This window comes from Lytechinus variegatus, chromosome 6, assembly GCF_018143015.1.
Source record: "Lytechinus variegatus isolate NC3 chromosome 6, Lvar_3.0, whole genome shotgun sequence".
In the NCBI taxonomy this organism is placed as follows: Eukaryota; Metazoa; Echinodermata; class Echinoidea; order Temnopleuroida; family Toxopneustidae; genus Lytechinus; species Lytechinus variegatus.
The window spans coordinates 18572255-18705382 of record NC_054745.1 but is presented as its reverse complement, the minus strand read 5'-3'; the positions used below and the strand labels follow the sequence as shown (position 1 = coordinate 18705382).

Genomic DNA, 133128 nt, shown 5'->3' with positions numbered 1-133128 from the left:
ATTTGAAAAGTAACTACATTTTATTGTATTAAGTTGGGATGTTTCAAATGATTCAACGTCACTGGATATATGTTGTATTCTCATATTCTTCATTCAGTAGTGTTATTTCAGTTATTTATTATGGCATTTTTAAAGTGACATGTAATTTTGATTAGTTTGGCTGATGTTTGAATAGTGCAACACCACAATAATTATATGGTTTATAATTATTTTATATGTATATGTTTTTTTTTTATTTATAAGGTTATTTCAAATGTAGCTGCATTGAACTTGTCATTGTAAGTTGGGGTAATGTTTCAAATGGGTCAACTCCACACTGGGTATCTTATTTCAAGTTTATTTGATTAAAGTTACTCAATAGTAGCTACATTCTTTGCTGATAATATAAATTGGGCTGATATTTCAAATTATTCTGATTCTACTCACATTGGGTGATTTCAAGTCTGGTGTTGGCATTGGTGTTGGAATTTGGATTGCTCTCCCTGCTCCAAAACCTATTTTGAGTTTGTAAAACTGATTCAGATCACATTATTGACATCTCAACAACTAGTGAATGACTTTTCAGGACCATCTTCATTCTATGTTTGGTGTTCTCCTCATGTAAAGATTGACCTAACACCAAGTCACCAACACCGAAAGGTCCAACACTGAACTTGAGATAACCCAATTTATATTTGCTGTATTCAAATATTTAATATTCATTATTGTTATGTTACGTGTAGTTTATTTAGATTGGTATTTCAAAAGTAAATACTGGTCTATCTGATTAGCTGTACCAATGTTTCAAATGATTCAACTGAATATGTCGAGGAAAGATGCCTGCAAATAACAATTTCTATTTAGAAAAACATCAAGAAGACAATATAATGTTGATAACTTGATATAAAAAAAGTGATGATTCCTTGCCCATTTCAAGGTCTCTTTGCTTGCTAAATTCAGTCTTGCAGGCTGAGATGAAATTTCCAATGTAGTTTGTGGACAATGGATATATTGCTGTCAACCCTTCTTTATTTTCTTTGTAAGCATAGATATGAAATACATTTTCTTATTGACATACAGCTTAGGCTATTATTTTTTAAGTTAAGTGCCTAAATGCCTAGAAACTCTTGTATCAATGGCTATATAGATGATCCATTTTATTTTCATTACTCTCAATTATTTTTTCAACAGTATGGATGCTAAAGTATCATGCATTTTTATTTACTTTGGTCTGTTGAAAAAGTTCCTCAGAACTGGCAAATGTATGGCCTTTATATACACATTGAGCAAAAGAGACTGCCTGTTACGGTTAATGAAGAAATCACAGAAATTGGCCCACGATTTGAAGTGCTACTTGACAAAGATACAGTACATATGTATGTACATGTTGAATATTTCCTTGATTTCTGGAAATTTATCTGAATGTATTTTCATTTCATGCGTGTCAGTTGAATTCATACAGATATGTGTGCCAATGTAATGAATTTTGAACTTTATTGGTAAGGTTGGCATCCCAGATTTTTTTGTCAATTTGAAGTTTTTGTTGTTAATAGGTACTATGATGTTTAGAGCATTGTATAATTCAACTGGATTTCATTACTATTAATGTAATTCATTAATATGATTATTGTTATTGTTTTGATTTGATATATTTACAAAGAATTCTTGGAATGTAATATACTTTGACACAATAACAGATTTTTTAAGACTATCTGCCAAATTATGTCAGGATTCTTGAGGAAGATAGTACACGAATGTAAGAATCAAAATAAGAAAGACAGCTGATTTTGTTTTGTATGTACATTAAGACATTTTTTTCAATCATGTTTTGTTTATGCTAGAATAATTTTGTAAGCATTTACAAAATCATAGCTAATGTGTGCCTACCTTTATGCATTTATTTGTGTGTTGAGTATCTTATTTTCTTGCCACTTATGATTATAGTACATAGGCACAATGTAGTTATAGACATTGGCATGGGTCTTTTGAATTGAATATCTGTGTCTAGACACATTGCAACATTTTTTTTCAATAACATAAGATTCTAGTTCTTCAAACTTTGACTGTGTCCTGTGTGAAAATTAATTTGCAATTGAAAAATCCAACCATATTATTGAAGAAAAAATGTATTTAAACTTATGAAATATGTTCTTAATTCTTGTTTGAGCATGGTTTTGCAGAGCTGCCAAGTAGTACTGATTGTCAGTATTTAGTAATGAAAAGTGAGAAGAATACTGATAGTTCAATGTAAAATACTGATTTCCAAAGTTTCAGTTGTGTGTGTGGTCCTATGGTATTTTTTTGAAAATACTGATTTCCTCACCGAAATACTGATTTTCAGCTTCAAAAATACTGAAATGTTCCCTTTCAGGTTGGCAGCTCAGGTTTTGATATGACCACTCTTCATAATATGGTGTGACATGTGCCTCCTGTGGAATTGGAAGACTGACCCTTCAGTTTCATGAATAAGAGTATTAATGTTGGATAATAGACAATAGTCCTCATTATGACCCTCATGGTGATTGTAACGAATACAGACCCTCATCTCAATTTACAAGAAGAATTAGAGGCTCGCATATGACCTGATGGGTGTTTCATAAAGCTGTTTATAAGATACGAATGACTTTACGCACAACTGGTGATCCTTTCTTAAGCTATGTGATCACAGGCGGCGGAAGCGGGGGTGACTCGTCCCCCCTAAATTTTAGGAGGGGGGACATTCCCCCCCGTAAATTTTTGGGGATAACCTTTTTTTGTTTTGTTTTTTGGCAAAAATTGTTGGTTAGCAACTCCTAAAATTTAGGTTGATAACCTTTTTTGGGGGCACTTGTCAATTTTTACCTGTGTCCATCCCAAAATTTCAGATGGACACCCCCTTAATGTTTTGGCTTCCGCCGCAATGTATGTGATACCCTATGTAATTGAGTTATGACCTAAGAACATGTTCCAGGTGGGTGTTTCATAAAGCTGTTTGTAAGTTAAGGGCGACTTTAAGAACGACTGGTGATCCTTTCTCGTGGTAAATGGTATATTGGATTGGCCATGGTTTAGCGCGTAAGAAGGGTTCACCAGTAGTTCTTAAAGTCACTCTTAACTTACGAACAGCTTTATGAAACACCCAGCAGTCCTTGTGACTATTTCTCTCAACCCAAAGTTTAACACAATGTGGATCTTTTTTTTTAATTATTATTTAAATGCAATGTTGTTTGAAATTCAAGGCCATAATGTATATTCTGTCTGTTTAGTATCAAGACAGTCGTAATTTGGATGTCCTTTTTGAGGTTGGAATACAATTATGATTTTATGCTGCAATTGCATTTGATGATGATGTTTCAGTGCCTGTATATTAGTATTAATTTAGATTTCATTCAAGTATAATAGAGTTCAGTTATGTTAGTGTTGTAATATGTAGACAAGGGTAGGGTCCCCAAGGCCAAGAATAATGTATGTTTGTCTATGTAAACATCAAAATATTTTTAGTTAACCCGATCTGGAATATAAACTGAAGTATACATTCTAGAAAATATCTTAGTCATTTTAAGCACATTAAAATCAACAATGTTTTGAAACCGATGGCAGGCAAGGTGTTTTAAGATTAGGCTATGCAGAAAATAATTGTTATATAGACACACATATTCCTTGGCCTTGTGGACCCTTACCTTAGAGTCGCATCGGGAGATGTCCTAGATTTAATGGTCACATTATATTTGTCATTGTTTATTTCTTCACCTCTTTCTTTTTTGTAAAATTGTTTTGAATTTGATAAGTGTCTCGGTCATCTAGTTAGTATATTTTCTGACATGATGAAAGCAAAATTTTGATATTATTGTAAGCAAGAGCTATATGCTCATGAATGGTTGAGTAAAAATTTGCCCAATATTGGGGTAAATGCATTTTTGTTTGGGGTAATAATAGCTAGATTTTATTAAAGCACTTTTTGCCTGAGGATACAAAGCACTAATATTTGGCAGCCATGCCGCCTACAGGCGCCCTGGCATTCAATAAATTTCTTACTACCATGTACTCATTCACCTCACCTGGGTTGAGTGCAGCAAAATGTGGCCAAATGTATTGAAGGAAAATATTCCATGGCTGTCTTAACACTTGATTTGAGATTGATTAAAAAATTCTTGTTTAATGCGATTAAAACTTCTTGTTTTAATGTATGAATGAAAAGTGCTTTTATACAATTTTAGGTGTAGATGGGTCTGTTCAGGGCACATGATGAGTATCATAATTAGTACTGTATACATTTCAATACCAAAGAAAGTGTCTGATGTGTTTCAAAATGGCCAGGCCTCAAATAATCGAACAGTATACATTTTTTTTTTTTTGCAAATGAGGAGTTTGACCCTTTTTGTGGAATCAGCACTCATGAACTATGATATGTGTATTTTAAAAGAAATGACTATTTGTGTGTGGTCAACTGAGAAAAATGTAATGATGTTACTAGTATTCTGATGTTTGAAGTTTTATAGCATGGGCTTTATAACTCTCTCTCTCTCTCCCTCTCTATCTCGTTTCCTCTCGGTTTGTATCTGTTATTCTAAATGAAAGATATTTTCACTGTCTTTATCTTGAATCAAAGTGTGTTGCACTCTTCAATACCTTAGATAACAGTGAATTGTTCTGTTGACTTCAGAATAACGGAGCAGTCATTGTATGTTTTTGTTTTTTATGGCATGCGATTTAACTTTTTTGATGTGGAATATAAAGCAAATAATCACTCTTGCCAAACCATCACTTGATTGGAGATATAAATATATGATGTGCGCTATCTTCCCTCGGCTTCGTTTTTGGAAACAAAGCAACACATATACTGCCTCAGAGATGATAGTCCATCCCTTTACCTTCATCTGGGGCCTGTCTTACAAAGAGTTACAATTGATCCAATCAACGTATCTCTATGGAAATCCATCAGTATCATATTTTGTTCCACAGGAGATTTGCAAAATGTCCTTTGTAAACAAAGGAGAACGCATCAGATTGTCAGGAAATCAATACATTTATGAATATATCTCATATCTAGGAAAAAAATGAACAAAAATGCATTTTATATGTTGACTTTGATGGTTTCCATAGCTGTGATTGATTAAATCAATCGTAACTCTTTGTTAGACGGGCCCTAGGAGTGATGATCTTTGCTTGTTATTCAGACTCAGTCAACTTTCTTCTTTGAACTCTATTGAATTGAGAATATATATGTATATTAAGTATTACATATTTTAGTAGTTGATATGAAAGGGTTGCCTTAATGCTGAATGCTGCCTGATGCTAATATATGTATTTTCTTCTAGAAAAAAATATATTTCAGACCTACAGTATACTATCACTTTTTGTATGGTAGAAAGACGAATCTGTTATTTTTTGTGCACACGGTGTGCACAAATACTATTATTTTTCATTATACAAAGTGATTTATCAAAATGCACTTAAATTGAAGAAAAAATTATTTTTTTTATTTTGTTTTTCTTGTGTTATGACTGATAGGCGTATGATGTTTGAATGAATGCTGTAATGGAAATCTACACCTGTCCCATCTAAAAAGGAGTAATGATTGATCCAATCAATCATAACTCTATAGAAATTTGCAAAATGTCCTTTGTAAACAAAGAACACACCAAATTGTCAAGAAATCAATGAATTTATGGATATACATTCATATCTAGATTTTTTTTGAAGACTGAACATGTATTTTATATGTTGACTTTGCTGGCTTTCCATAATTACGATTCATCCGATCAACCTCAACTATGGAAAGCCAGCGATACCCACATCTCAAAATGCATGTTGTTCCATTTTTTTCTAAATAATTGTGATGTAGTCTGTATTCATAAATTCACCATTTCTTGACAATATGGTGTGTTTTGTTTACAAAGGATATTTAGCAAATTTCCTGTAGAAAATATTATAACACAGATGGATTTCTGTAGTTATGATTGATTGGATCAATCGTAGCTCTTTGAAAGACGGGACCCAGGTAACAAAGAAGCTGAGAGACTCTCGGAAGGACTGATTTGATGATTGATCTTACACAATTATCAGTGCAATAAATCGTAGAAAACTATCCCTACAATCAATTCTCAAGCTTTATATCTGGGACCATGAAGGACCTGGGTCCAGTTACATAAAGCCTATCGACTGATCATATGTGGAGCGTTGTGGCCCAGTGGATAAGTCTTCTGACTTTGAAACAGAGGGTCGTGGGTTCAAATCCCAGCCATGGCGTAATTTCCTTCAGCAAGAAATCTATCCACATTATGCTGCACTCAACCCAGGTGAGGTGAATGGGTACCCAGCAGGATTAATTCCTTGAATGCACGAGCGCTAAAAGGCAGCTCGAGCTAAAACCGGGGTAATAATAATAATAACAAAGCGATTCGGAATAGAATATTTCTAGATAGATGGCGCTATTATTATTATGATTATGACTGAGTTATACGATTGATTGCATTGATCACCAACAATTATGGTCCAAACCTAAGCTTTTAACTTAGCGGTTTTGTGAATTTCTGTTGAAGCAACAGTATCATGAATGGATGTGGTAGTTGGATTCTAATGCTTGTGGAGGTGTGGGTTTGAGTACGTGTGTGTGACGTCAGGGGCAGGTATCGTGGTTTGGTTCCATGACATTTCCTCGGGCGACAATTGCACCAATGGAAAATCTGCACAAATCTGCCTTTGGACAAAGATAGCTTATGTGAAAACAGAAAAAACCAAAGAAAAAGATCAACCTAAGTTTGAGAAAAATCAGACAAATAATGAGAAAGTTATAAAAATTTTAATATTGCGATCACTAATGCTATGGAGATTCTCCTGTTGGCAATGCGATAAAGATCTGTGATGTCACTTGTGAACAATACTCCCATAACTTTTGACTTCCTCTTTTATCACATCTATCAGTAGATCATGTGTTCTTTCTATAGGAGAGCATGTAATACAGATTTTTAAAGAATACATCACGGATGAAGTTTGTGTCACCATAAGAAAAAGCAAAAAAGAGGCATTAGGGGGGTATTTTATAGTCGAACAAAGGGAAAGTTGTTCACATGTGACACCACACATCCTTGTCGCATTGCCAATGAGAGGATCTCCATAGCATTAATGATTGCAATATTCAAATGCTCAAAATTTTCCCACTATTTGTCCGATTTTCCTCAAACTTTCTTTGTTCTTATTCTTTGACTTTTCTGTTTCGACACAAGCAAACTTGTTCCAAATGTTTTATTTCCCTTTAAATCAAACCCCAAAACTAAATAAACCCTAATCCTTATCATTCTGAACCAAAAACTCTGCAATCCAAATCCTAACCATATGATCTATAAGGTATTCAAATGTCGCAGGAGCAGATGTCGAGTCACCCGTGGATGGGTGAGTACAGGTTACAGAGTATTGAGAGTGTGTGCGTATTTTCCATGTGCGAGTGTGGGTTAGGGTTACACTTCGTAATTCCGAAGGTTCGTAATTCCGAAACACGTAAATTGCCTATACTTCGATGTTCGTTAACCCGAAAACGTAAAAGGGTTCGTTAATCCGAACATTTGTGGCGTTATTCCGAAGGTTCGATAATCCGATAACGAAATAAGGTTCGATGTTCCGAAGGTTCGTTAGTCCGAAAACGAAATAAGATCCGTTGTTCCGAAGGTTCGTTAATCCGAAAACGAAATAAGGTTCGTTGTTCCGAAGGTTCGTTAGTCCGAATACGAAATAAGGTTCATTAATCATTACGTTTTTGGACTAACGAACCTTCGGAATTATGAACCTCATTTCGTTTTTGGACTAACGAACCGTCGGAAATACGAACCGTCGACATAACGAACCTTCGGAATAACGAAGCTTTGGAATTATGTATGCGTGGGTTAGTGCGCTCGTGTGTGTTTTTTCTTACCTCTCTTTGTGTCCATATCCTTCTACGTCTCTCACACTGCCATCCAAAGAGTTAGACACCTCATAGACGGAGCTGGTGTGGAAAAAACTGTTTTCAAGAAGACTTAAAAGGAAGGCTCAGCCTCGCCGAACGGAATACTTTTGTCTATATTTTTTTAGATAGCAGAGCCGCTGGCGCCGATGTAAAAGAAAGCGCGCCACCATACACCAAGGTTGGTCTTATGTAACCCCGATAATAGTACAGTTTTTTGTGTGTGTTTGTAAAAGGGTGGTACGTGGTTGAGCGAGTATAGGGTGAGATGAGTGCGATGGGGAAGGGTGTCCGTATGTGTGAAAAACAATTTGCAATGACCTACTTCTGGGGACATACACTGTAACCCGGGGGGTCACTTACATTGACAAGTGGATACCATGCGCGACAAAAAAAACACGTAAAAAGGGTGTCCTTTTCACGATAGGGCACGTTACGTACGTAACGTGATAAGGGTGTCAAAAACAAAAATAAGAAAAAAGGGTATCTATTTCGCTAGGAAAATTACGTGTTTAGGGTCGAATTTGCGGGGATGATAAAACAAAATTAAAATGTTTTATAGAGGATGTCCTTTTTGTCCCAACACTTCGTGTTTAGAGTCCGATTTGCGCGAGGTGTAGAAGGTGGGTCGTACTTAACCAAATAAGGTAAAGCCGACGACCGAAGGACCCGTAACAATAAAACATTCCTGTACTTGTTTAGGGGTTCATTTCAGGGAATATTTGTCAAGAGTATCGTTTTGTTTCCAATACTTGTTAAGGGTAGGGTTTCACACGCCAATACTTGTTAAGGGGTGCATTTTCATAATATGAAAATTACGTGTTTAGGGTGCTTTTCGAGACCCCGTGGTCGCGCATGGTATCCACTCGTGAATGGAAGTGCCCCCCCCCCCCCGGGCACTGTAATCATCAACCAGGGACGTCCTACAACCGAGGACGTTTCATAATGTATAGTAAACGGATCATATATTTTTAAAGTTGCTATTCAAGTTGTGTGTGGGTATAAGAAGGGTTCTGGCTTTCGAACCATGTTCTAGTTATGTCAGAAAATGAGCCATGTTATAGCGGAACAATTGATTGATTAATCAATTATTTGTATCTGTACGAGGCCAGACATACATTGCCTACTTTGGCGATTAATGATAAGTGAGTCCTCGATTGTCAAATTGCCAGTTTTGAGCGCGCGGGTGTGTGTGTTTGTTGGGGTGTAACCTTTGGGTAAGCGAGTATATAAGATGATAATAACAATACTAATAGCGGTATATTTACCCAGGGTAGTCACTTCAGTACCGAAAACTGTTCTCCCAGCGGGCCCTGCTGCTGTCATTACCCGGCTAAGTTGATTACCGATTCAGGTGCACACAGCTTTTTGAGGAATTATTTCCTGCCGGTACCCATTTACCTCACCTTGATTGAGTGCAGCACGGTGTGGATAAATTTCTTGCTGAAAACACGCCACGGCCAGGATTCGAACCCACGACCCTCTGTTTGAAAGGCGAGCGTCAGAACCACTAGATCACACCAAGGCCAGGATTCGAACCCACGATCGACCCTCTGTCTGAATAGCAAGAGTCAGAAGCACTAGACCACGCCACGGCCAGGATTCGAACCCACGACCCTCTGTTTGAAAAGTGAGAAGTGAAAAAAGAGCATAAACAAAAACGAAAAAGAATGCCCAAATGTTGTTAATGTTTGCATATTTCTGAATTTCACCTCCTTAAAATCGGCGCAAAGAGTGTGTCTGTAGGAATTAAAAAAAAAATCTTCAAGTTTTTTTTTAACGCTCTTCAGTTCACACTTGACTCTTTTTTTTTGGGGGGGGGGGGGAGGTACTGCGTATATTATTCTCCATAGGCAGCGCCCCATTTATTCTGGAAGATGTTAAAAAAGGGAAAATGTAACGAGGATGACCTTCTTTTAGTGAAACCCTTATTTGTGTGCTTTTCAGATTTCTCGGGACCAATTTGCCCCTATTTTGTAGTGGAAAACCTCTTTTTTTTCCTTTTCAAATTCACATCAGCACCTCCAGGGGGAAAAGTTGTTCCCAGGGCACTAGTACTCATGAGATAATATTGATTAAAGTATTTGGCTAACCCTAAATTTTGATCTCATTTATAATTTAAAATCTGAAGGAGTTTTGACGACTTTGCACGGGAAAACCTTGTTTCCTGGGCATGAAAATTGTAAAACTAGATTAAAACAAATTTAAACTTCAAAATCAGCACTCGTAGTGCAGTCACTCTACAAGCACTGTAAGTGCTAAATTAGCACTTCATTATTTGCAGCATGGTACGCTAGACTATCATGTTTTTATTGTCATATGATCTTTATAATGAAATTAATTTAATGATGTCGAAAGACATTACTGAACGTAGTGGGTGCAAACACCTCATTTCAGTACTTCAATACAAATAACTAACGAAATGAGTTTCATTTCCAAATGATTGTTACTTGAGATTCCTTAGTCATGTAGCCAATGTATAAGATGATATTATTCGTGAGGGGAAACAATTATATCAGGAATCTATGTTGAAAATAAGCCGATATGAGGTAAAAGTAAAGGCTGTACAAACGAAAAAAATGAACTAATTGAAATAAGTGTATGATGTAATACTTGCATGACTATAATGAATATACAGTGTGCTGAATCACATCGAGATGAATCTCACCTCTTTTAAACATGACTAGAGAATATTAAATTGGCGAAAAAAAAATAATTATACGGAAAACATTATCACTTGCTCTTTATTTTCATCATATTTATTGTCATATGAATGCAGACTAAGCAAGAACCCTATTCGACACCACCATGTACGAGATTTTATCTTATTTTTCTCTAACATTCACGAAGGGGGGGGTTGTGTACAATTATACGAAACTTACATTTCATGCCATTTTCCCCTTCCCGAATTATTTTTTACAACAGAATAAAAAAAATCAACCAGGGTACCATTTCATTTCTTTTTTAATGATTTACAAAACATGACGAGAGTGTCCTGTTTTCAGGTTTGAAATCTCATTTTTCTGCTCGCGCTTCGCGCTTGCATCAATTGTTTGGTTATATACATATACTGTTCATGATTACAAAAAGTGCATAGAACGCTAATTTTTTTTAGGCCGGAACGTCAAAAAAAATTCAGCTCGCGCTTCGTGCTCGCATTAATTAATCATTCAATTATGTATCGTCTAATGGCTAACTGCAAATCGTCTTTAACAGGTCCCTTTTCAAAAAGGCCAAAACGCATTAAAAGAATTATTTACAGCATCATACGCTAGACTATCATATGTTTTTATTCGTCCTTAACAGGTCCCTTTTCGACAAGGCCAGAACGCATTATAAAAATTTCTGCTCACGCTTCGCGCTCCCAGTAATTATCTAGTTACATACGCATCTTCTTCAGGTTTACAAACATTGCCCAGAATGTTCAACTAAATTTTTAGGACGAAATACGTGAAATTTCAAAATTGTTTAGCTCGCACTTCGCGCACACACTATTTTAATAGGGCTTATGAAATTATTACGCATTTATGTTGTTATAAGAATAAAGCTAAGAAATTAATGTTATGACGTGGGCGTTTTGCCCCACCCCCCCCAAAAAAAAATACGATCACGAATGAAAAGGAGAAAAGGAAAGGCAAAAGGGTGAAATATAGTATTATTTTCCAAATATTATGTTAAAATCTATCACGAACTTGGATTTTTGTAATAAAAAATGTCATTATTTTTGCTCGCTCCCACTTCTTAATAATTGTACGCGATATGCCATTTTGACCAAAGGACGAAACAAAAATCAACATTGAGCTGCCGATCGGGGAAAATATGGGTGAAAAAATTTCGCCCCCCCCCCCCTTATTGGCGGAGGCTGGATCCGCCCCTGGTCTATATTTCTCTTATAAATCAGATATGATTCCTTTGATAGGCTAGATGATTTACAAGATGAATGTCTTCTTGTAGATAAGAAGTTTGTCTCCATCACATCCTACAAGGGTACCAAAAGGAGTAACGAGACAAGGGTTCATGAAGAGAGTGCGATCTGATTCCTCGTATTCCACGATCCTCCTTGCCTGGATGATACCATCATGTGACGCCTGATCAACTGCGATGGTATTACGTGCTCCATCATAGTACGCGATGTAGAGTGTGTCTGTCAGTTTGCCAACGCGACACTCATCACAGTGTATGACAGCCTTCTCTCCCCCTGATCGTGAGATGACAGTGTATCTATTGTTACCTGTATTCACAACGATATCACCTGATGACAAGGCTTGTATCTCACCCCTCACCTTCTTACCCTGCATCTTTATAGTGTTTACTATCTTACCATTAGCAGGATTGATGACATAGATATTACACTGATAGTACTCCGCAGCGAGGATCATCCAATCCCTGTCAACATCAACATACACACTATCGTACCCATTCCTTGGTATGCTGATGTCTCTAATCACCTTCCATTGTCTGTCATAGAGAGTGATGCATCCATCCAACCTGTCACCCATGCAATCATCGCTGTCCTTACCACATACTATTACGTTACTGTCTATGGGTGTACATGATGTCATCGACTCACCTCCATCAATGACTTTCTCTGTGTGTTGAGTGTTGATGTTTGTAACATACATGGCATTGTTATCTCCGTCTTGCACACATATCTCATCCTCACCGACCAAACCACGCACCCACGGCTTGTTAACAACCGATGGAATGTGGATTGACTTGACAAGTTCCCATTTACCGATATAACCATCAATTCTACCATAGTATTCCCCACCTACTGTCCCCTCTACAAACTCCAATCTCTCAACTTCACTCTGTATTCGGTCAAGACAATCGCTAACATCTTGATGAACATTTAAACTTAAATTTTCATCAATAGATGCCAGTACTTGAGGAGCTTCCTTCAACAATGTTTCGTCATGTTGGTTTATACGTGAGATGGTTGATTCAATGTTCATCAAAGTGTTAATTACATGCCGATTCTTATTAGTAATATCTTTGATCTTCATAAAAACGACTTCGCTGATTTTCTTTGCATCTAATAGAAGTTCCTTCTCCTTGTCTTTGATGATTTTTCGCTCCTTTTCCATCTCGAGAGTGCAATTATTGATCCTTTTTTCTCTGTTCTCATTTACTAGTCTTATTTCCTCATCTGCCTCCTCGTTGATTACCCTAATCATCCTGTTCTCCTTTTCTCCAACAGATTCGATCTTGTCGTGATATGATGCTTGAATGTTGTTGTCAATTGTCCGAAAATGAGTACTTCCAGACGCTGATAAAACCTTTATTTTCGTGTTGAGGGCTTCAATTTGTTTCTGAAGTTCCTGTATTTTTGGGAATTGTTCATTCAGTTGTCTCCTCCTTTCGAAGATGACATCCTCGATGTCGTCTAACGTACATGGTTTCTGACTGTGATCTTTGGTAGCGCATGGATGGCATATGGGAATTTTGTGTTTCTTACAGTAAAATTTGATTTGCTCACCATGCTTGTCACATGACCATATCCTGTTATGACCTTTTCTAAGTCGGAGCTGAACTTGGTTTCCTTCAGGAAATCTTGCCGCCATGTTGTAATGTCTGAAGATTGTTAATTTACTATGGTCAGTGGAAGCCTGTAAGAGATGTGAAATAAAGTTAGCTGGATTTGGGTAGAATACCTCATGCAGACTTCTGCAACACGTACAAGGACTTTCTAATGATAACATGCAAACGCCACTCTCAGCTGATAAAAACTCAACTTCAGTTTACGTTCCTTTGTTTTCAGCATATCAGAATTACTGACCTCATCCTTCACAATTAAAATGGCTACTTAATATGAATTATTTGAAGATTAAAAACTTAACATACCTTTTCACAATCCTTTGAAATCTGAATACATGTATATAAATAGCCCTAGATTCCTTAGGTTCAGATCACTGTAATTCGACGGACAGACTTTTGGTTGTAACTTAAAACAGCAATCACGTCTGTCGTCATTCATTCAGAGCAATATCAATATTTGATGTATTGCCAATGAGTAAATAGCATTCATATCATATCAGTAAACTTTGAATATGAGTAGTTATACTTTGGACCATGTTAGGCAATGGAAGGTGGGAGGGGATATTGGGCCTTGAAATACTCCTTGTAAATTTACACTCCAAAGACCCCGGTGTTGATTTAACACCAGACCGGAATCCATATATGTCCACACCAGAGAAGTGTTAAACAGCAACGGTTTTGGTATTAGTCCAACACCAGATAGGTGTTAATAAACACCAATTAGTTTTAAAACAGCATCGGTTTGATTCCAAACTGGTGTTGTTTTCATAGTTCTCTGGTGTGGACATATATATAGATTCGGGGCTGGTGCATGTTAAAGATTGGCTAACATTGATTTGACTTTTTTAAAAATCTTAGCTAGAATGTCACACTTGTCACCTGTGTGTGTGATATGTTACGAAAATGTAGCCCAGAAAAAATCGCGTCCAGAAATCATTATTTAGTGCTTCAAAAATTGAAATATAGAGTGACCGGAAACACCATCTTAATTTCATCCCATACACTTTTGTGTTCTATTTAAGCGTCTTTGAGACACCTAATTACAAAATTGGGTTTTGCCTTGTATATTTAGCTTTTAATTCTCAATAATGGTTGTTTTCAGGGTTTTTTTTTTTTATACACCTAATGCATGTACTTGTACCCATGTTTCATCTTAGTTTGAGATTTGTTTCAACCGGCTGCTCAAAAAGTTAAATAAAACCTTTAAATCAACACCGGAGTTTTTGATGTGTACTTACCACTTACTTCCTCCTGTGTAGTGCATGAGGTCGCAAGCTGTCTTCATCTGGATGAGTTCAACATCTTCACCCTCCTCTGTGTGGTATGTGAGGAAAGTCTTGAACCACGGTATGCTTGGGACCGCCTTTTTTCTCTCGTCCATTTTATTTGCCAGGACATTGCAGTTTAACGAGCATAATCATTCTTCACCATAATAAGAATTCCCTTTACATTGTTTGCGATAAATCCACTGTCTTGTCAATCTACTCCTCTCTGATATACCGTCACAAAAGGGGTTTTATCTGTCTGCTAAAATATTTCATGCAATGTTCATTGTTATAATCTTAAGAAGGCTAAAAAAGAAATGAGGAAAAGAGAGGGAATACAGAATTAAAAAATATATACATAAAAAGATGATCTTAGATTTTATACATTTATAAAACTTTTTTTATTAGAAAGGGATGTCAACATAATTGACTTTGCCCGCCGCCCTCCCATCAAAGTTTCCTTGCAGCGCCTCTGGGGAGTGTTTCATTAAGTTGTCAGGTCTGACAACTTTCCTTCATAATGATTGGATGAGAGGCAGTGTTACCATAGTAACTGTCGGATAAAACAGTACTTGTCAGATAAAACATCTGACAAGTTCTTTCATGAAACGCTCCCCAGATCTTGACTCAATTAATGAGAGCAATGAATCAACAAGAGAGCTATTAAATGTTTGAACAGAAGGACAAATCTTGGATTCCCCGATACTGTAAATATTTTACTCTTAATTTTAAGTTTTAAAAGGTTGTTGCTCCTTCTTGGTGAATCACAAATCAAGCATTTTATTTCTTGCATAAAGCATTTTTTTGGGGGGGTGGTGGGGTGGGGGTGCTAAGAAAAGTCAGGACATGGATGAATATGGCACTCTGTGATAATGGTGATGTAATCATTTATAATTTATCTTAACAAGGTAATGCATTAAGTGCGTCATAGAGAAAGAAAAAGGAAAAAAAATCACCAGAAACATACCGGAATATGAAATGGACATACAGACTTGAATACACCATCAAATTATTGTTCTCTTTTGCTATTTCCCTTTCATCTCTTTTAGGCAATTAGGCCAGCACTCAATGGCAGAGAGTAGGACTGAAGCCTCCTTTTGTTCATGTGGGAGGAAGGTGGTGTTAAATAAGAACAGGCTCCCAAGCCACGCGCATGACAAATGTAGGGGGGGGGGGGTAGCTGACAAATTCAAGAGCGCTGTCACCACGACCATTATGGTGGAATCATTTCTTTTTTAAAGATCAATTGACTCATTGCAATTTAAATAAAGGGAACTATGCTATTGTGTTCCATTATTACAACATTTATTGACGGTAATTTATATCCCTACTGGAAATACATGTGGAGTGGGGAGGGGTACTCTGTATATCGTAGACAGTGGGTTTGTGCCGCGGAGGGGACCCCCGTTTTTACACTAGATAAAGATATCTTTGTCCTGGAAGTAGGCCTATTTTGAAGCTTTTGATGTTTTTTTTGTGTGTTCAGTGCCGAAATACGAAACTCAACCCTCAAAACGATATTCACCTTTAGGCATGGTCACACCGCCCTAGCGTTGTTGGAGCGGTCGTGGAGAGGAGATTAAAAAAAATCATCACCGATCGCTACCGTTCACCATTTTCGATTTCGATTGTTTTTTTTTTTTCGATATGCTTTCGATTTTTTCCCCAATTTTGTCAGTGAAATTCCTTTCCCTACCGCTCCACGACCGCTCCAACAACGCTCGGGCGGTGTGACCATGCCTTTTTCTCTAACATTGCGAGGTGATTGTCAAAATTGCGATACAATAGACTTGATAATTCTGTGTTCTGTGGCGCCTGCAACGCGGCGCCGCGGAGCGAGTCGTTGCATACATGCGATGAATGGTGATAAACGCATCGACAGCTGCTGCATGCATGCGCTGAGAAGACTTGCACATTCGTTTGCGTGCGGACTCCACTGCACTACTAGCGGTACTCACAATCGACACAGAATAGACTCTGAATGGGTGGTTTTTAGCAACAGCGCTGAATGACTGATAGAATATATCTAAATTGTTTAATTTGGAAAGGATTTATTGCCTAAACCCCAACCGGATATCGTATTTGTTGCCACCTTTTATTGTGCAAAAAGGAGTTTAAGGATCATTTTAAAGCGGAACCATTCTATAAACGATGTCATCCACATTGGCGGCGGTGGAAGCAGTCCCCAGACGACCATCAGAACTCGGCAAGCTACCTCGCCAGAGCGTAGGGGATGGGGGCGATGAGCCGGCCAGCGTGGAATTCGTGAAGACCGGTGAGTGACGAATCGTGCCATTTAATTTGCATCAGATTGGATCTGCCTTGTGTCGAAGTAGGGTGATACATTCTCGAGTCGACATTAAATATTCAAAAATGTCAGCGCATTAGAGTGAACATGAGAATTTGGGAAGCTAGTCTCTATTGATTCCAAAGGCGCAGTCATGCGGTTGCCTGGTTACGAGTGAACATTAATTCCATCTCTGGTCAAAAAGGCTCCAATTTTCTTTTCAATTTACATTGTAGGCACAACGCTGCGCAGGCGAATTTCTGCAGAGGTGTAAAAGTCTACCAAATCCACCCCCTGGGAGAAAATTAGATACAAACTACGAATTAAGCCTACAATAATGTATTATATAGTTGTTTTTTCGTCAAATGACAATTCTGTGTAGCAAAATTTATTCTGTAAATCTAAAAAAAAGTCTAACAAATCAACACTGTTAACAACGAAGATGTATGTAAAGTATGATTTTTTAAATGTTACAAATATTTAAGGAGACCTGAATTGTACTTCCTTGTGAAGTGTGTGTTACGATGCTAGCATGTTGTTGTTGTTGATGTAGCATAAATTAAACCATGCGTTCTTGTGTAAAGTCATCGCCATCGGCACTCTCGCAATTACTTATTTTAGTCATGTAGGTCAATAACCAGTTATACATACATACATACATATATATATATTTACATATATACATAATATATATTTATATATATATACATATATTATATGTATAATATATTTGAAGGATCTTTTTGTAGCCTATATGCATATTCATTCTACCAAATTCAAAAGGTATAGAAAAAATCCAAACTCTTTAGAAAACGTGATATTGAATAACACAGAATATAAATCATGAAATGACAATTTGTGCATATATACAGTGCGTATAAAAAAAGGTTTACACTTTGAAAAAGGCCTTGGGACTTAAAAGATATAAAACATGTGGGTAATTTTTTTACATATAATCTTGGGTTTGGGTCTCATCTATCCAATGAAAGTAAAATTTTTGTCAGAATGTTACACTTGAGTGAGCACTGTCCATTTCTGTAAAGCTCGCAGAAATCTGTTTGCGCAGAAATGCTCGTTTTCCTGCTATGTCAAGGGGAAAGGGCGAAATCAAACTTACCCTATGAAAGATTTATCATACATTTCCCTTGCACTTTTAGTCACTTGAAATGAAATAGATGAATTCAAGCATTTTGTAACAATTTTGCCACCCAAATTGCAATGTCAATACTTAGTAACCACAACTTTTGCCCTATTTGTGCCAGCTGGATCTGTGGACATAACTGAATCTGAACAGAAGTTTATATTTATTTATTTATTTATACTAGAATATTTAAACAGAGTGGCCTGATCAGCATTAAAAGACATACAATGTACGAAAAAACATAGTAACAGGACATTATGAGATACAGAAAAAAAAGGAACAAATACAAGGTAAAAATATGAAAATGTGTTACGAGTTACAGATGGCAAGATACATGATATAAATATGCAAAATATTAACATTAAAAGCTGGTATACCTCAGGGCTCTTGTATCAGATATCTCCAGCATTTTTTCATTAATTCTTTATCATTAAAAGTGGGTTTACATTTCATTCTTCATTTAATACTTTCTCCACACTTTTCCCAAGCTTAGCAATGATTAACAAAATGAAAATCAAGCTTAAGCCATTTCATGTAAATCACAGCTCCGTGTAAAGCAAATATTCGCCACGATGGCCTCGGTGTGTGGGGGAGTGGGGTGGGGCCACTGCACTCTTCGAAGTGTTTTGGGCAAGGAAACAAGTCAAACAAGGTAGAAGGTATCTTCAAATAAATTTTCCTAGCTAAATTCCATGAGTTCTTCATGATTAAGGTCTACTTTTATTTGCATAACTATTTGAAAGTTTTCTAAAGTAAGTGGTGCTCACTCAAGCGGAAATATTTTTCGACAGTTATATCGTCATTTGCTTTAATGGATCTGTACCAATGTTAAAATGTGGAAAAATCTTCAGGATATTACAAATGTATAATTTTACAGGATTTTTTCAAAGTGTAAACTTTTTTTTTGAAACGCACTGTATATATATATGTTGTGGCTCAACATCATCATTTAACATTTATCATCATGAACATGGCGGCGCCAGTGCATTGTTCTTCGGGTGTTGTATGATTTCCTTAAGCTTAGTTTGATTAAAGCCTACATTTTAATGAAAATGTGTGCATAAATACACATATTCTTCAAAATGTAAACTATTGTATGGTTACGGGACAAATCCGTATGCTTTTCATACTTAGATGGTTTTAAGAAGCGTATTATTCCTATACATTATATTTTCAGCCATTTTTCTAAAGCTCTGCTTTCTTCTTGGTCACCAAATTGTAAAAATTATGAATCCTATATTATCGAGACTTTGAAAAAGATAAGTCTAAGACTTGTAACGTGATTTAAAATGTTCAAATACAGGTTGTACAGAAAAAAAGAAATGAATGAAAAGTCGTAGAGAGAAAAAAATTGATTTCCAAGAGTCTCTTCATAGCGTTACTGCATTCCTTTTAGAGCTATTTATAAAATCAGTTCCCATTGCCACATTTGTGAATGAGTTTATTATTCATAGTCATGTAAGTGGGCGTGGAATAGACACTTTGAATATCGATTTCCGTGCAATACTAGACTATGACAATCCCATTGGGAGACTATTTCCAGCAATCCAGCCAGGAAAGGTTTGATGTCGCCAATCCAAGCAATTCAATATCCACCGTTAAAAGAGATTCGTCTATGTATACCTTGTGTAGGGGGTGGCGGCTCAGTGGTAGGGCTAACAGCTCATGGACTTCAAATTATTGGATCGAATCCCTGTCGAGTCATGCAATGTACCGAACATATAAGACTGATTTAAGGTTGGGGCATGATGATACAGGTTGACAATAAAGACTATGTTGAGTTGTAGAGATGAAGCAACAAAATGCATTATTGAAAAAAAAAATGCAACTAAATAATGTTGCAGAAGATGATTGATAATCTAGAGTAAAGAATGTCTAATACAAACGTCTATTTGTCATTTTTTCTGTTTTTTGTTCTCGTTATTTTCTAGTTCTCTTCTTTCTTATTAATTTTCCTACCCTCTTTTTATCATCACCAAGAACAACAACATCAGTGGTACTATTATTATATTGTACTGTGTGTACTTGCATACTCACTATAGGTTATTATTTTATTTTCCTTCATTTATTTTCGTTTTTTATTTATTTTCATTATTGTTTATCCATATTCTACACGTGTTTATTATGTCATTAAGCAACACATGCAAGGCCTATTGGTCTACCCCATCCGTATCATACGTTTGTTGCTACTGCTATTGCCACTACTAATACTGACTCAACCTGCATTATTAACATTTTACATAAGCTGCTCATAGTCCTCTGATATTTTTAAAACTTTATTTCGTATCCCCCGCCTCCATCATAATCTCAATCATCAAGAACAACATCATCACCATCATCTTCATCAGCACTATCATCATCACCACCATCATCACCACAATCATTATCATCAACGTTATCATCATCACCACCACCACCGTCATCATCACCACCACCATCCTCATCATCACCATCATCATCATCACCATCATCATCATCATCATCATCACCACCATCATCATCACCATCACCATCATCACCATCATCACCACCACCATCCTCCTCATCATCACCACCACCATCATCATCATCATCATCACCATCATCATCATCATCACCATCATCATCATCATCACCATCATCACCATCATCACCACCACCATCCTCATCATCATCACCACCACCATCACCATCATCACCATCATCATCACCATCACCATCATCATCATCATCACCACCATCATCATCATCATCACCACCATCACCGTCATCATCACCACCACCATCCTCATCATCATCACCACCATCATCATCACCACCTACATTATCCTCAACATCATCATCGCCATCATTACCACCATCATCAACATTCTCAAAAACCATCATCATCATCATCATCATCATCATCATCACCAACGTAACCTTCAAAATGAACTCTCAGTTTCGTCCATTTTATTCTTGTCTATCGTCGACAACCTCGTAAGCTTTGCATTTCCATTATTTCAAAAGAATCGTCGGGTTTCTTTACTGTTTCTTTCTTTTTTAGATTTACCTTGGAATGACACTTTTCTCATTATTTTTTTGCAAGTAGACAACCTTTTTGGCTATTGATCGGTGACAGACTAGACCTATATAGGATCGCACCACCAGGCGAGCAAAGGGTGATATAAATTAAATAATCAATATTTAAACGGAAAGCGTATACTCACATTAATGGCTTCCTTACACGCTAGTCTATCCGCATACTTTTTTGACAGCTAGTCTGATATGTGGCGCTAATTGGTGCAGCAGTCAGTGCATGAAAATTCGACAAAAATAAATTACGTGAATTCGAGTTTATCAAACAATAAACGCGAATACATATTTTAAATCATATAAATTTGTGCAAAATTATTATTATTATTATTTGCAATTTGAATCTATTTTACTCACAGTCACGTATTTGAAGAGAATGTTTTGGTTGCTGAAAGGGATGAAAACAAAACTTTACAGATTCATCTCATGGGTTGAAATTGGTAAAAAGTAGATAGATTTATTTCATATGATCTTATTATGTTGCAGTCATTGTACGAGTAGAAGTAGTAGTAGCAGCAGCAGCAGCAGTAGTAGTAGTTGTCGTAATAGTAGTAGTAGTAGTTGTAGTGGTAGTAGTAGTAGTTGTAGTAGTAGTACAAGTAGTAGTAGTAGTAGTAGTGGTGGGGGAGTAGTAGTAGTAGTAGTAATATTGGAAGTGTTATTGGTGGCTTTAGAACTAGTAGTAGTATTAGTAACTACTATATCTCTACTACTACCATTCCTCCTATTTCACTACTACTACTATACTGCAACTACTACTACTACTACTTCTACATCGCAACTACTTTTATTTCTACTGCTACTACTACTATTACTACTACTACTTCTTCTACTACTACTACTACTACTACTTCTACTACTACTACTACTACTACTACTACTACTATTACTACAACTACTACTACTATCCATCTACTACTTTGGGTTCTTCGAGTTTTTCAAATTAGTGTTACTACAACATGCGTGTCTACTTTAGAATTTCATACGCGGATTTGTCTCCAAAACTCTCTATGAATTTTGTTTTCCTGCATCTACTTACCAACAAGTATCCAGGGTAAATATTGCCAAGGGGGTGATATATCCCTTTAAAAGCACGCGAAGCATCTCTAATGTCCAATTAGATTGATGAGTTTGGGGGCCCAACACCTAGTGTATGATATGGATGGAAGTCAACGGTGCATGAAGACGAGGTAATTATATACGGGAATTATAGGTGTTCAAAAACCGCAGGATAACTGGGAATCTCATGTATGTATATGTAAAAAATAGTTTTTTGATAAACGGAATGATCGAGCTAGTATTGGCTTATGAATTTATAAAATGCCGTAAAGGTAAAATCGTATATATATATATATATATATATATATAAATATATATATTAAACTCAAAGAGAAATATATTGGACCAACTCCGAGCAGAAGATTTCCACTTTATATATATATATATATATATATATATATATATACATGAATATTTTCTATATGTATGTATGCCGTAAAATCGTATATATATATATACATATATATATATACTAGTTTATCTTTACGGCAAACATACATATCGAAAATATTCATGTATATATGTATATATATATATATATACAAATATATACATATATGTAATATATATATTTACATTAATATTTTTTATATGTATGTATGTATCGACTGGGTATAATTTAGAGGTTTCCAAAACTGCTAAATACCAAGGCGTGAAATTGCTAGTAGCAGACGAAGAAATGTATTAATAGATATTGCATGGTCATTGAGGACGTATATATTCAGTATAGGCCATGGTATTACAAATAGATTTATAAAGTTATTTTTGAGATTATCGACAAACTATGTGTATTTTGATGTGCATGATAATTGATAGTTTGGCAAGGTAATGCATTCAAAAATTAATCTTGAATAAATAGTATACATCAGTTATGACGTCACAACATACAGCCCCCCCCCCCAAAAAAAAAGCAATAAATGCATCGTCGTAATACTTAACTTTAATAATTTAAAGCTTATAAACGTTCTAAGTTCTTGTACATAACAATGCATGGAGATATTACTGTTATACAAAGTTCGTGACGTTTCATCACCTGTGACTACTTTCAAAATTCCAGGAGAGCCAATCATGTCAAAAGCCCAAAGGTTCATGCAAATGGCCATTCATGTATTGCTGAGCAATCACGATGTATAATCCAGCTATTTTAAGGGATTGGGTGGCTACTAACAATGCGGATTATTCCGTTTCGTTACAAAGGGAGCCCTTACATGATGGTGGCACTTTTACCTTTATGGACCTGTTGGACAAAGAGGGAAGGAGGGTGTTGGATTGAACAGCAACATTTACACTCTTAAAAATGATTGTTAAAAACCCCAATGTCTTGGTAAATATGTTCCCGACCGTCGAAGGTGGTAAAAATATTTGTTGGTGTCTACAAGAATTTCAGTTGGTATTGACCATCTGTATAATTCGGTCAGGCAAATTATATCCAACAAGAGTCGGACATAACTATTTACCTGCGCATTGGTTGTTTTGACCAATCTGTTTCATGAGTGTATGATGTCAAATATATATGATAGCTATACAAGCCAAAAAGCAATACAATTTTCTTTAATGCTATGTATTTCGTGGTACATGGTCTCACCGACAAAGCAGACGTCCAATCGACTTTGCTTCTACGTCTGGTCGGTCTGGTCGGTGAAGTAGGGAGTCTTTTCTCCGCGATGTATGAAGGGTTCAAGCACATAGAAAACAGTATTTTCAAATGGCCTTTATGACAAAGAACAATCAAGAATTCTTAGTCGGAAATTGGTGAATAAATAGAGCAGGTTTCGTTCAAGACTCTAGTCAAACGACATTATTTGCAATTTTTCGTCAGCTCCGAAACTAAGCACGAAACTGCTGTTCGGGTTCAACATGTTCAAAAATGTTCAACTAAGACTTCTTGGTTGTTTTATGTCATGATTTGAACAGATTTTTTGAAAAATGCGACCCCCCCCCAAAAAAAAAAAAAAAAATGAAACGTTGAAAATATGATCAAAATCAGACAAGGATAAGCATTCTAAAGATTTGCATTATTCCGTTGAAACAATTCTAGGCATGTTTTTATGAATATTCAATGAGCAAACTGATGATGTCCCCATTTATTGTTTTGTATTTCATTATATGAAATTAGGTTTGTTCATTTTTATTCCTTCAAGAACCAAAAATATTGGAATAACAACTGATTAAGAGCATTAGATAGGGGACCATATCATTCACACTTGTATGAAAAAATGAACAATTGTGATTTCTTGTAAACAAAAACAAAATGATAGTGGGGATGTGACATCATCAGCCCATCTAACAAATATTCATGACGACGCGCATATAACTGTTTTCACAATATATTGCTTTGAAATTCAACAACTTCACTATTTCTTATCGGATTTTGATGAAATTTTCAGCATTTTGCTCTGTGAAATTTACTCTATTCATTGAGGTATGATTATTTCCAGCCGGCAGGATCCCTTTAAGGGCGTTCGGCGATCCGTGTTCTAACTCTTTGAATCCATCGTGCATTGTATAGCGAATACTTCTTAATACTACGTTTGCTCTGTCTTATGTAGCTGCGGCATTGGGCCAAAAAGCTAGTTTCAATTGAAGGTCAGATTTCATCCGACAAACAAGCTCGATTTCTGACAGACAAGGAGGAATTTACGGTTCTTCTCATTCACTGAGGTGTTCTAGGTCACTTTTAACTTGTATCTTGAATCGCTTTCCACATGCATTCACCGCGGTATTGATTTTGGCGGGAATTCTAATATGATTATTGACGCATGCACCTGCTAAAACCGGTGCCGATGCGATTTAATTGTTCTTTGCTATGTAACCGATATCGCAGACGAGTCAAGTGTTCGTGGTGATGAAGATTTTCATGGTTTTGTAGGGATTCGTTGCACACTTTTCGAAAGAGATGGAGGCTTTACACTCTTGGTTTAAGGGACGAGTTTTCCATGTCTTTTCGTCTAAACAACAATAAAAAAATAATGATATAACTATGAATAGTTATAATGATAGTGATAAAAATTAATAAAGATTTTGAAATCTTTTGAATTAAGCAGCATATCATAGTCCTCTATTATAACATGATAATGAATGAGCTATGAATCGGTCAATAGATTTGCATTATTGGTTTAAGAATGTTCCTTAAAGGGTGCGATCAAACATTTTGAAAACCAGTCCATTAAAAGTATCAATAAATAACCAAATGGTGTGAATTGTGCGTCTCTCACAACGAATCTTCTAGCATAATCTGTTCGTCAATCAATGAAAAACTTTCGTTAAATCCATGTTAAGTCAATCTTATCGACGTGCCAATGCTTGCAAAATTATGATTGACATTTACAAATGTTACCTCGGGTTTTTTTTTTAAGAATGTGCTCTCCTGGGGGATCGAGAAGATGAACTAGAACTGCACTATCTAACAGCTCTTCCAAAGAGTGTTATCATCTCTAAGGGGGTAAACACGCGTATGGCCAGGGTAAATGCTAGCCCAGTCCGCTATCCACGAACATGCCCGCTTTGATTAATGCATGGACTCACAGCGAATGATTAATGCCATCATCCTATGCCGTATTGTGAAATTCGAGAAGGGGGCTCGGTGAACATAATTCATATGCTGCCTTCAAGCAGGTACAGCAGCCGCCTCGGAGAGACGCGGGTTCGATTCCTTAAACCGAACGAGCAAGGGAATATCAGTATGATAATGGGAGGAGGTTTATTATGGGAAATCGAATAGATTCTTCCCATCATTATTCTTATCCTATCATCCCCGTATGTTGTATTTCTCTTCTGTTTCATGGTTCTCTTCCTCCCGCACTCTCTTCCGATTTTTTTTTTAATTCTTACCTCTGTTCTTCTTCATCCTTCTACTTTTCTATTCTTCGTCTTCGTCATTTTCTTCTCCCTCTTCTTTACTTGTCCTCTTTGTCTTCTTTATTTTCTTCTTTTCCCCCTTTTCTCCTTCTCTGACTTCTCCCCCTTCCCCTATTCCTCTTCTCTTTAATCCTTCTATTAATCTTTCTTTACGTCCCCCCCCCCCATTGCACCCTTTTGAATTCTTCTCTTTATGTTCCCTAGGCCTACCATGGACCTCCTTACATTTCGTTCTCATCCTTTCCACCTCCCTATGATTAAAGTATGTTCTTCTTTGTTTTTATATAGGCATCCGTATACTTCTCATCCTTTTTTTACTGATCATGCTCGTGCTCATCCACCTTCGCATTTTTTGTGGGGGGATGTTAAATGACTGACAATGTCAGTACCACCAGTAACCATATAGGGCGTAGATGTGCCATAGCCTGTACGGAAGAAATTCCTCGTGAAATTCATGGACATGAAATTAAACAAGTGAGAGATGGGGGGATGGGTTGATCAGAATTCCGCGGTAACGCAATAATGGCAATGACAAATATTGAGGTTAGCTTCGCGGTAATATTGGAAAGATGTTTATTAGATTGTGGGGTAATAAGAGACACCTAGGCCTCCACTGCACATCGCATCTCGGCTTATCCTGTATCTTAGATCCATTCTACATCTTCTTTTCCTCTTTTCGTCAAGGACACCCAACAGTTTGAATGCACTTTTTATTCCATGTATTCCCCCAACAATACGATATAATGATCATAATGAAAATACTGATAATATCTTATTCAACGAAGGTAACCACCGCATCTCTTGCGATCAGTACTGCTCTCATATAGCGGGCCTTGCATAACTAAAAGGGTTGTTATTAATACACTCGATTCTAAGATGCCGAGCGCCAGGATAGAAAGACGGAGGACCCGTTTTAAAAGTCTTTTGGTATGACCTGCTCAATGATCGATTCAACAACTTCTATTTCTCGTGGCACTCCAGGCTCTACGGATTTAGCCAACATGCCACATTTCAGGCTAAAACAAGAAATGCAACTCTTTGAACAAATTTAGGGTAATCAGAAGAGGGCAAGTGTACAGAATGTATCACATTTTAGATGTTATTTCTCACTTCATAATTATGCCGAGTGCTAATTCATGAAGTGATTACAATAATTTTGGACAATCTGTACAAACAAGTTTCTCTTTTAAGCTACTGATTTAATAAGACTTTTTGTTTTAAGCGAAGTTTTAATTAATTAAAAGAGTAATTTTTCTATCAAACATATCAAATCTTGATTGTTTTCAGACAGGAACGAGTTCATGGAAGCCGTCTGAAAAGTTGGAAAGGTATAGTCAGAACAGAATATATTTTGTTTGTCCGAAATCGAGGCACTCTCCGTGACTTTGTTCGTGTTGTTTACTTCGTCTTGTACGTCACGCTTTCTATCCTTGTTATGTTTAAATCTCCAAGAGTGCTCTTACGATGTGGTGTGGAGGTGGGTTGCGTGCGTGTGTGGGTGTGTGTGGGTACCTGTGCGAGTGAGAAGGAGAGAAGAGAAAACCGAGGCCTCGTTCAAATAAAAACCACTGTGCAAACACTAATGAATGATGCGCGCTTTGTCTTTACAGGAATAGACGATAATGAAGGATTCGCGGTCGAAGACAGCAAATTACATGCGTACCGGCATTTATTCAAACAACACGATGGCCTACATACGCAAATGAAAGCAATAATGAGCTTGATTGTCTTGTAATTATGGGTATTATTCGGCGGTTGGCTTTGCTTGGCAAATCGGAATCGAGTGTAAGGACTTGTTTGTCTGCTTTCGCCTGCTCAAGCAAAATGTCGCAAGTCACAGTCGAGCGCAAGCGAATCTACAACTGTCATCTTAAATCAACAACCAACCGTACGAACCCTGTATTACAAATCCAACATGCTTGATATTTCGTAACAGATGTAATGTCTGAAGACTTGGACTTGATAGACGTTAAAGGTGTAGGTTGCTTCAGACCTCTGTGTACTCTCGACATACCTGGAATTACAATTCTGGCATTCAAATCGAGTAGAAATCCATTAAGTCCTTTTGTAGGAAATGTCCATCGAAATATGAAGGTGATTTTGATAAAAAGATTGGTTAAAGGGTTTAGGTAATCTACGACTTCTTTATACCCTCTTCATACCTGGAAGTAAACTCATGATGTTCAAAAAGAGTAGCATACCGTAATATCCGTTTGATGGAAAATATGAAGGTACTTTGAATGAAAAGAATGGATTAAATCATGCATTGAATCTAATTTTCTCTCGTCAAAACGAAATCTGAATTTAGATGCTGATGGCATTTACACAAAAAAACAGTGACTGCACGACGCTGCTAGTTGTATGCATTGAATATTCACTGAAAAAACGCGCTCATATTCTATCGTCACTATACCTTAGTTCTGATTCTCGTTAGAAAAGGTGAGAAACTATTGTAGTTATGAAATCTAATAAATCTATAGTACACCTATCTAAATTACAAAACAGTGGATACAGAAACACTGAAGGGTAGACTGTACACATGGTGTTTCATGATAACTTTAGAGAATCGGATTGAAAGATGTGTGGTGTATTCTTATCCAGTTTGACTAATTGAAATATTAAGGTTATTCTTTAAAGTTTTCACATCATACCTTTACGTCTCAGCCATGGAGTCATTTTGTCTATACACATAGAAGCATCCTTAGTGTCACAGTCTAACCGACCAAAGTGAACAGCAAAAACTGTGGTGTTAACCGGTGTACATAGAGGACCACACCAGATATTTTACCCGGTGTTAAATTGGTGGTGTTATTTTTACACCTATAGGTGTTATTACAACACCTTTTGTTGTTACATTTACACTCTTTGGTGTTATGTTTAATCTCTAGGGTGAAATTTTAACACCTCGGGGTGTGGTCCTCTATTAACACCAACTGGTGTCAGTTTCAACACCGCAGTTTTTACAGTGTGACTCCAAGGCCCCGTTTGTTTGGTTTTTACAAAGAGTTACTCTTGATCCGATCGACTACAAATATATAACGCCAGCAACGCCAACATCTGAAATACATGTTTATTTAAAACATTTCTTACATAATATTATGTTGTGTATTCATACATTCAGAGTTTTCTTGAAATTTCTGTGTGCTTCTCTTTGTTTACAATTGGACATTGCGCAAATTTCTAGAAGAAAAAATTATGACGTTGATGGATTTTCATATACTTGAAGTTGATGGGATCAATCGTAACTCTCTGCAAGACGTGGCCCAGATCGATCAAAACTATGGCGTTACTTTCAATGTCCTGCTATTGGTCGATTTGGGAGCGATTGTGTTGGTGAAGAAGGGGTTCATATCTACTTAAGATGTAAAGGACAATTTGGCAAACAGGGCCCAGGTGGGTGTTTCATAAAGCTGTTCGTAATATAAAAACGACTTTAAGGACGACTGGTGATCCTTTCTTTTGGTAAATGGCATACACCATAGGCGATGGTTTAGCGCGTAAGAAAGGATTACCAGTCGTTCTTAAAGTCTCCTTTAACTTACGAACAGCGTTATGAAACGTCGTCCTGGTTCATAAAAACTTGTTATAATAGCAAATGCACAATGTCATAACGAATTTTCTATGAGCTAATTATGTTGATGGATTTTGGTAGATTTAAACTGTCATGAGGCATTATTAGGCTTATCTAAAATTGGAAGTGAATGATGGGGGTGACCATGAAGATGGTGATATTTGTGATGGTGATGGTAATAATGGTGATGATGTTGAGGACGATGGTGATGATGATTCTGTGGTGGTGGTGGTGGTGGTGGTAATGATGATGATCTACAGAAGATGATGGTGATAAGGATGGTGATGGTGATGACAAAGATGATAGTGATAACGGTGATGATGATAATGTTAAGAAGATGATATTCATGGTGATGATTATGATGATGATGATCGTGGTGATGATTGATGATGGTGATAATATGTTTTAAGGGTGTTTGTGTTAGAGTTAAAGAGTAAAAATGGAAAGGAGATTAAGAGAGGGGGAAGACTCGTGGTAAAGAAAGGGGGCTACAGCATAATAATTTTCACTCTGAACACATTCGACGCTCAATACAAACGGCGCTGCGAGTTCATGAAATTCTAAGACGATGTTTATCAACGCATGAATGGAGCACTTTCAACACTACAGACATTTACAAGAAATTTCGGATGCGATTCGGCAGCATATTTAGCTATACACAAAGCATCTGTATACTTAACATCCGTGACGACAGCATCGAACCTCTTAAATGTTCCAAGCACGAAGGGATTCGAAGGCTCCTAATGACGGTGGATTTATGTAGGGCCGTATCTCTGGAGCCCAGTTATTATTCATGCCCAGGGATGTAGATTGGTATTTGGAAGAATACTCGTATATAAAATATGAAGAACAAAACGCATCGGGGGCCTCGTTTCAGAAGCCGTTGCGTTTAAACGCAAGTCAAAATATCAATCGGAAGTCTTAAAATGCGCATTTTTTATTGGTCCAGAATCAAGTTGCGTTTGATTTTTTTTAGAGTTTCGTTTGATTGCGACTCTTTCATATAGAGGCAATGCTTAGAAATCAGGTAAAAGTGTTATATCTTGTACATCAAGAATCTAACCTTCCAATATGAAACTCGGAAATCCCCCGACGTTGCGCCAATCAATGCGCAAATTTTGTTTCCATTCGTAAATTGTAAATACTGCGTACATTGGTCATTCTTTGATATTACTTTTCCCCCCATATTTTGATGTTTCTCTGTGGTTGATAAGAAGTATTTTACTTTTAAGTGCACCTGAGCCAGCTATTACGCACTGTGCGACGGACGTCATTATACGGGAATTATCCAAAGACAAGCTAGGATGTGTTTATTGATATTATCACTCTCCACCGAGGTGTATTTTCTGAGTTCCATGAAGGAAGGAATCTCCTTAATGCTCGAAATTATATTATTATAGTTATCATTATTATCATTATCATTATTGTTATTATTATCATTACTGTTATTGTAATTGATATTATCATTATTATCGAGTACTGTATTTACCTATGCTACTTTAAATTTCCTCATTCAAGATTAATTTATTTACTCCTTTTTTTCATTTGGTAAGAAGGCAACTTATGGATACTAAATGTATGTAAATGATTTTCATAAATCAAATGCAGAGTTACAAGCATTGGGTCTCATATCACATAACTAAGCAATCAATATTACTTCTGATCTATACGAACAATTTTGTGCTCTTCACTGATAATCTGACAATCCATCCTAAAAAAGTATATGTTACGATTAATCACTATGCGTTGTGTAAACGTTGTCGTGCACCTTTAAGCATCTAATACATGCGAGAAACCAGCATGATGTTTTCACATTACTTGAGTGGCGTGTTTGTTATTAATACTGTATGTCAAGCTCCATGTACATATGTTTCTATCATAATCCCACCTTTATTATTTCAGCCGACATGTAAATGATGTATGTGGGACTGTATCTTCGATCAACTACACTAGATTGCCAGAATAAACCGTCAACTATTGGTTGTCTTTATTCACTTAGTGTAAGCATTGGAGTTAATTTGATTAAAGGGTGGTAAAAATATTTGTTGAAATATATTCAAATATCAATTTCATGCGATGAATTTTCGGTAAAATTGATGTAATTTAAATTGATTTAAATTGATTGTCTTATTGGCCCATACATGGAGTATAATGTATGTGAAGCGCTTTGTAACCGGAAGGAAAAGGTGCTTTATCAAATGACTATTGGATTGTATGGGAATGGACATGGCAAGAAGTCAAAATTAACGAGATGAATAAACATGTAGAAACTTTAAATTCTCTTTAACAGAATTTTCTGTGAAATCGAATATGTTAAGTTAAAAGAATGAATAGTCGGATGTGATACCAATGTTGGCTCGACGTCTTAACGGTGATATAAAAGAAAAATATTTATCAGCCTGTTGCTGATGGCTTGCCACGGCATGTATATCTTATGATGTTGATAATGACTATAAAGTGTTAGCACATCGACTGGGTTTTGAACCCAAAGACCCGTTTCACGAAAGCATTATACATGTAACTCCAGCTCGACGCAATCCCTATGGAAAGCCAAGCTAGTCAACACTGTGATTGGAAAAAATGGAGACGAATGGGTTAATCACGTGGAAACCGTATGTCTGTTCATAGACGATAATTGTCTTGCTTGGCTTTCCATAGACATGGCATCGAGCTAGAGTTATGGCGTTGTCATGGTATACGAACACTAAGAGTCATTTCTGCGAGACGATCGCATGGACATGGTAAAGTGACACATGCACTTTCTCGAATGGAAAGAATACATTTTAAACCTAGGATATTGAAACTGACACGAGCTGGTGTCCCCACAGCAGGCCACAATCCTGCCTGATGTATTAATTTTACACCCTACAGTTTGAAAATAACATCAAAGAGTGTTAAGGTAAAAACCAAAGTTGCTGTAACAACACCCATGGGTGTTGTACTAACACTGTACTGACACCGGAGTATAATAACCGGTGTGTTCCGGTGTTCACACTAGTGGCACCTGTTATCTTGTATTAAACGATTGAATATTGACGCCAACATACACTTCCACATATTCAATGTACGCCCACGCGACCTCTGTTATTCCATCTATTGACATTAATAGTTACACTGGACAACATTAGTGGGCGGAATGATTAATGTGGTCATTCACGACCGCAGTGGTGAGAAATTATTTTCCTTAATCATGTTGATAGCTTTGCAGACAATAAACTTCAACCAGAGAAAGGTTATACGCGTGAACAACACGGCAATGAGAACGATTTTTCTTTTCACGGTGGGGGGGGGGTGCTGATGTCAATTTGTAAAGAAAAAAATAAAAGGGTTTGACTACAAAATGGATGTCAGTTTGGTTCTTACAAATTTGGAAAGTAGTTTCAGTACAAAATAAAGGTCTTGGTTACATTTCTCTATATTGTCACACCTACCAGAATTCGTTGAAGAATTGCAGAAGTGGGCGTACAGATGGGGGTGCACGGCCGAAGTACCCCAAATATTTTCCTGGGGGTGCTGCGTCTATTATTCTCCAAAGGCAGCACCCCCAGGAATATATTGGGGGTACTTCGGCCGTACACCCACTTCTGCATGGCTTCAACGAGATGCTGCTTTATTTCTATTTCCGTGTTGTGTACTGCCCACTTCCCTTTCACACGAAATGGTGTTGCTGAAGGGATGTGGGGAACCTCACCCTCATGATATTAATAATGAAATAAAAACATGCTCAAAGTGTGGTTTACATGAAATTCTTTCTATTTCACCGATAAGGAAGGCCTAGTATGCGAAATTGTATTGACGAACTCTGCACATTTCAAATGTAACTCGGACCAGGTTCAGCCGACATTTTCCGAAAAGAGGCCAATTATGAAAATGTCAATGGAAGTCGAGTGATAGAGAACCGAAATTAGCATCGTTCACCATTGCTACGGTTCATTGACGTCTCGAGATCTCTTTTATGAGAGTCCCATTATTTTTTGTCTCGGATGGTCGCATTCTGTCGTGTTTTCGTCTAATTATGATAATTACTAATATATAATATTTCAATAGAGAACGATGGCGATCTTTGTAAGGTATGTAGCAATCATGTAAATTCGTGGAACCTTGACATTTTTCACATTTATGACATGGGTTTACTGAATCCTCTCGGAAAAGGTCTATCCGTGTGTCAATGGAGAGTGAGTAGAAGTGCATCAGATAGAAAATGTGAGTTCACTTCGTTACAAGAACAAAACCATTTTCTTCAAAATAATTTAGTCATGATTGCACTCCGGAGGGAGTAAAATAAGAGTGAATGTGTAGACATTCATACGCCTGCTTTAACCAAGAAATATCGTATTGAGGCAAGCTGTGAGGGCCATGCATGACATAAGAGACATTTATTTCAAAGCTACAAGCGAAGCGAACGGGCAAAAAATAGATCGTTTTCTTTTACTGACACTCATTTTTTTGATAGAATTTGACATTATATAAAACAATGGGCCCGTTTCATAAAGAGTTACAACTGTTGTAACTTTCCCATTATGGCAACTACCATGGTAACCTTGATATTGATTGGCTGCTGAGCCCTGTTAGCATAGTAGTTGCTATAATGGCAACATTACAACAGTTGTAAGTCCTTTATGAAACGGGTCATATATCATATTTCATCCTATGCCGCTCCTCTTTTTTTTTGTCTTGTTCTTATTTCATTCTTGGTTTTCACTTTTAAGGGGGGGGGGGTCATGGCCGGCAATCCCTTCTCTATCTTCTCCCCAGTAGCGCCAAACAGTGAATGTGATACACGTTTTGAATACGACTTTGAAATCGATTTCCCTTTAACAGCAATGTTTTTTCTATGACTCATGATATATATTGGGGATGTTAGGGGGCTGTCTCGTGGCTGAATGGAGACATGTTGATTGATCGAATAATAATACCACGTAAGGTATGCTAGAGGTTAGCTGCATTTAGAAAGCGCTTTCCTTATCACATATTCATATACTATTTTACTTATCAAATGTGCGTGAAATTACCTTTTGTTTTGTTTTAGCTGTTTTATTAATTACAGTTACTTTCTATCTGAGTACGATAAAATAAACCATTTTCAAAGTTTGGGCATAATCATATTAGAAAATTAAAGAAAAATCATTTCGTCTACATACCGCTTTATTGCAGATTTCTAATTTATATCAAAAGGAAGTTCGACACCTACAGAGTCACGCTTCATCATACATCACGTACATACACACACACACACATATGTGACCATTACTTCAACCTTGAGCAGATGTCAATTAAATTCCAGGTGCAAAAAGTAACTCAGGGTTCCTTTAATGTACATTCAGATGACAATTAATGTACAATTCGAAACTCGAGGCAAATTTAATTTTCGAATTTTCAAAAACAGCAGCCATTATATTCCCAATGGGGGATTCTTTTTCCTTTAACATTCACTGAAAGTTAATCACTTTATGATTAGAAAATATTGATTCGTTCATGCCCATAGGCAGACAAGAATGAAGACCACTGGGAAATAAAAACGATATTCATCAGGCATAAATGGCACTATATCCTTCCATTTGAGTTTACAACATATTTGAAAATATCGAAATAGGCAGTATGATTAATTTACAAAGTAAACATGGTAAATATTATTTTTCTATTCATAAATACCGGCGAAGTAAGATTCGATGGTATTGATCCTATGACAGCTAGCATATACATTATGTATAAAATCGTGTCACTGCAGTTATAGAGAGCAATGCTTTTTTTTCCTGCATTTGCAAAGATACCTGGGGGTGTTTCACAAAGATTTAAGTATGACTTAGAGTCGTACTTAAATGCCGGGTTGCGTACGGTATGAAAGGCTTGACCGCATTGGTCAGATCGTCTCAAGAGGACGCGCACTAATGCGTATCTATCAATAAGATCGCGCGTTGCATATCTTGTACGCGTCGGCATTTAAGTGCGAATTAAGTCATACTTAAATCTTTGTGAAACACCCCCCTGATTTTGCAAGGAACCCTCCTTTGCTGAGGGGTAGTCAAGGCTTGCTATAACATAACTAGCATACAAAATGCTGATCCTTGCACAAAGGGTTGCATTTTAAACGAAACTAAAACAAAAACCAAGAAGAAAAGAATCAAGCGCTTATCCGTAATACGTGCATTTCATGGGTTAAAAGTCAAGTTGGGTTTATTTTTTTGGAGTTACTCTTTATACAACCTGTCCGCGGTTGTCACCTGAAACATGCCTAATTGAATATGAAACAAATTAATTCATGCGAGGTTAGCAGAAAAATTATTCTTTGCAGCAGAAAAAATCAACAATCAAATAGCATACTTTAGACAGTATGACCAAGGAGTTACCTGGTAGGACGTCATTCCTCTGCATCATTCATCATTATCCGCCGATGCTTGCACCATCACCTAACATGCTTAATGAAGTATACTAACATAATTATGTAGGTCTCCAACTTGACCCCCTGGCTTGATGAATCAGATTAAGTGCCTTTGGTATTGAAATACTCGTGAGGCATATTATTATGTCATTTAAATTGGATCGTCGATTTGTATTTCTCTAAAAGAGATACAGAGTATAATCATTAAAAAAAAATTATACACATTTACGACGCTTACTCCTTATAATTACATAGTACGCAATGATAGGGAGTTTTCGCTCGGTGACGTAAGGGAGATTCAAGTTTCAAATAACATTCAAATGACAAAGCACAACTAAGGAGCCTTCGTCGAAAATTGATTCTTTGCAAGCGATGCATTTGATTTTTTTCATCTGCTCTGAAATGGGACTTCTTGGTCGCTCTTTATTATTTGACTCCCTATTATTCATTTCATTTTTCTTATTTCGAAACGGTACACGTACATCAGCCAAAGGCGGCTGTTCTTCAGAACGTTCCTATAAATTGAAAAAAAAACACATTGCATCTGTATACAATTAAGAAATACAAAATAATACAATTCATTGCACTTAACCCAGGTGAGGTAAACGGGTACCGTTAGGAAGTAATTCCTTAAAAAGCTGTGTGCGCTATGAACGCCTAGCTTAGCCGGGTAATACAGGAGCGCCTTGAGCACCTAACAAGGTGGTTATGTGCGCAATATAAATACCCCATATTATTATTATATTATTACTGGTGAAACATCGTTATTACCAACAGCAAAAAAATTATTTAAAAAAGTATGTAAAAGAACCATACATAAACAAACAGAAGAAAACATTTTTTTAATAAAAATAAAGGGCGGTCATTAAGTTCATTATTTCATTATTGAAGTCCCAAGGCGGAACTCACTATCCCTCCACATCTTGCATTTTAAAGGAGTAATGAAACAAAAATATATTTAAATCCTTATGTAATCAAAGTATCATGCAATTACTTTGTCAAGTACTTTATGGTTACTTGTAAATTCAGTAACAAATGATGTCAAAATAATTGTACTTTCAGATGTACAAATTACATGGGTTTTCTGCCCCAAAATTACCTGTTTATTCAATTTGCTTTTCATCTCTTCATTTTGTTCTTATTATCGTCTTTTTTCGCGTAAGGTCAGTCTTGTCCAAGACATAATGAATTATGTTATGATGTACAGTCGTTTCTTGTGTAGGGCTATTTTGTGCAAGGTTGTACAATTTTCGTTTACAAAATCAGTCGATCCAGTTCCAATCGTCCAATTCCCTTCAAATACTTTACACGCATGCCTATTTTCCGCTGTCTGAAATAGGATTGAACACGTCCTTGAAAATCATCATCACTCTTGACATAAGACTACCGCACGCTGGCATTTTGGCATCTTAGAGAGTAAAGTCATACCTTGTTTGAATTAAAGTCAGAAGTGATGGACCGCCCTTGAATATATTGGTTGTCAGTGCCGAGAGTGGAAAACACAACGAGAGGTAAATGACAGACCAATGACATAACCGCTTTCTCAAGGGGCCCAGTTGCAGTAAGGAGCGGGTTTTAGCAATTGCAACGGGGACCGATTCGACATCATAGCGAATCTATTGAAAATTGCCGCCAAATTACAATGAACAGATGAGGGGTCTTTGTCGAAAATTGATGTACCGGGAGAGCAGGTCGTAGCTGACGAAGTATTGCAGATATGTCGTTTGTCCAGAGTCCAGGGCTCCGTAGCGATCAATCGCTAATTGAACTGACCAATCAAGATCATCGTTGCATGCGCATTTTGCTGAGTAGACTGACTATGAACCAATCATAAGCGGCCTTTGAAATTAGCGATCAATCGCTAACCTTTGTGTTACGGGACCCAGTACGACACTGTTGTTTTGATTCATCTATTTTCGGCAAACCTGGGGGGCGTTTCATCAATATTTTCGTCCGACAAGTTGTCAGATCTGACAACTTTCCTGGATTCTGATTGGTTGAGAAGCACTGTTACTATAGTAATTGTCGGATAAAACAGGACTTGTCGGATAAAACGTCTGACAAGTCCGTTCATGAAACACCCCCCAGCTCTCTCAAGAAGGGCTTTTGACAATAGATTGACAATGTTCCAGAGAGCATCTGCGCAGTGGTTGCAAAAACTCCATATTCCTGCTGTCAGACGCAACACCAAATAACAAGTGATAGTACATACATCATTAATCACGAGGCAATGATCAGGTTGACTTATTCTGAGATGCAGAGGGATGAAGAAAATGGAGAATTACAAATTGTTTTAGGGGAGAGGTAAAAGGTAACATATTTCCATAAAGGTAACCTGCATCAGTTTGAAGTGTGTATAGGTTGGTTACATAACCATATGCAGAGAGTGTATTGATCGGACATCAGAATGGTATTGCACGGCGTGCATAATTATAACAAAACTCGCATTATGGTGTTGTGTTATTACCAAAGGGACGTTTTGCATTATCCCAGCGTGGCCGACGAGAATAACTTGTTTGCCCTTGATTAGATTAATTACATCGTAGTATAATTGTTTTCCATAATGTTCGTAGGCTGACTTTATGCACCCACTTGCCGTTTCTTGTCTATCTTGCTTTTTATTTATACAAATTTAAGAGCCAGTATGGCTATCAGTCATAGTATCAGTGGTGTATCCGGCACACTTAGTCAAAAGGGGAAGAACGATTCTTGGACAAGTTAGAGAAGATAGAAATCCACCAAAGGTAGCATTTTGCCATAAAATAATTTGAAAACTAGCCCCTCCCTCTCCAAAAAATCAAAATCCTGCCCCTTCTCAATATACATCAATGATCAAAAGTAGCAGAAGCGGCATTAGCTTCCGTAAAAGTAGTAGTAAGAAAGACATTTCTGCAGCAAGAAATTTATCCACATTGTGCTGCACTCAACCCAGGTGAGGGGAATGGGTACTAGGTAGGGATAAATTCCTTGAATGCTTGAGCGCCTAGGCAGCCCAGCTAAAGACGGGGTAATAATATCCAAGTCCTTTGGAAGCGCATTGAGACGTTATTCATAATGTATTATGCGCTATACAAGAACTAAATATTATTATTAGTAGTAGTAGTATTTTGTGTTAGTCGTATCATGAGTAGGCATAAAGAAGTCGTAGTTGCTGTAGAAGTAGTAATAGTACTAGCAGTAGTAGTTGTATCAGCAGTAGTAGGAGTAGTAGGAGTAGTAGTAGTAGTGGTGGTAGTAGTAGTAGTGGTAGTAGTAGTAATAGTAGTTGTAGTAGTAGTAGTAGTACCAGTAGTAGTAGTAGTAGTAGTAGTAGTAGTAGTAGTAGTAGTAGTAGTAGTAGTAGTAGTAGTAGTAGTAGTAGTAGTAGTAATATTGTCATGTAGTAATAACAGTAGTATTAAGAGTATGAGGAGGAGCAAGATGAGTAATAGTCCTAGTATTAATATACGACGAAGAAGAAGTTAAAAAATACAATATATAGAATACATAGAAGTGATGGTGGTGTCATTATAGTGATGGCGATGACGAGGATTGCAATAATCATCATTCGATTATAAGAAAAGCAGACAAGACATAAACGTAAAAGGTAATGGTACTCTTGAAATCCGACATAAATGTGAATGCCTGGGACCAAGGAGAAAACAGCCTTGGAGTCAATTTAACTATTCATTATGCTCTTACTGATATTGAGGGAAGTTGATTAGAATGATAAATTAGCCGTGTCAGTCATTTAGCCTACTCACGGCGCCATGGCCCCATATCGAACTTTCCTATTTTCTACCGACGTCGCAGAAGATGAACCGTGGATATGAAGTATGCAAGCATTAAAGGAACTTAAAGGGGAAGTTCACCCTGAAGAAGACTTTGTTGTAAAAATAGCAGAAAAAATAGTAAAAAATATTGGTGAAGGTTTGAGGAAAATCCGTTAAAGAGTAAGAAAGTTATTAGAGTCCAAAGTTTTGGATTTGTGACGTCATAAACGAGCAGCTGCCCCATGTGTTATGTAATATAAAACGCATGAATTTCAAATTGTATATGGTTCCGGATGACCTGATTTTGTTTTCTATTCATGATCGGGTGTGAAATTATTTTTCTATTGATATACAAAAGGTGCAGTAAAAACTATTCAATTTTCCGAGAAAATGACATTTCATTGATTTTTTTACCATTCGCTATGTAGGAATGCTGCTTGCATATGACGTCACAAATCAAATAATTGAAATTCTGATAACTTTTTAATTATTTGATGAATTTTTCTCAAACCTTCGGCAATATTTTTCATTATTTTTTCTGCTATTTTTAAATAAACTTTTCAGGGTGAACTTCCCCTTTAAGCGAGGGTAGTGGATTATTATAAGCACGTTCGTAGTTCCACTCTGCGCATGATCAGAGGAAGTTCATTGGTACTAAAGTGACATGGTGGTTTAAAATTCAGTGACATAAGCACCAACTTTGATGTCTTGATTATTCATAGATTCTTTTGATTGTGTTTTTTTTTTCATTTACATCCACAAAAAACAACATTGCGTCCTGGAAAGACTGGTATTTCACAGTTTCCCAAATACATTGTACATTATGCTATAATATATATTTAAAGTAGAAATGTTACAAATAGAGTGTTCATTGGTGTGCTATTTTAGTCAGCTGATCTGTTCAATTTCTTCATCCTGCTATGTAAGCCATGCTCATGCAATATCTTGCTTTGAAATCTGCCAGTCATAATGAAAGAAATGAAACGTCATTTGACCAGAATTTTCCATGAAGTAACTACGAACTGGTTTATTTGCTGAACTCTTTCTTTTAAAATGGATTAAAATACGGGTTAACAAACTGTAGTAATAGGCAAAGGCAGAATGATAATGGGTTGATGAAATATAAAAATTATTACGATGCATGAAGATGAAAGTATGCAAAATATAATTTTACATTCTACATTAGCAATACAGATTTTAGCACAGAGTAAGTAAAATCATACTTCACATCAGCAAACTTCTGGATATTAAACAAACTTTTCCTAATCATATTTGCATGTGTGGTATTGGATGACATACAGTACATGTTGTTTAATTATTGCACGCATTATATCTAAACATGAACAGTATAATGTTTGTATCGCATGGTAACAAGTAGCTTCACAGTTTACCCGGCTTCGAGCATGTATAACATACATATAACGGTACGTGTTGAGATGGTAAATAGAAACATGTAGAAAGCGTCAACAACCATGGCAACGGCATGGTAAAAGAGCTTATTCGAGGTAATTGCTGACCTCGTGTTTATTTTTATTTCAGACTGTGAGCAATGTTAAGCGGGTGAACATCGTGTTTTGTATCACTCAACAAGCTCTCATTAAGTACGTTAAATACACGTTGATCTCCAGCTAGCACGTAATGCTTTATATATACATATATATTATAACATCTCCGAAAGCACTCGCAAATTTAATGTAGATAATGGTTTTTATACGTTTTTTATAACCATAGTGCAACCGTATTCTTCATCACTCTAAGAATTCGAATGTTAAATCAACATTTGAAAGGTTGAAGGAGTGACAACCTTTTCCAAATGTTACATCCAACCTTGTGTAAAGCTGAATTGAACATTTTAAGTGTTGGGTAGAACCATTTAAAGTGGTAAATGCAACATTTAGGAAATGTCACTCCTCCAACCTTTCAAATGTTTAATTAACATTTCTTATTTTTTTTTAGAGTGATGTAACATTTTCAGAATATTAAGTCTCATATTTCGTTTTATAATTATATGTTGATGGTAATTTCTGAATTTTTTTATATATATTATTTGGGGGAGAGGGATTCAAAGTAGTTTGCAATAACGTTTCCGAAAATTCATTTAGAGAACATCCTTATCATTGCCAAATGTAGCATAAAAATATTATCTTAGGCCTAAACATATTAAACCCATACGATACGTTTCTTATACATTTAGCTAACCATATTATATTATATTTTGAATGTATTTGTGCTATACCTGGATAACTGCCGACCAGTCTTGGTTTTGAACACGATGCAAAATTCAAAATAATATCAGCCAAAATCCGACAAGCCCCTTTTTCTCGAAAGAGAGAGGGGGATATTTAGGCATACTCATTAACTTTTTTACTCAAGTACAAAAAAAAACCACACACATTCAAACGGTCCCCTTCCCCTACACTTTTTTTTATATTGCAGCCATGAGAGTGGGGAGCATGGATGTATAGTATCCCATTATGAGCGTGATCCATTTGATCTTCACACTTTTCAAGAGATTGATGATTATTGTTAGTCCGATATTTATACCTAATACCCGGTGGATAGTGATATTTATACCCCAGCATCTTTTCGCTGACCCATGACATATTGTTACAACTTTAGGGAGAATCGTGTGATTATCACCGCATTTAGCTTTCCTCCCCCATCAGTTACACTATCCATCTTGCATACGGAGATGGAAAATAGGGGAGCATAGTCGCCAAGTTTTACCGGATATGTTTGGAGAAAGGATCTCGTTGGCGTGTATCCATCTTTAGGACGTGTGTTCCTCCCTATAATGATGCACAAATCATATAAAGATTCGAAATAGCGTTAGAGCGACGCTGACTAGAATACTAATATGAAAAAAAATCCCCCTTTTGATTTAAATTGCGGCAAGGCTTTGAAAAAAGAACAAGTCCAATCCTTGTAGCCAAATTAAAAAACTCCAAAACTGCTTATCTGTGGTACAAAGCCGATTGACTTTTTGCTATTCCCTTACATCCAATTCCCTTTGTATGTATTTTGTTATTTGGTCAAAAATTTTCACATTTTCATTGCTATTTCAGTTTATTATGGGATCATTGATTAATTGATCTCGGTGTACTGTATCTTATTTGCTCTTAGAGGTGTAAAATAAATGAATTTGAATTATAAAGTTGAATTTGAAAAGTCATAGTGAAATAAAAAAGGATCTCTGCGTGCTGGGGGGGGGGCAAGGAAATGCATCCCTCATGATTGGCCTTTCACCGTGCAGAGTGGTGCATGTTCCTGTTTACACTCCCTCTCTTGCAGGGTTCTTAAAAGGCAGATGTAGCAATAACCTGTCACCTGTCTTGTTTGCTGAACGCTCTTTCATATCGGAGTATATCGATTACCCAATCGATAACTTCTGCATTCCTCAATTATCGTGCAGTGTGTATCGTATATTGTCAGACCTTCAAAACCCATTTGAAAAGGTTAAAAATAAATTCGTTTACGATCCATAAATGTCTCCAGTACAATTTTCAGTTAAGTTAAAGCAATAGGTTCTTGAAGCCATAATTCATCATGTTTATAGCCATATAGTTCTTGATTTAAATTTGCAGGAGTTTAAACTCAGATATATTTCATAACGATATTTGACGCATTACTCCCTTTTGAATATTCAAATTAATTTACTTATTTAACATACATAACGTCGTTTCTTTTTTCCGCTTTCTTTTGTACTGACTATTTAAAATTGGTGTTCATGACGTGTTCTAAGCAGAGTTGCAATCTTTTCCATGTGGTCAATAATTTCAATTAGTAATATAAATTCTGCTTCTTCATTATTATATTTTAACTCGAAATACTGAATTGCCTAATAATCCATTTTGAATCCTTGCAAGGCATCTAAATTGGAAGAAAAAAAAAAGTATTATACTTTGATTTCACATAACGATATACATGTGATTTTATTTCAAAAGAGTAAATGGTAGAATTCAGATTCTAATAATAATAACAATATGCAATTCATTTTTCGATTATCCTGATTATAATGACTATCGCATTTTCAATCTACCGTATAGTAAATAAAAGCGGACTATGTTACTGGGACAGACATACTGCTCGTTTGGCTGGTATAACCAATTAATTCCGTTACTTCAACACGCAAACATGATCACAGATGGCGGACTGAGTATAACAAGTTTGAATATGACATATCAAGTTTTTAGAATTAAGGGTAGATGTTACAATTTCATATGTCAAAACCGAAAGATGAAAAAGACAAGGACTTTTTAATTTTAATTTTGAATTTTGACTTTATTTGTTCGACTTAAACAACAAATAACAGTACTGTATTTATATGTTTAACAAACGTATTCTTAAACATAGCGTTGCAGGATTGAATTAAGTAGGCTCATTCAATATGAAATAGTGTACAGTGTGTAATGAAAGTGGGAAGACTAAATAACCAGCCGAGCTTGTAGAAAATTAGGCTCTCATTGGGAGGTACATACCGTGATGCTCAAAATTTAGTGAACCCCTCCAGAAAATGAACATATTTGAAGTGTTCAACACTCTTAAAAACTAATCAGTCAAATTGACTAGACCAGTAGTCAGCTGGGAGCAACTGATATGGCAATCACTGATATTCACATTTCTGACATATATTCTAGTCAGAAATAACTCTGTTGTAGTAAAATATGACTAGAAATTAGTCAAATATGACTAGAATAACAGTTGCACCCAGCTGACCCTATTAACTAGTCATTTTTGACTGATTTGTGTTTAGAGTGAAGTTCTGCCATGTCTTAGACATTTAATTGTGAATTCAGGTGATAAAATATTGCATTTGATAAAGTTTGTCTCCCTGGGCTTGACGAATACTGTAGTGTTGTTTTAATTACATTTCACACTCAGTATAGGTGGGGTTCACTCACTTTTAGCACAACTCCGAATGAGAGTCATTTATCTCAATTAAAGGTATTGTTTAACTTTGTGAGCAGCCGATTCAAAAAAAATTCTCAAACCAAGATGAAACATGTGTACAAGTGCATGTATTAGAACTAATAAGCCCTGAAAACAACCATTATTGAGAATGAAAAGCTAAAACTACAAGGCAAACCCCGATTTTGTAAATAGGCGTCTTATAGACACCTAAATAGTACACATAAGTGTATGGGATGAAATTAAGATGGTGTTTCCGGTCACTTTATATTTCAATTTTTGAAGCACTAAATAATTATTTTCGAACGCAATTTTTTCTGGGCTTCATTTTTGTTACATATCACAGACACAGGTGACAAGTGTGACCTTCTAGCTCATATATTTTAAAAGTCAAACCAATGTTAACCAATCACCTTAATTGTTACTTCACTTCATAAACTGACCAAGTCATGGTTCTTTGAGAACATTACAGACTGTCGAAAGAACAAGAAATCAAAGACAGAAAATTTCGTGAAGGTCCCACGTATTGGGGGTCAAACGTACATATTTTATAGAATTGCCCAAATGTATTTTTATGAATAATATGCATCTAATATCCACGGGTTAAACTCACAACCGATAGAATCTGAACACTGAAAAGTGCTGTCACTCTTACATTCTTGGCTTATTTAGTACATTGCTATTTAACGTTCAAATTTTTATTATACAACTTTTTACTACCCATCTTCATCCCCAGCAATGGCCTTCATTCATTAGGCTAGTATGTTCAAGAGTTACGGGAAGTAATAAGATCTCATATCTCATGTGATTAACATCAATCTGCGCGGAGATGTCAATACACCGGGAAGTAATGTTTACAATTGCATATGAATCTACCGAGGAATTTTGCGAGTGCTTTTTCAAATTGGCTCTAATTCAGTTATTCATTATGAAAATAGAAATATAACGATATAAGCAGAATTTGTGTTTTTTCCTTCCAAAATTAAAGTTATTGCCATTCACGCACATATGCTTTGAACGAAACTGTAGTATTGTAAGTTTGTGCGAAGGTGAATTACTTCGTTGTGATGTTTAAATGTTACTTCATGCGAATGTGCGTAGTACGGATCTGTATCACATTTTGTCCCTGTGAGAAATTGTAAGTATTTATTTTATATATGACCATATTTGTAGTCGGATAGCACGGGTAATGCAATTTCGAACATAGTTTCCACCATCAGTTGTTTGCCCCGTATTACAAAGAGTTGTGATTGATCCAATCATCAGTGTCATAACTTTTCATACAGATTTTCAACAATGTCATTTGTAAACTAATACGAGATCACTGTATTGTCAAGATAGCGATGACTGTATGAGTATACATTATATCTTGAAAACATTTTGATCTTACATCTATTTTAGATGTTGGCCAAGCTGGCTTTACATAGTTTTAGACCATGTATAGTGCAGCGTTGTGGCCCAGTGGATCAGTCTTCGAACTTTGAAACAGAGGGTCGTGGGTTCGAATCCCAGTCATGGCGTAATTTCCTTCAGCAAGAAACTGATCCACAATGTGCTGCACTCAACCCAGGTGAGGTAAATGGGTACCGGTAGGAAGTAATTCCTTAAGAAGCTGTGTGCGCTATGAACGCCTAGCTTAGCCGGGTAATATAGGAGCGCCTTGAGCACCTAACAAGGTGGATATGTGCGCAATATAAATATCCTATATTATTATTATTATGTAGGCGGGGCCTGGAACGGATGCTCCCGATTTTAAACAAGACCAGTCGAGACACCATCATTAACATGCGTAAATGCAAACGTACAGCAAAGGTTTTGGATCAGCGAAACGGATCGCGACCAATCGTTGTAACAAGAGCGCTGGCTGAAATCCTCATCACTGACTGTTAATTACTTCTACAGCTCTCTGCAACAAACTGCATAGCCAAATGTTATTAAAAGCCTGTCAGTGTTGCTTGGTCTTGAGATTTGGTTTAAAGTGTACTTGGCTCTGACAGGTTACCTCAACTTATTATAAACTTCATTTAGGCTGATTGGCATTTAGGACGAATGAATCACTACAGAAGAACTTGGGCTTGTCAAGGCCAACTTATTGGTTTTGACACCGGTAAAGACACATAGAAGAGGATACTCGGAGTCCAGTGTGGGACCATTTCATATAACTAGTTATAATACCAATTTAGCACTCTAAAAACAAACAGTAAAAATGACTAGTTCATAGGGTCAGCTGGGTGCAACTGTTATTCAGTCATATTTGACTATTTTCTAGTCTTATTTTACTTGAACAGAGTTATGTCTTACTAGAATATACGTCAGAAATGTGACTAGCATATCACTATCAGTTGCACCCGTTGCTGACTACTTGTCTAGTCAATTTGACTGATTTGTTTTAAGAGTGTGCTATTTTTTTCAACTACTGAAATCAGTCTCTTTGAAGTGACGAAAACTGGGCACTAATGTGCGTATGTCTGTTCTCTTATCTGCAGCGTTTCCCCCAGATAGGCACAGCGCGCATGCGCATTCTTGAAGAGGAGGGACATCAAGTTAGTTCTCAAAAATCATAATTAAACAAGATAGAATAATTTTATCAGTGAAGGTTAGACGAGAATTCATCAACATATTTCCGATTTTCTTCATACCTACTCGGCTCCCTCATTTGCATACCACTAATTATTGTGCAAATTACCGTGGTAACTAAAATTTTAACATATCAAACAAAATTATCAATTCATTACACTTCTTTGTTGAGGTGGAATTCCCCTTCAATCCTAAAAGTATTGAATGATATCAAATTTTGGCAGACATTGTTAAAAGGTTAAAATATATATTTTAGCTACTGTTATGTAAGAAAAGTCTAGATATTCATGTTTCATTTATTACCTGACCATTTTCCTTATTCAATTGGAATTTCATTTTATCTGTTTATTCATTTTCTTTAGTTTATACTGCAGGGTATACCTGTTCAGATATACAAAGCTGTTTTCCAAAAGCGCCTGCAGTTTAATAAATAACTTAACATCAATAGCAATTCAATGTATGTAACATAATAATAAAGTAAAAACAGAGTGCATTATATACATATAGAGTGAATCAACAAGTATAATGGAACATTACATCAAGTTATTCAGTGTGATTACATGTAAAACAGTCAGAATTTTAATGATTTACAAGATTTTTTTAATTCATGGAGGGACGTGCATTTTTGTATATCACAAGGGAGCGAATTAAATAAGACGCCGGCAACATAGTCAATAGATTTTATTTTATAATCCGTCCTTTGGCAGGGTATTTGAAGGGGACATTGTTCAGAATTCGTGTTGTATAAGTTATATTTCGTTTGCAGACAGAACGATGCAACGAAAAATCCCTCCGATAGATAGAAATTTAAAGTACTATGTTCATTTGGATCCATGCGGTGATTTCATATACGTCACAAAGGCTAATTACGCGTGGCAACCCCTGATGCGTTGGTCGTACCAAGAGCGCGTTTCATGAAGAAGTTTTTCGGTGATTTTCATCGGCAGCTGTTAAAAGCTGCTGAAAATCCTCGGATCCCATTGGCTCAGAGAGAACTAGTCGGTGAAAGTCACTGGCAGAGCTCTTCCTGAAAACCGATCCACTGATTTGCAGTCTGTCGTCCAGTAATCAACTATGACTGCACAATGATGATGAAATGAATTCTCATATTGGTGCCGGCGGAAGTTCTTGTCAGTCATCTATTGTGTCGCGGTCACACCATCACAACCGACACCAAACCGAACGATGGTATGTCATCGAATACAGTGTACCAATATTTGATCGATTTCAATTCGGTTTCGTTGTTGTGACTGTGATGTTCAATTCGTGTTGAAATTGTGATAGTTTAAAGGGGAAAGTCGAACAAACCATGCCTTTGCTTTCTGTGTTACCAGAGGGCAGTCCACCGTCACGTTTTTGTCATGATATTATTAATGATAATAGCCAATTTTTATAAATCGCTTTTCTCAGAATGGCTTAAAGCGCATTACAGCATGATTACCCCAGTCATATTATTACCCCAGTCATTGGATGCATTTCAATCACGCACGAAAAAAAGCACAGTTTCCACTTCCTGGGGAGCATTCCTTGCATTCATCGCAGTCTCATTATGGCGCTGGCAAAATCAAACATACAATATCTTTCGCATCCTGCCGGGTACCCATTTAGCACCTGGGTCGGGAGTGGCAAAGTGTGGATTAACGCCTTGCCAAAGGACGCTAGACCGCGGTGGGATTCTCGAACACACGACCCCCTGTTTACAAGGCGAGAGTCAGAACCACTACACCACGGCTCTTCCACATTATTCATTAGGTAGCGTCTTTTCAGGAACCAAAACTTATCTAGGGAAAGTCCTCGGCGACACACCATTTACCAATGCGTGTAGTGGAGATTAGAGCATGCGCTCGTGAATATTCATCGTTTTCCCCACATACCGTGACGTCTCTCATTTTCCGTTCAGAAACGTGATGTCCCTTATCACGATTAAATACTTCATGTGAAAGCACTCACGGCATCCGAATCATGTATCGCTCTGACATTGCATGCCATTCGTTGACTTAGATCTGTCATAATTATACCAATGTATAAGACTGTTTATTGATTCTGGCGTTACAGGTTTCGCACGTGTTTGGCGCCTGCTCCGCAGGTTTAATTACACGATACTGGTAATCCAATCGGGATATAGTAAGCTCTTAATAATGGTATTGACCCAAGCACTTAGTGCAAAATCTATGGAGACTGGTTATTATCCTATATTATAACCTTCCATTGTGGTGTTATAGTATTTATGGGTTGTACTATGGAGGATTTTAGTAATTTCAGCCAATTAAGGCATAATAAACAAGGTCCAATTTCATTACTCGTGTTAGAATAACAATTATGATAGTTTGACTAAAATCAGAGCATCTGATTATCTGATAACAAAATTAATGTGCATCGGGTATCGGTTTTTGAAACGATTTTATACAAAGCCAACAAAAAAACATAATTCTTTTTAGTCCAGCCTGGATTTGCTTTCATGATTGAATTAATTGAACTATACATTTTTGGGAAGGTTTGTATCACTTCTGGAGTGTTTGCAAAAAACTTGCAATCAATTGCATGTCAAATTTTAGTCTCCAAATCACTCATAAGTATTGTAATTATTATTATTATTTTTTTAACAAGTGCACACCAAGTTACCAATAATGGAAATAGCATTTCCATTTATTTTAAAGCAGGATATTAAAAGAGCATTGTACATTAAAAGCTTTGCTCATGGGTATAAGTGCTGCGGCCGGGGATCGAAGCCCGGACTTTCTATGTATAGCCAGGCACCTTAGACTACTCGGCCACGGCACCTCAAATTATCAATTGCAATAGTTTAATCTATCACTTGTCTGCTTGTATCAATACATGAATTGTCTATTTCTGTTTGTTTCTGTTTGTGGTAACTCCCGTAGGAATTCGGCAGGACAGCATTTGTTGCTGGTAAAGGCCGAGCTGGTATATAACCAATTACCTTGGAAACATTTTACGTCTAGGTTGATCAGTCGTAGTGGCTGACGTAATAGACGACAGATATCACTCTTGGGCCTTTTTATCAAAGTGGATTCAATAGCACACAGCAAAAACTGTGGTGTTAACCGTTCATAGAGGACCACACCAGTTATTTTACACCGGTGTTAAATTGTTGGTGTTAGTTTTACACCTATAGGTGTTATTACAACACCTTTTGTTGTTACATTTACACTCTTTGGTGTTATGTTTAATCTCAAGGGTGTAAGTTTAACACCTAAGGGTGTGGTCCTCTATTAACACCAGTTGGTGTCAGTTTTAACACCGCATTTTTTACAGTGCAGAGTTGGGATTCGAACTCATTACCTTGCGATTTTGAGTCCTTGCGATTATGAGTCCAATATGAGTCCATTGAGTCCAATTCGCCTCACGCCATCATGCAAAACCCTTTTGGTCTGCTGTCATTTTGTGAACGTTCTTCCAATTGCTCCAAGCATTTATTTGATCAAATACCTGTTATAAAGAACATTTCGTCAATGAATAGTTGTCGAATTTTTCACTTCATCTCGTAACTATTTACACTTCGTCAAATGAAAGTTTCTTCATATGGTTTTTGACTAATCGTGTAGACTGAATACGCGAAATGGGTTTAGCCAAACTAGAAATCAGACAAAATTTTGTTTGTTTGTTTTATTTTTAATTCTGCGTTCACAATACATTATCAAAAATTATTTACATTGTTTGCAATATACAAAATAATCCATAATGTATAAAATAATTATAAACATGATACATAATTAGAAAAAATATGGTTTGGGCATATTCTTCACATTTGGATGATAATAAAAAGCAGCATAAATAAATGAACGCAGGAGACCGCCATCGTGAGCGGTTGAGCTTTAATTGATGGCGGTCTCGGTAAATTATTCGACCATGGTTTATAGACGAACTACAAACTAATAATGTAGATTATGTTCACGTACAATTCTTATTATTTGAGTATTACAACACTAATACTGAAGACCAACACTAATGGTCGGTATCATGCGGATCATGGTTTTACATGTTCATTGGAAGCATTTTATTTTCCGTTAATTCGAACATTGGTCTCAGAAATACACTTGCATATGCATGGCCTGCGTTTGTTAAGGCCCTAAACCGCAAATTGCACCTAAACCGCAAATCGCCGCCTAAGCTTGTAGAAAAAAGTATTTTTGAAACGAAGGACCTTGGATGAGTGGTTTCACTCCCCTGGTAACATTTAGTATTAAAGTTTGAAAATTTTTGAAAATAAGCTACTATTACTACTACCACTACTACTACTACTACTCCTACTCCTATACTACTACTACTACTACTACTACTACTACTACTACTACTACTACTACTACTACTCCTACTCCTCCTACTCCTCCTCCTACTACTACTACTACTACTACTACTCTTACTGCTACTACTACTACTCTTACTGCTACTACTACTTCTACTACTGCTACTCCTACTACTACTACTACTACTACTACTACTACTACTACTACTACTACTACTACTACTACTACTCTTACTGCTACTACTACTTCTACTACTACTACTACTACTACTCCTACTCCTACTACTACTCCTACTATACTACTACTAAAACTACTACTACTACTACTACTACTACTACTCTTACTGCTACTACTACTTCTACTACTGCTACTCCTACTACTACTACTACTACTCCTCCTACTCCTACTCCTACTCCTACTACTACTAAAACTACTACTACTACTACTCTTACTGCTACTACTACTTCTACTACTGCTACTCCTACTACTACTACTACTACTACTACTACTACTACTACTACTACTACTATTTCGTACTGATTATGACTATAATAACATGAGTACATGGCTTCATTACCCTCGTAACATTTTGTATTAAAGTTTTAAAAAGATTATAATAAATATTTAAAAAATTATTTATAGCGATTCTTTATTTTCTCCCTCTGTGTTCACGCCTCTTACGCGCACACGGTCCTTGTTAATATACCGTGTGCGCGTAAGAGGCGTGAACACAGAGGGCGGCAAACATAAATCGCAGAAGGATAGAGGTTGAAGAGTGAGGAATTAGAACTAGGGCGCTGATCTCATTTTTATGAGAAATGTTGTTGTTGATCCCTTTGTTGATACACGTATTTATTTATTTGTTTATTTATTTAAATATTTTACCAGGGTGCTCATTCAACATAAAGTTGGTCTCCCATGGGGCCCTAAAAGGCTATCATTATTGTTCTTCTTGTTTGTTGGTTTTGGACTCTTGGTTATAGTGGGAGTTGGGCAACTTGGGCTGTACATAGTGCCGGGGTTTTTTTTGTGTGTTTTTTTGTGTATCCCTAATTCTCCCCTAGTATAATCTAACGCCTGTAGGTTTCAGCAAAGGAAAAGGAAAAGGGAAGAAATGAAAGGCGGAAAATAAATAAAGAATCGCTATAAATAATTTTTTTAATATTTATTATAATCTTTTTAAAACTTTAATACAAAATGTTACGAGGGTAATGAAGCCATGTACTCATATTATTTTAGTCATAATCAGTACGAAATAGTAGTAGTAGTAGTAGTAGGAGTAGCAGTAGTAGAAGTAGTAGTAGTAGTAGTAAGAGTAGTAGTAGTAGTAGTTTTAGTAGTAGTAGTAGTAGTAGTAGTAGGAGTAGTAGTAGGAGTAGGAGTAGTAGTAGGAGTAGGAGTAGTAGTAGTAGTAGTAGTAGGAGTAGCAGCAGTAGTAGAATTAGTAGTAGCAGTAAGAGTAGTAGTAGTAGTTTTAGTAGTAGTAGTAGTAGTAGTAGGAGTAGTAGTAGGAGTAGTAGTAGGAGTAGTAGGAGTAGTAGTAGTAGTAGTAGTTTTAGTAGTAGTAGTAGGAGTAGTAGTAGGAGTAGTAGTAGGAGTAGGAGTAGTAGTAGGAGTAGGAGTAGTAGTAGTAGTAGTAGTAGTAGTAGTAGTAGTAGTAGTAGTAGGAGTAGCAGCAGTAGTAGAAGTAGTAGTAGCAGTAAGAGTAGTAGTAGTAGTTTTAGTAGTAGTAGTAGTAGTAGGAGTAGTAGTAGGAGTAGTAGTGGGAGAAGTAGGAGTAGTAGTAGTAGTAGTAGTAGTAGTTTTAGTAGTAGTAGTAGGAGTAGTAGTAGTAGTAGTAGTAGTAGTTTTAGTAGTAGTATAGTAGGAGTAGTAGTAGGAGTAGGAGTAGTAGTAGTAGTAGTAGTAGTAGTAGTAGTAGTAGTAGTAGGAGTAGTAGGAGTAGCAGTATAGTAGAAGTAGTAGTAGCAGTAAGAGTAGTAGTAGTAGTAGTTTTAGTAGTAGTAGTAGTAGCAGTAAGAGTAGTAGTAGTAGTAGTTTTAGTAGTAGTAGTAGTAGTAGGAGTAGTAGCAGTAGTAGAAGTAGTAGTAGCAGTAAGAGTAGTAGTAGTAGTTTTAGTAGTAGTAGTAGTAGTAGTAGTAGTAGTAGTAGTAGTAGTAGGAGTAGTAGGAGTAGTAGTAGTAGTAGTAGTAGTAGTATTAGTAGTAGTAGTAGTAGTAGTAGTAGTAGTAGTAGTAGTAGTAGTAGTAGTTTTAGTAGTAGTATAGTAGGAGTAGTAGTAGGAGTAGGAGTAGTAGTAGTAGTAGTAGTAGTAGTAGTAGTAGTAGTAGGAGTAGTAGGAGTAGCAGTATAGTAGAAGTAGTAGTAGCAGTAAGAGTAGTAGTAGTAGTAGTAGTTTTAGTAGTAGTAGTAGTAGCAGTAAGAGTAGTAGTAGTAGTAGTTTTAGTAGTAGTAGTAGTAGTAGTAGTAGTAGTAGTAGTAGGAGTAGGAGTAGGAGGAGTAGTAGTAGTAGTAGTAGTAGTAGTAGGAGTAGCAGTAGTAGAAGTAGTAGTAGCAGTAAGAGTAGTAGTAGTAGCAGTAAGAGTAGTAGTAGTTTTAGTAGTAGTATAGTAGTAGGAGTAGTAGTAGTAGTAGTAGTAGTAGTAGTAGTAATATAGGAGTAGGAGTATAGTAGTAGTAGTAGTAGTAATAGTAGCTTATTTTCAAAAATTTTCAAACTTTAATACTAAATGTTACCAGGGGAGTGAAACCACTCATCCAAGGTCCTTCGTTTCAAAAATACTTTTTTTCTACAAGCTTAGGCGGCGATTTGCGGTTTAGGTGCAATTTGCGGTTTAGGGCCTTAACACGCGTTTCCAAGTATGGCGTAGGAAGGTAGTTGTTCATAATGCAATGCTTTCATTCACAGTGCTTCCCAATTTGAATTTCAAATCATTGAAATAAAATGTATAATTAACATTTTAACTCAAGGCCAATCATGCGTCCTTCGGCGGCATCGGTACGCGGAAGGGTCACAAACGTGATCGAAAATGACCTCCGTCTATTAAACCAAGGGTCAACTATTTGACCACTGTGTCTCATCACGCTTGCCATCTTCGGTAGATAATATTTTAAAGGGGGACAATGCTCCTACAATGTCTATTGGTGTGTGCTAATGGATGGGTTATCGCGTGTGTGGGTGTTCCTGTGTGTACAAGGGCGATGTTACGTTTGTGTGTGTGTGTGTGTGAGAGGGTGTGTGTGTGTGTGTGTTTGTGTTGTGTATGAAACGAAAGGAGAGGGTGTGTGTGTGAGGGTGTGTATATGTGAGTAAGAGTGTAGGTTGTACCATTACAGTACTCGCTATCATTCCCTCCCTCTCCCCCTCTCCCATTCTCTCCCTCTCTCTTCCTCTCTCCCTCTCGCTCTCTCTCTTCTGTCGTTAAACCTTCCAACATTTTAACGTTTCCTACTTTATTGTTCAGTTTACCTGGGACATCGACATTGCCGTTTACAGCGCTCGATATAATTCCCCTCGGCATCGACATGATTTCTGCTCTGCATCGTTAAAAACCGCAGTCACACTCACCTACTCGTGGACGTTCGTTAATGCTAATCCTAAATTGAAGCCTCTACCTTGCAGCACCAATTCCTTTGAAAATGCCAGTTAAATCACTATGGACAGCTGAGAGGCCTTTGTCGAAAAGTGTTAAACCGGGACGGACGACATTGTTGCGATGATTTTCGACAAAGACTTCTTCGCCATGAGGGCTTTTGACAAAAGATTATCTACGTGCCAGAAAGCGTCCGCGTATTATTGGCAATTCTCGCTGGTTATGCTTAGTCACACTTCCGTCACACTTACACAACCGGCATCCAAACAGGCCGATGGATTATCGTAAAAGCTTTGGACTGATTGGAGTCGATTTTGACTAACCCATTACAATCAGCCCCAATAATCGAACGGAACTTTATTTTCAACCAACCGTAAGCGCGTAATGGGCAAGTTAGGTAATTCCTCTTGACGTTTTGACTAGTATTTAAACACAATTCTCCCTACGAAAGCTACTCAAATGAAACTGACTTCAAACCGACCTATCGTCTGTCATTAGAAATGATGTAATAGATTAAATCGGTCTGGGTTCCTTTGCACGAAGTGTGTTTTTAAACGCAACTCAAGAAATCAGGCACAACTGTCCCGAATACGAATGTTTCATTGGTCGAAAAGCAAACAACCCTTTTCACAACGGGACCCTACCCGTGGAGTCGGTTTCATCAGCATTGTCTGCACCATGAAAGACCTTGATGTTGGTGTGACAGATTCTTGATAAGGCCAATATCTGCAGGTGTGGCTTGTTCCGTTGGCGTTGTAATTAGCACGCTAATGTGTGCTCTGTTTCCGTCGTAAAACAGATCAATGCTCTCTCCCCCCGGTCGCCACACGAGACAATCGCATGCCATAGGGCACAGGTCTGACCTGTGTAAACACACGACTTGTTATTAAAGGCATTTCTTATGTACTTGCCTTTCATTAGCTTTGTATAATTTCGCCTAAAGATATTTCATTGTCTATTGATTATAATAAGACACATATTTGAAATGAAATGTGTACACTGCCAAAGTCAACTTATTAAATGCAAGTTAGGCAGTATACTTGGATACTTTTAATTAGCGAATAAACATGTCCCCCCATCTATGTGTTGAAATGTTATATAATACATTTTTTTATTTAATACTCAAATAATGTATTTTCTACAAAAGGCTATGTCGATGGTGCACTCGTTTCTTTCCACATGTACCTGTATTAATGTAAATATTTGATATATTTCATTATCTCACAATGTGATTAGCATTAGACCCACCTTATTGATATTATGCAAAATTATAGTAAGAGATACGAGAGAGAGAAAGTAGCATTTTATATCACTTACTATTAACAAATATCTGTACATTCAAAATGGAAAGGGAAATATATTTTTTTATACACAAAACTGAAGAATCGAGAAAGAGAAAGCATCATTTGTCATTCAAAATGCTATCGGTGATCAGTTTTAGTAAATCTTCTGAAGTTTATCGATTTGGTAATGCCATTTTTTGTTCTTGTCTTGTTTTTGTTGGTAGTGCATTCTTACGTATTACTGCTGATATAAGTATTATTGGTATTTACCCGTTTAATGACTTCAGGTGCGTTGTTTGCTCAACTGTGTTCCGTAGCTTAAATAACTGACTAGGTACGAGTAAATAACCTTGTGGTACCACCTATAGTCATAGTTAAATGGATTAATAAATGAAGCGTTCAAGCAAGAAAAAAAATCAGTATATTAAAGATATAACACATCATTCGTCTTGATAGTGAGAGACAAAGAGTGAGAGCGATAGAGGGAGAGTGAAGGAAAGATAAGAAAAGAACAATATAGACAGACAGAAAGAGAGAGAGAGAAGAGAGAAAGGGTTAGAGGTAGGATATGAGATAGGGAGGGAGAGACTATGGGACAGACTACATAGCGTACAGTGCGATTGAAATCAATATTAGTCTGTTTTTATGAGAGAGCTGTATTGATTCATCGACGAGAGTCTAATTTTACGCGGGAAAAGAACCTTGTTAACGAGAAGGTCATGAATTATTCCACATGGATTGCCAGCTAAATCACATCAAGTCAATTCGCGGAATATGTTCCTTATGTGTGGAAGCCTCGTGGCGAAGCGGTTCTGATTCTTGCCTCGTCGTCAGAGGGCCGCGTGTTCGAATCCATGCAACGCATCTTAGCATCCTTAGACATGTATCAATCCCATTTTATGACGCTCTATCCAGCTGCTGATAAAGATTTAGGTACTCATTAGGATGTGAAAGTCTGTGTAGTAACCCATATAATATTGAATTTGAAAAAAAAAATTACATGGAATACACTGTTAGAGAAATTATCCTTAAAATAAAAGAAGTTCCTGCAGCAGAGTCTCGGGAACACCTATCTTACGCTATCTTACCAGATTGCGTAATCTTACAAGAAATTGGTTTTTGGCGTTTGTAACCTTACAAATTTCCTTAAAGAAAACACCTGTTTCTGTTTTATAAATTTACAAAATGATTCTGTTATTGCTTTCTGCAAAATCTTCTGTTTTTTTTCCTGTAAAACCAGGGGCTTTTTAACAGTGTACTCCCTTTGTAGTGGAGAAAGTGAATATAATTCATGCTACTATTTTGTTTATATCATGATAAAATTAGGTTATTAATCTCGATAGTAATATGTAATAGAATGATAAACCATTATTACCAGATCACCATCATCATTATCACCATCATCATCATCACCACCATAACCATCATCATCACCATCACCACCATCATCATCATCATCATTCTTACCATCATCATCATCAACATCACCAACATCATCACCATCAGTAGTAGACCTACACGAGCTATTTCCGAGGAATATGTTGTGACATCATCCCCTCTCCCAATCCCGTTTGAATAGCGTTACGTCACATGTCTACGCTGACAGAATTATATTGTTATAGAAATGTTCCAAATGAAAGGATTTCATTTTTCCCCGATATTTCTAATCGATTTCTCTACTATCAACATTCGCTCCCAATATATCGGGCTGTATACGAGATGCAGAATCGAATATTGTCTCGGCTGCGCGGCGATACCGTCTCATTTCCGAAAGTTCAGCTTCAGCGGACATTGGCATTTGGGTTGGAAGATGGAGAAGGGATCACTCTATAGTCTGGTAGAATATGGCGGTAAATCGATGCATGAATTATTCGCCCTCGGTATTTAAAACCAAAAATTTGACTTTTTACAAAGCGATATCAAATTTATGCTCAGATCTTTCCCTGGAATCAAATTTTGATAGTAATAAGACATTCCTTTGTTAGTAAATAGTAAAAAAAAAGGTAATGCAATACTTTTACTAAGAGGATAGTGAAACTGCTTAAACTAACCTTGGCTCCGTAACACAAAGGTTTGCGATAAATAGCAAATATGAAAGAACACTTCTGATTGGTTCCTAAAATAGTCAGTATTGCCAAATGCGCGTGTAACATTGATCTTTATTGGTCAGTTCATTTAGCGATTGATCGCTAATCCTTGTGTTACGGAGCCCTGGGGCCAATTGCACGAAAGGGTCTTTGCAAGAACCGTCTTTCGTGTCGCCCATTTATTATGATGCGCCATGTAAAACGCATTTTAAATAAATTACCTGCAATTTTTTTTTATTCATCCGTTAAAGTAAACAGAATCTTTGTTTATAAAATGATGTGATATATCATTAAATCGTATACAAATTGATTTAAATACTAGCTAACAAATTTCATTTGTTTATCATACATTTCAGAAATATCCCGCATACAGCTTTCCATAAAAGATGGGCGACACGAAAGACGGTCCTTGGAAAGACCCTTTCGCGCAATCGGCCCCTGACCATTCTGAGATGTTAAAGTGCAGTGTATGTGTAGCACTTTGTAACCAATAGCAAAAGGCGCAAAATCAAATAATTATTGGTTGGATTGGATACTCACACCCAAGCTGATTAAAAAGCCTAGCAATTTGAATATGTCTATAAAAAGCATGATAGGTCTATTTGCATAGGCCTGTACGTTTACATTTCTCCCACACGATGATATCGCACTTTGCATGGTGAACCAAATTCATTCTATCATGCGTGAACATGATGATTATATTTCATTGCATGAACATGATATATATACTGTAATTCTTAGATATATTTCGTTATTCATACATGCGTCGTGAGAAAGAGACTGAAATGAGAATGTAACCTTTAGAACAAGATTGCTTGTGTAAAAAATCAAAGAAACGAATAAACGAAAGTTTGAGAAATATCGGACAAATAATGAGATGGTTATGAGCATTTGAATATTGCGATCACTAATGCTATGGAGTTCCTCACATTGGTAATGCCACAAAGATTCCCCATTAGTCATGTTAGTTTAGTACATGTATATATTTCACTGAAATTGCTTCTTTTATCACATCTGTCAGTAGATCATGTATTCTTTCTATACGAGGGCATGTAATACATATTTTAAAGAATGCATCAAGGATAAAGAGTTTGTATCACCATAAGAAAAAGCAAAAAGAAACATTTTGGGGGTATTTTACAGTCCATCAAAGGGAAAGTTGTTCACATGTGACATGTCGCATTGCCAATGGGAAGATCTCCATAGCATAGTGATTGCAATATTTGAATGTTCATAACTTTCTCATTGATTTTCTGACTTTTCTCAAAACTTGGTTGATCTGTTTCTTTCATTTTTCTGTTTCGACACAAGCCTACTTATTCCAAAAGTTTCATTCCCCTTTAATAAATTCAGGGAACTTCCACTTCGCCTGATTAAATGAAGCGGTTTTATGCGAATGTATATTTCTGCCATGTTAACTGTTGATATTAAACACGGTAAATGTCGGTAATTCTGTTACGCGTACATTATTTTCATACAACTACGTCAGGCTTGTAATTGATCGCAGATTTCTTGCAACACCCTATAAATCTTACAAACCTTGCTTTCTGTTTCAAAACATGTCTCAAACTTTGACTTCGACATGGTTATAATAGTTATAGTCGGCCCGTGCCCTCCCCCTTTAAACGGCACAATAACTTTTTTTACCGGAAAAATGCCGTTCAAACACAAGTGTGCCCCCCGGCCCATTTTAAAGTGAAGGCCTTTTTTTTTGGCTTGTCATTTTTTTTTCGTGGCCGAAATGTCCTTAATGTTTGGTTTAAAACCTTTTTTTTATAGATTTTTTTTCATTTGTTGTTGGGGGCTTGTCAAATTTTTCTTCGGCAAAATGTGCCCCCACCTCTTTCAAAATCCTGGATCCGCCGTTGATTTTATATATAGTTCAATTATCATTTAAAAACTCTCTAAGTAGCGGATAACTAAGCTAACACTCGGCCTCATGGATATTGTTAATCATGCATTCATCATGTTTATATTACAACGATCTTCCTAGCAATATAATATTTTTTTCATCATTTTATGCCGTTATTTTCTTTCAAGTGGCATCGTGGACGCTAATAATAAGATCTTACCATCGTTTATATCTGTGGTCGTATTCAAAACAAGACGTGCGGAAAAGCCTCTATTACTCTGACATTTCGAGCTTGTGATTACCATGGCAACGAGTCATAATTCACTACCATATCCTTATTCTCTCTATGCATTATTGGTGTGGTGGTGATGTTGTGTATACAGGCTTGGAGCAGGCGTTGTAGCGTGCATTTATTTTGTACCCATTCTCCTTTATTTTGACAATAAGAGAAAAAATTAGAAAGGTCATCTGTGCTTGATGTCTTAAGATCCTTTCACTATTGGTGGTGCGACTGCTTACAACCGTTGCGAATCTGTGCAACATATATTGTGATCAAAATGATCGGAAACGATCCCAAGATCGATTGTGAAAGCCCCTTTACGAGAAACTGCTGAAATATTGCTTTTGTGAATTAGAATAATATGTCTTCAGATGAAAGAACAATAAAGCAATAAGAAACAATATATAACTGAAGTGTGAATGATTTATAACATGGAATGTCGAACTGCGTTATGAGTGATAAATGACAACCGTATAAACACACTATTAGGGTTATCTGTCTATGATGGGATGTGAGACCGACCGATGATATGGTATATGAATTAACGTAATGGCTTTGATCGGTCTGGGGTCGGTCTGGAGTCGGTTTCGTTGGTGTGACTGTAACAGTAGATAAACATAATAGATTCCTGGGTTTTATTATAATAGTAAGAAGTCCATTTATATAGCGCAGTTAGTATGTGCATATACTCAACTGCGCTTTGATACTTGGTATCCTATTATTACCCCGGCTGTAGCTAAGCCGCCATGTTAATAGGCGCTAAGGCGTTCAAGGAGTAAATCCCACCAGGTACCCATTCACCTCACCTGGGTCGAGTGCAGCACAATGTGGATAAATTTCTTGCCAAAGGAAATAACGACATGGCTGGGATTCGAGCCCACGACCCTCTTTTTCAAAGTCCAAAGACTAAATCCACTGGGCCACAACGCTCCACACATATAGAGATCTATTTTAATAGGGAGATTTTGCTCTGCGAGGCACGACGGAATTAGGAACACGGTAAATGTATTGAAAATGCCCGTCAAATGACGAAGAAGAGCTGAGAGGTCTTTGTCGATTTTTTTTAATGTTCCTAAGCTTCGGAGCTGACGAAAGATGGCAAATCCCAGAGTCGAGGACTAATCTGCTGTTTTGATTCACTTATTTTTTTTTAAATAGACCTCCCAGCTGTTCATTGCCATCTGACATTGAAAGGCATTGATTCTTGGAGTTGCGTTTGACTGTAAGAGTTTCTTCAACAGGCCCGCTTTCTCTCTCTCTCTCTCTCTTACTTTTAACCATTCTCTGTTCTTCCATTTTCGTCATATTTTTCATCCCTTCTTTCGACTAACTGAAAAATCAATGGGGGTGTTCTGGTCCCGGATCTCTGTCTCTAATAGTCCTGCTGCCAGTGCACCAGCCAAAGTATAGAAAATCATTTATTACCACATCTATAATAAAACAATATACATTTCATCAAGAATCAAATCAATTATGGTTCCAAAAAGAAAGAAAGTGTGAAAAGATAGCAAAATTGAATGTACTTATATTACTTATAATATTCAAATTAAGACAAAATAATAAAACTTGAGGTATGTCTGTGCCTTTTGTACCTTATCTTGTTATCAATATATTACGAAAGAAATATAGAAGAGTGATTATAGAGCCTATATGACTTGTATTTGTATATTTTCTCAATCTAAATCTTATCTTTTCTGTTTATTCCATTTTTCATGTGCCGCCATTTTCCCATCTGTTGTCGTGTCTGCATTGGCATAAATAGGTAAGTGATCCTCGATATTCTATCTGTGTGATTAATGACTTTGTGCAGAGTGATGATTGTTTTAATTGGAAAGATTGCTTTATTGAATTGCGACTGTTTACGTTTTTGCTTCTCTCTATCTCTTTATCTTATTTATCTGTGTCTACATGTCTATATTTTGTATTGTTTTTTTTCTTTTACTTCACTCTTCCATCCTTTATATTTTTTGCTCTAAAAATGTAAATCGGCAACTATTTAGCCCCCCCCCCCCGCCTTTTTTTTTATCTCGTTCTCACCCTCTCTCTCTCTCTCTCTCTCCCTTCCCTTCCGCTCTCGAGCTTTAAGGCATTTTATGACTTTTTACTTCAAGTTACAAATATTAACAAAAGTTAACATTATCAATGAATTATATGTAGTCACATGTACACACACAGATATGTGGGTGAGGGGTGTGTGTATGTGCGTGTGTGAAAAAAATATGCATGCGCAATAGCGTTGGTTCTTATGAAAAAAATGAGAACAATAGTAGGCGTATCTCACCCTTCTAATATAAACTAGTGAAAAAAATGAATACAGAGAATAATTGCACGAGTAGGTAAAATCATTATCATAGTTCCCCAGAGCAACATGTACCCTCCCTTTTGACAATAATTGTCAAAAAGGAGAATATTTCAAAGCGGGAGAAAATTCCTCGGAACTTTGATTTAAAGGTATTGTTTAACTTTGTGAGCAGCCGATTTTAAAAAAATCAAACAAAGATGAAACATGTGAACAAGTGCATGTATTAGAACTAATAAACCCTGAAAACAACCATTATTGAGAGTAAAAAGCTAAAACTACAAGGCAAACCCCGATTTTGTAAAAAGGCGTCTTATTGACACCTAAATAGTACACATAAGTGTATGGGATGAAATTAAGATAGTGTTTCCGGTCACTTTATATTTTAATTTTTGAAGGACTAAATAATCATTTTCGAACGCAATTTTTTCTGGGCTTCATTTTTGAAACATATCACAGACACAGGTGACAAGTGTGACCTTCTAGCTCAGATTTTTTAAAAGTCAAACCAATGTTAACCAAAAAAGCAATGCGTACCTTTGTTCTCTATATTCATTTCTTTCACAACATATTTAAATATAATTTGTACATTATATATGTACATATATATATATATATATACATATGATTATGTATTAATGTATATAATCAAGTGCAAATAATTATTGTGTCTCTGATGTTGTGATTGTAAGGAAACTGTCCAACATCTGCGTTTTACTCAGCACATGCCATCATTTGGTATGGCAAGCAGATATCACAATTACTTATCATACTTCCTCACATCAAGAAAGCATTATGTGTTGTTAAAGATGACAAGTCTTGCTAGCAATATAATTAATTTTTCATTGAATCATTCATATCACGAGTTGTGATGTTATAATATACTGCCTTATGTGTCGACTCTAGTACTTTGGCTAAATCACACATCAGACAGGCGTTCTAAAACTTCATGCACAGCTCAAATTCGAAAAGAAGGGTCTGTATTAATGGTTTTATTGTGTTTTCTTTTCATTTAATCTGATTTGTTTTTAACATTTCCTATTTTCAAGTTATAAAACTTTTGTATTTCTTTACTTGAGATACGTATCCTGAAATTTTAGACGCTTTCGAAGTTTAAAGAGTACCCGTGTTATTGTGAGACACTGCGACAGCTCGGGATGGACTCGAGGAAATTTCTCTGTTTTTTCCGGAGTGTTTTTTCGATTTTCGGATATCTTACATAGCTTGTGTTTCAGCGATACAGGTCTTCATCAGAACATGTGTATAAGGCCTTAGTCTAATCGCTCTAGACCATTATTTGTTTATGGTAGGGAAAGAAAAGGCTATAACGAAACTGTTTAAGAAACAAAGATGACAGCGAGACATACACACAGTCTTGTAAATTGACTCGCTTATCACTCTCGTACTCACAAAATTTGGAATTAAATATACTAACCGAGCTCATTTCGGACATAACGTAGGTACATGTATACAATAGTTGGCCTCTTACCCCTACACACGCCATGCACACCACTTAAATTGCCCGAATGGTTGATGGGTAAAATGTAACAAATGTCCTCAGATTCGCACATGTACACTATACAAACACACCCTCACACACAAACACCATTCTAAGACACCCACACAAATAATATGCAGAATAATAATTTCATTGGAAAGAGTGTAATGGGAGGAGCAGCTTCATCAAGTTTCATTAAGATAGGCCGTGAAATAAGTTATAGAAGTTTAAAAAATCTTGCAAAATGTGTTTTTTAAGGATCCTCAAAATATTGGCAAACATGCTTCAAAACGGCTGACATTGTGGACGACTCTCATTTGTTTCAAGGAATTTTCAAATTTCCCCCTTTATTCTACCTATTTCTGATTATCTCCTAACCTTGACATACGTGGTGTGAATTATATTTTCTCTTGACATGAGGTATGAACATTGGAGGCAAGAAAGCGATTTCGATGAAACTTATGAGAAGAGCAATTTATTATTGCTGTTCTCTGCTTTACTGTTTGAATTATACAATACCTCACTTTCTACATACATGTATTTGACAATATGGACCGACTTGACTGAACAATGTATTAAGTTACTTCCACATTTTCAGGAAGGAATTAATCGTTTCACTTGACAATGAGGAGAAAATTTGAATACGTCATATAATAAAATACAAAAGAAATAGTGAGTGGATCATCGGTCCGCCAAACTTTGAAACAACAGATCACTGTCAAATTTAAGGAAATCAGTCGATGTTATCTAAAGGCAAAACATAAAAAGGCACAAATAAGAATTAGAATATTTCATATTTCATATAATGAAATACAAAAGAAATAGTGAGTGGATGACATCATCAGCCTCCTCATTTGCATACCGACCGGGATGTGTATGTAACCGCTTTGTGAAATTAAACAAAACTTTAAGATGTCATAACTTTCTTATCTTACATACGGTTTTGATGAAATTGTCAGTGTTATGCTTGTTGGATTTTTCTCTTTTAATTCAAATCAATTTGTTGTTGGGGTTGACTTTTCTATTAGCGGGAAGCCTGACAAACATGAATTGAAATTCATTCAAACAAACGAATGTGCACTTCGGATGGTCTAGACGCAAAGCCTAATGATGTTATATATAGAGTGTGTTTATTAGAGTGTGTAGATTGATCAAAGCTGGAGGGGTAATAGCCTGGGCGTCAGAGGGGTTGGTATTACCCCTTACCGGGACTCTTCTGGGGGTGTCGAGTGTTTGCCTTGGCTTCACCTCGGATGTCCGTGTAGGGCCTTTGTAGCCTCCTTTCAAGTCTGATATTGTTTAATACATCTGTCACTATTAATGAAGAAAAAAAGTAACAGATCACTGTAAAATTTAAGGAAATTGGCATTAACATTTCATGCATGAAAACTGTGTCCATATTGAGGGAAATGTGTTGTGAATTTCAGGTTTTCCGCACTTTAATCTGTATAATGATATTTACTTAATATACGTTATAGTAAATCTTGTGGAGGTAGACGAAGCGGGAAAACAAATGTGTTTTTACATATTTTTTTCGATTTCATGTAAAAAGACGCTTTTTGTTGTTTAATAACACTGTTCTCCCTGGTTTGAAGAAAAAGGTATTACAAAGGGATTGCTGTAACATAGATGAATGCAAATTGTGTAAAAGAATTTATACTAAAATTACAAGCGTTTTAGAAAGATTCAGGCCCCTTTTCAGGGTGGGGTCAGAAGAAAAAAACGATGTTCACAAGATTATTATTATTTTCTGAGCTTTTTCGGTAGCATTTTTAAATTTTGATCAACAAATAATTTTAATTTAACTACATGAATTACTGCATTCCGCTGTTTACAAGCAAGATCATTTTATCTCTACTGCTTAAAAAGTTTGATGGAAAATAAAAATGGCCGGACATTTAGTGGTTTCTGTCTCCTATAGTTTCAGGAAACATGTGTCGTGACCATTCTATTAACCAAAAGATTTTCCAGTTAGTTACTATAATCATGTATTTGTAATTTTCCGTGTTATTACTCTCATGTTGGAAATTGTGTATATCCTCACAGACAGAATGGTAAATTTTTATTCAAATATTCATTTATATATGATACATGCGCATAATGTGTCTGTGTAGGTATAGTATTTCGGTATTTCAGTATTTCCATTTTCTTTACATTATTCACAGACCTTACAATATGCGTTTGAATTTAGGATTGTCAGGAATACTTTTTTTCAACAAAAATACATTATTTCATAAACAAATGGAAAGAAAGTGTGCGTATAATTGGAAGCGAGGCTAACGGAAATTACTGAGCGATGTTTGGTCAGGCGAAAGAGATAAACGACCCGCAAGCAAAAATGAGGTTTAGTTTCATTGTCATGTGTGTGCAGTACGTTGATGTTGTCCTTCAACTTAACATGCATAATATGAAGTGTTAGTTTTGAGCCTCAAGCAATGTGATATTGTAGCATGGGTTAGCAATATTATTGACTCCTGTATACCCAGAGCATAAGGGGAAAGTGATTACTATGCACTTGACGTCACAGTGTGAGTTTTAACGAGTTCATTACATTTAGAAACAATAAGATGAAAACGTTATGTAATTGCAACACTGAAACTGTACTTTATTGTCAAGGAACGTGATATTGTAAACATGGGTTAGCAATATCATGAACTCATGTTAACCCGGAGCAGAAGGAGATAATGATAACTGATGCACTTGACGTCACAGCGTGAGTTTTTAGCGCGCTATGTTATAACACATTTATGAACAATAAGATGAAGACGATATTAGTAGTCGAAACACTAAAATGTACTCTAAAAATGGAAAGTGGTTAATCACTCCAGCGTTTTAAAAATGGATGGAAAGTGCCCTTGGTCAGCTTTCCTCCCTTTTCAAACCTCTGTGTATTTTTTTTTCATTGTCAAAAGTTTCATTATTATTTTGCTGTAGGTCATTTCAGACAGGCTCTTAAAAATAAATTGGAACAAACTAATCCTCGTTAGATTACTGAAATAATGTTGAATGAAAGGAAATCGATTAACATATCTAACTGTCAAGTATATTTACATTAAGTTCTACAACAAATAGAATTAAACATGAGGTTATTGGAGCTAACTTACTAAGTTTGACGGGATTCTTTTTTAATTCCATCTTTAATACACATCTTTCTCTCCCTATCTCTCTCGGTAACATTTCTGAACAGAATGCACTTTTTTACAGGATTGATCAACATTCCTCCATAGAGATAGGGATTTAAAACCAAATCAAGGAATGAAACCGCAATGACAGCTAGAATTTATAACATCTTAGAAGAAGATCCGAGATAATTTTGAAGGATCATGCACTACTGAAAGTTCTTTCCTTTCTTAAAGGAGCATTGTAATTTTGTGAAGGTTTACTACGAATGTTTAAGTCTGGTTGGTTTCCTGTTAAATGATGATTGATGTGTTTTTACAAATATGGCTCTGCACACATTCGTTTGCATTATGAATAGTAATTGTAAATATATGATTGTATTTCAACTTATTCAATATGAGATTAAACATTAATGAATTTGCATCGCCGATTATTGTCCCGACATATATACATCTATGTATGTGTGTGCATGTGTGTGTGTGTATAATATATGTTTGTCTTATCTGTTTAGGATTTATGGATAGTATGGTTTAGGAAGATTGGATATCGCTTCACGACTCGATAACGTACCATTACGGCAGTACAAAGTCAATAGAAATGGCATTACAGTCCCACCCATTGCTATCTATGCCTGGAATGTTTATTGAGAGTCTAGCCGTCGCATTGAATTTGTGTACATAAGGAGGTCTGACGATTAATTTAGCCTGTATATCCTCCTTACCGGTGAATGACTCGTCAATTAACTAAATGACAGATACAGGTAGATCGATTGGTCGGTTTAGACGGACTCGAAAAGCTGTTTGGCGAAACAACTTAGGCCTATAAGAGAAAACTATTACCACATAAATAAAATCACACATAAATCACACAATGAAATTTGCCATTTTACAGTATAGACCTGAGCAACGACAGTTACCTTTCAATTAGAACGATAATCTGCAATGTTTCAATAGGAAAAAAAGTACTCAATGAGAGTGTCAAATTGTCCCATTCCAGTGCTCACTGGTGTCCAACCCATCCTCCACCCCCACCACCCCCCCCCCCCCCCCCCTAAAAAAGGGGGATGGGAAGAAGGCAAAGCAAAGTGCTTTTTTTTGGTAATGTTGGTGAGCATTTGTTTTGAACACTTCAACTTCTCTGAAATAGTATCCCTCCCTCTATCTCTCTCTGTCTCTGTATGTAAAGGTGAGATTCAATGCAGTAGTAAGTTTATTTCTCCATTAGATTTTAATAAGAGAATCATGTGTATGATAGTGAGAGAGAGAGGGGGGGTATGGTAGAGAGAGCGGTGTGAAAAGAAGAAAGCGGTGTAAACACAGTAAAGAGATGACAGATAAAGTCAATTGAAAATCATCATCATTCGGCAATTAGATATCTAAAGAAGATATTAAGTAATTATACATTGACATTGCATTTCATCGTTTCATTGCCACTGTATCAGATAAAAACAAGTTGAAACATGCACGACATGAGCATGTAAAAAATATATATATATATATATAACACAGGGGGGGGGGTCATTTTGGCGAAGATAGAAGAAGATAATGTTCGTTCGTTCATTCGATATCTAATGAAGATATTAAGTACACAACAAAAAGTCTGGTGTTGATTTAACACCAGTTGGAATAAAACCAGATGCTGCTTTAATACTAATTGATGTTGTATACACCTATCTGGTGTTAGACCAAAACGAAACTGGTGTTGTTTAACACTTCTCTGGTATGGACATATATAGATTCCGGGCTGGTGTTGAATCTACACCAGAGTTTTTGCAGTGTAATTATTCATAATTATTGCATTTCACTTCTAAATCAGGTTTTTTTTCTTCTAAACTATATTTCTTATAAATAGGAAAACTTGATATGATATAGTAAAAGAGATATAGTACATAAGACGTAGGGAGAGGAGAAAGGGATATATATGATATATATTGAGGATATGAACTATTTAATAATTCATCAATAATGATTTTGATAATAAGTCTGTTATTTGTTTGGCATATTTAGACGAAAAGAAACAAAATACAATCATATGAGCTGGAAGCATAAATAAATAATATGAAAGAGAGAAAGAACGAGAGGAATAGAGAGATATTCTTCATTTTCGATAATGCGATATCTAATGAAGATATTAAGTAATTATCCCTCATCATTGCATTTCACTAATTATACTGTGTTAGATATGAAAATGAAAAAGGCTGCTGAGAATGGGGTATGGAAAAAAGAAATGAAAAATGAAAGAAGTAACAAAAATAATTATTCTTTGGTACATTATTATCATTAATAAACTTAATTAATTTCTAAAGAAAAGGAAGGATATGAACTACATGTAATTATTCATCAATAGCGAATTCGATTACAAGTATTACTTCTGTGGCATATTTAGACGAAAAGAAACAAAATACAATAATATGAGCTGGAAGCATAAAGGATATGAAAGAGACATGGAAAGAACAAGAGAAAGGGAGGAATAAAGAGATATTCTTCATTTTCGATAATTCGATATCTAACGAAGATATTAAGTAATTATCCCTCATTATTGCATTTCACTAATTATACAGTGTTAGATATGAAAATGAAAAAGGATGCTGTAATAAGAGGACATGAGAATGGGGTAGGGGAAAAAATGAAAAATGAAAGAAGTAACAAAAATAGTTATTCTTTGGTACATTCTTATCATGAGTAAACTTAATTAATTTCTTCAGAAAAGGGAGGAAATGCCCGCCTTACTCGAATGTTGATATTAATATTGGTATAGTATAGAAGAATAGAAGAAGAAAAATATTAGAATATGACGCAGAAGAAAAAGAAGAGGGGGAAAGAGAAAGGAAATGAGTAGATGGAGCTAGGAGCAAGAGGAAAAGAAGAAAGAGAAGAAAAGAAAAGGAAACGGGAGGACAAGAAGAAGGTGCAGAAGGAATAGAAGACAAGGACGAAGGGAAAGAAAGAAAAGAAAAGGAATGTAAAGAAAGAAAGCAGAAAAAGGAGACGCAATAGACGAAGAAAAAGGTAGAGGAAGGGGAAGAAAAAGAAAGTAAATGTAAAAAAAGACAAAGAAAAGGATTTGCTAAATCTTCGATACTTCAAGGCAAGAAGTGCAATGTTTTCTAATCCGTGTAAGCCCCGAAGTCTTTTCACTTAGTGCCGCTCACCAAGGCATATTTTGTTTCTTCCTTAGGCGCACCGATACTTAAGCCACATAGATCCCGAGGCAATTTTAATTGGGCGAGATGATATCGTAGTCTTATCAGACAGACCGTGGGCGATCTGTGTCTACCATCGTCATAATATTAATTTCACGCTGTTGTATCTATTCTCTGAAGATAAATAAATTGATGAAAAATGTCATGTCATCCCCTTAAGATAAAAAAAAGCGAAGTAAGGTATGTTGAAATAGAATATTCAATTGTCGAACAATGCAGGAAGTTTATTAACTGAGAATAAATGTCAGAAAGCATCATATAATAAAAGGAAAATAAGAAGAAGCCCGGGTAAAAAAAGAGAAGTTGGAAAAGAGAACAAGTAAAACAAGGAGGAGGAGGAGGGAAAGTAAGGACGACGGACAAGTTTAACGGAGGATGAGAAGAAAAAGGAAGGTGAAATGGGAAAAGGAAGAAGTGAAATAGGATTATGATAAGATAGAGGGTATTACAAAAGAAACAAAGGAAAGAAAGAAGGAAAATAAGCCAGAAAAATGAATATCAGACAAAGGGGAAAATGAATATCAGACAATGGGAGATTAAAAAAAAAAACACGATATTGAGGTCCTGAGGAAAAGGAGTACATAAAGAGAAACGAAAAGGGGGAAATGAAGAGCAAATGAAATTACAAGATTAAAACGAAACACACATCATGCGTAACCTTTTCCTGGAAAGCCGTGAAATCTATAATATCGATGACCGTGTTTATTTTGTTTAACACCCCTTCACCATTACCATTCGAGGCACGTCTACATTCAAAAGACGGGTAACACAACCGAATTATTGATGCTGAAATAAGCAGACTTATTTTTGGTAAATGGGCTTGATTTTACACAAGGGATCTCATCAACATGGTCATTACATGTAATGGCTTGAGAGAAGACTACGTCACAGCTGACATTTTGTCAGTGAATGAGAAACAACTAGGCCACACAATCATACCCTTGGGATTGGGTAAAAATGAGCACTAATTTCAGCCCATTGAATATCTTACTTGGCCGTACTGAGACGCGCAGCGAGGTAAACTGAAGTAATCGCCTGACAGTGGTGGTCGATGTACAGGCCACGGGATGATCGCTATGTGTTTGCTAATTCCTGCCACTTCCAATACCTTAAAAGTATTTGCTCAAACGTGAGAGGCCATTCTAGGGTGAGGATCGAGGAGCCAAAATCAGAGCCGACAAAAAGTAGGCTATGGGCAGCAATTTCGTCAGATTCTGTTCCCCGGGGGGAGGGGAAAAATAATGCCCTCTCCAATAGACTGCTGTACGAAATTCCAACTTTGAGGGCGTACTCACCCACCCCTCAAGTTTGATACGTCTAATAATTTTATTATTTCAAGTTTCGAGATTGAATAGAAATTAGCGTTTAAAGGCAAATAAATTCTGACTAGATTTGAAATTAGTTGCTTCATTTTTATTCATGTTTTATTTCCGAAGTATGGAAATAAAATAAAAAATACTGATTGTTTTCAAAATGAGGCCTAAAAGCCGATTATGTAACTTCTGAAAGTTTCCATGGCGAAGAAGAAGATATATAGTGGGTTACGGTACACCATGTATCTTTTGCTGACAAATGATGGTCCTGAAAAGACCATCCAAACTCGACGTTTCGACTGCTGATTAATTCGGACTACTTTTTAATATTGGTTTGCTTAATTTTCTTTCCATGTTTGTTTTCAAAGTGTGGAATTAAAATTTAAAAATCCGATTGTTGTCAATTTGAGGAGTAAAAACAAATCAACTTTGACTATAATTACTTTGTTATATCTGTGTTTGTTTCAAAGTCTGAAAATGAAATTGAAAATTAGTGATGGTTGCAATTTGAGGAGGAATAGCAGATTAATCTTTGAATATTATAAGGTTATGTACCTTTATAGATTTGATATCCATGTTTGTTTATTGTTGTTGTTTTATCAAAGTAATGAAATAGAAAGTTATTAATTGTTGCCGATTCCAAGAGGAAAGGCAGATCATTTTTTTTTTACTTAATTTAAATTTGGATACCTTTATTTTATACTCACGTTTGTTTTTCAAGCATGTAAATGAATAGAAAAAAACGGTTGATTTTAACTTGAGAAGCAAAAACAAAACAATTTTTAATATACTTAAATTCAGGTATCTTTTATATATTAATACTTGTTTCCAAAGAATGGAAATGAAATATAAAATTATTGACAATTGCAAATTTGAGGAACCGAGGCAATCAATTTTGACTTTTATAAAGTTGGTTACTTTTATTTTATTTTATGCCTATGTTTTCAAGGTATGGAATAAAATAAAAATCACTGATTTTTGCCAGTTTGAGGAACAAAGGCAGATCAAATTAGACCATAATCAAATTTAGATATCTTTATCTTATATTTACGTGTTTTTTAAGTATGTATATGAACGGAAAGTTAGCGGTTGATGCCAATTTAATGAGCAAAAGCAGACTAACTTTGCCTATATTTAGAGTTAGGTGAATTTATATCCATGTTTGTTTGTTTTCTAAGCGTGGAAATAAGATAGAAATTAATGATTGTTGCCGGTTTGAGAGCAAAACGTGACCTATTCTGCATTGCATAGACCCTAACCCACAGGCGTTCATGAATTCTTAGAGCGACGTCAAGTCAGTAACCTTTCTTCTCGATTTGCTTGAAGGCAACTCGCTCTGACGGGGGAAGATGAATGCTATGAATATATGCAGGAAGTTGCCGCTATCCTGACATTTTGGCACAACATGATATGCAAAGGAGTGTAGAGGGGACAGATGATTCATGGATATAACTTACTGTAAAGATGCTTTTATGAACTACACTCATGTCTATGGCACGCCAAACATTCTGTCACAGTAATAATGGAACCGCTCTTATGAAGCGCATCTTATACCCAAAAAGCATATACATTTTAGTCAGCATGGTCAGTATTGCTTTTGAAAATTTGTTCAAATGTCATCTCCATACTGACATTGATTGATTTTTTTTGCACAACGTGATTCCCAAAGGTTTGTAGAAGGAGGAGATGATACGTGGGTCCATTCACAACGTTGCATTCGTGAACTACGTGACAAGCCAAACGCACATGTAAGTCTTGATTGACTTACTTTTCAGGAGGGGTTCAAGGATTTTTTAAAGGGGGGCCGAAGGCCCCGTTACACGCGTCATGACGGGGCGTCTGGTGGCCCTGCAGAAAATTTGGAAAACCCATTACATGCGATTTCAGCGTTTCTGAAGTCATTCACTCTATGTCAAAAATTATCGATTTCGTAAGTAAAATGTGCGACTTGATGACCAAACGTTGACGCTATCAGGCTTGGGCTTGACTGAAATAGAATAGTGAGATTGTGTCACGCAAAAAGCGCAGGTGGGGTAATGAACCAAGAAAATGTGGTGCCACCGCGGGTAGGCCTATTTGGGGTCGGGTTGGCCGTTACTAAGACGTAAATTAAACATGGGTATAATATCTCCTTCGTAGTTTTCTTTCTGTTTTTAAGCGTTTCTCTCAAGTTAAAATTGAGACTTTTTCTGCATGTTGCGCAAATATAGAGGGGCCTGCTCGCCTCCACGTGATCCGCCCTTGCTTTGGGGTAACGTTTTTATTAAAGAGACACCTTGCAATCCCAATATAGAATCTTCAAAAGAATCGGTCAAAATGACCTTCGTGTTAGTGAATATGTTTTTACCAATTATGCCACGACCAATAAAGGCCAGAATGAAAATCTTGTAACGATTTAACAAATATTTTGGTAGAAAAAAACAGTCGCAATTTCAGTCTTGTGTCAAACTAATCAGTGGGTAAGATAATTAATGTCCAGCAATGATGTCAACGAAAAGTATCAAATGGTAATTATGAAAAAGGGTACAAATACGATTTAACCAATGTTCGATAAGAAATAAAAAGAAAAAAACAATTCAATTCCATTCAATATTTTTTCATCGCCATGTAATTTAAAAAAACAGAAATTGTCGTCAGACTCTTAATAAAAGAAAAGTGCATAAGAAAATGTATTACTTATCAGTCACATTAATAATGAATGGATACATCAAAAAAAACAACCTCTCCAAAACCATTGTCAATCTTTAACAAATGTTTTCAATCAGATATTCAGCAGCACATATTACACCAATGGTTTATTTCAGTACATGGAATAAAACATTTCAGCAGCTCCTACTTTATCCATTCATATGTTTCCCATCACCATGTGGGGTTTTTCAAGAAGCATTTTGCCAGTAAATTTTTGTGACAAATCTCTCCTGAACCAATCGGATGCAAGGATGTCAGTAGCTTATAACAGTTGTCAGTGAAAGATCACTGACTGTATCGTGAAATGCTCCTCCGATCCCGACCAATACTCCCTGCGGGGTGCACGACCGCCACTAGGCCAACGTCAATATGAGAGCTTCTTTCGCCCGAGGGATGGGAATTATTAGGCAGGGTCATTAAGCTACTTGTACGAGCTGCAGGGATCGCATCATTTCAGAATTCCAACCATGTATACGAAGACTGAAATATGAGGATGGGAGAAGGCTTTGAGAAGGATATTCCATATTCGGTTTTCTTTCCTTACCAACACTGCAGACTTTCGTTGTTTTATCTATGTTCGGGGCCCGTATACACATAGATTAGCAATGACCCTTCCACATTTTCTACGCTTGATTACATTGACTATAATGTACAATCAATTGTGAAAATCAAGCATTCAATTGATCGATAACCTTTTTGTTCTGGGATCGACCCTGGCAAGTTTTTCCTGTGGAAGGAAATTTCCCGATTTACGGGAAATCCGGGTCATTTTGGGGAAATGAAATAGATTCCGGGGAAAATAGAAAATTAAAATTACACAATAATTCCAATATTTAAAGAGGTATTTGGACTCAATTATGTAATTAAATAACAATTTTCGTCTCCGCAATAGCGCTCGCACTGATGATTTTGTCTGCATTGTAAGAAGTGCATGAACCCAAAATGTATTTTTTTTTGTAAAATCCTTCTTTATGGATCATGAGGCTCGATGGGTTTTTTCAGGAGATTTTTTATATAAAAATATTTTCCAGGAAGCTCCGAAGAATTACTGTCATCAAAGCCAAATATGTAACAAGGGGGACTTTTCCTTTCAAGTCACGTTAATACAGAAGCCTATTCTTGTTACCAAGTAGACTTACGTTACTGCCTCACGTACTGGTAGGATAATTTTCCGTCGCAAAATCGATAAAGCCCTCCTAGTTCAATGATCTGAATCCATATGAATTCTGGATCATCAAAACATTGGCGTTACATGTGTCATTTATTAGCGCTCAGCAGTATAGGTCTGTTTTGATGTGTATTGGTTCGAACCACTACAATGCGACTTCAAGTGACCTTTACCAGGCTAGGTGCTTCATTAAGCTTTTCTTAAGTAATGTTTTATGTACGACTTGTGATCCGTTCTTAGGCGCTTAATAAACACGAAAGAAAAGTTGATGTATATCATTTACGACAAGAAGGGATCACCATTCGTTCGTTAACTCACTCGTAACTTAGGAACAGCTTTATGAAACACCTATCATAACCACTGCCACGATTTTAAAAATTCATCATTTTCCTACACTCTCAATTTCTTTAACCAACTTATCGAGTTGGTTATGATATCAACTTACTAACTGTTCATGAAGAAAAATCCTAGTTCGATTTACATGCAATTTTCTTTTAACCAACAGTTCATGGGTTTATTACGTTACCCGACCTATTTATTTCTGAGAATGAATATCCCTTGTGACATCCAATTAAAAAAAAAGGATATGCTGTTATTCTCGTGTGCTTTTTTATTCATATCGATGAATGTTTGGGTGAGTTTGTCCTTGAATAAAAATGATTAGGTTTTATACTTTGGAACATGAATGCACGCTATGAGCTTATTACTTCATCATTCGCGTCAGTAAACAATGGAATCTGTGGTAATTATGTTTTCATCAAGGTTATGCAGTAAGCCTTCCGAGCATTCCGATCTAGGGGGAGTGCCGCAGGGGGCGAACTGCCCCCTTTAATTTTTTTAAGATGAATGCACGATATGAACTCATTACTAGATACCATCCGCATCAGTTGCGAATAGAAATTGTGGTAATAATGTTTCCATCAAGGTTATACAGTAAGCATGTCAAAGATTCCGTTCTATTGGATGTGCCATAGGGGGCAAGCTGCCCCAAGATATCGGAAAATAAAGATAAAGGGCATAAACGTGAGCACAATAAGTAATAGGCCTATTGAAATATTGAATAACTAACATAACAATATAATTTTACCAAAATGTGTAGCAATAACATTCTCCATCTTTTCCTCTAACAAAATAATAGTCACATTTTCAGTCACCTCGAACCCTACAATTTACCCCAACTAAAAATACCTTTGCGTTGCTATTCTCTTTCTATGTCGATGAAAATATCAGATGACTAGACATTTTCTTTTAATGTTCAGCGATACATTTTCCTTCGGCGAAATTGTTATTAAAATGTGGGAGATAATAGTCATGTTCAAGATGTAATGTATTTTTTAAAGCATGGTAACCCAGTTTCCTGTGTTAACGTATTTATGTTTTATTCTGACTGTCTTGTGACAATGGACATATAAGTAATATCCACTTAGGCCAAAATGGTTTTGAAATCTTTTAGAACCATTCCTTAATTACTTTATATGACCTTTGTTATATCATTATCGTGAAAGTCACAGTAGAAGAAGAAGTAATAGTAGTAGTAGTAGTAGTAGTAGTAGTAGTAATAGTATAATTGTAGAAGGAGTAATAGTCATGATATTAATAAAAGTATTAATATTAATAGTACTAGTAGTAGTAGTAGTAGTAGTAGTAGTAGAAGTAGTAGTAGTAGTATTCTTTTTGGGGGGTTTTATATCAAAATTGTACATAACACTTGATATAGCCTACAACATTGCAGATTATAACATAAAAAATAAACATTGTGCATCTTAGAAAATACCAAGACTTGAACATTATTTAATATACCATAACAACAGTGATACTATACACTTGATATTATCAATATCATAATTATTACCACTGCTCAAAGGAGTATTGAAAACTTAACGGATTCGCAAAAGCAACTTAAAAAAATCGCCATGACGGCATTTCAAATTATGCACGCAGAAAATTTGTCATCTGAATTCATGACCCCATTTTTCGGAGGACCCTGTGGAATTGCCTCCATTCTAGTTTGATATTTTGCCACCTTAACCCCCTATCAATCAATCAATAACGGTCACGTGACCAAGTGTCCACCTGTCACCATCATTCCATAGAGATTTCGCTGTTTAAATGAATGACTGTAATGAAATGAAAACACCAATAGGAGGAATTTTTAGGGTCTATGGTGGCCTCGAAGATCATCGCGATTCCTGATAATCATTGACCATGCAGCCACTTCCATGGCTTCACAACTCCTTTGCAAATGTGATTATCAGTTCATCAGTGGAACCCGCCGCAACTTCGACCCGGCGTCTCTTAGACTTCGTCAACAGTTGACACTCTTCTCTTTTGCGTTTCCTCAGCATCGCGCTGGGTGCTGCGTGTATTGTTCTTTTTTTTATTTCACACCCGATTTTGATGAAATTTTCAGTGTTATATTTATTTTACCCCCATTATATCAAATAAACTTTTTCCTGGGGTGGACTGGTTCGTATAGATTGGTGTGCACAATTGAACAGGAAGGAAAGGAAGTTGACCAATGCGATGCAGCCGGGAAGACTAAGGATGGAATGAGAAAGTGTTTTAGCTAGTTAGAAGAAAATAATATACAGCTTAAGAAATAAAAGTAATTAAAAAAAACATTCATCTAGCCATGAAAATTTACAACACACAAGTCTATACGGTGTTTTTAAACACGCTTTTTTTGTAAAAGAAAAACCGGGTGTTTTAAAACATATTTCAAAACGCACCGTTTAAAACGTGCCAACCCTGGAAGACAAACCTCCATGACAGCTCTTCGGCTCAAGGCTTGCTTTGAATCGTGAAATACGAGTCCAGTGGATAAACAGGAAGAAAATAAAAGTTGCCTAGCCATTTTGATTATCAACAATGACAGACTGATACGCCAGTCAATTCAGCGAAACCAACCATTGGCCGATAACAGATATTACGTTACTACAATCGGTCGTGTATAGCTGGAACGTGATAACATAACTTTAATTGTTATAACTGTTTCAATATCGACGGCAGATCCTTTCAAGTTTGTATCTCCACCAGCTTCCATTGTTATCCATGAAAAGGCCAACCAGTATGATAAAATCCGTACAGGCGATGCTGTCGGAAGGCGCGATCAGATGAATCTTTTCTTGTGACTCCATAAACGCCACCATTTGAGTGATGGAGCTTGTAGGGTTCCTTCGAGCACTGAGGAGAATAGGTGAAATGGATTTGCAGAAAAAGAAGATATTGTATTGCGATTTACTTAAAAACAATTACATACAGACAGGCAGAAGTTGCCACGCTCACGTGATTTGAACATCGGAGTGGTAGCGGGAAAACGAGGGCCGAGATCTAATTGAATTGAAAATAAATTTTTCGGCATCCACAAAGCATAATTCGTCTTGCATTTTTGGATGATCTATTTGATGACCAAGCGCTGTGCACGACATGGAATTTGAATAGACAAGCAAAACAGACATAGCCATGTGACAAAACATTTCATGCACTGTGATAACTTCATAACTGACTTAATTGAAATTAATTCATTTCAAATCTATTGAAATAAAAAGAATATACAGAAGATGAAAAGTATGAAAATGAAAAAAAAACAGAGCAAGAGATGAAGGAAATAACGTACGACAGGAAAGGTTGATGGGATCAGAAAGAAGAAAAAACACACGCAATCAAATTCCCTCCGTCCTTGTTCTCTCACCAGCAAAGAGTCCATTACTCTTAAATCACCATGCACATCCGGCCCATAATAAGTCTCACTCTGGAGATACTTGTCTGAAGTTCCTCTATTAACAGTTACGTGTTGGCAAGGTGTTATTGATGCGATGTTAGGGTGAGATAAATTGATAGCGAGGTGTAAAAAAGACGTGCCTCTCATTCTCAGAGTGTCAGATATATATGTATCGCTGCAAGCTAGATATATATTATTCAACCTCACGTCTGATATCTTAAAGAAAACATCGTCTTCGTTTATTATTTCTTTCTATTATAAAGAGCGAATTCTCAAAAGGGGAGTTAAAGTTCTTGATATGACATTCTTCCGAAAACAGACTGAATCAATCTCTGTATTTCAAATATTTGTAGTAATTTTTTTTGTAATTTTTCATTTTCTTCTTTTGTTCCTGTTGATACTACCTGTTTTGCATTTTACTAATATATTGTTTTTCTTTACATTGTAATCTCCGGATTCCTGGCTTTGTTTGCGCATTTCCCAATATCATTTTCATTTCATTATTGCTTGTTAATAGTTTCTTATATTTCGTATATATATTCTTAAGCGAGAATTGAATAAATGCAAATTGAATTAGATTTAATATGTTTTTAAGAGCTTTTGCTACATAAATACAGTGTGCGAATGGGTAAATTTGTCAACCTTTATTCTTTTTTTCATTACTTTTTTCATTCTTTTAACATCAAATTGTTTTTTATATGGACGTACATTTCGAGTATATGCTTTAGAAGCTCATACTGATATTAATATACTGCATGCATACAAATCAAACGCACTACTACTACTAATGTACCCACGCGAATTCAACAGGTTCTATAGCTGAGTACATGGAGTAGATGGTTTAAGGAAAAAGGACCAATGGCCAAGCAGTTCTATTTGAATATAAAAGCTGGGCAAATATATCAGCTCTAGTAGGTCTACTCTTGGTTTGCAGTGTGTGATGAATTGTTCATTCCGGTGAATGGATGAACCTCCCTGCAAGGTTATACTGCATATAAAGTATTCACTATAAAAACGCTGTTTAAGAATTTTCTTTAAGCCCGTAACAACAAAACAAAGCAATAGTTCTAACTATTTTAGACGTTTTATAAAGCGCTTTGTAAATGATGTATTTGTTGTATCATTATTACCATCGTGGTCGTTATTAAAAGTAGTAGCAGTATTATCGTCACCATGATCAAAATTGCAATTATTTTTTTTTTCATAATTAGTATTTTTATTACTATTATCGTTATTTTATTATTATCATTATTATATCATCATTGTGCATTATCGGATGTATGTTCCATCGACCCGGTTGCAGAAAGCGTTTCGTTTGATTGCAACTCCAAAACGTTCGCTACTATTTGTTAATAAATGATATTGCATTTAACTACAAATATATGCATTAAAATTTCGAATGTGTTAAATCTAATGCATTTTCTAAAGGAAAGCAGTAATACGATTCCCTTAGAATACATTTGGTGTATTATCATTATTGTTATTATTATCATCATTACTTTGGGGAGCAATATACATTAATAAGTAGTAAAATCAACTCCTCGTTGGGTACAACAAGGCACAGTGGCCCCTGCTCTTCGCACTCTGTATCCATAATATTCCTTCTTACATTAAATCCGGAAAAGCATGATAATGATGCAGTTGTATTGTTAATATCGTCGGCCTTATGCCAAAAGGGCCTTAACCCGATTTTAGGGGTTCTGAATATTTTATAATAAATTTAACACATTTCATGTAAAACTTAATAACTTAACACGTTTATCGAAATTGGCTTCAAAAGCAAAAAAACGACCACAAACTTTTGATTATTAGAGAGGCCAAAACCTTTAAACGCCATTATCTCGGAATGGCCAAAAGCAGTTAAGGCCCTTTTGGCATAAGGCCGACGATATTTAAAGCTAAATGATAGTAGTTGCCGTAGAACACTAATTTCATGAGAAAGTCTGTAAAACCAAGGTTAAGTATGACTATATAATCATGGATCTAGATCTGGTAGTTACATAAACTGAACTTTGTGAAATCATAAAATCTAAGCTGAAATACGATTACACTGAAGATCGCCAACACAGATATTCACACGTGGGACAGTGTATTTTTATTGCTGGAATAAAGACCCGACGGAAATGACCGAATACGCGCTTATTTTGCTTATTTCTCAGCAATTACACAATTTCTTCCAGAATCCTTTGGCATATATTTTTCATTCATACAAACAGACACAGACTTGGGTGGTCATTATATTTGATTCTGTAAAAAGTCATTTTGAGATCGTTACCAGAACTGGAATTTATCTTTAAGCTGTTGTTGCCAAGTGATGGGGATAATCACTTCGTTATTGTGATTTAATTGAATGACTCTTGTCTGCCAAGCAAGTCTTTCCCATATTCAATTCATTTGTGTCTTTACTTGATGTTTGTTGTTAAAAATGGCTTGTCATAGCGATAACACTACTGACGCCATACACTGTCATGATTGAAATAAATTGCTGCTCACATAACACCGACAATATAAGCTTTCTTAAAAGGTTAAATTAATGTGCATAAAAGTCCCATAAATCATACCCAATTGCTTCAAATGCTGGACGATTGTACATCGAAGAGGTCTTTATCGTTTTTGTTTTATTTTTGCTAAATCTGTCTTTGATTAGTATTTTTAAAGTTGGAGAAATGTGAATAAACTATCAGTAAATCATCTCTAGAAGTAAGGAATGCACGTCAGTTGGGGCCTCTACACCGTAAGCATTCATTATTTATTAAATCCTACAAAAAATAATCCTATATTTTCGGCAAACTAATAGTTTTTCAAGAAATTGAAACCTTAAAAACGAGAGAAATATATTGAATTTATCTATTTCAACGCGCCTGTAAAAGTTATGTTATATAGTGTGTTTTGCATTTGTGTAAATCATCTCATATGACTACTGTTACGATACGGCAACAAATAAGAATGCAAATTTAAATTTAAATTTGATTTCCATTTTTTATTACTGGAAATAGATCATGTACTTAAACAAAATGAAACAAAACAATGATCCTACATCTATCTCTTGAATGTCAAATGTACAATCCAGAGTTAAATCCAAGTTGGCTGGCGAAAATTCCTTAAATCAATTTTCACAATGATTGCGATGATAAAATTGTTGTTGAAGCACGATGAATAACGAGAGTCACTTTAAAGAGTTGAAATGTCCGTGAAGACGATGTTGATGATGATTAACAGTCAATGTCGGCAATCCATGGGTTGAAGAGCGTTCATTGAAACAGCTTGATGATCTCGATGAGAACTGAGAATTCCTCTCTCAAAGTAACTACAAACAGTTCATTGTCGGTGCGCAAATAATTTTTACAGAAGATAAATGTTGTATTCCAGTTGGAAATTAACTATGCTCTGACACATCATATCACTACATATAAAAAAAAAGTAGTACGTTGTCAAAGCCTTTCACTCTAACATTAGAGTTTAAACTTTTTGGGTAATTGTTTAAACTTTGTAAACATTTTTTTTTTAAGTTTAAACAGTAATTGTTAGAGTGCCGGGCTAAAACATGCTTAAAATATTTGAACAGCGTTTTTACAGTGTACATAAATGGAAAAATAGCTAATAATAGCGTAGTGTTTGTGGAACAATTACATTTTAAAATGGTAATCTTTAGAGTGAGCACAAGGCGTTTCACGTGATACGTCAGAAATACACAACTCTGTTTCTGAGGCATGTCTCTACGATTATCATGGAAATATAAACACTACGTATTTTGTATAATAATCTTGGCAAGCGACACCTTGGCCCATATTCGCGTGAGTCATATCCCTGATTGTGTAACAGTTCTTTTGATTTTCATTTTATGCCACGATGCGATTGAGGCGTTTTACACTGTGACATTTTCAGCATTATACCTGCTTGTTGGTTCCCCCAAGTTCTATTTACATCACCTCTTGGGGTGGTATTGACCTTCAGTAACAGTTTTAAGTTAGGTTTCATTTGCCATTATGTGAACGGGGTTTTAAACTCCTCACCTTGATAGAGTAAACTCCTTGGTAGAACGTGACATGGACGTTGGAAAAACAGGCAAACCAGTGTGTGATCAAGCGAAGATGCATTTACACAGGTGGGGGGGTAACCAATTGCAACGACAGATGAGGTTTGGCTATTACCCAAGACAGGTGTAACAGCTGCGCATAATTAGCTAATATTCCACCACCACAATTTACTTTTCATATCCCCCTTTCTCTCTCTCTCTTTCTCTCTATCTCGATCTTTTGTAGCTTGAACAAATATCTCGTTTTAAGAAATAATTCATTTATAAAAGTCAAAGCACTGAAAGGGTCATTAAGACATGTGTTTAATATTTTTAAGTTCCAACGCTTTTTGCCGATGAATTTTACTATAATCAAATGGGGTGTTGCATGAAACTTGAAATCAACTGCAAGTCTGTTTTAGATCCCGAAATTGATCATAATTCCTGCAATCAATTGTAAATTGTAGGTTTTTGCGGGTGGGTGTTTCATAAAGCTGTTCGTAAGTTAACAGCGACTTTAAGAACGATTGGTGATCCTTTCTTATACTCTAAAAAATCACACACATACAATGGTGAACATCATTTACCACAAGTAACGATCACCAGCCGTTCTTAAGTCGCTCTTATCCTACGAGCAGCTTTATGAAATGGGTCCCCGGTCTGGTTCTTGCAAGAAGTAGTAAAATCAATTTGCTTTTGTAACAACATCACTTGTAAATTAGCAACAGAAACTAGCCATTGATTGCAAATATTTTCTGGCAACACCCCCAGTTCTTTTTTTATTCTCTGGAATAAAAAGGAGAGAAAAAAAGACTTAAAGACTATATTCCTCTTTTTTGGTGTATTTACTCGTTATTTGTTACATCATATACCATTTCATACTGGAGAGTCGGCAGTTGTCAACTTTAACAATGTACTAAGGACTTAGTTGAGACTACACTGTTGTAAACAAAAACAGAAGATTTCACAGAAGAAAATTTAAAAGTAGATTTTACAGAAAGAAATATGCAGTTCAGTTATACCAGGAAAGATTTTTTTTTCATTTTCTACAATTAAAAAAAACAGGCCTGTTTAAAAAAGAAAAAAAGGGGACAGTTTTATCACAATGAATTTGTTAGGTTACATAAACCCCAAATATCAATTTTTTTTGTTATCGTGCACAAATGCATGTAAGATTACACAGTGCAGTAAGATTACAGGTATTCTCCAGACTCTGATGCAGGATTTTTTTATTGACATTTTCTAACCGTGTAAATGCTGTAAACTATTGTGTGAATGCCACACGTCTTGACATTTTGCAAAAAAGAAAGGCTACCTTGTCGATCTATAAATTTTTGATTTACTCGTCAAACCCAGTTTGCCGTCCATTAGCAAGATGCAGCAAAGTAGTTCTTCGTTGAGACAAGACAGGAAATGACGTCGAGCTTGAACTTTACGCAACAATGAAGGTCCGATACCCTTCAGAATGTGTTTCCGATATGTAGAAGCTTGTCTTTTTCTTCACCCCCCCCCCCCCCTTTCTCCTCCCCCTCGCATGGGCGGAAATCCCAGGGGGGACAGGGTGGACGTGTCCCCTTTACTAAATAAAAAGTAGGGGGGACACAATATCAAATGCCCCCTACTATTTTTGGTGTTTTTACGATGGAAAGAAATACATCATTCAGAATCGAAGTGAAACATGTATTTTGGACGAGATTGCCAAACAGACATGGGGGGTGATAACCTCTTTTTTTCTTTTTTTTTGTGCTTGTCAAACTTATTTTGGTCAAAATTACCTTACATTGGGGGTGATAACCCCCCTACATTTGGGGAGAGATTTCAAACTTTGCCCCCGCGCTCTCTCTCTGTTATCTCCGCCTATTTATCCACCTTCGTCCTTTCTCTTTCCCCTTTCTTTGCTGCTCACCTTTTACCTGTCCTTTTGCGACCTCTTCTTGTTTGGTGTACATTACTACAAATGTATATTATGTGTGTTATTAAAATGGTAGTTGAAAAATTGAATTGCCATGTAATTCAAACTTGGGGTAGTGTGGTTTATTAATTGAATACGATTTACTTCTACTTCCATCCTATTACTACTAATTCTACTACTACTATTACATGTCCTTCTACTACTTATACTATTACTATTATTACTATCACTAATACTAATACTACTATTACTAGGACTACTATATTTCTACTACTCATTCTACTACTACTTATTTTACTTTTATTCTTACTACTACTACTGCTTCTACTACTACAACTACTACTACAGTACTGATACTACTTTTACTGCTAATACTACAACTTTTACTACTAGTACAAACACTACTACTAATATACTACTATTTCTTCTACTACGATACTACTTTTTCTACTACTACAGTACTGATACTACTTTTACTGCTAATACTACAACTTTTACTACTAGTACAAACACTACTACTAATATACTACTATTTCTTCTACTACTACTACTACTACTACTACTTTTACTATTACCACCTAGTACTTTTACTACTACTTGTTTTACTAGTACTACTTCTACTACCACTAATACTACTTTTACTACTACTTCTTCTATTACTACTACTTCTACTACCACTAATACTACTATTAATACTACTACTATTTCTACTATTTCTACTACTTCTACTACCACTAATACTACTACTACTAATCCTAGAGTAGATTGTGCTTGTGTGACTGTAACATTAGTTCACGATTCGACCTTGTTTTCGCCTCTGGGGTATAATATTCCTCCACTGTTTGATTAATGACTCCGACCTCTAGGGGATTTAAAATGATATATGATGAATGAAAGTCAGATTGCGATGATCATGATCTTCACCGATTCCCCCGGGTACGCTATGCGGAGATTATGAGCCGACTTCCCCTAGTTAATCCCCCAATTTATTCACTGCGCGCGCCAGTAGCCACTACGGCACTGCCTCAAGCCTGGCTGTACAAACATCGTACACTCCAATGCGGAAACATGCATGTTTCTTGGTTTACATAACGCTGAACAATGTGTATATTTCACGCAATACGATGTGGGTGTCCCCCATGAGAAATCTTGTTATCCTATACGTTCTCTTTTTACAAAAGGCGTGCAGGGGCCCTTTTCATAAATAATTACAACTGTTGTAACTTTGCCATTATTTGGCAACTACCATGGCAACAGGGCTCAGCGGCCAATCAAAATCAAGGTTACCATGGTAGTTGCCATAAATGGAAAAGTTACAACAGTTGCAACTCTTTATGAAACAGGCCCCAGTTGAATGTCTACCCGGATACATATTCGACAATACTTTTACGAGAGGTCTTTTTTTTATTTCACGAATTGTTTCATATCTTCTTTAGATGTATGAAATGTAGGATATTCAATCATTTATCATTATCATGTGAAAACATGTTTGAATCAACCGGAACATTTAGAATTCTACTGTGATTCAATCAAACTTTAAATATGCAAAAGGTTCAAATGTTCAGCATTGTGCTGGATTGCTCCCTTTGTCTTTTTTATTTTACCTGCTTGTTTTGTAACAATACAACACAAATGTCATGTGCGAATGATTTCGAATACAAAGAAATTGCTGATAACCCACCAGCGTGAAAATACATGTATCGAAAGAGGGTGAGGTAGAGAGATTTCTTATTCATCTTCTTCAAGTTCTGGAGTGCGATGTAGAAAAAAAGTTACGATTAAACACAGCTATAGCGCATTTAATAACATCAGTTCGTTGGCGCCTAAGCACTCTCAAATCTTTGTGAATCTCCACCCTCATAAGGCTAAATACTACTTTCATTACACATCGGTTATACTATGAGTATGGAACGCCGATGTCACTCAGTAGGGATGGTTTCATTGAAAGCGGCAGCTTACTTCAATTATAGCTATGCTATTAGATTAACGTCACAATTTCACATGTAAGTGAGTCTCAGCCTCTCGGGGTCCGTACCACAGTCATGGATATCAACTTGTTATCTTGTCTGCGTGGGCCTCGTAAAACAAAGCCTAGCCATGATTGTAGACCATTTTTAGGACTGATTTCATTGACAAATGTACAATCAATTGTGAAATCAATCGTACGATTATTCGCATAACTTTGTGTAAAGGGTCGAGGAACAAGTCCATGATTCACCATGGTTCATCTTCAAAAAATGACTAGCAGCAAAAAAAAACATGTTAGCCAATTGGCAGTTCATGTAGAGGCCTGTATAAATGATTATCTTGTATTCCTTTAAATCACAGTAAATCACAAAACTCCAAGGTAAAATATCAGTGTGCTAATTTGATAAGCTCTTGTTTTCCATACGGGCTAAAACGCGGCTTTAGGAGAAAAAACATTCATAACACGACAAGGGAATCTTCTGCATGTCCTGGTTTTACACTCGTGCAGTGCCACTCTATCGAAACCATTCTTGTTAGGAAGAATCGGTTCAACATATTTCGTTTTGAAAGACGACATTTATGCAAACGGAAAGTACATTTGCCCGTACGTTAAGGTAAATGAGCGGCCATGTCATCCATTTCAGCCGATCCTTTATCTGTATAACCATTGATGAAAATGATGTAAAAATTATCATTTGTTCTAAACAAAAGTCTTCTTTTTTATCTTTCTCTTTCTTTTAGTGGCTGAGTTTCATACAGAAGTAGCGCTAACCCACCTCGAGTATTCACGCAGTTTACAGTCACTGGTGGAAACATTTAAAGAAAAAACACTTCTAGCCAAAGAGAGGCGAGTATACGATCCAATGCCCACACTGCAAAAACTCTGGTGTTGATTTAACACCAGCCCAGAATCTCTATATATGTACATCAGAGAAGTGTTAAAGAACACCAGTATCGTTTTGGTCTGACAACAGATAGGTGTTTATACAACACCAATTAATACCAAAACAGCATCGGTTTGATTTTAAACTGGTGTTGTTTCAATAATTCTCTGGTGTAGAATATATATATATATATCGATGATTATTCCATGTTTGGAGTGAAGGCTAGACTCCGAGCTCTTTTGGTCACTATATTATGCTAAATAAGATGCAGGCATATGCATAAGTGGATATAGTCTCACTACTTCAGACTTCTGATTATTAAGCATTCTGTGAAAAACACGGGTCTGTGCCTGCAGACTAGGGCGCACGGGACGCACGTCCTGTCTATATTTTGAAATTGACTATTGAAATTTATTTATTGACACTGATATGTATATATCACTTTAAAAAGTTGGAAAATGAACTTCTCCATAAATTAATCAAAATCCTTGTGGACCCGTATACGTGAGACGTGATATTCATTATCAACTTTTTTCTGCTTACAATCCAACCTAACATTAATTATCCATTATCGAATGGTTTACCTAAGCGATTATAGATTGTGATATTTTGTATTTTTCATTTTATGCTATACAGTCCGTATCAATAAAAATGTGACAGTTTTGAAAAGTCTTTAGAAATTTGTAACATTTATGAAATAATGATGTCTATTTTTATGTTAATAGATGCTCTTATGTCTTTATGTCTTTCAAATACCATTAGAAAACTTTTCGTTCATGCCTGAGCTTTTGTTAGGGGTTCAAAAATAGGTTTGGGCAAAAAAGGTAGAACATGAGAATATTTTGATGATCAGACTTCTAGCTAATAAGCAGCCTCCTCTGAACAGTTTTATTATATTTGCAATGATTTTTTATCATGCTGTCAAAATTCTTTTTACAGTGCTACATGTATTGATTTACTTAAGCCAGGGAAGGAATACATATTATTCTTAGGGGCTATTTTTGCCATATTGGGGCGATGGCTGAATTTTGGGGGGTTTTCTTTAATTTCAAGGGGTATTTTTTCCCAATGAGTAATAATGCTTTGAAAGCATAGTCATCCTGATGAATGTAGAGTATCGGTTTTCTTGAATATTAATAGGGCAGATATTGCGGCAACTTGATAAAAGATGATCGCCCCAAAGCATACAATTTTTCACATTTTAGGGTGATTTCGGCAATCAAGAGGCCAAAATCGCCCATCGCCTAACGTTTTCACTACACTCGGATCAAAAGTGTTTTGTGTTTTTATTTAAACAGGCTATCTTTAGCATTGAATATTCCTTCATAAGTAAGAACAATAAAACCCTGTTTTGTCATCACAAGCTATTTGAATTGTTAATGGGGAGAAATTATTGAAAAAATTATATGCAACAAAGATTTTGATGCCTTTGAAAGACATTAATCCTTTTGTCAAGGGGACATTGATTCCTTAAACAAGTTAAATCGTTTACTGCGAAAACTCCGGTGTTGATTTAACACCAGCCTGGAATCCATATATGTCCACACCAGGAAAGTGTTAAACAAGACCAGTTTGGTTTTGGTCTAACACCAGATAGGTGTTTATACAACACCAATTGGTTTTAAAACAGCATCGATTTCATTCCAAACTGGTGCTGTTTCAATACTTCTCCGGTGTGGATATATATTGATTCCGGTCTGGTGTTAGAAACAACACCAGAGTTTTTGCAGTGTGTGCTTGACAGGACAATATTAATTAACAGATATGGTTCATGTTTTTCCAAGGCACCATGACCTTTGTAGCACAAAATGAAATGATTTTGATAAATTACAAGCTATCCCATTGACAAATAAATCCCCTTTCCAGGTTTAACAATGTCATCAAGGGAAGTTCAGTATCAAAAGATTCATATCTAAAAAAAAAATAATGATAATTCAAGGAAATCAGTAGTTTTGTAAATGAATTTTGACAGAATAATTCCAAAGATATGACAGAGATAATGAAAAGGTTAAGAGGAGTCTGCTGATTAGCAAGAAGTCTAACCATCAATATATTCTCATTTTGGCGCAAACGTTTTTGAACCCCTGACAAGAACGAAAATATTTTGTCTAATGGCATTTGAAAGATAAGATTTAAGAGTATCTATTAACATCAAAATGAATGCATTATGACTTCAAAAATATATTGGATAAACTTTTCAAAATCTTCCCGTTTTATTGATACGCATTGTATACTATTATAGTCGAACACAACATTGGTTGTAGTCTATCAACTTTGTAAAGATATTAATTAAAAGATTGTGAATATGTATATTATCAAAAATAAGTTGGATAATATTTACGCATGCATAGGAATTCATGAAAATATATGATATAATCTACTTCAAAGTGATATTACATCGAATTTTAGATTTATAGTCTTACGTGATAATTTCGATAAAAAAATGAATTTTGCATGAGTAATTCTATTTTTTTCTATTTGACAGATGGAAAGAATGTAAAAACCTCTTTACGGTTTGGGAAAATGTTCTACAGGCATACGGCTCGGCTGCTCAAGTAAATATAATGTTACAGTCAATGTTTGTATTGTAAATTTTTCCAATTGATCCAATCAATCCTAAGTATGGCAATCCAATCTCTACCCCAGGAAAAATTACACAATGTGTATTATTTTCCTTTATTCTACGAAGAGAAGCATATACGATGAATGTATGAATATACACAATAAAAAAGAACGTTGTTTAAGCCTGTCACTCTAACAAGTTGATTTAACCTTTTGTAATCTTTTAAACTTTCAAATCAACATGTTTAATCAGTTTAAACAATCGTTTTAGAGTGACGGGCGTAAACATAACGTGCCTCAAATTTCAAACAGCGTTTTTGAAGTGTACATTTTATCTAGAAAAGATTTTAAACAGATATGCATGAAATAATGTTGGCCTTGCTGACCTTCCATAGTTGTGGTTGATTGGATCGACCGCAATTCTTTGTAAGACGGGGCCCTGCATGGCATGCCTGGGATCTGGTTCAATATAATCAAAGATTATGGTATCGCTGCCAGTAGGATAAGAAAAGAAACCTTGAAACCGTAAGTTTGATAAGCAGCTCAGCCTTGCTGCCATGGTAATTGCCCTATTAGCAGTTTATTAGAAGGTTATCGTAATAGCTGCAGGATCGGGCTACCATGGTAATCTGGATTGTTACTGGCTACTAAGCCCTGTTACCATGGTAATTGCCATAATGGCAAAGTTCCCTTTAGGAAATGGGCTCGGGTCACTGTGCTTCCACTTCAATAATAAAAAATAAGAAATATAACAAAATAGGCATGAAAACAATATAACTTTATGTAAATTGATGTACATCTATATGGAGGACGACCCTGGGATTTGTTAACATTGAAAGAAAAGGAGACAAAATGAGAGAGAGAGAAGGAAGATTATTATGAATAAGAATGATCTGTTTCATGTTGCCCAATAATGCCCCAAGGCTTGTTATTACATTCAGGAAAATAACTTGTTATAGAAGTTGTGCTATTGTCTTAATAACACGGAACTATGGCCATAAATTCGCTGACCCTCTTTCATTTCTTCAGGACCATAGTGACCTTGGTGAGGCTATTGAGGCATCAGTCACTGACCAGTTGGTGGAATCAGCGAAAAACAAACAGCAACTTGTAAAGATGTTGGACGTGTACCGGGATGATTACATCAAACAGTCGCAATCACTCGATGCTGTCATTGAAAAGGTATAGCATTTTACGCAGCCATTGGCGGCGAATTGTGATATATCCCGTTTTCTGATTCGGTGATATGAATCACATGATCTGAGATATTCCTGTATAATGCTAAGTGGAGTACACGTTCGGGTGTTTTGAACTTCCCCGCAAGAGGATCTTCTAAGAAGAACGTGACAAATAAATGATTATACAACTTTTATCGCTGTTTGTAAGTTTCTGTAATTTGATGAATATATTCTCCCAGGTGTTAGATTAATGACAGTACATTTTAGATATTATTATGCTTGATACTATTACTATAGTGATCAAATAATAATGCTATGATAAATTTTACTAGATATTTTTTTTTACAGAGAAATGAAAGAAACAAACTGAAATGAAGTTTTCATTAAGTAGTTATCTTTTTAAAATGGTATAATTTGATTTAATTATTTTTCCCAATACAGAGTGAAAAGGAATACTTTGAAAGCTGGTTGAAAATGAACAAGGATGGGATGAACACTATAAAGGTATTGGCCGTAGAGGGCGTAATCACTCTGCTATCTAGAAAGTGTTGACTGAAATGTGACTCCAGAAAAGTGTGCAAACACCGAGAAAGTGCAATATGGTTGAGCTAATATAATCTTACCATCGGGTAATCCGACACCATAACGCTTATTTCAAAGAGTGTGAATTTGTCTAGGGATTACCTTCTTAAATGCATAATGATGATTGAATTTTGTAGAAATTAAAAGCTAATACGGCATTATGTCCATAACAATCCGATTACTGCTTTATATTACATGAAGAGTTTGGTTGCAGAAGGGGTTACATCCACTTGGGACCATTCCGAGAAAAATTTTTTTTTTTCTCCCATATTGCAATATTCTTATAAGAAACTAAAATGTCATGATGTACTCTCCTGCCGTGTGAACATAAAACTGGGTATAAAAGAAATTTACCTGTCTTCATTTTTTTTCAAGAAATTACCATTGTGGATCTAACCCGTTTTGCAAGCAAACTAAAATGGATCAAGTCCCTTTTGAATAAAAAAGGGTTATTTTTCTTTGCCACTTTTATTAACGTATTAATGGGATTTTTAAATTATCTTTGGTATTTTTCTGCGCGACTAAAAATCTATAGGTTTTGAGACAAAAAAAGTTTAAAGAAAAAAATGGATCTAACCCTTTTTGACAAATGAGCTCTTCTGAACAGCTTGTTTGCTAAGGGATCAGATCCACTCCAACAATATTTTTTTACGCTCCCATATTGCAATATTCTTGTGGTAAACAAATTTTTCATGATACCCTACTACGTGAACATAAAATCGGGTATAGAATAAATCGACATGTCTTCATATCTTTTTATATTCTTTTCCAAAAATTTCTTTTATGGATCTAACCACTTTGGTAACCAAACTGAAATAGCTCTGACCCACTTTTGAAAAAAAAAGCATTTGTCCCTGTCATTTTTGTTTTTATTTTAATGGAAATTTCAACCTTTCTTTGGTATCATCTTATGGGGCTACTTAAAGTCTATGCATGGAAACAAAAAAGTCATATTTGTTGAAAAATGGATCTAACTCCTTTTTATTTTCGTCCTGTATCATTGCTTTATAAGTGTGTAGTGCATAATAGGCGAACTGCACGCACGTGACGTCACAAAGCGAATCTAAAATGCCATAACTATTATTTTTCTTAAGGATTTTGTCAAATCTCCATTAATATGTGTTTCTTTCTGCATTCACCATTACAAAATTGATAATGTACTGTCCCTCCTCCCTTTTATATCAACTTCTTTACTAGACCTTCACTATAGACCTTCGCTATAAATTTCGTAATTATAATTCAATGCTTTTCTTTAATCATTTCTTTTTATCACTATATAATGCATATTTTGTAGTGTGTTTTTATTCAAAAGACACTATACATTTGTATATGATTCCAAAATGCGAATGTAACTATGCTACATTTTACATACATATGTTTATTCCCCTACAGAATCACAATACGGCGTTCTGTTATAATAGATTAAATGATTACATCCTACAAATACAGTCAGCAAATCAGTTGAATGAATCTTTATCTACTGCAGTGCTTCCAAAAGTTAATTCCGTAAGTGTTTTTGTCTCTCTATCTCTGTCTCCCTTTCATTCCTTTCTAGAACATTGGCCGTTTATGATTACCCAAATGTAACTATCATTGTATCTTTAAAAATAACCTTTATTTCTATGTTCGTTCCAAGCAAATAATAGAAGTAGTTATAAGGTGAATGTTATTTCCATCATGTCCTGCACAATGAATTTGCTCTGTACCAGTTGCTTTTCTTTTCAAATCATAGTTAAACTCTTGAATTTGATTTTTTTGGGGGGTATTTTGTTTAACTTATACCTATTTCTGAACTGAAAAAATAATAAGGTTTGTATTACCCGGCTCAACTAACGCCATGATATTATTCTGTGCTAACAGGAAAGGAAGCCAGATGTAAAAAAAAAATGCATTTACATCATAAGTTTGATATCTTTATTTGGCACTTTTCGCATGTATTGATAAAGAGAATTATTTCAGTAATTATTTCAAGTCAGATGTAAAGGATTTGAGTGTCATATTGTCTTGCAAATTGAGCTTGTACTAATAGAGATAACTGTCGAAATCGCCTATTCATATTGGAACTATAGCTTTACACTGTAAAAAATGTGGTGTTAAAACTGACACCAGTTGGTTTGAATAGAGAACCACACCCTGAGGTGTTAAAATTACACCCTAAAGATTGAACATAATACCAGTGATTGTAAATATAACAACCAAATAGGTGTTAAAGGTATTGTTTAACTTTGTGAGCAGCCGATTTAAAAAATTCTCAAACCAAGATAAAACATGTGTACAAGTGCATGTATTAGAACTAATAAACCCTGAAAACAACCATTATTGAGAATGAAAAGCTAAAACTCCAAGGCACACCCAGATTTTGTAAATAGGTGTCTTATAGACGCCTAAATGGTACACATAAGTGTATGGGATGAAATCAAGGTGGTGTTTCCGGTCACTTTATTTTTCAATTTTTGAAGCACTAAATAAATATTTTCGAACGCAATTTTTTGTGGGCTTCATTTTTGTAACATATCACAGACACAGGTGACAAGTGTGACCTTCTAGCTCAGATTTTTTAAAAGTCAAACCAATGTTAACCAATCACTTTAAACAAATACTGTCAATTTAACACCAGTGTAAAATAACTGGTGGGGTCTTCTATGTACACCGGTTAGCACCACAGCTTTTGATGTGTAGACCAGAGTGTAGATTAACCGGAGTTCAGAATACCGGCCTATGATTTTCAGACTGAAGATAACATGGCGCTCAGTTTGGAACATATTTATTTGTATTAGAATGTTGTGCTTTCTTCAATGTTCTGTTCCTCAATTGGTACCATAATTTACATAAAATACTTAAAATAATTTGTTTTATTCGTTGCAGGACTCAGATTTAGTCCGTCATGAAATATCAGAATCAGGAATATCTGGACTAGTATGGCATTCCAAGGTTCTTATAGCAAAGGTAATTCAAAACCAATAAAATTGTGTACAATTTTCAGTCAAATCTTGAATTCAAATGTCATACGTTATACATAGGTAACATATGGAGGGTTTAAGGGAGAGGGTGTGAGTGTTTAAGTTTCAATAGTGAAATCTTGAATGCAAATATCATACCTTATGCGTAGGTATGATATGGAGAGGTGCATGTGTATGTGTGTTTGAGTTTGAATATTATCAATCAATTATCACTAAAGTCTGTAATGATAATATCTGGTTGCCTATTCGATAGGCCAATGGCTTTCTGTCCTTCCCCACATCCGCCGTACAGTGGAAATCATTTTTATTTGTTTACTATCTGTTTATACTTGTCAATATTTGTTCTGCTGTATAAGAATTTTGTTTGTATTTATATATTTATGTATTTTTGTGTATTTTAAAGAGGTGTAAATAAATGAATCTGAATCTATTCAGTGGCGCACTATATATTACCCTGGCTGTAGATCCAGCTGCTAAAGGCGCTTGGTGCATTCAAGGAATTAATCCTGCCGGGTACCCATTAACCTTACCTGGGTCGAGTGCAGCACAGTGTGGATAAATTTCTTGCTGAAGAAAAACACGCCATGGCTAGGATTCGAACCCACGACCCTCTATTTGAAAAGCGCGACTCAGAACCACTAGACCTCGACGCGCCCACGTCGTGGGCGCGTCTGTAAGCAACATTTAACATTTACTTAAGTCTGTAAGCAACATTTAACGTTACCATCCGGAAGACATGACCAGGGCTCGAACGTCGAACCTCTGCATCAATTTGAAATATCCCTAATATACGTAGCTTGGAGTACAGGCGCATGCCACAATGGCCACAGCGCCCAGCATGAAAGTAGTAGCTATATTATATCATTCATAAATTCCAGCGTGGAAAAAGTGTTGCCCTTTATGAAAACTTTTGCGGCGTGACGTAACATTACATTTTTAATGGAAGTCTTTTCATCTGCCAATAATGTAATAATAATGCCATAATGCTATGGATGAAATTGATGTTGCCATAAGCATGAAAATGGGTAAGTTTTCATCTGACATTTTCTTCAAAGGGAGCGCATATCACATACGTTCTTGAGGGAACGGGGGTGGGTTCTTTAAATTGCGCATTAATTTTATCGGTGGTTTTTACTCGGATCTTTTTTTGCTAGTTATCGGATGAGATGCGAAAGCTTGAGGTCATCTCGAAAAGATCATCTTCAGAGAAACCAAAGGGGAAAGCAGAGTCCTTCGAAGCAAAGCAATACACATTCAATAAACCACAGCCAGCAACAGGAGGGGTAAGACAATGGGCCCAATTCATTAAAAAAATTATTGTAACAAATTTGCAATAATAGTTTTAAAGGTATTGTTTAACTTTGTGAGCAGCCGATTGAAAAAATTATCAAATCAAGATGAAACATGTGTACAAGTGCATGTATTAGAACTAATAAACCCTGAAAACAACCATTATTGAGAATGAAAAGCTAAAACTACAAGGCAAACCCCGATTTTGTAAATAGGCGTCTTATAGACACCTAAATAGTACACATAAGTGTATGGGATGAAATTAAAATGGTGTTTCCGGTCACTTTATATTTCAATTTTTGAAGCACTAAATAATTATTTTCGAACGCAATTTTTTCTGGGCTTCATTTTTGTAACATATCACAGACACAGGTGACAAGAGTGACCTTCTAGCTCATTTTTTTTTAAAGTCAACCAATGTTAACCAATCACTTGAAACTACTGAAATCATTTGATTTGATTGGCTGATTGTAAACTTGTTTCAGAATTTGTTATTATAAGTCTTATGAAACTGGAACATTTTTTAAGCAAGTGTTTCTGCATTTATCGATAATTCTAATGATGAAAATACATTAATCATAATATATGCACTAAAAACATACAAAATGAGTGATCAAATTACAGGTTGTGACATTAACATAATAACGAAAGACAAAGTTCGTTTAGATATACTTCTCTCGACACTTGAAAAAAACTGGGCTGTTAAAATTTGCAAAATTAGCTGTCCCTTGAGAACTAGACCATGAGACGTAAAACGTCACTTCCCTCATTTCTGGCTATTTTGTGTTACTATTTCTCTCTGTCTCTTTAGGAATTTGCTCAAAATAAACTGGTGCTCAACTCAGCTACTGAAGGTATTCTCAGAGAAAAGTACGACTCACTCACCAAAGAGGTAAGCTATCCTCCCTCTTTTTCCTTCATTAAAAAACTCCGATGTCAATTTAAGACCAATCTGTATTTTAAGACCTTAAGCTTATACGTCACCGCGTCGCCATGTTAGAGGTCAGCGCCATTGCCTTGCTGCGTAAGTGATCCACAGCTTGTGCATAATGTACTATAGCCTCTGAGAGTGATATGAAATCATGACGTAAAATGCATAAAGATCCGAGCCATGAAAAACTTCCTAACAATTATGCTCTCTGATATATTTTGACAATTTTGTAACTGTCCGGGACTATTGATCAGAACTAGAATCCTTTTAAGCGACATTCACAAGTACTTAAAGAAAATAACACATTGTTTAAGCCTGTCACTCTAACATTAAGTTTTTAAACTTTGTTGCAATAGTTTAAACTTTTTAAACAACTTTGTTATAAGGTTTAAACAATTTTTAAAACAGATTAAAACAATAATTGTTAGAGTGACGGGCTAAAACAGCGAGCTTAGAATTTTAAACAGCGTTTTGACATTGTGAACTTGAACTAGACAAATCAGCAGTCACTAATAATAAATTAGCTCTTTGTAGCTCTTTTTTTAGAGTTTTCGTTTTCCGTTTTTTTTGTTTTCAGATCCAGGCATTAGAGACAGACATAAATGTTGTCAAAGACCAGACCAACCGGTTAAAGAGACAATATGAAAGGTAGTATACTTATAATTAAAGGACAAGTCCACCCCAACAAAAACTTGATTTGAATAAAAAGAGAAAAATTCAACAAGCATAACACTGAAAATTTTATCAAAATCGGATGTAAAATAAGAAAGTTATGACATTTTAAAGTTTCGCTTCATTTCACAAAACAGTTATATGCACATCTCGGTCGGTATGCAAATGAGGGAACTGATGACATCACTCACTATTTCTTTGTATTTTATTATATGAAATATTTTTATTTTCTCGTCATTGTCATGTGAAATGAAGTTTCATTCCTCCCTGAACACATGGAATTCCATTATTTTAACATTTTGTGTTTCAGGCAAGGAGATCCTAATCATCAAATTCGTAAAAATTGAAATATTGTATAATTCAAACAATAAAAAACAAAAGAAATAGTGAGTGAGTGACATCATCGACTCTCTCATTTGGATGTAACTGGCTTGTTCAAGTAACTATTTTGTTAAAAATAAGCGAAACTTTGAAATGTCATAACTTTCTTATTTTACATCCGAATTTGATGAAATTTTCAGCATTGTGCTTGTCTGATTTTTCTCTATTGATTCAAATCAACATTTTTCTGAGGTGGACTTGACCTTTAATGTTCAATGATCTATTGCTAGAAATGCTGATGATTTGAAGCCGATATCTAAACTTAAATATCTGTGATTTCCCTTTCCCCATGATAATGTTTTATCTCGTACTAGGATATTTTCTTTGGTTTTCATTTTAATTTGTATCATTATATAAGTTTGTCCCTGAGTATTATTGAAAAAAGTGGAGTGTGCAATTTATTCAATGATTCATCGAAAAAGAAATTCAGTTTTGTATAAAGTTAAGCAAGGGGCCCCTACTGCAGGAAAGTTCCAATCAAATTCAATCCAATAAATATTACTTATTAAATGCGAATAATTTAATCCTTTTTCTTGTTTTATCATTTTTCTGTCACTTTTAGCATCAAGTCAAATCAGTCCAGTAAAGCACATGAAACGTTACTTGAGATTCACAAGCTACGTAATGACAACAGGCAAAACGAGACGAACCTCGCCTGCAAAAGAGCTCAGGTAAATGTTTTTGTCACTGTTGTAAAAGATGGAGGAGCTCACGGTCACTTAATCTCCCCCAAAAATGATAATTGTAATAATAAATAATAATAAATAAATAAGAAAAAATACAATAGAAAATAGAATAAAAATAAATAAATGAATAAAAAATTGTTTCACGACAAAGTGAAAAAATAAAGAAATAGGAGAGGTAAAAGAAGGGAACATAAAGCGGATGAATAATATTTGCTAATAGTATATCATGTTATTATTACTATCAATATAAATTTCATATAATCAACTACTATGATTATAATCATTACTGTTATTGAAAATGTATATTCAATTTTCGACATTCATCCAGCAAAAAAGATCGCATACTCGATATGATAAATACATGTAAGTCAGAAAAAATCTTGGAACCAGCAGGATCTGATCCGTTCATGTATTGATTATCGGTCAGCGACTCCACCACCAAGCCGTCACCGGTCCACGGCAAGGTCACAAGGCAATATAATAAGAACAAATATTTCAGTACCTCTGATTTTTAATCTGACTTGGGCTCCGTAACACAAAGAGCTGTGATTGATCCGATCAATCGCGACTATGGAAAGCCAGCAAATTCATCATATAAAATGCATGTTTGTTCCCTAAAATTCGAGATATGAATGTATATCATTAAATTCATTGACTTCTTGACGATGTGGTGTGTTCTCCTTTGTTTACAAAGAACATTTGCTAATTTCCTGTAGAAAAAATTATGACACCGATAGATTTCCATAGTTATGATTGATTGAATCATTGGTAACTCTTTGTAAGATGGGGCCCTGACCTGCACTCATAGTCGGTAATGTCTAATAATAAGAATAAGAATGATAAAATAATAGAAATGATCATTGTGTCATTAATGTATTCCTACCTACATATTTATATATGGTTTAAAATCCGTCTCAGCAATGGCCACGCTATCACGGCATCGCCCCAGAGACGAGATTCAGAATCGGGCGATTCCATCCGAGAAATGGGGGTGTGAAGTAATGGATAATAATAATAAGAAGAATGATAATAATAGTAATGATCATTGGTGTCATTATTATCATTACTGTATTCCTACCTACATATTTCTTCGCATTGATATATTCTTTATCATTTTATTCCTACCAACAGCTTTTATTATTTTCACCCGAATGGTTTAAAACCCGTCTCAGCAATGGCCACGCTATCATGGCATCGCCCGAGAGAAGAGCTTCAGAATCGGGCGATTCCATCCGAGAAATGGGGGTGTCAAGTAATGGATCGATCAACTCAAAGTCGCATGTCTTCCAGGAATATAACTTTATCAAACCAACGTTTTGTGATGATTGTAAGGGCCTGCTAAAAGGTGAGATGCTAGTTTCAATAACCATCAAATTCCGGATTCTAGGATTTTGCTCCAGTAACTAATCCATCTGAAGAGCCAAACATAGCCTCAAACTTTGCCAATGCCATTTTTCTTCTTCAATGTGGTAATAAATGTTTTCACTATTAAAAGTATTATAAAAATTGTTATTTGTTCGTACGTACAGTTTTGAAAGGCTTCCCAAAAGGCCGATTTTACTTACGTATTTACGTCACGGCACGCTTTCAAGTTTTTGGTACTTTGATAAAAACGCGTTCCCTAATCTACTAAGTGTAGGGTCTACACTTTTGTATTTTGCATGCCTGTAAATCACGAAAAAGTCACAGTTTCGCACATACGTGACATGAGTCTTTACGCACTTTACCCAACAGTTTTTAGAAAAATTGCAAGCGCTTGTTAGCAAGACTAATCATGACTTCACACATCAAAAGGCACCCGCACAAAGATTGCAATGTATGTGTGCAACAAAACATGCAAGTCCGGAGGTGTCACCCTTTAACATGTTTAAAGCTCTCCTGTATTCATTGTAATTTTTCAAAGTGGTAACAGAAAAAGCAGTTTAATCTGTCGTAACCTGTCATTTGCATTTGGGCAAAATTTTACAATTTCGTTAAACGAGAGAAATTCCCGCGGTGTTCCATGGAACCCTCATGGTTTTCAGATTCGATTCATAAAAGTACCTGTGCCCGGCGGTCCGAGGTATACCGTGCGAGGGTGTTAGTCTTTTTTCAAAGACAATTTCCATTTATTTCTTTAACGTTACGTGATGATTCGTATTTTGCTTGTAACATATCAAATAGATTATAGGACGCGTTTTTACGAAAATACTCAAAACGCGATAGCGCGCCGTGACGTGATTATATGAGTAAATGTTGCAAGCCGTTTTGAAACCAGGAAAAGATCTAGAGTAGATATGAACATGGTTCAATGAGAATTTGGATGAGTTATCTATTATCCTCATCAATAACATCTTCATTATCGTCATCATTTTTTTTTTACCATTGAAACTATCATTATTCCCTGAATATTCGAAAGCATAGATTTCCACAGTGTGTACATTACTATGTGAAAATGTTATATTCGCAATACCAAAATGCTCAAAAGTTAACACTGCCGAGATCATTTCAATTTAACTGAGTGCTCACAGTGTGAGCCTCGCCGAGAACACACTGGTAAACTGCGTCCTTTCTATCGGGATCACCAATTTACTTAGAATTCTTTTCAAGGCTTACCGGCGTCAGAGCAGAGTAATAATGTCACCCAAATGGAAGCACACTATATGTTAGCCGATAACAAAACAAGAAATTGTGTTTTTTATGAGTATTGTTATTATTATTTCTTCAGGTATAATGAGGCAAGGTCTGAGATGTAAAGTATGTAAAGCCAATGTTCACCATCGCTGTATGGAATCTGTGTCATCATGCTCCGGTCCAGCATCTGTAAATATATCTTTTCTCTACATTTTAAATGGTAGATTGGTACAATGGTGGATCCAGGGGTACGACCCCACCCCCTCCCTCCGTCCAGACCAAATAAATCCGTATGACTACTTCTTTCGACTTGGTTGTCTTTTCATTTTTTATTACTAGTCTGGAAAATGCACCAGTAAGATATAAAACGGCCTCCTTTTTTCTATTTCTATGTCTTGCTGATATGTTTATTTTCTGAAAACTTGTTCAACTTTTTAATTCTGTACCTCCTGGATCCGTCACTGTCAGCTAATGAAATAAATAAATAAATATACATGTATATATATATATATATATATGTGGCTTGTGCCATTTTCATCATTATGATATGAAAATGTTTTTAGTTCTGACCCAAGACTTCTCGATACAAGCAATTTCCCTTTTTCAGATCGTTTCCAAATGTTGTTTACACAATCTACAGCTCCGATTCAATTCTCATAAGTAGGCCTATTTCATAATGAAATGAGAATAAAATAAACAGATCAGTAGACAGTTTGCTATTGTCTAATTTTGTTTGAATAGATATCAGCGAATCTAAAGATAAATATGACTACGTCATATCTATGCAATTGAATTATTAATGAAATGTGTCCTTTTTTATTATAGATAATTTATTCTTAATTGTTCTCGTTTACCCAAAGAACAATCATCAGAGCCTGTTTCATTTTGTTTTCCGTTTGGTCAGTATCTCTTTGAAACCTTCAATTCATAATCTCTATTCTTTCAGTTTGATAATCCACGCAGGGTCTCTCGTCGGTTTACCTTCCGCGATTCCGGTTATTGGGTATTAACATGCAGCTTTAGTGTTCTTGAAAAAAGAAATACTAATGATCTTGCTCTTTGTGGCTTAATGTGTTGTTATTTTAAACAAAGTAGTGGAGAGATTCAGATATTGCAAACAGAATTAATTGGGGTCAGAAGCGTTCATGAATATACCCTTTGTAACTTCGATGGACTTTTGTTTCATTGTGACAGACTTAGAACGTAATGACACACTCCCAATCCCACCCCTGCTTTTCGGATAGGAATTTTAGTTTAACATGAAAATAACTCCAGACTATTTTTTATTTAATCATCTTTATTTTCTATTCCAACTGATTAATTTCACACTAACGTTTTAACATAACCCAGTATTAAGTTCTTTATTTACAGAAGTATAAACAAATTTGTCAAACTGACCAAAATTTTCGTTTTCAAGTGTTTTGTTTTATTACTGTTAGAGTTTATTGGCTTCTTTTGTTTTGTTATTTAGATTGTTTCACTCCAATCAATTTTTTTTCTCTCTTTGTATTACAAAAAACAACAAAATGGAATATTTTTAATTCAGGATATATGTCCCTGAGACTATAGAATTTTTTGTTGGACAAACTGTTTAGAGTTTATTCATTTTCATGTACATTATAGGGTCTGTTCATATACTGGGTGATTTCAAGTTCAGTGTTGACCCTTTGGTGTCGTTGTTATCTCAATTTTGTCATGAGTATAACAACAAACATAAATATGAAGATGGTCCCTAAAGGCACTCACTAGTTGTTGAGATGTCATTAATGTGATCCGGAGTTTTACAAACTCTGAATAAATTTTGGAGCTGGAGGAAGCAATCCACATTTCAACGCCAACACCAGACTTGAAATCACCCATTGTACACAAAATACAAAAGAGGCTAATATTGCAACCCAAACGTCAAATTGTGACATGCAAACGATTGGTAGAAAAAATAATGTTAGTAGGTGCATTATTATATGTTTCAGAAAAGATTAATGTACGAAATTTGTATTATTTTTCAGCGCAAAGGATGCAATATTTTACCCTATAAATTTTCCTGTATTAATGCATCTAGAGTAAAAAATTTCCTATTTCATGTGTATATTTGTAACGTTTCAGGTCTCAATGACTGATCATGTTCAATGTTTGGGAAGCAGTTGCACAAAAGGCATTTCAAAGAGGCCATGTGGTCAATTTGTATTGTGTTATATTTTAGGAATAAGGGCGGAAAATGTTGTACATGTTCTATGTGCTCTATTATGTCTTACAGCAAGAAGGGCGTAGCGGGAAGAAGCTGTTTGTTCGGCAAATGAGCGTTCGAGAGATACGGAATCTGGTATTGGGAAATTCTGATATTATGCTAGCTCCTTTCATTCTTAAACTCTCTTCCTTGCATTTTGTAGATGCATGAAAGCGTAGAGTAAGCGGGAAGCGTTTCACAAAATGTTCCAAAAAATAATTCGTGAAGAATATATTTGCTAGAAAAAGCGGTAGAAACACCTTTTTATTTTCGCAACGAAAATAAAAAAGTGGTAAAGTTAGACCTTAGAACATTTTGTGAAACGATGATCCGTATTTCATATACAGTAGATGGATATGTTTATATTATATAATTCTTCCATTTTAGAACTGAACCCTGCTTTTTAGACAAATTATAATAATATTGCAAAGTGTATTTCCCCGCTAATCGCCAGTATACCTACATGAACCTGTAGAGAGATTTACCTCATCAACCCCAACTTCTCCTTTCTGCTTATATTTAGCATGTGCTAGCCCTATTTTATTTTGTGAACCATTTGTAAAAAATAAACAAGTGTGTTCGTTTATATAATCAGATAATAGAATACCGCAATCATTAGTTTGGCATTGCTATATGATAACTTTTGGGGTGAAAGACGAGTCATGGGGAGCGTTTCATTTAGCATTTTACTCCGAATAATCGGACAACTTTCCTTGATTTTGATTGGTTGAGAAACACGGTTACTATGGTAACGGACGAAATGGGACGTCCGGTAAAACATCCGACAAGTCATTTCATGAAATGCTCATCTGTTTATCCATTCATCCCTTCTGGCATGTGCCATACGATACATTTATGAAGATAAGTAAAGAAAGCGTTTCCATTCGTGTTTTGCTGTCTAACAAGGTTTACTGTAAAAGTTCTGAAAATTCGTGCGGCAAGTTGCCAAACTTTGTAGGTAAATACGGTGTTTTGCCCTTATACTAGGCTGAAAAAAATTTGGTTCTCCCTGTTAAAAAAGTCCGGTATTCTCTTCCAGTGTGGGCGGTATATGAAAACGAGAAAGCTGATGAAAATAAGATAGCTAATGACTTAGTCATGACAAACAAATTATAATTTTCGTGTGTCTTTTTATCTATGAAATTTAAAGCATTTCAGAATTTCAGTTATTCCATTTTACAATAAGCATCATAAGCAATCACTATTCTGTTACCAACAAAAAGAAAAAACAACTATCATGAAACAGGGGTTACATAGCCGAAATTTCATGGTAAAATAAGAAATGAATTGTATTTGATGTCACTTAAATACATTGACATATATGATTATCTGCAGAACTCAAACTTTATTAACATTTCATTCTTAATTTGATTAACTTTGTAGCATTACATTTGAACATCTCTGCATTTATTAATGTTCAGTATACGCTTTAATTCCTCTCTCATGTAGTTGCTTATATACTCAACCTTTCAATATTTCATTTTTAAAATATATTTCTCTTGATTGTCACGGCATGATTTCCAATAGCATGTAGTTTTCCTAAAGTGCCCCATTACACTTATTCGGAATCGGCAGGTTATCAAGCAGAAACACGAACGAAAAAAAATATTCAAAAATCTAGAAATTTTTGGGAGGAACTTATGAATTCACACAAATTGGATTTGAAATTCAATAAATTGACCGGGTAAATCATACACTAGCAGTGGCAGACCGTGACCTGAAGGAGACAAAGCATTGGCGGGGCACAACACAAGAATACAGTGCCCCTCCAATGCTTTGTCCCCTCCGGGTCACGATCCGCCACTGTACACTAGTCGAAATGAACCGCAATTTAGTCAGATTGATCAATCGTGCTACATTCTTGGACATTCTTAATATTCTGACTGCATTCTGATTGCATTCGAAATATATTTTGTCATTTGTTTTGGGCGTCCCGAAGGTTTTGGTCATGTTTGAAACACTCGACGGGGTATTTTCGAACGGTGTTCTTAGTAGATTTAAATAACCAACTGGTGGTCGAACAATAGTCCTTTCATTCCGGCCAATTCTGCTTGATTCGGAATAAGTGTGGAATAAATGGGGGCTTTAAAGTTTGTGGTGCTAAATTCCTATTTCGGTCAGTGCATGACAACATTACATTACTTTTTTATCTGTTTTCCTTCTTGCATAGAAATAACATTTGCAGTGCATTCTGCTATATACATGCGTAACCGACTCCAGGGACAAACGACAAATTTGCATTTTTTTCAAATTTCATCAGCTCCAAATCTTAGGACGATCTACTGTCCCGGTTCAAAAATATTGCATTTGACGATGACATCTAATCTGTTCATGTGAGTACACGACGGGATTTTCAATAGATTTACAACGTTCTAGAATCCGTCCCCGTCGAGATCGCAAAAACTCGCTATTACATACTTACCATTAACATACCATCGGTCGGTCTGGAGTCGGTTTCGTTGGTGTGACGAAGCATTGGTTATTATGTAAATAAAATGTGCGAACCAAAAGTAGGATAAAAAAAATACGTATACCTCCATCAAATAATAATTACAAAAGCTTTCCAGAGCAAAAATTCCTATAAAATGTTCTTTCTGCATTTAATCGTCAGGTTTTCGATTGCTCTTGATATATTATACTGAACGGATTGTCACTTCTATTTTATCTTCATTATTTCCGGTCATGTACGTTATGCACTTTTCAAAACTATGACCATTCAATAGAACAAGTCATTAGTACCAGTCATTATCACATTTGCCTGTTTGCTATTATTACATAATGATTGATCACGTGATGAATTTCAGCCAATCGTTTCATAAGGATAAATGTCACCAGCGTACTTCAATTAAATATTCTAAAAATGTATCCCCATCCCCGTTGTGGAATATAAGAAGATACGTACGGGAAATTATTGAATTCCTTCTTTCCATGAAATAACAATCGAACAATTTTTACCAATGACTTTTCTTTACAACATTTTTCTTAACTTGAAAGCCTGACAAGCGAAAGATGCTCCGTAGACAGAAGAGCACGACTGATCTTGATACAAGAAGTTTGAGTGATGTCAAAGGAACAATAAGAGAGGGTAAGAAATTTGAAGGCGCATATACCAAAGATTCGTTTACCCAAAGGTTCACATGATCAGACTGTTTGATGTTCCGATGCTTTAGAAGTCCGGAAATTCGTTGATACGAAGTTCGTTATGCCAAAATCAAAATAAGATTTGTTCTGAAATTTCGATAGTCCGAAAAGGAAGAAAGGTCCGTGGAGTTCATACGTAACTTTTTTAACGCTAAATCTTTCTCCATTTTCGGACTTTCAAACCTTAGAATAAATAAATCGTTATTATTTTTAATTGACAAACCTATGGAACAATAATTTAATTTGGAGGGATTAACCTTTATAATATTTCAACAAATGACTAAAGAGCCAATTTCTTATTTTTTGACAACAAACAACGCAAACACAAACACGCACATTTCCAATTCCAGAATTACGAAACTTTGGAATGAGAAAACATCATCACCACCACCCTTTTAATCAACCTTTTCAAAATTTGATGCTTCCCCCCCCCCCCTACAGAACCAGTTGATCCCATCTACCACACGATCAAATGTGCTGCTAGTTTATCAGGATCCACTTCCGACATGGCCCGTCGAGGGTCAGTATCATCAACGATGTCTTCAGGAAGTCCGAAAGGGACGCCCTCTAAGTCGAAGCCGCAACAGGCGTCACCTGCTAACGAGAGTAATTTCCTGTTAGCACCCGATTCGCCGACGCGGAGATCGGGAACGCCAAAATCAGCACCGCATAGGTTAGTCATGGTTCCTCTAGTCACACTTGACAAATATTTATTCAATTACCATCATTCAGTTCATTCGAAAAGTTGTCTTTTGATCGAATTAACAAATAATGAGAAAAATATCACCACCCCGTTGATATTTAATAGTACGGCTTAGTAGCGATATTCATTTTTGGTCGAAGACATAGCAATGGACGATTTGGTGTTACAAATGTGACACATGAGACTTTGTATGTAGTGTGCCTCATTTAGTGACAAGTAAACTTTATTTTTCACGATAACGGACTTTATTTTTAAAAGTATATCTATGCTTCCATTCTAAAGTGCGCTTTCTATTTTATTGAAATGTCCAAATATTTTATGATTTCAGAGCTAATTATATTCTTTTCTTTACTTCCTCTCCATTTTATCCTACCTAAACTGTTTTTCTTATAAATCGCGTTGTTCTAATAAACTATATTAATGTTGATAACATAATGTCAACAACTTTTGTCCTGTATTTAAAATCAAACAATATCTGTATGTAATTAAAGGGAATTATGTCGTCTATTCATTATTAATTTCTTATTTGATATACATGAAAATTATGTTTTAATACTGAATATATTTCCCACAAATAATATTCAACCTATCTAACACGTTTGTACCAAACGTCACTGCACTAACTTAATATTCTGCTTTCCCTATTCCCCTTCTTTTCTTCTTATGGCATGCATATGAATCTGTTTCTGAAATGCAATTATTTTATTGATTTTGCATTTTTATTCCTTTATTCCATCTTTGAAATGTGAATTAATCTATATTCATTGTCGGCAAACGATCATTATTCCGACCTATGACCGGCAACAATTTACTCGAAATACTATCCACATTGAGAATTATTAATTTTATCTACTACTGAACCGATGTAAATTTTGAAAAAAAAATTAAATGAATATTTTTCCATATTATGAAATACATCTTATATGACAATATATTGATATCCACGATTATTTATTGTCAGTTTTATTTTTATACTTTTTTATTTTCGCTTTTAACTAACATTCCATTGCGATTAAACTTTTTATGAATTTAAAATCGAAATCTTGCTATGTACAACAAATTCTTGTCATTTGGGGTAATAAATCGACCTAAACAAACAAAGACACTGCATGTATTTGTTTTTTCTACCATGTTATTACTCTGTCAACGTCACATGCATTTTCGTGCAATGTCACATATATGTTCTTATTGTCACGAAATACCATATGTCCGTTTGTTATACACGTCCGTATATCGTCATGCACTGTCACCTGCACGTTCTCATACTGTCACGCGCATGTCGCTGCATTGTCACATGTCATTATGCTGCCATCACTATGATCTTGTATTGTCACACGCTGCCACCCGCATGTCCTTATGTATTACCACTTTGGGAAATGCATGTCCCTATATTTTAACAAAATGTCACCTGCATGTCCCTATATTGCATACACTGTCACTTGCCTGTCCTTATCTGTTTCTTATCATGTTCTTTGTATTACATCCGCATGGTTTGGTATTGGTACACGTTCTTTTATATATATTTCATCTCGTCTTGTTGTCTTTTGCATGTTTTTTTTTCATTCTGTCGCCCATTTCAATCGCATACCTTTATTCCACACATTGTTGCTTGCATGACCTAATCTTGACACTGTTACACTATTCCACGTGTTGTTAAGCTGACAAAACGTTGTCCTTTTTTTAATAACCCTTGCCTTCAACAAAATCCACCCCACACTTTACCTCATTGCACCTCCTGAATACACCCTATCCGCATCCATTTTACCCCATTGCACACCCACACGTCCGCTTACACATCCACGCTCCATCGAAAAACACTCATCAACCTACATGCACCCCGCCCATACCCTCATTGCACCCATCATACCCCCTCACACATCCACCCTTCTCTGAAAACACCCAACAACCTTAATGCACCCCGCCCACACCCTTACTGCATCTCCTATAACCTGCTCCCACACCCACGCTCTATCGGAAATCACCCATCAACCTTCATGCACCCCAACCTCCTCACCATGTACCACCGTACACCTACGCCTACCTTGACAATCCTTTACCCCCATAGATCCGTAGGGCAGTTTGGTAGTCTCGGTCGTCACTTTTCCTCCCCCCTCCATGATATTAACCAAACTCGGGAAAATCGTGTTTTTATTTTACCGTCTGCCGCCCCCACCGCCCACTCTACTCCCACACCCACCTATGTGGGGCGCCCTCGTGTCCGGTCGGCCATCAGCCCAAACCAAGCAGGAGAGGAATCAAGAAGGAAGATTCTGCAATCTTACGGGAAGAGCATGTCCTTTGATACCGAACCATGTGAGTATCTAATGATATATCCAGTCAAATTTTTAATAAATATCGAATATCTAGTATGGCGTTTCCGCAGAATGTTATCAATTAGGTGATGAAAACTAGCAACATCATGGCAAAGGAAGAAAACTGATTAAAGTCCAGAATAAAACATTATGTACAGTAGTGTTGAAGAAAAGCATGCTAGAGGGCTTAATCAGTAGAGCGTAAACCTGAACGGGGTTCAGGCACATGGTTTGATGATATCAAGAAAAGTGGTGGTCTCAGTAATATTGAGAGGAAGAGTTCAAGAGGAGAAAAAAAGACCGCTATATTCACAAGTTCTCCGACTCAGATGAGAGAGGAACGGTGATAAGATTTATGAAATTGGAACGAAATAAGTTATTATGGAAATGTTCTAGTTGATGGAATGTCTGTCTTCCAAATCCAGATATGGGTACATTTCGTTTGTGTTAGCTGTAATAAGAGCCAGATGAGGACTTTGATTTGAGATGAGAGTGCAGAGTTCCTTGACATTGAAACTCTGTGCAAAATGCATAGCACGTCGGTGTCTGTGCTACACAACCTTCCTGTGTCATTGCAAGCTTAGTTTACTTGAAATAAATCGCCCATGTTTATCCGTCTGATGTTTCTTTACGCTCTCTTTGATCGAAACAAATTAATTCATATTAGCCTATATCAAGTAAAACAAAACATTCTGGTCATTATTCCTTTTCAGCACACAAATCAAGCACAAATGGTCGAAAGAGCGAACCGCCACCTCCTATTGAGAATGTAAGTATGATGGACACAATGAAACATTCTTCATATCTTGTTTACACATATCTTTCAGCAAGAATTTTATCTCTAGAAAAAATAATTGTTCAAACCTACATGTAAGTAAAACAAGTTTGAGCAATTAGCTAGAAACGATGTATGTATATGATTAAAAACTAAGATAATGTTATTGATAATAATGATAATAAGTACGATAATAATTAATAAATAATCACAAAAATAAAGAAATTAATGGGTATCTTTACCATTAATTTATGAGTGTATGGATAGTAGACTCTGTGTACATGTATGTCAAATACTGCCATTTTGCCATTATACAGTGCGTCCCAGAAAAAACAAAACCGAGATTTATCGATGATTTATCATAACTTAATCACAAATACAATAGACAAATGACCTACCATTGTAAAGCTTAGAATCATCTCTTTCTTCTGAAATTTCTTAGATTATTTCTCTTTTACGCATGAGTGAGCAAAACCAATTTGAAGATTGGATACCAAAAAGTCATTTGGCGGGGGCCTATCTGAATATAAAAAGAAAATCACATGCCTAAAAAGTTAAATATCTGCTCTTTTATTTGATACCTCAATTAAAGAAAATGGTCAAGAAATAAGAAAGTTCTGGTTATTTGAAACAAGGCTTGATTTTCAATAATTTCATTAAATGAAGAGGTTTTACATGCTAGCGTCCAGACTCACTCGACACTCCGTTTTGTTGACGATCAGCCATGCATTAAGTCTTTTGTTACCGTGATTAAGGTATCAAATTAAAGAGCAAATATTGAACTTTTCAGTCATGTGACTTTCTATTTAAAATTAAGATACCCCCGCCAAATGAGTTTTTGACATCCTTTTGGGGAATTATTTTTGCTCACTCTTGCATGAATGAGGAATAATCTAAGTAGTACCAGATGAAAGAGGAGATTCTAAACGTAACGTTGGTAGGTCATTTGTCTATTGTTTTTATGATGACGTTATGATAAATCATCGCTAAATCTCGGTTTCGTTTTTTGTGGGACGCACTGTATCAATAATCTTATAGAACATTTTCTTCTCAATTCAGTAAAATTTTCCAAGTTTGCAGTGATATTTTCTTTCACCTCTTTCCTTCTTTTGCCGTGAATCTTTGCAATATGGGTGTAGCAAAGTGGTTTACTTTTTGTTCTATGAACTTCTTAAGTGTTCGCATTTTCACATTTCCTCCTGTATATTCATTAAACTTGATGCTGCATATCAATGATCATTTGTTTCAAAACAAAACAGAATTGTATTGGTTCATTGAGGTATATTGCTGATGTACGTCATACATTCTACGAAAATTTGTATTAAGAGTTGATTTATCTGAAAGTTGAATTGTTGTCCTACGTTTCCATAGCCATGTCTATTATTTCTCCCAGATTTCCTCCCGAATACCTCGTCCCTATTATATAATAATTATCCCCCTTCCCCCGCAAAGAAACGTTGAAAATCATCAGATTTGAGGTAAAACTATATGGTAATTAATGTATTTATTTTTTGCATTGACCCATTTCCCTCGAGAATAATTTTGACTTTGAGAATGATTTCCCCCTTTGCGCTACCATAGAATCCCCCACGTCACTCCTCTTCTGCCTCTGACGTCATGAATGTGCGGTTTACGTCCACCCTTCCAACCCGGCAAAAATATTCTGGTCGCGTTATTTCAAGTTCAGTCAAGTGTTGTAAGGTGACCTCAAAGAGAAATATTATATTTTGTCCATTCCGTTTTATGTGTATATATCGGCAATACTTTTGTTTTACTTTGCACGGTTATAAATCACATCCGCTTTATTGGTATGTATAACACGCAACCTTGGCTGGATGTGGTGTAAGGAAGAGAAAGAATGACGAATTTAGGCGAATTTGTTGTGTTTGTTCCTTTTGGCTAGGAAATGTGGTTCAAATTTATCATATTCAACCCCCCCCCCCCCCCTATATTAAGCCAATTAAAATGAAACGCCGTTATTTTTATTTAACTTGTAACAAACTGTTACCAAAATTCCAATATGGCTTGAATTGTCGGGTATTTTTTTTATCTCGGGCTATTGTCAATACATTGTGTTATACAACCGATGCGTAATGGTCGAGTGCAAAGTAGGGCGTTGATCAATTGTCTTTTTAGGAATACATTTTTTTGGAGAGGACACTTGGCCAATATGGGCATTATAAGGTAAAATTCAAGGAATGGATTCGAAAGGCCTATTTTTTATTTTCAATTCAGCCAAGATTGTGAGCATGTAGATCTACATGCACCTTTGTTTTGTACTGAATGCTCTTGTTTTTTTGGTGTAAGTGTATGATTTCTGGTATTTATGCTTTACTATTGCATGAATAATTGATTACGTGGTACGTGCTACTAACTTTACTAACTTAACCAACATGCTTTTTTGCTGTTATGCTTTGAGATAGCAAATGATAACAACAGGTCTATTTTTAATACACCGGTGTGGTTTATTATTGTGCGGAAACATGTATACACTAGCATGACTAGGGCATAGGGAAACACACATTGCGTCCAGGCACAATTCCATCTTCACGCTCTCATCATCATACTTAACATAACACGACTATTACCAGTCCTTGTTATAACTATTTAAAATTTTTCGTTATAATTTTTCCTGATTATTTTCAATATTAACACCAATATCACTGTTGTTGTTATCATTATTTTCCTATTAACTTCATCACCATTCATACTCACTTTTTGATCATCATAATGGCGCACTTCATTATCTAATGCATTCACTTGATATAGATTACCTATGGAGTAAGAACTTATGAAATATGATGTGCTTTGCTAACATGTAACTGAAACCGTATATTTTGGTATATTGTGGTACGATTACTTGATTGTGTATAGAACGGAATAGAGCCCTCCTCTCACTATCATACTTTCACAAAATCACACACAATCCTCTCCCATGTTGTACATGTACACGATAAAATGTGACAGATATTTAAACATCGCTGGTACTCTATTAAACGTGCGAAACTTTGACCACATATTTGGTGTTTGGTAAACAGCTTTTCAAAATGTAACTTGTCTTGATCAACAGTAAGTGACAAGTTTTTACGAAAAATTGGTCACAATTTTTGTCCAGCCCTATTTGGTCTAAAGTATTTAAGAACTGTTTTGTATATATGTTTGATAGGATATCAACATAGGTTATTTTGGGAGCGTATGTTAATTTTTTTGTAGGAATCCCATCAATGCTTCAAGACAATGAGAGAAGACGAACTTGCATGAAAATAATAACTAACCATGTTAGTATTAACGTGGTTATACCGAACACAATTGTTTCATAGTATAGGAAAAATATATCACGAGTGTAATGTGCAGAGTAAGGTAGTGTGTGTGTTAATTCTCAAACCATAACGATAATATTAATTGTCTCTAACATCAAAATTTTAGTTAATCTGCATGTTAGAAACATACTCATAATGTAACATTTGTTCTGAAGAAATAATTGTTGTGACATTCCATTAAAATACGTGTTTTCGGGATGATGTACATTTTTAATGGTTTTATGATACTAGTCTTTTGGATTTGTCATATTTCCAGCAGTGTTCCTCAAGGTTTCTTATTTGACCCATTCGTATTCATTGTAACGTGGCTAACTTCGGATTGCCATTGCACAGTATAGACAAGTGAAACAAATTCAATATAAAAAGGTAACAAATGTTTACACACGAAATTGAATTAAGGAACGGACTCCTTAAATTGTAAATTAATTGAAGTTGAAAAGGTGGCATGTTACGTTCAAGTGGAAATTATATAAATATATATGTATATATATATATATATATATATATATATATCAATGCGTCCCACAAAAAACGAAACAGAGATTTATCGATGATTTATCATAACTTAATCACAAAAACAATAGACAAATGACCTACCATTGTAAAGCTTAGAGTCTCTTCTTCTGATATTACTTAGATTATTTCACATTCATGCATGAGTGAGCAAAGAAATTTGAATATGGGATAGCAAAAAGTCATTTGGTGGGCTGTATCTGGGTTTCAAAAAGAAAACCAAGTGTCTAAAAGGTTCAATATCTGCCCTTTAATTTGATACCTCAATTACAGAAAATGGTCAAGAAATAAAAAAGTTCTGGTTATTTGAAATAAGGCTTGAATTTCAATAATTTGGGCTAGCGTTCAAACTCACTCAACACTCCGTTCTGTTGACGATCAGCCATGCATTAAGTCTTTTGTTAACCATGCGATAGTTTCTTTGAGAAACCGGTGAAAACACGTTTATTTAATGAAATTATGGAAATACAAGCATTGTTTCGAGGGAACATAACTTTTTTTACTTCTTGATCAGATGAAAGAGGAGATTCTAAGCTTTACATTGGTAGGTCATTTGTCTATTGTATTTGTGATTAAGTTATGATAAATCATCGCTTAATCTCGGTTTCGTTTTTTCTGGGATGCACTGTATATATGTATATATACATATATATGTATATATATATATAATAATAATAATAATAATAATAGGCATTTATATATGTATCGTATAGTTTCCATAACCAGTATAGCGACTTTTCTTTGGCACCTGTCTCCATTTACTATACACACACACAACGTAAATTTCAGTACTAAGTTATTTTTCTAAGTCAAGAGAGGTCAAAGCAATATTCTTGGATCTTTTACTTTCATGACTAATTGTCGTTGTGTTTAATTTTCATTAGGATGCATCGACCAGCCCTGCGCCGGGGAGGGAGTATGTGTGTCTCTATGACTTTGAAGGCATGCTAAGAGACGACCTTTCACTAAAGTAAGAAGGGTTTTTTCTATAGAAATGGGTATACAATGGGTGGTGTATATTTCTCTTTACCCACACAGATACACAACTAAAGCCTTATTTCAATCTCCCTTTCCTCCTTAAATTGTCATAGATTGTTTCTTTAAACCTTTACATAATGTAAAAAATCAAGTAATTTAATTAACACAAGTCAAAATGTAAAACATTCGGAAGATTTCATTAAACAAAATGCCTTTTGTTTATTAATTAATTTTCAATTTTGATAGCAAAATGATTTGCCTCAAGTAAACATTTTTACCAGGGGCAACACAATATACTCCAATGAAATGAAATCTTTATTTATTTACACATAGTAAAATCAATGGAATCAAGGATTCTGAAGTAGGGGGTGCAGATAATAAATTTTGTAACTTCAGCTATATTACTATGTTCAATGGGCAATTTCATGCTATTCCCATATCGATTAGTAACTTAGGATTTATTGCATATCCCTATTTTCTTATTCTAGGGCTGGCCAAAAAGTTCGAGTAGCCGAGGATGAGGGTTCTGATTGGTGGAAGGTAAATAGGTTGTACCATTACTTTGAAGGGGTCGATGTTATCAGAGGTAATGAAGCAAAGAAGAGGCGTAGAATAGATCCCATTGAATTGAAAAGGTGCATCCTAATGACGCGCACTCATCACGAAAATGCATAGAACTGCTTTCGTAGTTAAGACAGTTTTATATTCATGCGAATTTTTTTTACCAGCTACTTGGCGCTGAAATCATGAATTATCGTTTCTTCCCATGCTACGTTAATGAATTTGGCAAAATATTTAGACCAAATATCATCAAACTAGTACATAAGTCAAAACATTCATCCTCATAATCATCACTGTCCTCATAATAAAGAATTGTACAGGCGGCCGTCATCTAAACTTGTTCTCCAGAACCTTGCCTTCCAAGACAAGTTTCTCAAGAGGGAATCATAATGTGTATCAATGGTTTTGTTAAAGATTCGAGACACTGCACTGATTCTGTTCAGGCATATTAATTATAATTCCAATTCTCATTTACCGAATGTATGTTTTCTACAGGATTTTCTCATCTTAAAAGATAACCTGAACACTCCCTTTTAGTCATACATCCATTTGTTCCCTATTTAAATCAGTTGAACTTGAATCAGAATCTAGTTCAATTCAGCCATGAAGCTGTGATATTTGCTCAAACAATGAAATCATTTCATGCATTAATTCGTCGTTAAAAATTTAATCCTGTAAAGTATTTTTGCTGCTGTTGGTTTAAGTTGTTCTTGCGCTTCAAACATCTTTTAATGTGCAAAGTGTACTATATGAATTTCGTGTTTACACTTGGAAATTTCTCTGATTAATAAATATTAATGTATTCAGTCGTTATAACAAAGTTATTCTGACGCTTTAGTACCTCAATATATCAAAGTGAACTTAGTAATACTTTTTTCTATTCTTTATACTCTGAAGCGCATAGAGTAGTAGTTACTTTCTGTTATATCAGTATATCAGTATATACACACAGTAAAAACGCTGTTTACGATATGAACTTTACAGTATTTGTTTAACCGTTTAAACAATCGTATTTAATTTATTGAAGATTAGCTGTTGAAAATTGAACTTTGCTGCTTAAGATTTAAACACTTGTTTAAATCGTTTAAACAATTACTGTAAGGTTCAGACAGTAAACAGCGTTGTATTTTTTTGTTGTGTACACTCTGTTATATTTTGTTATTATCATCATCATAAATGATTGTATTCAATAATTATTAATTTATTTCCCAGGGGGATTGTGATGGTCGGTTTGGATATTTTCCAGCATTCTGCGTGACTTTCCTCCAACCCTGGGAGAGAGTAATGATAGTAGTACATAGCTTCAAGGCATCCAACGAGAAAGAGGATGGTCTTACGCTGCGGAAGGGACAGGTAGGGGGAAGATTAGAGCTGGAAACCTTAACCGTGTGTGTTCGAGTTTTGTCAGACGCGTATCAATCAGAAATGATTATTTACGTCTGGGACCGAACTTTAACGTCACTATCCGAAAGACGTGACCAGGGCTCGAACCTCTGCATCAATTTGTAACTTCCCCACAGCTTGAATTACAGGCACACGCCACAACGCCCAGTTACAGCAGTTTCAACGAACCTAGAGGGCGTCTACGCTTTGTAGTGTTGACGACCTCTACGTTCGTCGCATGGTAGTTCCTATATTGAAGTGTACTTGTTTGTTTCTTTCCCTTAGAAATAAAACAAATTTTGTTCGGGAAGAAACTAATAGCACTTTTATTCCCAAAAATCTACACCATCTTTCGGTGTGCTTGTTTTTCCTTAGGAAATTGAATAACTTTTTAGTAAAGAAGAAATCCCAAAATTTACACCACGTTTTTACCAAAAGTCTATTAATATTTCTCATTATTATTTTACGTTGTATCCCTCCGTAGGTTGTGATTCAGATGTCCCCTGAGGATAATGGTTGGAGTCAAGTGAGGACCGGGCGCAAAAGTGGTTATTATCCGTTCCAGTATCTCGAAGTATTTGGAAAACTGAAATAAACTTTTTTTTGCGCTATTCTGCCAATGAGTACGAAACCATCCGACTCTGAGGTCAGAGATGGAAACTTCCTTCTTGCGAGCAACCATTAAACATACATTTTAGTCACTGCAACGTGGTTACATATTTTTGACTCGTATAGGTCTCGCAGCCTCGGAATTATGTACCTTTGTGATTCGATCCAGGTCTGACATCCTGGTGGGTGTTTCATGAAGCTGTCCGTAAGATACGATGATTTTGCGCACGACTGGTGATACTTTCTTGTGCTATGTAATATCCCTATGTTATTGAGTTATGACCTCAGAACATGTTTCAGTCGTGCGCAAAGTTTTTCGTAACTTACGAACAGCTTTATGAAACGCCCACCTGCTCTTGAACCACAGTGTTTTCTTGAAAAAAGTACCTAGGTTTTTGCCAAGATACGTCAGGGATCCAAGAAAGCTTTATTTAACATGCATAGTGGGTCGTCAAAAATATCTATCTTGCAATGATTCGCTGATGAGTAGAAAAACTTGCGTGTTCAATACATTGTTCAATGAGCTCGTTTTTTTTTTATAGATTCACAACTTTGTGTATGGATACAAACACCAAAACAAGGGTTGTTGAAAATCAATTCATAGCATGTGACATTGTTATCTTATACAACAGTACATTAGTAGCATATGTAACATTTATCCTGTCTGGTTTCATCATGGTTAAGAAACGTTTGAAATTGGGGAATTTGTCCCAAAATCTTACGTGCGATGTTTTATTTCACAAAAATCGCATCACCAAAGATATGATTGTGTTATCATTTTGGCAAGGTGTACAACGTGTAAGTCTTGTACCTATTTTTATCGCTATTTTTATTGGAATCAATTTCCATGATCATGCATATTGTGACACCAAATTGTACAGTTGTAAATATGTATTTTAAGATGAAATCAGATGTACATATATATTTTGGAATTATTTTAAGGATATACTCATGTTTTCTAGAACATTCTTTGAATTGAATTTATTCCATCCCTGCGAAATGGAATAGAATATTCCCCGGTTTATAGAAACTAATTACCTCACCCAAAAACGAGTTAGCGGAACGATCGAAAAACAGGGATGTTCCGATCGATGTGATTACCACTTACAAAATGTAAATGGAAGACCTAACTAGCAATATATATTATGAACAAAATATATTTATACCACATGAAAAATATATTTATTTTGTAAAAGTGTGTTGCAATATATGTTGGTGAGGGTGAAACAATTCTGTGTGTCCATGTTATTTTGTTCTTTACTTTGTGCATTCAGTGGCAGCACGAACTTACTCATATGAATTAATCTATCTATCACAAGATCGTCCGGTTCATTTAGAACAATGAATCTTGTTACAATTTGCTAAAGAAGTTTAAAACCCAGATGTAAAGTGGTTTATTAATCACTTTTAATTCTTTTTACAGACATCTGTTTCTGTACTATAATAATGAAATAGATATTCAGTACAAGCCTTATCATTATCAGACAAGCGATAATATTTGTAGCAATTCAGTAGGTTTAGTAATACCCAGTAATAATGATAATAATATGGTCAATTTATATGGCGCAGCTACTATAATTGCATTTACTCTACTGCGCTTGATACTTAATATCATACTATTACCCCGCCTGTAGCTAGTCGCCATATGGCTGCTAAAGCATTCAAGGAATAAATACTACTGGGTACCAATTCACCTCACCTGGGTCGTTTGCAGCACAATGTAGGTAAATTTTTTGCTGAAGGAAAACACGCCATGGCTGGAATTCGCACCAACGTCCCTCTGATCGAAAGACGATAGTCGTAACCACTAGACCACGATGTGCCCTCACCCCATCAACACTATTTAGGCACTGCTTGTGACTCTGATAATCCGATACAGTGATACTGATACTCGCTAATCGTGCGATCGTAGATCACAGAACTGTTCATTCTTAAAGCGAGGTAGAGGTTGAATGGACAACAACGAGAAAATGATCTTTTGTTGATTGGTTTAGTGCGATCAAAATGAAAACTTGCGAAGCATTGTCTTTTTAAATGTACTGAGAGGGGTTTTAATTAGAGCATGTTTAGTAGGCTTACCACTGTTTGCACGCCACGAGTTTACTTCGCTTCCGCATCGTGGTTAATGCACAAGCCATTGGTATAGCCTTTGGCAAAGTTTGACCATGAGCACTGTCTAGGTTCACTGGAATAAACAAGTTTGATTGCGCCATATACGGTATTCCTTTCGAAGGGTGAACCATTTTAAGTCTGCATCTTGCCACGAGTTAAATTGCGCCTTATATATTTTATTCATTGCATCGAATAATCTCCTTCGATTGTTGTTGTTGTTTCAAATGTAATTGATAGTCTTCCACTGTTAATTATTTTAGTCAACATGTGGTGATGTGCAATTCTTGAAAGTGTGTGTCTGCGCAAATCTATATTCAATTGCAATGCTGAGAGGATTTATCGTTTATTGATTGATTGATAACTAATTAATTATGGTTATTACGGAAATGACGCAATGCAATCGGAAAGGGATTAAAAGCATAGCGTTATTCCTTTTTAATTTTGAACACCGCAATGTTTTCTTGCTGACAGCGGGTGGATAATCACAATTATTTCGTAGCCTTCCTTTACGCATACCCCTCGCGAAGGAACGGTGGATATTTCTGGACGTCGAACGTAAAAAATTAGATGTTCAGTTTTTAAGTGGATATATAGGCCTGCTTATATCGGGATTATTACGTGTAAGTCAAGTCCACCCAAGAAAGGTGTTGATTTGAATAGATAGAGAAAAACCAAACTAGCATAATGCTACAATTTTCATCAAATTTGATGTTAAATAAGAAAGTTATGGCATTTTTATTTTTTTTTTTTAAAAAAACATGCAGTTATGCACAACTTAATGACATGCAAATGAGACAGACGATGATGTCCCTTACTCACTATTTATTTTGTCGTTTAATGTTTGAAATATACGATATCAAATTTTTACAGATTTGACAATAAGGACCAACTTGACTGAAACATATAGTATTAAAAGAATGCTAGTTCCACATGTTCAGGGAGGAATTAATATTTGTTTCACTTGACAATGAGAAAATGGGAATACTTCATATAATAAAATACAAAAGAAATAATTAGTGGATGATACAATCAGCTAGTCTGCTCATTTGCATACCGACCAGGATGTGCACATAATTGAACGAAACTTTAAAATGTCATCACCTTATTTACATCCAATTTTGATGAAATGTTATGCTTGTTAGATTTTTTCTCTTTTTATTCTAATCAACTTTTTATTTGGGATGGGATTTGTCCTTTATGTACGCCATAAAAACATGCGTCGGTTTTATACACAGTCATTGGTGTTAAGCACCCCACCCCACGACAGGGTATTCTCAAGCATCTATTCCACACTGCCTAGCCACTTTCCTGGTGAAAGGGGTAGTTTAGGGAAAAATTGATGCTTCAAGTAGTCGATATGTCAGGCTTTGTTAGTCGACTTTGTGCATCATCTGTGTATGATTGCTTCACTCCACCGACTTGTATATGCCTTGAACACATAACAGGCGACTACGACGTCGCCTTGGTTGATGTTCAATTCGAAAAGTCATTATCGTTTGCCTTACCAGCAATAACCAACTTGATCCTGTATGCCCTTAGTCCGTTCCACTGGGGAGCATACCAAGAAGACATCCCACCCCAGATTGTCGAGCAATTTACTGGGTGCATGCTGGCGGATCCAGAAGGGCAGCTGCCCCCCCCCCTTGTGAGGACCAATTAAAATTTTTAATGTAAAAATGCCATTAAAATAGAAATACCCCCCCCCCCCCCATTTGAAAGTGAAGACCTTTTTTGCTGGTTATTTTTTTCCTCGGGAAAATGTGCCCCACCCCCTTTCTAAAAAAAATCCTGGATCCGCCCCTGTGGGTACCCATTAACAACTTAATGCCTTGCCAAAAAACGTTAGCATCGCGGCGGGATTCGAAGGCACGGACATGATGGTTAACCAATTGTTAACCTTTGAGGTTGATAAGTTTGGTAGACCAGGGACCCTTCTTACAAAGAGTTGCGATTTTTCCAATTAACCACAACTATGGAAAGTCAGCAACGTCAACAAATTAAGCATGTTCAAAATGTTTCCTAGGATGTATATTCACACATTCATTTGTTTCTTGAAAGTTCAGTGTGCAAGGACATTGTTCAAATTTCTTGTAGAAAATATGAAAATGATGTTTTTCCATATAATTCATCAATCGTAACTCTTTGTAAGACGGGACCATGGTTGCCGTTTTACAAAGACTTAATTGTGATCAACGTCAACTTTATGGAAATCATTTAGTGTCATAACATTCCCAACAAAATAAATGCTCAATCTTATTTTGTGGAGCACACTGATGGATGTATAAATAAACAAAAAACATTTAGATGCTGGTATTGCTGGCTTTTCATAGTTGCTGATCGGATCAATCGCAACTCTTTGTAAGACGGGACCGAAGAGGGCGTTTTATCCACGTTGGACAACTTTCTGTCATTTCGATTGGCTGACGAGAGGTATCCGACTGTTGTTATGGTAACTGTCAGATGGAACCGATGTTTCCAATACATCGACCTTTTTTATGAGTGTGGATGTAAGGACGCTGACGCAAGCCATAGAGTATTGTTCACCAGTTTGCGGTATACTATTTGGGTTATTTTTCGAATCATAAATATTTTGAGAACCGTAAGCCCAAAGAATGGCGATCGAAAATTATTGATTGATTAATTGATTGGTGTTAAGATGAACATAATTTTCAAAGGTGCATGTAATAGTTACCTGTATTGCGGCTGTTCAGAGAGAATTTCAAATTACTGTGCATTATTTTGAATATTTATGCGCTCTCGGAATTTGTTTTAACAAGCACAAAGGTTGGTTAAATCATGGAGCTCCATGGAGTTAAATCTAAACCTACCAAGTTTATGATCCCATTTTTTTTGCTTGCTTTTGTCTACAGCAAAAATTTGGTATGTTGATTTTTAAAGTATAAACAACTTGTACTTTTTTTTTTACAGTTCTGAGGGTGTGGCCGTTAATACTCTCTAAATGCAAATGGGCCAATCTGGCCCCTAATCACACTCCTCAGAGTCCTGATGGAATTAGATTTCAATCTTTCAAGAGTATTTTTACCTTTTTTGGAGTGAAAATGTTCATCTTTTACGCTTTCACTCAAAAAATGTAAAAATAAAAATCTTGAAAGATTGAATTCTTATTTTATCAGAACTAGTCCCTCATCTCGCTCTGAGTTTACGATTTCTGCTTCAAGTGTATTGTTCTCGAATTTTATCTTATGTTTTTATGACGGAATGTAAATGAATATTTATTTTAAACATGCTGTATACTATATCTTGTAAATAGTTATGTACAAATTGTTAATATTACAAATGTATATAATGGTATAATAACATATATTTTACAAAATAATGTATTGTGTATAGTTTTTGTTCACACCATTCATGATCTGCATGATCTATGGTACATATTTCGCAATACAATCGTTGCAATTGAAGGGTTAATATAAAAAAAAACCCATGTGGTTTTAATTTGTACCATTATCTGTATAGCATTTCTTTAAAAATAACTGCTCACCATCTGATAGATTCAAATGAATAGGCAAATCAAACAAGCTCTATAATGAAAATGTTTGGGAATGAAATATGAATACAGTGAAATGCATCATATTATTAAAAAAAAACTTGTTGAGAAAATCGCTTTTTATGGAATTCATATTACATGGCATATAGGAGAATTTGTAACTTTGTTAATTTTCTATGAATTTTCACAAAATCTTAACAAAACCGTTTCTTTTATATTTTTGTTTTTTAATTAACTTGATCGTGTTTTTAATCCTTGACTTGATCATGTTGATGTTTTCTTATTTTCCCTTTGATATGAAATTTAACCCTATCTAGGCCAGGGTATTTTGGGAGTTCATATAGCGGGGGAGGGCCTCCCATGCCCCCCCCCCCCTTGAGATCTCGGCGGTTGGCCGCGCTATCGCGCCGAAAATTGGCACGCAGGTTGTCTTGGACGTAATTTACAAAATTTTATAGTATTTTATTTAATGCAAATTGGTATTAAGTGATCATGCTAATTTATGCATAATTAGTATCCGAAATCACACTTTTCCCTCTAACTCCCTAAATAAAGATCCAAATGTTTGGATCTTTGGAAACTCTTTGTTGCGTTCTTAACAAGTGTACTTGAAAAGAAATGGCAATATCAGATCAATTTCTTATGTATTTTATTGTTTTTTAACATTTTGCTTTTCATTGATTTTTCACTGCAATTTGTTGGGGACTCTTGAGAGATCATTAACAGCATAAAATAAATACATTTGGACCAGCAAAACTAAAAATAATCATACATTTATGATTTTTGGTTGAAAACACAATCTGCATTGACTTTGTACACGAAGTCACGTTTTCTAGCAATTTTTGGTCAGACATGCACCTACATAGTGTTAAGTAATTTCGGAACCGCGTACCCGGGTGACGCAAAACTGGTCTCAAAAGTTGCGCAAGACTTGAAAGTAAAAAGTTAGCGAGCGGTGCGGTCAAAAAAAATCTTGCGGCGAACATATTGCGCGAATCGTTGAGGATTGGCCTCCGCCCCCCCCCCCCACGACCTGGATAGGGTTTAGGGGACACTTTTTAATAGATTTTCAGGCCGAACAATCTTTACATCTGGAGCCCGTAACACAAAGCTCAGCAATGATCGTAGAGCATGTTTCTACGATTTATTGCATAGACTACAATGTACAATCAATCGTAAAAATCAAGCATACGATCAATCGTTATGCTTTGTGTTACGGAGCCCAGCTCTATTTATGGACGTGAATACACTGGCAAAATATATTTTATAAGATTCTAGATAAAAAAAAAACAACGAACGTAGAGGGTAGCCGTGTTTTGATGCCCTCTCTTTTTGTTCTATTAGCATTTCGAAAAAGAATCTGAACCTTCCGGCAATATCCTAAGTGCTTTTATTTATATCTCCATTGTGTTGAAGCGGAATAGCGATAGCAACCAATCGCATTCACTTCTCTGTATGGCGTAATTATTGGCAAGTATGACAGAATTACACAGTAGTCTAAAAATACGTATTTCTGCGTACGTTTAATATTTTCTTAGTCACTTCAGGATAATTATGAAACATAATTTATTGAATACAGAGGCATTGATGCATCCTATTATTGAGAAACCATACATGATTATAAAGTACCCATTTGAAAATCCAAGAATCATAATTGAGTCTGAAAAAATACATAGCATTTGACTTAAAGATTTTTTTTCCATATTTAAGTTTTCAAAACAAACCACGTTTGGAGGTGTTTGAAATGATAAGTAAAAAAATACAATAAACGATAAGAATAAACGGAAAAAATCATCATGAACGAAGGAATGAATGCAATATTGTTTTATTATTTGGAATTTTACACTAGTCATTATGATTAATTGTTTTCTTTCTATGCATCTATCTTCTGATTGGCATTTCTCTTATATTTTCAAAACATTTATGTTCATATTTCCCATTGATTTTCAAAGAATGGCAAGATGGTTTTCGAAAGATTAATCAATAAAGTTATGTATCTTTTTGTCAATGTGCTTTCGACACATGGCTTGAAAAAACAAATATTTCGATCGAAGACTATATCACAAGGTTAGTAATAACTCGGTCACATTTGTTCTACGGCGGCCGTACAGCGAGTCGAATACAGCCGTTTTAACATTTTTTGTACCAGCAAAATGTAGGTGGTTTGGATAAAATGAATAAGACAGCTGTTTTAGACTCGCCGTACGACCGCCGTAGAGCAAATGTGACCGAGGTATAAGGTAGCGCAGTATTCACTATAACTGAAGCTATTTTGGAGTTGGATAATTTTCCTAATTCTTTCTGTTTTTATGATATGAGCGACTTTAAGAACGACTGGTGATACTTTCTTACGCGCTAAACCATCGCCAATGAAATATACCACTTACCACAAGAAATGATCACCAGTCGTTCTCAAAGTCTCTCTTAACTTACGAACAGCTTTATGCAACACCCACCGGGTCTCTTAGGCTCTCGTATTTTTTACGAATTTCTCCTCGAAACCCTTTAAGAAATTTTGTTTTCTTTATTAGCCACACACCTACATGGTTATCCTTTGAAAAAATGGCTCGTATTCTAAAGTCAGGTTTGTCTTAGACCATAGACCGTGGTCTAATCTCTGTGCTAAAGTTATGAGAATCCAAACATGTCAAAATTGTCTTTACATTGTATGTTTATGTTTGCTGTGCTCTTACCTATTTCGTTAATGGTGAAAATATCTCATCATTTCCAGACAGTTAATTATTTCTCGAGTCAAATTACCTGATACATGGAACCTCTACTCTTCGACTTTGAATTAGACCAGAGTATGAATTAAACTTGACTTCAGAATACAGACCATAGACTTTTATCATTATTAACTTGAACAAAGCGATGCGCTGTGTTTAGATGATGGTGTAGAAGGTCGGTTAAATTTATATGATGTCTTCTATACTTCGATTTCTCAATTGTTTCATTATAATTGACGTTATGTAAATCGCAATAAAACGGTATCAACAGATACAGAAGAGAATAAATTTACTGTCAACTTATCAGAGAAAGGAAAATATGTTTGCAGATATTATTTCCTTTTCTATCAATATTATTTTTAATTTGTCATTTATCATACCATAGTAGGAAAGAAAGAAAGAAAGACATTGTTTTTTATTCTTTGTGAATTTAGGTTTTACTTTTTTTTACTTCGTGATCATTCATGGACGTGTTGTTCGAGAATGATAAACATTTAGCTTATACGCTGGGAAAGTTGTAGGCCATACGTCAATCATTTTTGTGCGCATGTCCATTGCCACAAGAGGCGGAGTCAAATAGTCCATTACTCTCGTCGCTATACTTGGAGACATAGCTGTGTATGGAAGTGAAAAGAAAAGTAGCTATTGATTTCGAAATGCTATGGGTCAGCTAAAACGACGTTTCCCAGTGTTTATACCTTAACTTAAACCTTACTTTAAGAGTACAATTATTGAAGGGCATAAATAGCTTAGAAATCGTTTAGAATGGGTTTGCCATTCAGATAATATTGCACCTACTTGCCATGGAGAGAAAATAATAAAAGAAATAAATTTTGTGAATCCCTACAGTCATGACTCGACAGAATTTTATTTTTATTCTGTATGCTTTATATGATGTGTAATAGAAACTGCGGTTAAGAAAGAGAATGTTTAGGTCTTTGAGGCAGCGCGTCGGAATAGCCAGATCGCCCTGGCCTGCTCTAACCCAAGATTAAATCATGTTTTTGAGAAATAGCTAGATCATCTAAGCACTCTTTGCACGAGGATACGACATGGAGCTACTAATATTACCCCAGCTAATCGTGTTGCGCACAATGCGCTCTGGTATTCGAAGAATTTCTTCCCATTCACCTCACTGGGTTGAGTGAAGCACAATGTAGGTAGATTTCTTGCTGAAGGAAAACACACCATGGCTAGGAATCGAACCCACATCCCTCAGAATGAAAAACGAGAGTCATAATGATTAGTTCACGTCGCCCCCACAGAATCCTGTATGGAGTACCCCAGGGCAATTATTTCGCACCTTACATTTTTAATATCCCATCTTGTTTTAGACAAACACTTTCACATATCCCTTCTGAGGAACAGCATAGTTATGGGTGCTAAATAAATTCGGACATCAGATTTACCTCAGAAAACACCTTTAGCTTTGAAAAGACAAAGTTCGTATATTTCAAAATCAACTGCCTTACCGGATCCAGGATTTTGAAATGTATGACGCACTCGTGAATAGCAATTAGAAAGTTGAATTTTAGGACGTGAACTCTTTTTTTTTCAAACTCTGAATCATTGTGAAGTATTTATTGAAACATGCCTTTTTAGGCAACATGTCATGTAAGCACTCCAACGAACTCGATAATTGGCCTCCAATTATAACTAACAGCACTGTGTTAAACTGTATAAAGTTTTCAAATGAGTCGAGTGACTGCAATTGAGGACACTAAGAAAACAGTGAGGAGCGCAGGTTGATGAAAGATATGTGGAACAGAGAAAGAACGATGTGAAAGGGAGAGAAGGGAGCGACATGGTGTTAACTTGGCCTCCAGAAGGATATAGAGAGTGGTGTTAAATTTAAAGTTATCTTTAATAAAGGAAAACCGAAGGGCAAGCGCGAAAATAACTCTCATCCAATTAGTGCTTTCTTCGACTGCATTAAAAAAAAATCAAAATAAAATTTTGGTCGTCCTATGCGCTCCTTTGAGAAAAAAAATCTTGTTTGGACTACCGAGCAAACTAAAAAACAAATAGAACGACGATATTGGATAGAAATTATGCTTTCAATGGTACAGAATGCTTCACAATTTCTTGAAAATACATGGGTTGACGATCCCATCTACTCCCATATAACACATTCCTTTTTGCTTTTACGCTCACTCTCTTTCTCATATATTATAGAAACGTGGGCTGTATGACCCACAAAACACACACCACACGGGCTGCGGACTGGGCACTCGAAGTGATTTTTGACTGGGGGTGCTGATGTAAATTTAAAAATCAAAAAAAAAAGTTTCCACTACGAAATGGAGATCAAATATTGTTCCCCACAAATTTGAAAAGCCCAAAAAAAATGGTTTTCCCTCATCAATAAATAGTTCTCGAGAAATTTGAAAAAGGGGGTTTTCACTACAAAAAGAAGGTCAGATTCCTTGATCCCATTCTTACACATCTTCCAGAACAACAGGTGGTGCTGCCTGTGGAGACCACGCAGCACCTCCAATTCCTAGGGCCATGGCCGAAGATCAAGTGTGGGACTGACCATGCAAAGAATCACAATCAGATGGTCTTTTTACATTTTTTGTTGGAGGGCTGAGCCCCCTCCCCCCCCCCCCTTGGTTCTATGGTTCCTGTACGACACACACTCTCTCTGTTGTTCTCTCTCTCTCTGTAACATGTATTTGCGGATGTTCCCTTTTGAATGATTTTGTTGATATGGTTGTAGAAACATGTCACTCTGCATGGATCGCATTTATTTGGCATTTATTTATCAAAGCCCCCTTTACACTAGATGAAGTTCCCGCTACGTTGTAGATTTTTTTTAATCTCTCGGGCGTAGCGGCAACTTCGCCCGATTTTCTAGAAAGATGTGACATTATCACGTGCGAGCTACGTCCGCACCACGTCGTTGTGAAACTTATGTTGCGAACGTGTACGTTCTGACTACATCAAGCAGATATCGCGACTTGCTGTATTTCGTCTATTTGGAAGTAGAGCCAACTGATACCCCCATTACACCAACGCTACATCCATGGAGTTCTCGCTGCGTCAAAGAAAAATGACATTGACGCAGTGGGAACTGCTACAGCGTACTGAGAGCGCTAGCGAAAACTGTTATAGACGTGACATAGTCTGCATGATCTCCGGAGACCCATTTTCCGTCGTTTCTTCTTACTTTCTAAAAGACTAACCAACGATCATGAAGCGAGCGTCCTTTATCTTTTCACTATACAGTGCGTATCAAAATAAAGTTTACACTTTGAAAACGCCCTTGGAATTAAAAAAAATATCCAAGAGGGCGATTTTTCGCATATAATCTTGGGTTTGGATCTCATCAATCAGATGAAAGTAAAAGTTTCGACAGAATGTTACACTTGAGTGAGCACTGTCCATTTCTGTAAAGCTCGCAGATATCTGCGCAGAAATGCTCGTTTTCACGCTGTGTCAAGGGGAAAGGGTGATATCAACCTTACCCAGCGAAAAATATCACATATATTCCCCTCGCTTTTTTAGTCAATTGAAATAAAACGGAAACATTCAAGCATTTTGTAACAATTTTGCCACCCACATTAAAATTTCAACACTTAATAAGCACAACATTTACCCTTTTTGTGCCAGCTGGATTTGAGGACAAAACTGAATCTGAACAAAAGTTTGTATCATGATCTCTGGAGACCCTTTTCCGTCATGTTTCCTTTTACTTTCTAAAAGACTAATCAACGATCAATCAGATTTGAAAAAATGAAATGTATCAGCGAGATATGTTTTCATCTACAACCTTGATCCACATTAAGGTGACAATGGTTCAGAGAACTAATGGTTACGATGGAGGATATCGTAGTGGTATACATCAAGTAAGCGTTTTATCCTTTATTTCCATGGCATTTGCAGCATCATGAAGCGAGCGTCCTTTATCGTTTCACTATACAGTGCGTATCAAAATAAAGTTTACACTTTGAAAACGCCCTTGGAATTAAAAAAATATACATGAGGGCGATTTTTCGCATATAATCTTGGGTTTGGATCTCATCAATCAGATGAAAGTAAAAGTTTCGACAGAATGTTACACTTGAGTGAGCACTGTCCATTTCTGTAAAGCTCGCAGATATCTGCGCAGAAATGCTCGTTTTTACGCTGTGTCAAGGGGAAAGGGTGATATCAAGCTTACCCTGCGAAAAATATCTCATACATTCCCCTCGCTTTTTTAGTCAATTGAAATAAAACGGAAACATTCAAGCATTTTGTAACAATTTTGCCACCCACATTAAAATTTCAACACTTAATAAGCACAACATTTACCCTTTTTGTGCCAGCTGGATTTGAGGACATAACTGAATCTGAACAAAAGTTTGTATCATGATCTCTGGAGACCCTTTTCCGTCATGTTTCCTTTTACTTTCTAAAAGACTAATCAACGATCAATCAGATTTAAAAAAAAAATTAAATGTATCAGCGAGATATGTTTTCATCTACAACCTTGATCCACATTAAGGTGACAATGGTTCAGAGAACTAATGGTTACGATGGAGGATATCGTAGTGGTATACATCAAGTAAGCGTTTTATCCTTTATTTCCATGGCATTTGCAGCATCATGAAGCGAGCGTCCTTTATCTTTTCACTATACAGTGCGTATCAAAATAAAGTTTACACTTTGAAAACGCCCCTGGAATTAAGAAATATACATGAGGGCGATTTTTTTCGCATATAATCTTGGGTTTGGATCTCATCAATCAGATGAAAGTAAAAGTTTTGACAGAATGTTACACTTGAGTGAGCACTGTCCATTTCTGTAAAGCTCGCAGAAATCTGTTTGCGCAGAAATGCTCATTTTCACGCTGTGTCAAGGGGAAAGGGTGTATCAAACTTACCCTGGGAAAAATCTCTCATACATTTCCCTTGCTTCTTAGTCAACTGAAATAAAACGGATACATTCAAGCATTTTGTAACAATTTTGCCACCCACATTAAAATTTCAACACTTAGCACAATCTTTTTCCTTAATTGCCAGCTTGATTTGAGGACATAACTGAATGAGAACAAAAGTTTGTATCAGACATCTCCAGCATTTTTTCACTAAGTTTTTATCATTTAAAGTGGGTTTACATTTCATTTTTCATTTAATACTTGTTTCTTCACACTTTTCCCAAGCTTGACAATGATTAACAAAATTGAAATCATGCCTAAGCCATTTCATGTAAATCACAGCTCAGTGTAAAGCAAATATCGTCACGATGGTCTCTGTGTGTGGGGAGTGGAGTGGGGCTCAATGCACTCTTTGAAGTGTTTTGGGCAAGGAAACAAGTTCAAAAAAGTAAAAGATATCTTCAAATCAATTTTGATAGCTAAATTCCCCGTGTTCTTTATGATTAAGGTCTACTTTTGTTCGCATAACTATTCCAAAGTTCTGCGCAAATCATTTTTCACTAACTTTTCAAAAGTCAGCGGTGCTCACTCAAGCGGAAATATTTTTCGACATAATATCGTCATTTGCTTAAATGGATCTGTATCAATCTTAAAATGTGGAAAAATCTTCAGGATATTACAAATATATAATTTTACAGGATTTTTTTCCTGTTAAAAGTGTAAACTTTTTTTGATACGCACTGTATATAAACATATATATATATATATATATATATATATATATATATGTATTCACTTTTAGCGTGCAAGTTACTGATGACGCTTCTAAAAAGAAATATGAACTTTGCCACATCCATTTAAAAGTGCGTTTGAGAAAGAAGAAGCGTTATATCTGATTGACAGATTTCAAAGAGCGATGAGTTATGCTGGATTGGTTGACATCAATCAAGCGTTCCACCCACTTTTCCATTACGGTTGTAGCATCATGAAGTCAGCGTCGTATATGTTTCCTCCATTTTTATACTTCCCACTTGCAAATCCGTCGACGAAACTTTTCAAAAGCCATTGAAAGTTTCTATCCTTCGTTGTAGAATTCAGACGGCATTTGTCATG

General features: G+C 35.9%; 2 protein-coding genes across 3 annotated transcripts; one reads left to right on the top strand and one right to left on the bottom strand.

Moving 5' to 3' along the window:
• Window positions 1-11826: 11826 nt before the first annotated feature.
• On the bottom strand, window positions 11827-13485 carry LOC121416550. The gene has a single exon (XM_041610041.1). The coding sequence runs from the start codon at window positions 13459-13461 to the stop codon at window positions 11827-11829; it is 1635 nt and encodes a 544-aa protein (XP_041465975.1). The 5' UTR covers window positions 13462-13485.
• Window positions 13486-88299: 74814 nt separating this feature from the next.
• LOC121417133 lies at window positions 88300-121617 on the top strand. Of its 2 annotated transcripts, XM_041610717.1 has the most exons (22): window positions 88300-88400; window positions 90923-90992; window positions 92029-92181; window positions 92619-92681; window positions 94152-94265; window positions 95625-95705; window positions 96874-97002; window positions 97821-97901; window positions 98518-98588; window positions 99556-99664; window positions 100811-101024; window positions 102387-102481; window positions 104547-104612; window positions 107511-107601; window positions 108099-108330; window positions 110594-110673; window positions 111386-111441; window positions 113029-113148; window positions 116165-116250; window positions 116747-116798; window positions 118032-118172; window positions 118687-121617. In XM_041610717.1, exons 3-22 carry the CDS (start codon window positions 92116-92118, stop codon window positions 118795-118797), a joined length of 2058 nt encoding a protein of 685 aa, XP_041466651.1. In that variant the 5' UTR covers window positions 88300-88400; window positions 90923-90992; window positions 92029-92115; the 3' UTR covers window positions 118798-121617. The 2 variants fall into 2 exon arrangements, with proteins under 2 accessions (XP_041466651.1, XP_041466650.1); XM_041610716.1 differs by lacking the exons at window positions 88300-88400; window positions 104547-104612 and having other exon boundaries at window positions 90924-90992.
• Window positions 121618-133128: the final 11511 nt, after the last annotated feature.

Bases quoted from the DNA above. Each gene is read 5' to 3' on its own strand.
- LOC121417133 (XM_041610717.1), top strand. From the start codon at position 92,116: ATGTTGGACGTGTACCGGGATGATTACATCAAACAGTCGCAATCACTC. The intron at 113,149-116,164 runs GTGACCTCAAAG...AATTTTCATTAG, and splicing joins GTTCAGTCAAGTGTTGTAAG to GATGCATCGACCAGCCCTGC. The intron at 118,173-118,686 runs GTAGGGGGAAGA...ATCCCTCCGTAG, and splicing joins TTACGCTGCGGAAGGGACAG to GTTGTGATTCAGATGTCCCC.
- LOC121416550 (XM_041610041.1), bottom strand. From the start codon at position 13,461: ATGGCGGCAAGATTTCCTGAAGGAAACCAAGTTCAGCTCCGACTTAGA.